At 43.0% G+C, this 124,468-nt stretch overlaps 3 protein-coding genes across 3 annotated transcripts; 2 read left to right on the top strand and 1 right to left on the bottom strand.

The window, feature by feature from the left end:
- Positions 1-10,862: 10,862 nt before the first annotated feature.
- On the top strand, positions 10,863-34,122 carry plekhh1 (pleckstrin homology domain containing, family H (with MyTH4 domain) member 1). The gene is made up of 30 exons (XM_028396385.1): positions 10,863-11,098; positions 14,956-15,138; positions 21,181-21,243; positions 21,922-22,071; positions 22,165-22,248; positions 22,470-22,551; positions 22,634-22,816; positions 23,005-23,777; positions 23,871-23,949; positions 24,696-24,787; positions 24,863-25,010; positions 25,086-25,222; positions 25,300-25,410; positions 25,617-25,697; positions 26,001-26,159; positions 27,066-27,146; positions 27,249-27,428; positions 27,525-27,636; positions 28,510-28,622; positions 29,633-29,809; positions 29,912-30,009; positions 30,087-30,264; positions 30,357-30,512; positions 30,875-30,972; positions 31,062-31,203; positions 31,293-31,435; positions 31,514-31,643; positions 31,848-31,931; positions 32,421-32,567; positions 32,831-34,122. Exons 2-30 carry the CDS (start codon positions 14,995-14,997, stop codon positions 32,981-32,983), a joined length of 4,278 nt encoding a protein of 1,425 aa, XP_028252186.1. The 5' UTR covers positions 10,863-11,098; positions 14,956-14,994; the 3' UTR covers positions 32,984-34,122.
- Positions 34,123-36,107: 1,985 nt separating this feature from the next.
- Positions 36,108-104,955, top strand: slc25a21 (solute carrier family 25 member 21). The gene is made up of 11 exons (XM_028396347.1): positions 36,108-36,257; positions 36,344-36,432; positions 80,796-80,844; positions 90,691-90,774; positions 97,013-97,079; positions 97,757-97,816; positions 100,364-100,471; positions 100,581-100,745; positions 102,293-102,474; positions 103,547-103,599; positions 103,905-104,955. Exons 2-11 carry the CDS (start codon positions 36,363-36,365, stop codon positions 103,964-103,966), a joined length of 900 nt encoding a protein of 299 aa, XP_028252148.1. The 5' UTR covers positions 36,108-36,257; positions 36,344-36,362; the 3' UTR covers positions 103,967-104,955.
- Positions 104,956-107,733: 2,778 nt separating this feature from the next.
- pax9 (paired box 9) lies at positions 107,734-114,732 on the bottom strand. The gene is made up of 4 exons (XM_028396453.1): positions 114,586-114,732; positions 113,396-114,010; positions 111,655-111,794; positions 107,734-108,757 (listed from the first exon to the last, which is right to left on the bottom strand). Exons 1-4 carry the CDS (start codon positions 114,587-114,589, stop codon positions 108,500-108,502), a joined length of 1,017 nt encoding a protein of 338 aa, XP_028252254.1. The 5' UTR covers positions 114,590-114,732; the 3' UTR covers positions 107,734-108,499.
- Positions 114,733-124,468: the final 9,736 nt, after the last annotated feature.

Below are 124,468 nucleotides of genomic sequence, written 5' to 3' on the forward strand. Positions count from 1 at the left end.
TAACTGACACAGCATGAGGCTCCATTGTGTGCTAATCAGTATACCAGGAACTGAATAACCAGTGTGTCCTCCATCCTTCGCTCCAGTTGAGTGAGTACGGCGAGATAGGACAGCGAGTGACGGAGAGCTGGAATTCCCCTTTGATCAAAGTGTCCGTTATTCAATGGGACGTGGCGTTGTTGGGGGTTTCGAGTGGGTGGAGGCTGCTGCCGCTGAGTACAGGGAGAGAGTGCTCAATTGTCTTGTCCCTTTCTTTTTTTCGGGATGCTCACCCCCACCAAGAAGCCGATACCAAGGTCCTGACCTTTTGCCCCCCCAAACCTTCTTTCCTGTGCCTAGCTGGAGCTCATATTCGAAGGACGCTTTCTGTCACGTGTAACTGTTGAACGACCTCCTTTCAGAAACGTATCCACTCTAATTGTCTTACTCAACCATGTCTTTCTTGCCACCCGGCTTCATTTAGGATGTGGTGAATGAGGCGTTGTCTGGGTGGGGTGGGGGGGTTTAGGAGCTTTCAAACGAGTAGATTAAAGACAAAAACTGACAAGAAGTGGACAATGGACAAATTGACTGTGTCAGAGCGAGTGTGTTTTACTGATGGTGGCATCTGTTGCTGAGTGTGTGGTAATAGTTTCGTAAAAAAAAAAAAAAAAGAACCACAAGCGGTTTCTGAGAATCGGAGGAGGGGTGCGGCCGAGTCTGGTGTTATTTACTCCATTGTATTTATGTGTACAGCCAGGCCATCAAAGACTCATAAGCAGAACATTTGGTCGTCAACAGCAATGCTGTGTTTGACAGCTGTATAACATATTATTTCTTGGAAGTGCTACACTAAGCAGTAAGTGTGTGTTCCTGCGGTCTGCCCCAAGAGCAAAGAACACAGCAGATATCCATGTGAAAGGCACGATGCAGAGTGTTACCAATCGACAGTTTAAAAAAAGAAACTAAATCTAATTATGGCAGTTTTTCAGACATGTGAGGTACACTTACGTCTTCAGCTCACAATGCTGACATTGATTAGTCAGACGGATTAAGCTGGTTAGTGGTCAACTGGGAGGAGCACAATAATAACAACATAGCACGGCTGAACTGTCAGGCTGTGCTGGTATGTCCAAGGCAAAAAAAACAAACAATCCTGCATCTCACTTTGTAATTGATTAACTAAATCATTCAGGGAAAGGTTCACGGATCTGTAACCATTAAAAAAAGAGAGAATAATTATGGCAAAGGGAAAAGGAGGACATGAGGAGAGGCTGTTTAAGAGAGGAGGAGGCAGCCAAACCTTTCAGATCTGCCTCCATGATATAAATCTCATCAGCGCAGCAAACATGTAACAAAGCAGTGATGTCATGCACTACTTTATTCAGCACAGATTGACTGTATTGACATAGTGTGTAACACTAAGGTGTGACTTTTAACCCATGAAAAGTCACTGATGCTCCAGATGAAGAGGGAAATGTGACCATGAGCTCAGTAAAGTCTGTCAGTCAGTCTCTTCTTTCATAAACCCTCTTCATTGGTTGAAGTGAATATATCACTGTTATGTCCACTATTATTATTCAAAAACCCCAAAGCTAACCCAGAGATGTGAGCTGCAGCATGATCAGAATGCACTCTTATCTCCGGACTTATCTGATCCATGGTCCAGTCACGTCATGTTCTGTGACCCATCAGAGGCGAGTTTACTCTCACTGCCACAAGAGGGAGACAAAACATTAGCACATTAGGACATTAGCATTTAACAGTTGTTTTCTATTTAATGTTATGTTTATGTTCTCCTTCTATTATCAGTAATTAGACCTGACTCAACCTGATCTGAATATAACTAAGAAACCGTGTACCCTGCCTCTCACCCACTGACAGCAGGGACAGGCTGTCACTCAGAATAATGGAATGAGATGTGACGTGCAACGGCGGTACAACTGCCGTCCAGCAGAGGGCAGCAGAGTGCAGGCTGATTGGACCTGGTTGTTTAAGCAGGACAGGGCATGGGGCTCTCATTTAAATCTCGCTGTCAGCCCTCTTTCCCCCCTCTGTTTTTTATTTATTGTTTTGCATTTCATCCCTGATTCTCCCTCTGCTTCTTTCAGACCTCCTCTTTTTTCCTGTTGTTCTCTCCCACCTCTGCTCTAAAGCTCCACACAGACAGACAATACCACACAAGCAGGCAGTAAAGAGCTGTTTTTCCTCTCCTCTCTACTCTGCTGTCTGCTCAGCCTGAGTCTGCTAAACCCATCACTCTGCCCCCTCTGTTTTTCTCTCTCCATGAAAGCCAGTCTGCTCTCTCTGCTTCACCCTTCCCTCTCTGTATTCACAGCTCTCCCTCTTCCCGGGCTTCCTTTCTTACTCATTCTCACTGCCTCTGCACCTTTTCTTTCTCCATTCTTCACCTCTAAAATCACCTTTTTCCTTCCTTTCTGTGACCGACCGCTGTCAGAGTCATTGACTACATGAGTATGACATCAGCCTTCCCACTCACTGAGATGAAAGAGGCTGACATCTGATCTGTCCAGAAAAAGGAAGCTCGAGGGGAAGAGGAGGAAAAAGGGTGCTTGTGTTATTTTGGCTCTTTGCACCAGGCCCAGTTCATATTCCACACATTTCACAGTTGCAGCAGCTCTCTGCAAATCAAAACTTTATTTTTATTGATTTATACAGTTATTGTTTTTTATTTGTTTGTGTCCTGTGCTTTTACAGAGCTGTTAAATGGTGTGTGTGGTCAGATTAAAGTCTGATCTTGTTTCCGTCAGCAGTACATTTAAAAACAAGTGCCAGGCAACTGCTGAATTTTGATCTGATTTTAAAGGCATCTGGATCCATTTAGGAGAGCTACAGGATTAAAAGAAAGCCACAATTTCAAAATCAATCAGGGCATTTTCGTCACGGCTGTAGAGTTGTTAATGTCTGTAATTTAGCAGTGAAATAGCTCAACAACTAGTTGATGTATTGCCATGGAATTTGGAGCCTCATATATGGATTTGCTCACACAAACTCTGGTTAAGAAACATGATATAAAATAGAAATATGCAAGGAATTGTAAATTGTACTGAAGTAAATACATGTTCCTGTGAGCCAGGCACATGAGAAGCTTCTCTCATTTGATGTGTTTTGTTTTTTCCCCCAGCTCCACTTCCTCCCTCTGGTCCTCTGGGAGGCCTGTGTGAATACATCTGTTGTTGGCACAGAGACGAGTGAGGAGAGAGAAGGTGTGAGGCCCACACAGATCCTCACCTCACACAACCTGAAGCCAGAGCCACGCTGCTGCATGTCCCACCTGTTGCTGAAAGCTCGACATCTCCCTCCCTCACCCGCTCCACTCCAGAGGAGCAGACGGCACGTGAGTGTGAATGCACCACAAAGGGATTAGCACCAACTCATCCTTGTTTGTTCAAGGGGCACCAAACACACCACACACATGTTAACACTTGATTTTAAAGGAAAGCATCACATGAACAGACTCATTTAGCAGGTCGTCAGTGCTGCCACACAATCCCAGGTGTGATCATTGTCACTACAGATCAGACAACAACACAGAGTGATCTCAGTGCTCCGTTCGCACTTGGGGAAATCAATCCGGCTAGAGCGGGATTCGGGCCATATCTAGATATCCTGTTTTTTTCTGTGTGTGAACACCGCAAATCCGGATATATCCAGATTGATTTCAACCCACCTCTCGGAGGTGGATCTAGCCGGATTGGCTGAAATGTGGCTCAGGGCTGAACGCAAATGCAGCTAGCGAATCCGGTGATACTTCCGGTTCACAGGGACAGTATCCGGGTTGTGTACAAAAGCTGTATGTAAACAACCGTCGAACTACGACAGCTTTGCCCCGAGTTTATTTTCCACAGGGCTACAAAGGAATAAACTGCTTTTTGAACAAAAAAACAAACAAAAGAACGAGCAACATGGGACAAAAAAAATGCACGACGCATGCGCACACGCGGTCCTACCGTGGCCTGAACGGACTCTGTATATTACAAGGCGCCACCTAGTGGTTTGGAGGACCGCAAGCAAGCCGGATTAAGCCGGAGTGCGGACACGTGTGTGTCATAGCCAGATTTGAAAATAGGTCTGAACGTATCCAGCTTAAAGACTATCCAGATACAATCCTAGTCTAGCTGGAATGACTTTCTCCAGTGTGAACGAGGCCATATATGAAGCTATGCATCCTCTATCCAGTCAGTGCTGAGAGGTGATTGTTATCTACAAGGCATCTTCTAGAAAGGAGGAGATGAGCTGTGTCAACACATACCAAACAGTAGCTTTAGTGTTAAAGGGATCTGCTAGTGGTTCATATGTGACTCCAATGTGACAAGGAACCAGACAGAGAGAGCTTGTAAATCTCGTGGAACAAATGATATATTAGTGTGACAGTACTGGCCTCATATATCGCAGGCTTTGCCACATCTACAACCACGTCTTTGTAAAAATGATGGCATCACAAATCTCACATCCTTTCTGCCCGAGTCAAACAAAGCACTTATCAAAGCTGGATCTTATCTTCTCCACATGCAAAACACTGCTGTTGCCACTGACAGCGGGCCTGATGCAGGACAGGAGGAGCGCAGCCAAAAAACCTCCCCAGAGGAGTGAACAGCCTTCAGGCAGCAGAGTCACAGTTTACAGTGCTGGGTTTTCTCCATTTTATGCTCTCATACTCTCCATTGTCCTGGAGCTTTCACAGCTCCGTCAAGGGTTTCAAACGATCATGTGACATTGCCTCATCCCTGCTTTTTCGATCCCCACCCTGTTTTACTGTGTTTTTTTTTTCTAAACACACATATGCACACTACCTGGCATGTACACACTAAATCTATCTCTCACTCCATCATTCTATGTCTCCTTGGGATTTTCTCACTTGCATCACCATTTCCCTGTGTAAACAGAGACTGCATTGTGTATGGGCAGATCTTGTCTGTCCTTGGCGTTGACTGTTGTGTCTGTGTGGATCACCATGATGGATGTAGATCCCTTCGATGCCTGTGATGTGTGCAAGCAGACCTTTTGACTCACTCTCCCTTGCAGTGTGTTGACAACTGGCAAAAAAAACAATGATGTTTAGCTGGGTGTGTGCAGTAGTTCTTCTCTCTCATGACAGATGTGTGTAGATACAAAGGAGGGGATTTTCAGGGGTTAAAAACTTTTATCTTTTAACTTTTATCGGAAATAATACTCTTTATAGATTCATTTTGTATGCTAAGCTACTTAAGTGGGTAACATCATGTGTAGCATTTTAAGATTGTGTATTACTCAATATATTAAACCATGCTGCACAAGCCTGATGCTAAATGAGACCACCCTACAGCTCCAAGGTTAGAAGGCTGATTCCCCAATTCATCTAAATGTCCATCATGAGATACTTGTGCATGTGTGTTGCATAATCCAATAAAGGGATTGAGCTCTTAAAGTATCAGATATGACACCAGGGGCCTGTCAGATTCAAATCTTTCTGACTAAAGTTGAGAATTTGTGACCACAGGACGTGAACGTGGCTAGTTTCACAGCTTTTAGCCAGGGTGGAAAAACTATATTCAACAATTGCGGTCCGGTGGTTTGTGGCTTGGCTGCGATTTGAACTCCGAACCAATTGTAAACACTCTGGCTGGATCACCTATGGTAAATCGCTGCAAAGCATGACCACGAGGTTCTGCATTGTAATTTAGATCTTTACAGGGCTTCGTCCTGCGCACAGATGTGTGCGAACACACGTCTTTTACACATACATGCACGCAGCACCACGTGCAGCTTTATGAAATGAGTGTTATTGTGAAGTGGCTAAACAGTCATCACTCTGTGGACCTGTGATTTAAGGATCACTGTCTGACCACACTCACACTGTCTGACTCCACAGCCACTGCAGGCACACACCAGATGTGTTTTCCAGTTAGTCCTGAGCGCTGGTGATGTTGACACATTATGATGCAAACCGGTCACTCAATCACAGTGTGTATGCCCAAGTTGTAGATGCATTGAGGAGAATCCCTGACTGGATGTGTACATACTGAGTGTACATGTAACCCATCCATCCGTTTGTCCCGTTTTACAGAGTCATGAGGGGGCTGGAGCCTTTGGAGCTGTCAGTCTATCACAGGGTTAACACTCAAACCCATCATAACCTAACCTGACATGCACGTCTTTGGTATGCAGCATGAAACGGGAGTACCTGGAGAAGCCCTGTGCAGAACGCAGAAACTCCACACAGAATGGCTCTGGCAGAGTTCAAGCAGAACCCTGGTTGCTGTAAAGGAGCAGTGAGCAGCACCACCTTGAGTATGTGTCACATTTATCAAAATATTACAAAAATAATGTAGAAGAAAACCAAAATATGCTAAAGTGCAAATGAGAACTTATGAGGTAAATCACAAAGCAACTAAAGGACGGTGGTCAACACTCCAATATACCCCTTCTAGGCTACTGAGGAAACGTTGCAGGTGGTTATAAACACAGGAAAGGAAGTAAGTAAGCACAACCATAAATGCTGTATTTCCATATTGTTTATTGCTCCCTTGTCATCTGCTTTAGTTTAATGTAAAATTAGCCCCCAGTTTCAGACATTGGCAGGAGAGAATTCAGCCTCAGTTCACATTTTCTTTTGTGAATCTGCAGATTTTAACTTGTACAGAAACATAGTTTTATAGTAGTTCACATCCACTTCTTGCTATAACTGGTCAGCTTTAAAGAGGTCAAAAAATAGACTTTTAAACGGTGTCTCCCTTTTCTCTGTAGTAGCTTTCCACTTTTAATTTTAATGAGCCTAGAACTGGGTTGTTTCCACGCACGGGTAAATTGTGTTAGTGCTTCCCTGGTCCACCGGTGTCATTGTCCTAGAATCATTTTAACTTTTAGAGGACTGTTTTAGACATCTTTCTACTGTTTCCTTTCACAGCTGTGGCCAGAAGAGAGATGACCCCCATACATCTGCAACTCTAGCCTTTGTCAACTTGAAGTCACACTGCCACTCATCAAGCAGACCACACACAGAGTGAGAGGAAACGCGCAAATCTTAGAGAGGAAGCAAAAAAGAAACAGGAGAAAGAGGCGAAAGGGGAGAGGAGTTAACGGTCTTGTTATCACAGAGGGGGGGAAAATGAAATGGTGAGTAGTTTTTTCCGCCATAAAAACTCATAATGTATGTTCACCCCCTCCTCTCAGTGTCAAACGTCTTAGCCTTTGCATCTTCCGTCCTCGGCGCTGTCCTCTCTCTCTTTCTCTCACACAATGTTGCTGTTAAAGTGAGTTTGGTTTATTTTCTTTTTATATGGAGTTTCCATCATGCTCCACTCCCTCTGTGGTTCCAGCACGGCTGGCCAAATGGCAATAAAATGCTCAAAGGACATCAGAGAGGGAAAAGGAGACCTATTTGTTAGCCTAACAAAATCCCCAGTAGTTAAAAAGGCAGTCAACATGTGAGAAAAAAGAGAAGTAATGCTTCTCTTAAGTGTTGCAGTGAAGACAAGTGGCCAGCCGCACCATCCGTCAGTGTCTGTGTGGAGGATGGGTCGCCCATCAGACTGCTGTTATTTAAAGTATGTTGTTCTTTACTACACACATTTGAAAAAGACCAAAACATAACTCAACCCAAAGAAGCTTTGGTCCTATAAAGAAAAAAAAATCTAGCAAAGTCATCATAAAAAAACAACTGCTTTCTACTTATGTTTGCTCAAATTATGGCTTTAAAACATAAGAGTGGAATGAGTGAGTGAGTTTTTCCTGCAGTCTGCTCTGCTTTGCATGTGAAGGGGATGAAAACTGAAAGCAGATTTTCCTCCTTTTATTGTGGTCTATGGAACCGTCCCGACAGAAGACTGCAGAATATGTACAGTAATGCTGTTCAGTGTGTGTAAGGTGTTTTATTGTGTAATGTTGGCCACACAGAAAACACTCGATGGATCAATTGTTTGTTTGCTTTCCTTTCCTCAGTCTAATATTGTTCAGTATTTAGGAATTGATCCTCTGGTCTGAATGTGCAACTGCCACGTTCTGACACTCATATAGGAAGGGTCACTTGGATCCCCCAGCTCTGCTCAGTGACCCGGTCACAGTCTGGGTCATCACATAGCTTTGGAGGTTAAATAGCTGTAAGGACACACATTAATCTGTGAACACTTGATGGAACTGGCCCTAAGCTCCCCTCGTTCTACTGTCCTGCCCCCACTCACTGCGCTGGCAGCTGTGCCCCGGGAATAGGCATGTAAACCATGTAGGCCTGACACCAGTTGTTTTGACTGAGAGCACTGAGGCACTGACTTATTGTGCAACGCAAGGCAGAGCCTTTAGGCTGACCGGCTATGACGCCGGAATCCCTGCTGTACACTTACCCTCCCAGCTCAAAAACGGGGATCCAGTTTGGAAACGTTTCCCCCAGAAAAGTGCGGCTAATCATATCAGAAAATGATTCACTCACCACGGCTGTATTTCTCAGCACTGTACTGTACTCTTGAGAAATCCACACCCATCGGCACTTCCTATAGGTTTGGCCATATGGGACCTAAATGGACACACAGACTCCAACTGTAAATTACAGCCAGCGCAGTTTGATGTCAGCAAGGTGGTTCCCTGTTCGAGGTGGTTAAAAAATTGTGTTGGGACTCCATCTGACAGCTCCACAGCGGTGATGGCTGCCATCCAGGAATGTGGATTTGAACTCATCCAAAACTTGACTTATTCACCTGAGTTGGCATCTGACAGGGATGTGTATGCTCCACGACTGCTGAACTAATGTGGTGAAGCATCAGCGTGCCCATAGTTTATCAATTTATCAATAACGCCTTATTCTAGCATGTGGCTACAAACTGTTAGCATCCAGAGAAAACACCCAAGAGCATATGGGTGCAGGAGTGTTAGGAGCAGAGCAGAGCAGACACTGAGCGTAGTGCACGGATTCCTGAGGAGCCGGCTGAACAGAGCATTTGTGTTACTAAGTGTTTTTATATGAACATGTGATCTTATTTCTATGTCACGCAGACTCTTGCATACCGAGTGATGATGCGGTTATTTGTGCACATTCTCTGTCTGATGATGTCTTCATGCATGCTCCTCTGTATTTGTATTTGCAGCAGGGTGTGTCGCACCACTGCATGCTTGTTACATTAACGCCATTTCAGGCCATATTATAATTAGATTGAGTTTTTTCATGTTATTACACTAAGACAATGAAAACTCTTCTTTTTTTTTATTCAAGTGCAACAATTGAAATGCTCAGACAGACATTATGAAACATTCCAGATGAAGATGTGTTAAGACTGTGAGAGGAAACCAGTCTGCTTTTCTGATTAAACCCTATTTGTTTCCGAAGTGCGCCGCTGATTAAAGCAGCTTGACTCTGAACTGTTTCTGACATTTGAGGGAATCCTTGTGAGGTTTAGGGAATGAAGGCTAGACCTGAACGCACCCAAATTATCCTCTCACAATACTTTTACTACCCAGATAATGATCCATTACAGTTGCAAAACTCCACACGGTGGTTTAACAACTTTTGATTCCAGTAAAGCTCAGCCTGCAAGTCGTGCCAATAAACAAACAAACTGTAATTAGGCTACTTAAGACCTGAGAGCTGGTCTTTCCAGGACTCAAACATGGTGGTCTTGTTTTTTAATCAGAGGTAATATACTTGCTGCTTCAAATTAGTTAAAGTCCCAGTCAACAAAAGTCTTTTCATTTGTCACTTTCTGCACCTTAAGTTCAATAAATACAAATAAAAGCCTGACTTTGTGACATTATATAAAGTTTATATATTCCAGCATACGAAAAGTATCATGGGAGCATGAACTAGATCCAGTGCACTAAATAAACTTTTATGTCAGCAGTGATAATCTCACACAAAGTACCTCAAAACAGTTTGATAGGTACCCACCATGTGTTACATTCAGGGCTCCTAGAAGATGCATTCAAACAACGTGGGTAGGCCATGTTAGCACGCTAACCAGCTAGCTGCAGACCATAACATTACATAATACTGATTTATACCACAAGACAGACAGAGTGAGTGAATGTAATATCGAGTCCTCATTCCTCAATAAGTTTAGGTACCCTGTCCGGACCATAGACTGTAAACAAAGATGGATGATGTGGGCACAGGAGATGCCATCTTGGAACCAGAGTCTGTGCAATAGAAGCTGAAGGGTTGCCTACACCCCAAGCCACTTCCACCCTGAGCACTTTGCATCCATCCATCAACTGCTGCTTCCCCCTGTTTTAGCCAACAATAACTAATAAATACAACCGTATCAAAACACAATGAGCACATGAACACAGATCAGCCTGATAAGATTTGATTTGGGACCCATCCACTAGCACAGAGAGGTGGGGATTATAGGAGCTGGATGTAGTGGTCCATACTTCTGGGGGGGGGGGGGGGGGTGTTCATGTTGTCCATGTTTATGTATAGTCTCATCATCAGACAGCTGTTTGTCTGTCTTCACTTTGACCCAAATGAATCAAACAATGGCTGAACCTCCATAAGCAACCATTGCTATGCTTTCACATCCTAAAACACTGCTTGTAATATACAAAGGAATCAGGGTCCACAGTGTGTCATAGATATGGGAGAAAAGTGTGATAGAAACCTGTTTCATCTTTCAGTTTCTACTTTTAAATCAGGTTTAATAAGATTTCTGTTAGATCTCCACTGTACAAATGAATAAATCAGCTCTGCTTCTGTTATTGCACAGAACTACTGAGGCAGCAGACTTTTTCCTTCAGCCTGTGTTTACATCTTAAAGGGAAAACCCAAAGCGGCCTTAATGCAATATCCTGAGCAGCTCCTGCACACAAGGGGGCCTGACTCCTGGAGAAATTTGATCCCACAGTCGGCCCTTTAAAGGAAAATGGGATGAGTCTGTTGAATGGAGCCGTGAGTGAGTTTCAAGTCTGCGCTCCAAAGAAAGCGAAGGACAGCAGCAGCGGCGGCAGCAGCGGGGGACGGGGCCCCGGACACGCAAGATATGAACACTGTGGAAGAAATGAATGAGCGAAGTGAGTGAAAGTCGACGCAGCGAAGGAAGACGTTATGAGCCGAATTACGACGAGTTACCGGTGAAGGTGTCCGTGAGCGGAGAGACCCGACTGGAAGGGGGGGCAGAGACGACAAAGTCACAAGGTAAACTGGCCGTGGACGGCTCGATGTATGTCTGTGAGTTGTAGTTTATATCTCGCTCTCCTCGGTCACTCATTGACTTTTACGCACATGCCAAAGGACGCGTGTAAGCGAGCGGCAGCAGGCTGTCTGGGACAGAAGTCGCCGGTGCAGCTGTGTATTTTAAGAAGATGTCTGATGCCTGGTTGAAGTTTTTTTTTTTTTTTTTTTTTTGCTGACCTACAGTTTACGATTGCTGCTATTCTGCTGAGCAGCGCGCGCACACCTGTTCCTTGTGGCCGTTTTGGTCCAAAAACCTTGGCCACTGCGTTCCTTTAGAAGCTCCTCTAATAACAACACGTGAAGCAGGAATATAAAACATCTGGCGCTTTGCTGGTATTTTAGAGCAACATGTGGAGAAACCATACTACTCCATATCAAAGTGACCCCTTTACATCACCGTATGGGAAGTTCCACCACCAGCCTTCCAGAAACAAAGCTTTCTCCAGGCTTTAAAGTGTGTGTGAAGGACAGGAGAGCTGCAGAGGTAGATGTTTACACCTCAGTGCAGAGGAATGTCAAGGCCTGTATTTACGGCTAATGAGTGTGGTCAGTTTGCTGAGGCCTGTCATTTACCTGTGCAGGAGAGAGAGAGAGAGAGAGGTGGAGGAGGTGGAGGTGGAGAGGATGTAGAGGACAGAAGGCAGAAAAGGAAGTAGGAGGGTGGGAAAGGTGCTGCAGGAGGAGAGGAGTGCAAGAAAGATGGAAAGTGAGAGGTGAGGAGGAGGAGGAGGAGGAGGAGGGAGACAAGACAGATAAGAAGATAAATGGAGGGAGGATAACGATGAGGTATATGCATGATTTTAAAATGTAGGCTGACGACGTCCATTGGCCTCTGCAGTGTTTTAAATGTCTGGCGTGAGTAATTGCTCCGTTAAAATTGCCCTTTGCGACTGAATTATGGCAAGATAACTGCAAAAACTAGGGCAAATGCTGTTATTCATAATGTTTTCAAACTTTCTGCTTATGCACCCAGTGACATAAACCCCCCTCTGTTTTCCAGGAGAAGGGTTAAAGGTTAAGAAATGTGAAGCTGTACTTGAGATTTTTTGTCCTTTATTTGAAGGATTAAAATCCCAGCTGTAGATGTAAAATGGTACCAAAATAGTGAGGCACCAATTTAAACAAAAGTGAGGCCTACTTGACCAGATGGGAGTTGACAGAGGTCCTCCCCCCACCACCCCCCTTGTTAAACATATGTGGCCCTGGAGGAGAAGATAACACCCATACTTGACTCCTCCTGCCTTCAGATCATTTGTCTGTGTCACCTTTCATACACACAGAGATCTGCCACGCTGACACAAATCTGCGGCGACTCTGACCCAGATTTGTGCTCCTGTGCCGTCTGATGGGAGTCTTTTATTTAAAGGTGGGGGAGATGCCAAAATGTGGGGGAAGCCAAGTTGGACCTCAGCAGAGACAACAACAGTGGGGATTTGAAATGTCTGGTGGGGATGATATCACTGAACCACCTAATCACTTACATCACCACAGCTGCATGCTCAGCAGTGTGTCAGTCTGTGCGTGCGCGTGTGTCTGTTTCCAATCTATTACTTTGTGTATCTACATCTGTGCTCCGTGGAGCGAGCACAGAAGAGTTACGACTGGCTCCGGAGTGTGTGAGGTGTGTGTGTGTGAGAATATGTGGTGATTAAGGAGGTTCTAGTGACTGACTTGAGAATTGTGCATGTGCTCCCAGCATCCTCTGAAGAGCAGTACACACCCTCAATCCCTCTCTGTATGAAGCAAAGGTGCGCTCCCATCCAAATGATCTTTCATAGCTTTCAGGCTCTCAATAAAAATTCTCCCTGCTGGATCACTCAGCTGAGCTCTCAGAGCCGTCTGTGGAAAGCAGTCGTCTGCAATGGCTGCCTGTTGAAACTGTCCTGCTGGGACTGTTGCGCTGGCGTTTCCATTCAGTCGTCTTTCCCAGTGTTTGCTCTGGCTGTGGCTGTGTGCATCGTCTTGCAGCTAGATAGAAGTTGAGAAGCTACCAGAGCTTGTCTGTCAGAAGAGGACCTTCCAATCTGGGCTTCCCATGTATGCCTCCCTGTCTGTCTGCTCTGGGTGGCCTAAGTTGTTTTTGTTGTCTTGGCTTTTTTTCACCCTTACCTACCATGTGAATGCTCCCTGCACGTGTGGCACAGACTCTACAAGAACAGTGTTTATCAGATCACATGTGACAGTAGTCCCAGTGGAAAATCATCTTATGATGGAGGGTTTTTCTCATGCAAAAGAAGAAAATGGCTCCAGTTAAATTTGTGTTTGTCCATATTACTCCCACACAAATCGTGAAAATTACCTCACCTTGACTGGCTGGTGTTGCGAGTCTTGTTTTTTATCCTTGTGTTGTGACCTGCTCTAACCTTTGGTCCTCTCACACACTGCACAGCAGAAAGTTTAGCTTCACACTGGGCTCCTGGCACAGGTTGGCATCAGCAGTAAGGACCCCCCTGTGTCCAACAGGCAGGGTGCGCTCAAGGAGAGAATGGCTTGTTTACACCCAGCTGTTTAAGATCCTGCAGAAAGACTTGGCCTCACCACAGTGTGACCCAGAAGCACTTATCCAGCGATCCCAACTTTTCCCTCGGCTGTCGTCCGGTTTAACTTGACCTTCATACACTCGATTTTGCCCCAGAAACATGTCAGTCGATGGACCTTGACTGTCCAGCCTGGGTACAGCGGTTGGCTGGCGAAACCTCCACATGCATGACTTCTGTAATTTGTGTGCGAGGCCTGTATTTATGAGCATGCTAATTGTAGGGAGCACCATGGAGCAGTTATAGTTGCTGGACTTTGAACGTCTGCTGTTCTGCTGACGGTGTCTGGCTGCACTTTGAGTCTGTCTGAAAATGAAGCCTGTCTAACTTCCATAAACGTTGTTTGGTTTTAATTTTTGATACTCCAAGATGTAAAGGCATGTCAGGATTATCACCGGGCTCACGTGAGCTTCAAAGCTGATCGTTAAGGCTACTCTTATCTAAAGATAACTAGACTTTTATTGAGTTCACACAGTAGGGCTTGAACCTTTCTGAATGAGTGTCTTGTTAGAGGAAAATAGCCACTGGCCAGCCCTCCTCAGGTAAAAATAACTGCAGCGCCCCAGTTTCCCACATTCAAAGCTCAGGCTCATTCATTGTCACACATTCTTTCCTCCTTTCTTTGCTGAGGCGAGCTGACGGCCCCCCTCTTGAACTGTGATGGGACTGTCATGCAGAAAGACACTATTGTGCTGCGCAGGATCCCGTTTCGCTCCTTCCTTGTAATTAAGAAGGGATTGCATGGCTAGGGAGTTGTGGGTGGGGGAGAGAGAGCAGGGGATTGGGTTAGTAGGTAATTTGGCTAAAAAGCAGAGCTGACCTGCTTTGTGGCCGGCAGGCCTGGGAGCCGGCACGCATGAACCAGCTCCCCTGCCGACACTGAGCCTCCCTGCTGAGGTTTTGTTCATTGTGTGTGGGCATGTGGAGGGTAGAATAGAAAAAGAAAGGTTCAGGCTGTGGCTGTGTCTCTAACATGTGTATGTACTGTTTGTTTCTTTCTGTCATGTGTCACAGAAACAGAAAGTGAGAGGAAGCTTTTTATTACACTTTGTGGATTCGTCATTAGTTGCTCACATCTCCTCTGTGAATCATGGGAAGTGCGGTCAGCAAGGAGAATGTAAGAGGTTAAATGACTTTCTGTGCAGTAAATGAAAACAGAAGGCTTCCAGGAAAGTTCTATTCCATTTGTGCCTCCTCTTCTGGGTGTGTCACTCACAGTCCCTATTATTTTAGATTTACACATTTTCAAAGTTGAAGTTATGCATGTTTTCTGTCTTGCAGTCTGGTCTGAGTCCAGAGGCAGAACTCTGAACCTCCGCCATGGCTGACGTGTTGGAGAGCAGCGGGGCAGGAGCTGTTGGAGCGGCCAGTGTGGATTGGCAGAAGCGCTGCATCGCTCTTGAGATGCAGCTGCTGAGGTTCCGGCTCCAGGCGGGGAAAATCCGAGAGCTGCTGGCTGAAAAGGTAAGACAATAAAAGCATCATGGGTAGTATAGCGAGCAAAGGTTGCACAGAAAACCAAGTCTCGGTATCGATTGATTCTGACAGTACATAGAACTGTAGGATCTTCCTCTGTGATTAGTGGTGTTTTTGTTTGTCATCACGTACCATCACAAGTTCCTTTTGTATTTCAAACCACTAGGTGGCGCCTCATATATACACAGTCCGTTCAGGCCGCGGTACGGCCGTGTGTCCTGTGTCACTCTTTCGATTTTTCTCGGTGCAAAAAGCAGTTTATTCCTTTGTAGCCCTGTCGAAACTACATACGGCTTTTGTATGCGACTTGGACACCGCCCCCGTGAACTGACAGCATCACGTCGCTAGCAGGATTTGCTAGCTGCATTTGCGTTCAGACCTGAGCCACATTTGAGCCAATCCGGCTAAATCCTCCGAGAGTTGGATCGAGATCTATCCAGATATATCCAGATTCGCTTTGTTCAGACTCAGAAAAAAAAATATCTGGATATATCCTAGCCGGATTGATTTCCCCAGTGTGAATGGGGTCTTACATGATAGGAAAGGAACAACTAGTGCCACTCTGTAACCTCACCACTAGGTGGCAGTAACCCCTCCACACAGATCCTTTAAAGTGTTTACTAAGTGACTGTGTGCATGTGATCCAAGCAGACATGCCACAGCGTGTTATGGAAGCGGCCCCAGAAAATGACCGTGCACGCCGCTCCCATGAAGTCATGCATCAATCCGACCAACCAGACTGAACAGGAAGAAGGTCGAGCACCAGAACAGCAGAGAGAATCCAGTGGATTTTCAAAATGAAACACCGGCTCTGACATTTGTCACAAACAGGCTTGTGAGGCATTTTCAATGAAGATTAAGATTGAACTAAATTATACAAGTATACTGACAAAATCCAGAGGATCTGAGTGTTTTCCTCAAGTTAAGCTACAGGATAAATCACGTTTGAACTGATGAATCGATGTCACATAAGTACGGTAATTGAGAATGAACTATTGTGCTACCATGAAAATTAGATTTGAACTTGTCGTGCCACTTTTGTGTGCAAAATCAGGTGTGGCGCTTGCAAACTTTGTGTGTCTTCATCACCGTCTCCTTCTCCTTATGATGCATCCATGTTTTAAGTGTTTTTGTGCATGAGGAAGTGATTACAGACACACAGATGTGGATGATGTGTGTTTATGTGTGAGTAAAGACAGATGAGATTACCACAGCTTATTTGGTAAACACTCGGTCCACTCCTTGTGTGTCATCACAGGTTGGCTGCAGTTTCAGCCAAAAGGAATATTTAACATTTAACTCATCACTTCTTATGCTTCCCCTCAAGCTAGGGGGAATAACCGCCAGCTGCTGGCCAAATGCTTGTAAAGCTGTGGCTGTTGTAAAGCCTGACTACCAGACACTTTGGAAAGTAATCAACTGTCATCAGGAGAGCCTGTCCTGAAGATTTGTTGGTAAAAGAGTAGAGAAGTGTTTGGACTGGAGGAAGACATGAGTTTAGGGGCAGAAATCTGTTTTACTGTTGGCTTTTCTACAGTCACTTTCTTGAGGGTTGCTGTTGTTTGTCACGGTCTTCTACCTTTCAGTATCATCTCTAATTGTGGTCAGCTGGAAGTTTACAGTCCAAACATAACCCTGTGGCTGATAAGAGCAGGATGACTCCCTGCTGTGTCGTCTGTCAGGTACTGTCAGGCCAAATGTGTATGCAGACACACACATAAGGAAATCATGAATATTCTGTACATATGGAGGAGTTTATACTTCACTCCAGATTCCTTAAGCTCCAAAAAATGCGTAAATTGGTCCTGTTTTAACAGAAGGCAGCCATGCCAACAACTTATTTGTCAACATGTCAACTTCCATCCATCATTATCGCCTGCACGATGTGCCCTGTAGCCAAAGTCTTGTGTCTTATCTCTCTCTCTCTCTGTTTACACTAAGCTACCCAGCAACAAAGATGGTGACAAAAAATAATCTGTCTAACTGTGAAAGACCCAAGAAAGTCTTATTTGTTAGATGATGTCAGGCCATCCGAGTGAAGGGGAAACAAATCTGGAGCTGGAAATAGACTCCATAAATTAATCTTTTTTGACAGCTCTGTAACATTTACTGAAAGGCCCAGTTTCAGTTTTGATAGATTTACATCTTCAGGAGTACAAAATATTCTTGGGACTGACAGGGTATAAAGGTCAGACAGATTGATTGTTAGCGCATTGCTGGTGTTTGACAGCAACAACGATGCCAGCCTTATTCACTGACTCCCAACTAGAGTTGCTTTATCAAAAATCATACCCTCATTCACCCAAACAAGAATATGCACTGTTACTCTCCTTCTTTCTGCTCTCTCTTAGAAAAAATCACACTTTTGTTGTTACATGTTCTTTTTGGCCATGTTGCCAAACACACTATTTATATTTTTATATTTTTTTTCAAAAAGTCTAATTAATCTGTCACCTTTTCTTTTCTAAACACACACACTGTTCACTCTGACGCATGCAAACACTTAGCACCGGTTGAAGTGGAGGCCCGTGCTGCTGAGTGTGTTTTCCTGTGGAGGGGGTGTGCTGAGTGACTACCATTCCGTCATGTTATTGCTGTTTGGAAAGACTGCTTCACGCTCTTCATCTCTACTCTTGCCAAGTTAGGAGTGTTTTACGCATTGACCCACTTTGGTATGGAAAAACATGAAAAAAAAAAGTTGACGTGGTTGCCTGTGACATGGCATTTATCTCCAAAGGCTGACTGAGAGAGAGAGAGAGAGAGAGAGAGAAAGGAGAGGAGGAGATGCCCCATTTGCCTTGTGAGGAGTGTAACGGAACGATTATGAATCTGTTCTGTAGTGTGTAGTAGTCAGCAGTTTGCCTGTAAAAGCTGCATACATACAAGGAAGTGACAACAACAGAGAAAAAAGTCAAACAGCCAAATGTGCTCTGTCCTTATTTCAAATAATTTCACATCTTCTAACATAATAAATGTAAGTTTTGGAACCAAATATAATCCTAATCCATCTATAGTAGTAGTCAAAATACTTCTCAAACCCACAAATGCCAACTGGCTGGTAATGACTTACTTAATTCCCAGAATGCCAGCTGGCATGAGGGGCAGTGACGACAGCTCTCCACTCCTGTTTGTATGGAGTCAGGTTTTCATTGGCCAAGTGTTTTTTGGTTGATCTGTTTTGTGCTTCATTACTGGTATTTGGTGTAGATACTGTTAATGCTCTCAGAATGTTGATAGTCAGTTCATTTGAGGTACGTCTCCTGAGGACTCCTAGCTCACTCTTCTCTGCCGAATCGCTCAAGCTCCTCCAGATTGGATGGTCTCCTGGCCTGGACCCTGCTCAGGGTTTTGTGCAGGCTAGTCAATAATGTTCACTTTGCTCTGCTTGAGGTAGGCAAATGAAGGCAAATTCTGACCAAAGTGTTGAGTTTAATCAGACCAAATGACACGTGTGATCTTTCTCTGGCTTGTCCATAGCATATACTTGAGTCACAGAGTGTTTCTTGGTCCAAAACCCGGCAGGTCGTTCCTGTGCAGGCTAAATGTATTAACTGCTCTCTTGGCAGTTGTTTGAGGCTCTTTAGGCACATCTCTCACTAGTTTTCTTTCCATAACTTTTGACTTTTTCTGGCTGTCCACCTATTTTTTACTTAAGTACAAAGTGAAGTTATAGGGTAGCATTGATTAATCACATTGATTAGAGCTAAACATTCTCCATACAAAACTCCACCACTCTCACCACAAGTAGAATTTCCAGAGAGATCTCAAAGAAGGTTTTTTAAGATCTAATCTAAGTGTCTGATATCGTCATGGAGACCGTTTAAAATAAGGAAATAAAGCCAGAAGGTTTAGAGTTTCACATTTGTTTACTCACCAGTGCCAGAATATAGGAATACCTCATTCGGAGGAATGTCTAAATTGGGTGGTACTCCCACTTCAAGGTTTCCTTTCATTACCAGGCTAATCGAATACTGGACAAATTGGATTAATGGCTACCATAAGCCTCACGTGGCTCCAAGAGCGAAAACACTGCTGTTTGACTCAGGCCCTCTGTCAGCAAGGATGACTGCAGGAAGGGTCACCAGGTTCACTTTGGTGTGCATAAACATTTATTTTCAGGAGACGGCTGTTTGGATCCGATCGTTTTAACAGACAAATGTTTGTGTTTATTCTGCATTTTAGGGAAAGAGGAGGATTGGCTGTCTTCCTCATCTGTTGCACTGGTTAAAGCTTCTCTGTGTCTTTTAATGATTAAAAGAGGATTTAATGAATAATCACTGAAGCAGAGCTTTGCGTGGAGTATACCTACATTACCTTAACACAACCATCTATTTCATCCCATTTTGTCAAAGATCTGATTGAAAATCTGATTGATTTGGATAATCAAGCCACGGGGGTTCTGTGAGATCAGATCTCTGTCGGCGGCTATTTAGCTGTGACAGATCTGTTAGCTGTCTGGGAAACAGATGATCTGCTGTCTGCTCTCATCTTTATCTCCACCACTCTGGATGCTATCTTTCTCTGTGGAATTCACACTGGAGCAGAGGGACAGCAGCCTGCCTCCACACAGCAAGCACAGCACAACTCTGTGTGTTGTTGCAACCACACTGAATGAATGAAGATGTTGCATCAGCTCCTTCATTTTGACTTTGTGCTAGTGTAAAGTAGTTAACTAGGAGTTCTCTGTCATGAAAATACTACTGACAGTCATTCAAGAGGAAACAGTAACTGTGGCCTGACAGATGCTGGATAGGCAGCATCATTTCTCATGCCTGCTCAGCAACTTCAGGCTTTAACAGTTGGAGTCTGTAGTAAGTAATCGGATATAGAGATTGAATGACAGTTCTACTTTGTTGCCATCAGCTCGGTCAGTGTTGTTTCTGTCTGGAATCTGCCATGGCTGATCAATGACTGATCGAAACTTCTCGCGTCCATCCAACCTCTTGAAAGTGCTCCTATATATGTGTTTTGAACCGACAACAAATAATGTTTGCTCTGCTTTGGCCGAGGCTCAGTGAAGCCTTTGATTCACGATAACAGATCTTGACCTTGAGGTGAGTCACCCGACCACTAACCACCGGCCTTCTCCAGCTACGCCTCCTCCCTGCAGATGCTCTGTGGCTTTAGTGAGTGTTAATCTGGCTGCGGGGAAGTGCTCAAATGTTGTGAGTGGTGGATTCTGGGAATCAGGAGGCCTTTGTGGAGGTGATGAGAAGGCAGAAAGAGACAAAAGAAAGGGGAGCAAAACTGACAGGAGGAATTCACATGCATCTCCAAGCAGGGTGAATCCATTAGTATGTTTGTTCTCCTTTCAACTGGGTCACTGAACTCCGAGGAAAGGGTATCCTGTGTTGAACTTGTGCATGCATATGTGTGTGTGGCTAGCTGAGACAGAGGGTACTTGCAGATGTGTGCAGGAGGGACTGTGTTTGCCTTTGAAAGCATGGGTATGCATGCTTGCACAAAAGGTGACGCAAGCTTGTGCACACACCCTCTAACATTCTTCCATCACACTGCTGTTTGAGCAGCAGTAACAGTCTGAAGGATGTTCAGCCTCCTCTGAGAGCGTCTGCTTAGAGTGCACCTCTTTGTCAAACAGTGACTGACTTGATTTTTTTGTGCCTTGGTTTCTTTCCTCTTTGTTCATATTTCACTTCATTTTTCTTCCTTAACTACTTTTTATTGCTACATTACAGGTTGTCTTTATTCCTAATGCACTTATTCTGTAACAGTTTCCATCTACATCAATCTTGTAAATGCGTTCCCCTGTGGCGGTGCTGATTATGAAGGATTAAGTGCGACTGTGTGCATGTGTAGGTGTGTGTTTGTGTAGGCAGGCTTCTGGCTTGGTGGTCTGTGTGTTTTACATGGCAGGTTGCAGGATGTGTGTTGACAGAACAGAGCTGGAGAAGTTTTCTTTTTGCTTTGTTTAAATTAAGTGTTGTGTGCTGTGACCACGCCTGACCCTCTGTCCTCTGTCTGGACATCCCTGATCAGAAAACATTTTAACCTCTTGTCTCTTTATTCCAGATGCAGGAGCTGGAGCAGAGGGTGATAGAGGCAGACCAGCGGGCTGAGAGTGCAGAGAAGCAGGTATAGAAGCACTTTGTCATTTTGACTTCAGGTTATAAATTAGGCCAAAGCTTTGCTAGCTCAGCTCTCATCTCACACGCTAAGACATGGACAGTCCTGCGTCCCATCACAGGGACTTGACCTTCGTCTGTCATAAAAAGGAGTCAACAGAGTATAATTACGGCCTTGTTTGAGCTCTAACCACATGTCAATGTCCTCATAGAATAAGATGGGCTCAGTCGTGTTTGTTTGTCAAGAACAAAACATAGCAAAAGGTGTTTTATGGAGAAACCCTATACCTGGTATCTATAAAATCCCACGCACACACAGATACAGTTGCTTGTCTTTAAGACTTAACAAAAGAAGTGTGTGGAAACCCCATATATATCTCACACACACACACACACGCTGTCTCTCAGGCTGTTAGGTTTAATCGCCAATTTGCTGTCATTACTGGCTGTTCCAGGTGTTTTCTGTAGGTGGTAATTTAGCGGTGCCCTTTCTTTAAAAACAAGAAATACCTAAGGCCTTAGAACGCCTTTTCTCATCAGAGCTGGTTTAAAAAAAAAAATAAAAAAATATCCTCTGTGTTTTCTTCCTGGCTTTGTCTGGTGCCCATCAAAGCTAAACGAAGCATGCAAATTTGAGCTGTCTTTTTGGCCCTGCTCATGCATTCACTCCTCTAATTATGTATTTCAGATTCATGTCATGGAAGAAAAGCTGAAGTCTGCAAACATACAAACCAGTGAGTCGGAGAGCTCGTTGTACAAAAAGTATCAAAACCTGAGCAATCAGGTTCAAGAGAAAGATGCCGTAATAAAGAGATTAGAGGTGCAGCTGGAAAAACAGGTAAGGATGGAGTCATCAGATAAGAGAAATGTCCATTTATGTTCATGAAATTTATGTCAGAAATTCCACAAAAACTGTTTTCTCTAACTACAGATCTTAGTCAGAGCCCAGGAGGCAAAAATTATCGAGGAGAAGGCTGCCAAGATTAAAGACTGGGTCACCTTTAAGCTTCGGGAGGTAAGCTTGAATGTGTAGAAGTAAGACAGATGTTATCTGTGGGAGCAGAAGATGCGTATGATTAGATTAAAAGATATTGTTTACAGCTGTTTGCATACCCTGCAAACAATTACGTGAATTTATGGATGTTTTTTTGAAAGCAGTGTCTGAAATTACGCACTTTCAGTATTTATAGAAGCTACTTTGAATTATGTTTTATGTTGCATAACGCCTGGTTACAGATGGAGCAGGAGAACCAGCAGCTGAAAATGGCTAACCTGAAGCAGACAGAACAGATAATGCTGCTGCAAGACAGACTACAATGTACGTACTGCACTTAACTTAACGTTTTTATTCTGTTATTGGAAGTATGTGTATTTATTCTGGTGTCGTCTGTCTTCTCTAGCTCTCTTAGAAAAATCTGCATCCTCAGGATCTCCTGCCACCCCCCCTGTAATGGATACCCACCTGGTGCCCAACAGTCCGCTGTTTCCTCCCAGCTGCCCCGGCACGCCTCCTGCACAGGATGACAGCAGGAGACAGCCAGGCTCCCGTGGGGCCACCTCTAATATTAAGACACCGCCAACAGGTGTGCTGACCCTTAATTTAGATTTTCTTGTGATGTTTTGGGAAGCAGGAAGGTTTTCAAGCAATGCAAGCTGGGCCAGGCCAGAACCAGTAATAATGCTGAATATTTAACAGCAAAATCTGACTATTAATATGTTGCTTCAGTCTTTAACATTGGCTATCATGTCACTGTGTATTCTCTCTCCTCAGATGTGAAAAGGACACCTGAGCAAGTCAGTAAAGGGATTTGCCTCGGGGACCTTGCCACTCACGATGCTCTCTCTCAGGGTCGGAGCTGGGATGGCCCCAGCAGCTCCGTTTCCATCAGTGGACCCCAGCTCCCTGTGGACCCTGAGGGCCAGGCGGGATGCTCCGACAAAGACAACTCGTCTGATGAGCTCAATAGCAAGTTCCGCTCTCAGTGCCTTCACTCGTCCACATCCTCCTCATCTTCATCCTCTGCTTACGAGATGGCCCATGGACCAAGCTCTCCAGAGTTGCCCATTAGAATGACGCCCAAAAGCCCACTTCTGTCTCGCTCTCCCTCCACTAACAACCCCTTCCCTAATTCTCCCCAGCCTCTGGTTCACCAGTCAGGCACCAGCATGACTTTACCTAAGGTACGGACTCCACTCACCCCCAGAGACAGCATCCAGCTGGTCAAGAAGCATTACAGCCAGCCACAGCCCTGTCTGGACAGACTCCACCACCTCAACGTCAACATAGACATCATGACGCCATCCTCCACTTCCTCCACTCTGAAGAGCACCGGCACTGCCACCTCACCTTTTGCTCAAGTTGTGGAAGAAACAGACATTGATGATGGGCTCTCAGACAGCATGGATGGAGTGGTGGAGGGCCTGGGGTCAGAGGACCTGTCCCAGGATGGAGTCTCATTTGTGGGACTTGCAGAAGAGCTTGAGCGGTTGGATCCGGAAGTTCTTAAGCCACCAACACCCCCTTTGCATCGTTTAACTTCATGGGTATGACAGATCAGTGTTATTAGTACAGCTACTGGTTTCAGATCAGATATCGCAACTAAGCAGCAATATTTCTGATCTTGTCACTCTGTGCAGGAGAGTCGGATTTACGCCGTGGCTAAGTCAGGGATGAGAGTATCAGAGGCTTGTCCTGGAGCCAGGGGCCCCGGACGAGGTAAGTCCCCCCCACAGCCTGAAGCAAGAAACTCGTCACCAGTCATTCATCGCCACATTTATCCTACAATCAGTAACAGTAGTGATGAGACCAGAAGACTTCCTTTTGTTTCTTTTATAACCCTGTGTGTGTGTGTGTGTGAGAAGCCTGGGTGGCATTGCATGCAGTGTGTGGGAAATGAGTCAGTATTGTGAAGAGACATGTCATTCAGCTGATACTTAAGCTGCTGTGGGGGGTGAGTGTGGTCTGTTTGGATCTCTCATTGACGTTTTTTTGATGTCACTTCCTCCGGCCTGAGGCACCACACACCTGTGCAGGTGTGGGCAACCCCCCCCCCCCCACCACCACCACCCTCCTTCACAAGAGCCACTCAGAATCCTGAGAGTAAGGAGGAAAAGAGGAGCACAGGCTGCTTTTTAATCAGCTGCGATGAAAGGCCTGGGCCTGGGTGTAATTACTGCTGTGTTTTCTGTCCCGTCATCATGCTTTTTGTCAGGATGCAGACTGTGAGGTTTGACTGTTGAATCTTCTGACTGCCAAATCACTGTTGTGGATTAAGTTATAGCTTGCTCAGCCTTTTCAGCTTCCTCCCCATGCTTTTCGCCTTAAGGTGCATCTGATTGCTGGCACAGTTTAGCTCTGTTCTGGCTCAAGATTATTTTACATCTTCACTGGATTTCAATTCATTTTAAGCTGTTGTGCTATGTGTGTGTCATTGTGTATTTATCTCTCTGTGTTTGTGGCAGGGTCCATGTTACCCCACTATCCAGCAGCGGGCCCGTTCAACCAGCTGATCTATAAGAATATAAATGTACCAGTCTATACCACACTGAAAGGGGTGAGTGATTTTGTACTTTTACAGCTGTGTTAGTTCCAATGTGCACTGATTCACTTTCACTGTGCTCCGTGTTAGAAAGCCACTCAGATCAGCAGTGTCCCTCTGCCCGACGAGGACTCCGGGTCTGAGGATGACAGCAGCTCTCTGGCCAGTTTACGCACCTCCATCCTGAGCCCGGACAGGAAGGGCAGCGTTCCTGGGAGCCCACGTGCAGTCAAGAGAGGTGAGGATACAAGGTTACATAATACACATGGAATATAAGCAGCATTAAACATCCTGTTTTCCTTTTGTGGCACAGGTGTGTCCATGTCCTCCATCAGCTCAGAAAGTGATTATGCTATTCCTCCTGATGCCTACTCTCTGGACAGTGACTACTCTGAACCAGAACATAAAGTCCAGCGGACCTCTTCCTACTCTTGTGAGAGCACTGGGCCTGTGAGTACCAGTCTTGTTTTCTATATGAGACTGCCAGCTCCACTGGGTTACTGTAGTAAAGATGTTTGTGTCTGTAGGAGATGCTGGAGAAGTCTGGGTACCTGCTGAAGATGGGCAGTCAGGTGAAGGCTTGGAAACGCCGCTGGTTCATCCTGAGGAATGGAGAGATCCTCTACTACAAATCTCCTGTGAGTGTGTCTCGCTGCGAGCACGGCTGCCTGCTTCCTTCTAAGGTTTTGCTGTCTGCATAGAAAACATTGCAGGAATATTTCTAAGTGTTGTGTGTTTAGTATGTGCAGGGTGCGTGCAGTAAAGGCACAAGTAGCATCGTTTTACATCACCTTGTCAGACTAGAAGAAAGATTTGTGGAATAAATTGTTTTTGTGTGTTTCAGAGTGATGTGATCAGGAAACCTCAGGGCCAGATCGAGCTAAACTCATCCTGCTGTATCGTACGTGGAGAAGGAACATTTCAAGTAAGTGGGAATGTATGCCTCTCAGTAGGATCCCCAACACCGGGCAAAAAAACTGATAACAGACTGCTAAAGTTGTAGTACGGGGCAGAGAGCTTCACTCAGCATAGCTCAGCATCACAGATGGGCTTTACTGCTGCATACCAGAGAAGCAGCTTAAGATGACATCAGGTATAGCATTGGACTGGAATGTTTTCCTGGCTCTTCAGAAACTGATCCTGATCTCCTCTGACATGATGATGCTATCACAGGCAGCTCAGTCTGGCTTAACATTTTTCCCATTTTTCTCCACTTTGGTCCAATCAGTTAATTACAGAGAAGAAGACCTTCTACCTGACCGCAGATTCACCTAATATCTTGGAGGAGTGGATCAGGGTTCTGCAGAACATACTCAAAGTTCAGGCCACCAGCCCGGTTACCATGGAGACCACTGCGAAGCCCACTGTGACAGGCTGGCTTACAAAGGTCAGAAGCTGTAATTCATCATTTGAACTGATTCAGTTACTGATTTATCAGGCTTAGCATCCTCTCTCGGGCAGATCTGGTGTGTGATACAGTGGGTTTGTCACTGGAGTGGGGGGAGAGGGTTTCACTGAGCACTCTTCAGGCAGATTCGTGAAAAACCTCTTTCACGCTGGGACATAGCCACAGGACCAGAGCTGCTGGAATGTTAGAGAGCGCCCCCCCCCTTTCTTCCTCTCAGGCTCCCCTCAGCTGTGGCCTGCATGTCTGTTGGTAAAATCAAGACACTTCAACATCTGACGGGTGTGTGTGACGGGTTTTTTGGCAGATGACTGACAGCATCTAGCTGAGATGATACAGCTCACATCCTCTCACTGAAACACCAATCCCTTCCTGCGAGATGACTTTGATCAGTTGTGACATGATAGCAGCAGTTCAGACGGGGGATGTTCTAGCTCTCAGAGCACAGTTAACCCCGGCGACCTCTTTTGAGGGATGCACAGCTGGCTCAGTCTGGAAGGCATCCTCCAGTGACATCATTCATATTTTTTCAACACCCTGAAAGAAATCCTCCTCAGATAGTGATGTGTAATTATCATCTCCAGCTGCATCCCCTGCTTAAGATGAAGCTGAAAGCAACAGGGAGGGGTCGGTGTGTGGATGGACTGTTTTCATTTGGCAGGAATTAGTTGTCACTTTGCTTTTGACACCAGAAGTTGCGATGTTAAGTGATGTGCCCGCCTCCTTACACAGTCTTTATATGTAAAAATACCCTGAGCTGTCAAGCTATTTTTAAAACCTTGAATGTGAATGTTAAGGAATGCAAAACTATATCGTGTTACTGCTGTTGTAACAGATTGTCAGATAGTCTTGGAACTCGCCCTGAAGCTTTTCTTGTCTCCGTTTCAGGTCAAACATGGACACTCCAAACTGGTGTGGTGTTCTCTGGTTGGAAAGGTCTTCTACTATTATCGTAACCAGGAGGACAAGGTTCCTAAACACTTCTTGACCTCTTGTAGCTCACCTACTTTTGTTAGATGTTTCTGTGTTGGAGCTATTTCTAACTCAGTTTTTTTTTTCTCCCCGTTTCAGCTGCCTCTGGGTCAGCTGCAGATGCGGGATGCATCGGTACAGGAGGTGGATCGCTCGTGTGATTCAGACGAAGACTATGAAGCGGGCAATCGAGGTTTCCTCTCCTCCCACTGTACCTTAGTTGTCCAACCAAGAGACCAGAGTCCTACATACTTGCTCATTGGCACCAAGCAGGAGAAGGTAGCAAACCAGGAAATGACTTTAATACATGTTAAACTGTCTTTCTTTAAAAAACAACCGGACTGAAGCCTGTTTTGTGTGCCTTATTTCACATAGGATACCTGGTTGTATCACCTGACTGTGGCAGCCGGCAGCAGTGCAAACTTTAAAGTAGGAACAGAGTACGAGCAGCTCATTGGAAAACTGCTCGACGCAGAGGGAGACCCAGGTGAGACGAGGCTGCAGCTGGAGAAACTCACCACTGATTCATAAATTTCTAGTCATCTCCTTTAAAGGTAGGGTAGGAGATTTTGAAAACTCAGTGAGAGTCAGCCAGATTTCCAAAGTAAACACACGCCCCTTTCTCTCGGAGCTCACCCCGAAGCCACGCCTCCCAATCACATGGATGCGTATCACCTGAAGACGAGCTGCGGTCTGTGACTTCGGCCATCATGCACGTACCTCTCTGGTGCGCCGAACTAACCGATTGCTATCGGATTGTAAAGAGAAGTTACACTAATTTAACAAAAAGTGCATCAGAATGAAATCTCCTACCCTACTTTTAAAGGTGCAGTGTGTAGGCTTAAGTGACATCTAGTAGTGAGTTTCTAGAGTCTTGTTTGTCCATTCTGGGCTACTGTAGAAAGATGGTGGCACAATATGGCAGGCTCACTCCCTAGAAATAGAAAAGTCTTTTAAGCTAGAAAACACTAAATACATAATACACACCGTACCACTATTTTTGGTAGTAAATACGTGAGCTACAGTCTGCAACATCATGATTTCTACAGTTAATGGTGAAAAAATGAAAAAAAAAACCTGATATTTGTAGTACCTGGACAAATACGTGCACTGACCAAGAGGCCTAGACTTGCAGGGTCCCTCTATAAGTGGGTATAAATTACTAAGTAGCATCTTATATGTTATTTTGAACCACAGTGCCTGACAGCCTTAATCCACTCTGCAGACACTGTTTACGACTGGATCACAGTGTGTGAATTTTTGTCAGCTGTTGAGTCATTACAGCTTTGAAACTCAATCTTTGTTTGTCTGCATGTGCCTATATGTGTGTGTGTGTGTGTGTGTGTCCCTCTTTTCCCAGAATCTGTGTTGTGGAAGAGCGAGGCCTTGAGCTTCTCTAAGGAGGGTCTGCGCTCGCCTCTTACCACTCTGCCGTCTGAAGCCTTGCAGACTGAAGCTCTCAAGCTCTTCAAGGTCAGCCTCTCCACCCCTTACCCTTCTTTCTGTCTGTTTCCTTTATTCCACCCCACTTACTTTTGATTCTTCTTTTCCTTTCATCCCTTTTCTGAATCTCTCTCTCTCTGTGAGGGTCTGTTCAAGGTATCATCCATCCTCCTCCAGTCTGTCCCCTCTCTCTAGCCCCTGCTCTTTATCCCCTCCTACTCCTGGATGCGCTTTGTGGCCCTCTTTTTTCTCTTCCCTCCTGTCTGATCAAAGGCTCAAGACTGAGGGGCCCAGCTCATCAAAAGTGTGGAACAGAGATAATGCCCTTGATTATCTGCTCTGATTGAGGCTAACCGTTCCTGTGGTTTACAGCCAGTGTGAAGGCGGCCCCCTTTTAAGAGGAGACATGGGAGGTCAGGGTTTTCAGAAAGTGGCAGCAATGGATATGAAAGCCACAAGATGGGAGGGAAAAGAAATTGGATCAGAGCAGAACCGTGTAGGAAGATGGCAGATCTTTTTCCTCTTTTTTGTGTCAGTGTGCCCACCCAGAAGCCCCCCCTCCCTTGCCTGGTTCATGCTTCACAGCCCCACCAGCTACAGTGAGGCTGTAGGATTGAAGGCTCAATAGACTCTCTCTCTTTTCTTTGACCAGCCAGCCCTAAAAATTGTCCCAAACACACACAATGAGACAGAATGAAAGGAGGTGACATGCTTTTCAAGTCTGTGCTCTATTCCATGTCTTTGAAGTATTAATGAATCTGACTGATGAAAAATGGTAAATAGCTCATTTGTCTTCAATCGTTTCAGAGAAAAAGAACAAATAATGAAGTCTGCATTTCTTTCCTCACACTGGTGCTCTTGCTGATCGATTGCCATGATTTTTTAGATGTTGAATATTTACATCATTGGCTTCTATTTCCTTGTGTTATATACGCCCTGCTGCAATTATAATATATTTGGATTTTGTGGCATGTGTTTGCCTCCACCTGGTGGTGATTCAGCTGCACTACATATCTTACACTCCGTCTTTGTCTCTGCAGTCCTGTCAGCTTTTCATCAATGTCTTGGTTGAGTCTCCATCCATTGATTACCACACTTCGCTGGCCCAGAATGCTTTGCAAGTGTGCCTGACCCACCCAGAGCTGCAGAGTGAAATGTACTGTCAGCTTATCAAACAGACCAACCGGCGGACGCCACATAACTACTCTCTCACACAGGTCTGCCAAACACGTTGTAAATATAAAACATAACTGAAATGAAAGCACTTGCTTAATTTTTGCTTAATTAAGTATTTCTCTTTTCCATTTTTTCACTTCTAGTGTTGGCAGCTGCTGTCTCTGTGTGTGGCTCTCTTCCTTCCTCAGCAACATTTCCTCTGGTACCTGAGGCAGTATCTGCAACACAACGCTGACCCCAGGTGAACAACCTGAGGCCATAATATCTTAAAATTCTGAAGATCTTTCCGTATTTACATTTGATCTATAATTTTTTTAGGAATGAGGTGGGGAAGTATGCTGTGTACTGTCAGAGATCTCTGGAGCGAACGCTGCAGAATGGAGAGCGGGAAGCCAAACCGTCACGCATGGAGATCGTTTCCATCCTGCTGAGGAACCCCTACCACCATTCACTGCCGTTCAGCATCCCAGTTCACTTCATGAACAACACCTACCAGGTAGCATGTGATGTCAAGCACAGTGCAGAGTCCACAGACCTGCACATGCATACACCTTCTTGAGTCCTTTCTTTTCTCATGTATGTACGTAGGTGGTAGGGTTCGATGGCTCCACCACAGTGGAAGAGTTCCTCCACACACTGAACCAGAGGACTGGCATGAGGAGGCCACAGCTGAATGGCTTCGCCCTCTTCACTGACGATCCATCTGGCAAAGACCTGGAGCACTGCCTGCAGCCGTCGGCCAAGGTACGACTCCGGGTCACTGAGCATAAGTGGATGGAAGAAACCCACTAAGCCAAATCATTAGTCTTTGGTTTCCCAATAATCTAAAGGATCAGTAATGACTTCTTCTTTGGGACTATTTCGACGAGGCCGTCCAAACCTTCTGCCCCTGCAGGCGCAGTCCAGCATGTCGTAGCTTTCGTCTGTAATTTAATTCCACTAGGTCATGGCAAAAGTAGTGTTTCCACTTTTTTTCATTATGGTTACTGAAATTGTTCCGTCATGTTCAAGCAGCCCACAAAAGAAGATCTAATGGTTTTTGAAAAGATGACTGTCTCTGACATAGCTACTGCCACAGCTGACTGAGACTAATATACATTTTCCAGATTTGTGATGTTATTTCCAAATGGGAGCAGGCTCTGAAGGAGCTGCATCCTGGGAAAAACGAGGGGACGAGGATTGTTCGGCTGACGTACAAGAACAGGTGTGATGTGGCATCTTTTACTGTTAAAATGTGCCCAAACACTGGGCCTCCTGTATCATGATAACAACTCTTCATGTGTGCATGTGCAGGCTGTGTTTCAGGTCCCAGGTAAAAGGGGAGACAGAGCGGGAGCGCCTCCTGCTGGCTTACCAGGTGAATGATGAAGTTCAGCAAGGCCACTTTCCTGTGAACAAAGAGCTGGCTCTGGAGGTGGCTGCCCTCATGGCACAGGTCAGTGAACACATCCACTTTTTTGGAATAAAAATACTTTTATTAAGATTCAGATTAAGATTCTTTAGTTTTTTTTTTCCTTTCTCCAGGTTGAACATGGTGATTTAGAGCGACCGGGCGCCACCTCTCCTACTGGCTCTCCTCAGCCTAAATCTCAGCTGATTCTCCTGCAGGCTTTGGAACGTTTCTACCCCAAACGTTACAAACAGGACTGCAGCTCAGAGCAACTCAGGTAAAACCACTGGTGTCCAAATAAATCTATTCTTTTTTGTATCATGAATTTCCTTATAAAGTTCCTTTTTCTCTTCAGAGATCTTACTGAGCGTCTGGCCACTAAATGGTCAATGCTACGAGGCTGCAGTGCATCCGAGTGTGTGAGGATTTACCTGACCGTGGCCCGGAAATGGCCCCTGTTTGGAGCCAAGCTCTTCAGTGCCAAGGTAGAGATTGTGTCTGTTTAACCTGACTGACTAACCTGTGTGCTAAACCCATTAGCGAGTGCAGCATAGATCCTGTTGTGTCTGAAAAGGCCATAACACAGCCACGTATCAGGGTTTTATTTAAACCCATAAAGAAGACCTGGGGAGGAAGCTGTAGTGTTTACATCTGTAAAAACGGCCTCTCTTTGTTTCCCCTGTCCACAGCCCGTTCCACCCTCTCCTGTTGAGCAGAGCCAGGTGTGGCTGGCGGTCAATGAGGATGGATTGTGTGTGCTGGACTACACAATGGTGAGTCTATGTGGAAGAAACACCTCTTAGCTAACATGCACCATCCCTGTCCTGCAGTGTCACAAACAATGTGGCTAAACGAGCACTTTTAGCAACTGCAGCTGGACACGCCACAGCTATGACACGATTTTACTTTGTGGTGTTTCAAACACCAGAACTCCAAAGGAAAATAAAATAGCCATCCTCTGATTTGACATGCTTGACCCTGACAGACAGCAGTTTTAACTTGTAAACCATGTTAGCGTGAACTCTGTAATTTTCAGCAGCCCATATTGATCCATTTCATTCTTGGTCTGGCGCACTGCCTTGCTCAAGTAATAGAGAGAGAAAAAAAATCACAATATGTTTCTGGAAATTATCGCACACTTCTTTAAGCTCAATTAAACCTTCAAAAAAAGAAAAAAAAAAAGATTTTTTTCCCCAAAAGAATTCCTTGCTCTGCATATTGGGAGCTGTAATAAAATCTCATCACCGCCTTTCTTTTCTCAGCACACACTGCTCACGTACTCCTACCAGTCTGTGGTTACCTTTGGCGGTTGTCGTGATGATTTCATGGTGGTCGCAAGCCAGCAGAGGGACCTCGGAGGTGGAAAGAAGAGCGTGGAGAAGCTGGTCTTTGCGATGGCTAAACCAAAGGTACATCATCCTGTCATCCTGTGTACATATCGGCCTGATTCATGTGTTCTTTTTGTCCTTTTTGTCTCATAAATAGTAACTGAGGTGCAGATGCAGAAAACAGATTTTCTCTTATTTTATGTGCACATATTACTACTAAGCCCAATGGAAGGGACTTCATTCATGATTGACCATCAGTTGTGTTTCTCAGTTTTTTTCACCTTTTCTGTGTGAGGCTGTGCGTCATGTGTCATGATGTGAAATCCGTTCTGCTCTCATGTCAGATACTGGAGCTGACTCTGCTCATGGCCAGCTACATTAACCACTGGAACCCCAGCCTCCCGCCTGCCTCTCACCAGCCCCTCGGCCACTGCGACGTCGACAGCAGGCACTTTCCCGCCATGAACTACACCACCAAGGGCCCCACACTACTGTGAATAACAAAGGAGACGGTTTGAATACAGACAGCATCCACCTGAGTGTTGTTCTTACAGCACAGGTACTCTGAGGTCCTTTTGTAACATGTTTTTATAATAATGAAGATTTACATTTACCAATGTCAGGATCAGTCTCATTAGACTATTTATTCCTCAGTTCTGCTTCTCTTAAGGTCAGAAGGACGTCAGAACTGGTTTTGAAATCTCACTGTGACAAAGATGTGTGTGTCACTGTGATTATTCACCAGCAATCACAAAGAACTGACAACAAATCCGACTTTAAATTCTTATAAAAGCTACTGCCCTGTTAAAAAGGGCCTTAGGTGTCACTAATCAATAATTAGATTTTTAGTGTCTTAAATGAATATAATCCTGATCACACTAAATTAGTGCTGCAGCTAACAGCTATTTCCTTTGTACTTTAGATTAGCCCATTGATTGTTGTTTTTAAGAAATTCTTTGGCCATAAAATTTCAAAAGTAAAAAAGTTTTCCAGATTTAATTGGCATAAAAAACAAATATTCACTTTTTTTTGCTCTATTGTTTGAACTCATGTGTTATTATTGTTTAAAAAAAACAAATGATAAATTAATGATCAGAACATAGTCTGACATTAACTCTTGGTTGATTCAGTGTAATTTTGTCTTTTTTTACTTTAAAAGGGGGTTTTCTTTTAAAAAAAAATATGAGGTCTCATTTAATGATTTGTTTTTGTTTTATTCAGGACAGAATTAATATTGAGTTCTCTTATTTAAAATAAATCTAAAGAAGAGAGTGAGGTAAGAATACTACCACTGGGGTGGATAATGGAATAGAAATGCTGATACACTGCATGTGAAATGAGGACATTCAAAATCAGACCACTCAATCAATAATAGAGAGCATGACAAGAGAGCTCCCCAAACATTTGAATGACTTGAACTGCTTTGGATAAACCACTGTCTAGATATTTATTTTCTCTTTAACTCTTTGTTTTCCTCACAGTTCATACAGGAGAACTCAGAGTCTCCTTTGTGTAGCAGAGTAATTTAAGAGCAGAGAGTATGTTTGGGTACTTGTGCGAGGATGTGTTCACATTAAAAGGATGGAGTCTTTGTGTCAATTTTATGTTTGTATGTGTGCTAAAATAAATGGTACAGTCCTCTAATATTGTGCGTATTGTTCAATAAATTCCATTTCATATTTAATGGTGGTGAAATAACATGTTTAAGAAAGAAAGGTGGTACTTTTGGCTCCACTACAATGATCAGAAATGATTTATGAAAACATTTTTCCATCCATTTTTCTTCATTAAAGGTTTGTCACCTTATAACAAATAAGGGAAAAATGTCCTTTACCTTTAGATTGTTGAGCTTGTATATTTCTAATCACCACCACACGTGTTTAATGTGTAAGTTTTACATTTAAAAATCTATTTTCAGTGGGTGTGTTTGAACTCATCGGTCCCTTTCTTGGCTTGCTTCCTCGTGTGGGAACAAAACGTCCATTTGGCTTTTCCCTCACAAAACACTATTGCCAGTAAATACTGTGTAATGTATTCAGGAAACGCAGGGCTCATGCAGCGGCAACAAAATTCATATTTTAGTCAAAGCTCCTCTTATAGAAAGAAAGAACACTGTTTTTACACAGTGTGTCTTCTCTCATTCAGTCTGTCCATAAACTACAGTCGCCCTCTGTGCTGCTTGTACACAGCCGTCCCAGTACCCGTGTTTTACTGGAGTGCAGCTTGTACGGGTGGAAGCTGTTCTGCTTTTTCTTATCCAAGGGGGTCAAAGTGGTAATGGCATTTTCCTGCCAAATATATGCTGTAAATCCTCCATTTTTATAGCTTGTCTGAAGCTCTTGTTGTTCCACAGCCGCTCTCTCTCTCTCTCATACTAAATGAAATACTCGTTACAGGGCTCACTGCTGAATTTCTGCTGCGCCTTCGTTTCTCATCAAAAAAGAAAATAACTTTTCCAGTGTTTCCATGCTGCAATGCGGCTCAGCCTGCACGCTTTATAAGAGTTTAAATCATATTGGATTTAAAGATTCCAGTGTTGTGGTATAGATGAACCCTTTGTTATCCTCAGGGCACTTTACTGTACTGTTAGATATGTTGAATAAAATATGGAAAGGGGCAATATTTATCTAAAAAGAGTGTGTATAGACTTTGGAAAGTATTGAAAAATATTGTAAAAAATAAATAAAACATGATTACTTACTCTATACCATCCAGTGTGAGAGTTAAATATATAAAAATATTAATAAAAATAGTAATTCATAAATAAATAGTTGCTTGTAACATGTCAAAATTGAACGATGAATTATTTCAATGTGGCATAATCTTGGTCATAGGCTTTCTAACAGCTACAGCAGCCTATTGATTACCTATATATATATATATATATACATCAGGAAGTCCAGCTCTGTCCTGGGCTGCTCTCTGGACTCAGTGCAGGAGGTGGGTGACAGGAGAGTCCTGACAAAACTGACATCCATGCTGGACAATGAGTCCCACCCCCTGCAGGACACCCAGCTCTGCAGAGCAGCTTCAGTGGCAGACTGCTCCACCCTCGGTGTGTGAAGAAGAGATTCAGAAGGTCTTTCCTTCCTGCTGCTGTCAGACTGTATAATAAACACTTCTGCAATATTCATATTTATTTCATTTTTGATGCACTATGTACAGTTTTCTTACAGACCACTTCTACACTCACCTGTGCAATAACTGTTAATGATTCTATTCTATGCTATATTTTATTGGTAGTTTATTTTATCATGTATATATCTTTCCTAACTTATCCTTTGCTGTCTGTATCTGCTGTTGCAAAAAACGCAATTTCCCCATTGCGGGACTAATAAAGGTATTCTTAATCTTAATATATATATGAATTAATCCTTTGCAAAAAAATAACTGTCCTCACATACAGCAATATTCACAATTATTTGCCAGAATATTTTCAATTATTGCTTAAAAACATCAGCTGATCCATTTTTCAGCCTGTTGACTTTATTGATATTTTTATAGAGTATATCCACGGGCTGAAGCACTGGACATAAAATGACCTTCGTGTCCACTGTGTTATTGTTTGACTGTTATTGATTAGAGCTGGGGTCAAAGGTTACAAAATGTTTTTAATATGCTAACGCTTGTTGATGGGAGGGTGAATGGGGCCAGCTGTGAGAGGCGCTTGCTAGTAGTTGACTTCAGGTTAGCTTAGCAGTGTTAGCCTGCTAGCACTTGTGGAGACACTTCCAGCGGAGCTCTGCCGCGACAGGAGCTACAAGCTACCAGGTAAGCGGCAACACACACACATACACACACACAGGTCAGTGTTAGAAGCACACGTTACAGTAACAGTTTGGTTTTTGCTTTGGTAGAACTTATACAACTCTTAAGATGACAACCAAGAAGCCGCACAGTCTGGTCCGGGAAGCCTCCCATCAGATAATAGCCGGTGGATCCGCCGGTAAGTCCAGCTGCTTTAGCTAACTTTTTCCTGCTTGTTTGTTTCACATTACGCAATAGCATGTTGCTAAAAGAATGCTAACATTCCTGCTAAACACGCAGCGCGCCCTCCGCAGTGACGTTTCCCACACATCGGTAGCTTCTAGCCTTTAGCCTGCAGCGTGTTTCTGGATGTAAATCGCACATGCGTGGTTAAAAATAATTATTCCTTCAGAGGAACATGTTGGATCCTCCGGCCGAAGAGTTTACAGCATGTCGCAGCCAAGATAGTTCCCACACCTCAATACTTCCGGATTCTACCCGTCAGAGTCAGTCAGCTCGGCGCATGCGTAGATTGTAACTGAGTTCATGTGTATTTCCATGCCTCAAAGTTTTTGAGGCAATGTTTCATCAATTCTCCTACATGTGGATATAAATCATGCATCCATCATATAGGTTTGTATGTAAACGTAAATCCTAATACATAAATTCCCAATGGTGAGCTATGATGGCTGGATATTTAATCAATAATACTTTAAATGGAGCCTATGACATGGACAAATATTAAAAATGGGAACAGATTTGAAGTGAACAGCCCTATGAAAACTTAGTTTCAGCCTGTCAGTGAGAGGCAGACCCTGAGTTGAAGTCTCTGTGTGAAACAAGCTTTATTTTGATTCCTTTCATTTAATTAGGGCTTTTATTTTGAAAGAAATATTAAAATAAAGGCTTTAAAGGGGACAGCAGTAAAAAAGGACACCGTGCCCAACCAGTAAGTAGTCAGAAGGGAACCCCCCTGACTCTTTCCTTAAATGTTTTACTACTTTAACCTTTATAAAGAAAAAAAAACACTTCTGGTGTCTGCAGCTAGTTAACGTTGCATAACCTGACATACACGTTTCCAGCTCATGTGCGGAGACAAAGGGAAGAATGAGGCTTGTTTCTGCTCGGTGATCACCTCGGGGGTGTACTTTGTGATGCTGCTGGACTGGACTATGTGTGCTGTAGGACACACGATCAATAGCATGTGGAAACCTTTGTGCTGCTGGCGGTTGGAGTAATCATTTACTTTTTTAAAAACAAATGTTAACCTCATTCCTCCATTATTTCAGAATGTGCAACTCCAGCAGTCCTGGTGTGGATTGAACAGGATTCTACAAGTTGTTTCTTAGTTATATGCACATAAAATATTGATTTTATCCCTGTTATCACTTGTATTTTGGTGAGGATATATCTTTTTGTGCTCTTTTAGCGGCAGTTTGTGCTTCTTCGTCACTTTCTTAATACGACGTTCTCTTTTTTTTCCTTTTTATTGGAATGTAAGGCATGAGATTGTGTGTGATCAAGTGTCATGATTTTACAGTGTCAGTTTCTTCAGGCGAACACTGCGGCATCTGTTTACAATAAGAGAAACCAAACTCTGTTCTCATGCTGATGTTGATGTGCTCATTAAGAACGCCCTTCATTGTGGATCAGCTTTGTGAAGTCTTCAGATGATATGCTGCATTTGTCGTTATTTATAGGTTCAGTCTTCTCTTGTGCTGTTTATGCTGTGATGTGTTTACAACTCCAGAAATTACACAGTGTCAAAAGTTTCAGTAAACAGCTTCTGCAGTGTGTTCCTGGTGCTTTACGAGTTGCTTCACCTCCAGAGGTCCAGTGTTTACCTCATTCTCTCCTGTACGTTTTGAGAGTGACCCGTGAGTGGCTGCCAACAGTAGCCAGCTGTGCACAGACCGAACCAAGAAGGAGATAATAGGCTGAATTTTCTATGAACAAGCGGTCACACTTGTTGCTGTCCGTCTCTCTGTGATGCCTCACAAGCCCTCTGGGTCTGACAACCTGCTCTGCTGAAGCTGAGGGGCTCTCGTCTGTCCTCACTGTGGATGATGGGGGGGGGCAGATGGAGGTTTATACCGGAGCAGAAAGACCTCAGTGTTTCACCTCCCTCTGTCACTTTTTTTCAAAAGATCTTGATTCACTGTTAACAAGGATGGCGGGAGCCCTGTGATAATTTATGTGCAGGCCTGTCGTAGGGCTTTGGAGTTAAATGTGATTTAGGTGCAGAAAGCTGCATTCGGGTGCTCTGTGGAGAAATCTGATCGCAGTGGGACATTCTGCTGCTGTTACTGACCTTCCTGAGAGATTGGTGCTCCAGTTGAGCTTCTTTGTAAGGCTTCTTTTTAGCTGGGAGTTTGTGTGAACTAAATAGTTTCTAAGATGGCTGGGAAATAATTTTTAATAACTTCATCAGCATCATTGACGTGTTTTTACTGCATGTGTGAAAGCAGTCTTTGGGGAGGAATCTTATGCTTCAGCTAAAAGAATTATGCTTTTCCATCTGTCTCATTCAGTGTCTGAGGAACGCCTTCAGGGAATTTGGCTCCAACTTTTCATTGGACTCGAGGATGAACTGATTTGAATTTGGTTATTAAAGAATTCATATTGGACACACAATCAAACACATCCATCCATCCATCCATCCATCCATCCATCCATCCTCTTGCTCCAATAATTGATCAGGCTGTCATTGTTTAGCAGCTGCTGTAATACATAATCCATTTTCTCCTATTTTTACTTAAAAATGACACATATTTTGTCCACAAGGGGGCAGTAGCTGCATGCTGTATGTGTTTCCTGGTAAAGGGTTGCTGCAACTTTCAGTTGCTTTCAGTCATCACCTTTAATGGATACAGGGTCATTAGTAGTGATGCATGAGTCCGGGTAGACTCCTTTCAGAGCTGTGATTTGCCACAGAAACACGACATTATGTTCTCGCATTAAAAAAAAAAATACAAAAAAAGTAAAATCAGAAATATTTCTTATAACTACATACATGTAAAAACAGAAAATGCAGATGTCTCTGGTTTCAGGCGCTCTGCTGTAATGTTTTCTCTGAGTCTTTTGTTATTTCCTCGCTGGATGCTTTTTTAAAACTCCATGAGTAAATCGATCCGTCTCCAGCAAATGGACTGTGACGACATGAGACAGACGCCCGGTGTGTGATTACTGCAGCTCCCTCTCAGACTGTCAGAGCCTCGCTCAGCCTGCGCCGCAGCCCTTTTGATTTCACATGGGTTTAAACAGTGAACCTGAAATCAGTGGGGAAAGAACAAATAAAGCCACTTAGCTAAATGACGGAGAGGAAGAAAAGGGGAGAGAGAGAGAGAGAGAGAGAGGGGGGGGGGGGAATCAAATAAATAAAACCAAGCAAAGTGTGTGTGTGTGTGTGTGAGTGTGTGTGTGCGCGCACTGAGCCTGCAGTGAGCAGCACACAGCGCTTTTCCCCCTTCCCTGCACCAATCACAGCCGAATTAGGCCTAATATTTATTTCCAGAAACAATTGTCCATGTTTCAGCGGGCTTTGATTGAACTCCCGGCGGACATGTTGTAGACAGATGTTTAGATGACCTCATGTTTGAAGTAATGTTGATTCTGGATGGGCTGATTCTTGTGCCTGTAAATCAGCTCCCTCTGCATCTTTTTTTGTGTTTCAGTCATGCTGAAGCTCACGTCCCTCATCTTTAATGTGTGCTTTGGCTCTTATTAAATAACACATTTACATCTTTTTTTTTGTTCCATCCGTGACAGACAGATGTCCACGCACGCACGCACAGGGGTCGTGGATGGCTTGGTTATAATGAGCCATGATAGTGGTGAAGGAGTGGCTAACCGGACACATGTGTCTTTTGTTCTCTGTCTCCGAACAGGGCCCGGATCTTTTGGGCTTAATAAACCTCACTGAAAGTGTTTTTGCTGATAGACTTATCAATGTCCTGATCGAATTCATTTCTCCTGCTGCGGAATAAATTGCGCGCTGCAGGGTAGCGCACTAATTTAAGTAACCCCTCATTTAATATGAAAAAAAAATTACAACGCACCAATCAATCCTAAAATAAACACAAAAGATTTATTATCTCCGTCAACTAATTACAGTGTTCGGTAAACGTGAAGGATCACAAAGTCAGAAGAAATTAGCTGAACAGGCATTAGTCTAATTAATGCACTATACAAATGTCTGGCGTCCCAAAATAGCCACAGGTTAACAGACTCAAGATGCTGATGATAAAATAATGAATGTAATTTATGTGATAAATCGTAACACAGCTGAATATTAAGGCCCCAACAACTAAAACATTTTATTGAATTAAGAAAAAATACAAGAAATACTTTAGAATTATTTTCATGTGGATACATCCAGGAAGTGTGTAGTTTTTTCCCGAGGCAGAAATTAGACAGGTTGGTCACGCACAAAACACACATCATTACTAAACCCAGGGGAGTGTGGTGAGACGTAAGCTGCTGCTGCTGCGCATGCGTCAGACACTACTGCTTTTTGACATTATCTAAAAATAAGAAGACTAATTTTGTTATTTAAAATTTCAAAACTTAACACACCACGAGGACGTATTTAATTTTAAGTTTACTAAATTTAAGATTATGTAATCCCATCAGCAAAATCTTGAATTACCGTGCCATCTTTCCTTTGGACTGAAATCTGTTGGTTGTGGCCAAACAAACCAAGAGGGTGAACTTCTGAATATCTAAATGTTTCTAAGAAATATCAACATTAAGCCTCTAAATTGTAAATATGTAAGATTCTGATATTTTCTCAGGCTGGACTCCTTCCCCTGGCCTGTTGAATGCAGGTATAAGTAACAGACGCCTCACGTCTGTGCGCCTTTACGCACAGGACTTTGGCCAGGGATGAAAACGCGCGTCCCAGTCTGTTGAGCGTCTCTGATGTCGTGTGATGTATGAGCTCCAGCCGCGCCCGTGACGTTATCTTAATGACATGATTTATGAAATCGGTCCACTGGCGGAGTGCTTTGGTGAATGAGGGAGCCTGCGTGCGTGTGCGTGAAGTCCAGCCAAAGACGCAACGCGCAATTAGCGGATAGTGGTTGCACACACACACACACACACACACACACACACACACACACACACACACACACTCAGCTGCGTGCCAAAAGAGCACGAGCACAGCAGTGACTCCTGAGTCAGCTGTCAAGAATTTAGTTGTCATTTTAATAATCAATAAATTACAATGTATTCAGCAGTCCAGCTCTCAGTAATCAATTAAAGGGCCAAGTATGATTATTGATTGTCAATTTTGTACATGGACAGACAACAATCAGCTGAAGTTTGCATATAACTGTATTCATCTGTGTGTGTGTGTGATCATGTTGCAGATGTGATCCTACAAACACACAAAGACTGTGGATAGGGTTTGTTACAACATGCAGGATACTGTGTGATAAAACTTTACAGGTGTGTTTCTGAGATCAGAATGAAGGCTGAGTTTGTGGACTGGCAGGTTTGGATCACCAACATGTTGACCTGTCTCACCAGATTGTTGTTTTGGTTTATTCTGGTGGTTTCAGGAGATAAATGCAGCTGGTTATTGTCTTTTTTGTGTGTATTAAGGAGTACACTAATAATGTGTGTATAGGTCATAGTCATACCTTATATCCTGCAGTCATTTAATAGCAGTCTCTTATTAATCGTAGGGTCAGGCACCACACACAGCACATTCATCATACATGCAAGTTCTTGAAATAATAATAATAATTATAGTGTTATGGTAAGACTGGATTCAGGAGGATAATTATGATTGCTCAACATGGGAGGCTTTCTCTGGATCATTGGCTCCTATTTAGAGGTACCACTTATTAAAACCAGGACACTGCACTGCAGGAAGCTCCACTGTGGCGCAGAGAGCATCTCGATGCACAAAGATCCTCCGCACCTTTCAGCATGTGACACTTCACTGTGTCAGCATTCCAGTGGTGTGCAAAGTCATGTACACACAAAACAGCATGCTAACCTAGCAAAGAGGACAGATGTAAGAAGCGCTGAGATCACTCAGAAATTCCATGGCAGCTGAAAAGTGAAGGCGCACATAGTGCTGCACATGGCAACAATAATAAAACGGAGGAAAATCAGCTCAACAAGCTATGCTTAATTGAGCACTTAGACTAAGTAGTGAAGGGGCAGAAAGAGAGTGACCCTGTACGAAAATTAAAGTTTACAGTTGTGAGAGCAACTGTGTGTGTGTGCGAGCCTGGATCTGGATTATGTATTCGTGCAAAGGAAATGGCTGCACGTGTGTGTGTGTGTGTGTGGGCTGTTTTGATGCCACGAAATGGTCAAGAGTGTGTATTTGTTTGTTTGTTTTTGCGTGCGTGTGTGCATCCGAGTGAAAAATGTATGCCGGGAAATTGGATATAATTGCTTGTGTTTGTGCGAGACATGCGTGCACATGCATCCAAGGAAATAGATATATTTAAATATGTGTGTGTGTGTGTGTGTGTATTTGTATGTGTGTGTGTGTCCTGCATGCATCTGGATTATGTTTTCATAATGATGTGTGTGCATATTTTTAACTCTTCAACCTGGTAATTAAGCCATAGCAGAAACAAGCTCTTCCTCTGCAGGGTTGCTGTCTTTAGATGTTTTCATAGGACGTTGCAAAAAAAAAAAAAAAACAACAACACAAAAATGTAAATCTTTAAAAAAAAAAAAAAAAAAATGACTCAGCCACAACATGCTCTCTGTTTATCCTCTACCACCTTGTTCCTCATGAACACTGACGTGTGTTGAAAAGCCTTGAATTGGGCATTTAACCTCCTGCCCTGTAACTCGTAGCCACAGTTGGTAGCAGGTCAGACATGTGTGCGGTGGTGGAGGGAACCCCTGGATGGATTCCTAATGCTGATTTTTTTCAGGCTCACTGGTTTTTGATCTCTTGTTTAATAGTTTTTGTGTTATTACAGGAAATCTTCAGGAGGAAAAAAACCATGGCAAACCTCATGTTATTTCAACTGAAATTGATACAAGAGTTCAGATACAGTAATTACAAACCCTCCATGCTCTTGCTGTAAGCTCTGAAATATAAATAAACATAATAAGTACTGTCAAAAAAACAAAAAACAAAACCGGACAAACTAAAAAACCCAGAATTACATGGCTGTTTCTGTGTATTTGTGCATTGTGTGTGTGTGTGTCTGCCCTGTGATTCTCTGGATGAGCTGGAAATTTACAACACAGGTTTTTACAGTAAGTCCCAGCCAAAAACTGTAATTCTTCCTCCCCTTTTAGCTCTGTAGTTGGGAAGACAGGCTTACCCACTTTGGGTTAACTCTATCAAGATGAACAGCGTTTGGGCCAGTGCAGTAATCATAATGTAATTTGTTGTGCTCGTGGGCCAATTTGTGTCATTTTCAGAGGATGTATCCCGTGCCTGGTGGCCATACGAGAGAGGCTGTCCTCGGGGCAAGGCTTTAATTAAGGGAAGCTCAAATTTATAGACACTTTGTATTATTTCTGATCTTGAGCGGTCGGAGGATGACATACTTAAGAGAAGGATGCTGGCAGAGGACGAGGAAAAAAAATTTGATAATGAGAAACAAAACTGAATGAAAGGTCATGTTAGGAATTTGTTTACCATTTCATTATCATTCTGAAATCAAAGAGTCCTGCAGCGGAATCAAAGCAGACACAAATGTCACCGTCTGGAAAGAGTTTATAAAGAACAGTGAGAGGTATGCACCAGTTCTCTTCAATTTGTTTGAAATGAAGAAGAAATGGAGATTTTTTTAAAGGAAGCTGCCAGCTTGCAGGAAAGAGCAGTGTGTTAATGTTCATCTGTTGGTGAGGCTGCTACCCCGAGGATAATGCATTGAATTTATCTGGTTTTAATTTCTGATTTAAACAAAAAAAAAAGGAGCAAAACATCTGTGCATGTGGGCGTTTCAAATGTTGGCATTAATTTGCTGCACAGCTATTTAATGAGGATTAAAATGTTTTGCCTTCAGAGGAGAATCTGATCCAAATAATCCATGAATATGATGACTCAGACAGACTGACTAGAGGGCAGAAGAGAGCCATACTGCTGCTTTTTAATCCGCCTCAGTCATGTATGGGGGTTAAGCTTCTCCCAGCGGCACGTTTAGCAGTGAATTTGAAGGTAACATGAAGATGGATATCTGTGCTGATCCTCTCCTCTCTACGTGCAAATGGCTTTGAGACTTCCTAGAATATGAGATAATCCCCTCACATCTGTGTTTAGTTTTCCCGCAGGTATCACTGGAAATGTTAATATTACCACTACGAATAAATTACGCAGCAGACGTTTATTCTGAGAGGGCTCCAAGCTTTCATTCAGCACGCTGATTCTTTACATTTTTTTTTTTTCACCACGCGCTGAGATCCAAATGGTGACTCAGACGTGACACAGACTGCATTTTCTATGGCCTGTGTGAGTTCACACTGGGATGCGTTTTAGTAGAATGGAGACCTCACAGGGCGCCCGCCTCGTGTTTGAAGTGGGTCCGGGGCGGTGGGGAGGGAGCAGTGGCCGAGAAATGGGACAGAGGAAGGTTAAGTTATCAGCAGGTCTGACAGTATGAGCGCTCAGCTGGGCAGCTCTGTAATCAGAGGCTCTGACAGATGCTTTCTCGATAAGAATCCCCCTAGAAAGGAACACACAGGCTGACAGCTGTTTCTATAGTGAGCCATTGGTGTCTTGAAGGAGAGTCCAACAATAACTGCAGCAGAGCATCTCCCCTTTTTAAGGCACAAATCTTCCTCTTGTCTGTTTCTTGTGTGTTGGAGCAGGTGATTTTTCTTCTCCCCTACATTTCCCTGTATTTGTATTCCAGCTGAATTTGTGTTCTCCAGGTTTGCACGTGGTTTTCTGAACAGTTAAAGGGGAAATTAGTCAAAGATTTTTCCTCTGTCTTTGCCTGTACCGCACAAGAAGAACTCTTTTGAGAACTCCATTGGTGTTCTGGTCTTTCCTGAATTGCGGTACTCTCGGGTGTGTTTCATAATGGTACTTGGAGCGTTGCAGGCTGATGTATCGCACCCGAGGGAGAAACTGCACTCTGCACCAATCTATCAGTCCCCAGTCTGAGGAAGGCAGAGGGACGCACTTGAGGGGCCTCTGCGATCACAGACCTCCTCCCCTCCATTCTGTTCAATGGTTAAATTGAGGGTGTGGGTACTTTTTCTTGGGTGATCATACGCAGGCATCTGTGGTTTTTGCAGATTTTGTTTTTGTTGTGATTACTTGAGGAAATGTTGTGTTAGTAAAATATTTTCTGTCGGATTATTTAATTGTAGCTCAAGCTGCTGTATAAACAGGAGAATGTAAGTAGATCCATTACTGCACCACCATGTTGTCGGCACGCTTTATTTTAGTAGTTCATTGATATTTACATCACACACACGTTCTGATTCTGATTTAACGCATTTATTATTTTAACTGTCATAATTATTAGAAAAATATTCCTCATACTAATTTTTTGCAAACTTACTTCTGACTTGATACAATAACACCACAGCTCTTGGTTTTTCTTAAGTGGAAAGGAGACAAGGTAATTACCCTTGGGGCAATTAGAGAAAGGGGCTGAGGGAGTAGCAAAGTCATTTTCTAACCCAAACATCCTGGTCCGAGGGGCCGGAGTGGCTGGACAGCCTCCTGGAGGCCGCTGGCTGGCTGGCTGGCTCGCTGGGAGCCGTTCACGGGGAAGCAGATCAGGGTTTGTTTTCTTTCTCTGGAGGCAGGCCTCTGAAACCTCTGCCAGATGAACTGCACCTGAAATGCAGCAGCAGCAGCAGCAGCAGCAGCAGCAGCAGCAGATCTCCCAGCACCGTCAGCAGAGGGAGTGATTCACTGTACTCGGCCGGGCTGTGCTGGTGTGCATGAAATCCTTTTAGTCAGCCTCATCATAGGCTGTGTCAGGAAGGCAGTTTGTTGCTGGTTGTTATTTTTCTGCACTGTTTGTGTGGACCAATAAACATGTGCTACCCACATTATATTGTCAGCTCATTATAGTATGCAATAAGCTGGCAGCATGCAACAACAGCAACGACAAAAACAACCTGCAACCGACTGAAGAAACGCGATGAGACACGGTGTGGTTCCTGTGGCTTGAATGACTCATTAACCTGACAGTCTGATCCAGAATTTAGATTTTTCTAATGTTATAACTTTCTGTTAACTGTAACTTTTCCTTATTCAAGTGACTCCAGACACAAAGAAAACAATTAATTTAGCTTGTTTAAAAAAATAAAATAACAACATTAAAGGTTTTTTCAGCAGGGTGTCGATGGATAAATTGATTAAATATTGTTTTTTAAACATTATTTTCCAGCTTCTAAATTGTACATTTTGTTTAACTGAATATCAAGATATTTCTATATACATAATATACATTAAGATTTAACAAGTGAACATGACACTCACATGAATAAAATACTGAACAAATCAAATATTTTATATAAAATTTTTTTATATGATTGGCAATAAAAGTGTTTTAAATAATCACTTTTTATAATTTGTGCATATTTTGACTTTTTAAAAACTGAGTATGGGGCACACATGGTTATTTAAAATGCAGAAGAACCATGACCATGAATATTGATGATTTCTATCCTATTCAGCAGTTTTGCAAGGAAAGTTCTCAATAACTTTATTTAACTGGGACATTTTACAGACTCTCATGACATATCTGGTATTTATCTCATTTAAAAATTAGTCAAGAAAATCTTTAGCAGACTGATGCATAACAAAAATAATCATTAATTGCTTGCAGCCTCACTTGAGACTTGGACACATATGTGTGTTGAGGCTGCCAGTGCAGACAAACAGATGAAGTCATTGAAAAGATTAAAAAAAACAAAAAAAACGATGAGCAAAGAAGATGAGACAAACAATGAGGGCTCAGAAAAAGCTTGGGAGTGGCAATAGGAATAAAAGAGAAAGCAGACGACAGCGCTGGCACTGGTCCTGCACCGCTGTGATCCAGTTCTGCTCTGGATCTGAGAATCAGTCTGCGAGCTGAGTCACAGCACTGACAGTGCGGGCCAGAGAGCAGTTCAGAAGCTTAACGGCTTGTGAGTGATACCCATCAGGGAAGAAACGGGGCGGAAAGCTCTGCATAGAAATCCTACATGAAAAATTGAGCTTTGTGGGAAAGTCAGGGGGGAAATTGACGTTTTTGCATGTAGGTGAATCAGGCGGAGGCGCAGTGCGCTGCCTGAACGCCAGAAGTAATCCATTCTCTAGTCATTCTGGTGAAGCTGATCCCCTCCCTGTTATACTTTTTATACGGCGTCCATCTTTAAATGTGTCCTGTAAAGAGAGAGCTGCAGGCAGAGGAAAAGTGGGTAAGCTCATATTTGTATTCACGACTGAATGAGAATTAGTCTTGGCTTCTTCACAAGAATCTCTAATGAGGAAACACTGGATGACATCATTCTGAGGTTTGCAGGGAATTAGCTTGATTAGAATAACCCTCCACTCTCACCTTGGCCAGGCATCCAACTCCTCTGCAATCTGCCTGTCAAAGCCTCTTTCAGCTCCTATGGTTTGGGTTTGAGACTTTCCTCCCCACACTGCGGTGTGTTTAATGTGGAATGAGTGCGTTAAAGAAAAATGAGCGCTGGTGCTGACGTTTAGCTCCATTTTTTTGTTGTACATTTTTTAACAGAGAGTATAGTAAAAGGGGGGAGGTGGGGGGGGGGTCTGATTTATTTGTCATTGTGAGTCTGCACAGCTCCTTCTTTGCTGGGATGAGTGAGGTTTGCCACCAGTTCTCTAAAAACAACAAGCCACGCCTGCCAAGCTGCCTAGATAATTAGTGAAGCATTTCACACTCTGCAGAACATCAAAAAGGAAATGGAAAGTTGACAAATTAAGCATGGTCCATGTAGAGTGGGAGGAGGTTTTTTTTTCCTGCAGAGGAGAGTTGGTGGACTTCCAGTGCAGCACATGGTCACTGTGTAACTCAGTCCAATTTACACCAATCAGCAGCAGTGTGGCTTTTTATAATGCCCGGTTTTCAGTCTTGCAAGACATTTTTTTTTTTAAATTTTGGATCCATTAGTGCTAATTTATTTACAGATGTTTATCATATAACTTGATTGTAAGATAAGCGTGAGAAGAATGTGCTCGATCGTATTTTAATGCAACCACAGCATGTCCTGAATGAGACTTTTTGGACAGAAGGAATGTTTTTAAATTCGGTTAGTGTATTTCCTGGGTGGGTCAGACGAGGTACTTAAAACACAATCAAACATTAAGACTTAAATGTGATCAAAAAGTGTTTGGGTTTGTTAAGTGTAGATTGTGTAATCTTCTCATTTGTATAGTCTGTGCCTGCACACAGATGCCAGGCCATTGTCATTCCAGTTATTAGCTCCTTCATAATGATCACCCTGGCTCCTGATTCCTCTGCACGAACTCTGCTTGGCATCTGAAGGGACTGAGATGTTATTTCCTGTCCAACTGAACATGTTCCTACACTAATGGTAAAGTCTGAAAGTTGACCTTTTTTCATGTAACAGTAAATTTGTGTTATGATGCACCAGCTGCAGTTTGGAGTTTGCTTTGTGGTAGACTTTGAATCAATCACCTGTTTTCTGAAAGCTTCTGCCCTTTTCCAAACTGTTTCCAAGGATGGCCTCCAAACCATCTAGTGCACCAATTTGGAATTTGAATTTCAGCTTCATTGTAACATGAAAGTGCTCTGCAAAAATAGTACAATTGATTTTAAATCAGGAAAGACATGCATACGGAATGATGGCTCTTTGTTCGGTCTTTCCTGTGATTATCATTCACTTGACTGGAGGGATGCTCCAATGTGTGTGATGCAGATATTGTTCCGACTTGCAGCACAGTTTGCAAATCTTACATTTACATTGTTAAGACGCCAGTCAGCACACCATCCTGGGATTCTCACTGTCTCACTGTGATCATACTGAGTGCATGCATACACTGGATCTTGGTGCATATGTCTTGGCAGCTAGTGTTCATTGATGCATAAAGTTAGTCCCAGGGATCCATCACAATAAAAACGCCTCACATGCCACGTAGAATTATCATCATATTGTTTTTCTATTACTTAATACACACATGGATGAAGTGTCCGGTAAGGGGGAAGTCTGGGTGTCCCTGCTTAGAATGCCGGCCCCGGATAAGCAGTTGAAAATGGATGGATGGATGGATGTATACACACATGTATGCAGAATAAATGTGACATTCTGCACACACACACACACACACACACCCCTGCAGCAGACATTGATTCAGGTCACCACACCCCACTCACTCCGTCCTGCACTCTTAACCCATCAGAGGCGAGCCGACAGCGGGAACTGTCACTGTGTCCACTGTGGCACTCTGGAGAGTTGAACTTGACTGAAACATATGTCTTCAATTTTAATAGCTCTCCATTCCCCCCAGATGGCCTGAAGGGGGGGAGGGGTTGCCTGAGAAGCTGCGTTTCATGTAAGAATAATTTGTGCTAAGTAGCTGGGCGATCTGTTTGTTACGCTAGAGCTGACAGTTTGTTTATGTTTCTTGAGGAGTATGATGGATGGGGCAGGAGTTGATGCTAATTAGACTAAATTGTTGCGAAGAATGCTGAGGCCAGTTTCCATTGTTCCTGCGTCTTCGCACTTTGGACCTAATTGAATGGAGCTTAGGCCCATTCATCATGGTAGTGGGCGTCCAGGGCAGGACCTGGACGGAGTAGTTCAAGGTGAAGGACGTGACAGTAGAAGAGCGAGTCATTTAACAGAGATGTCCTTTTTTTTTCTCCGGTCCAATTAGGACAGACACAACCTGGCTCCAACTGGCCATGAAATGAATGTTTATCCCTGACCAGGGCAGATTAGCAGCTCCTGAAGACCTCCCCTTATTCAGCCTGACGGACATGGTCAACTGCAAAAGATGGCCATTAGGGAAAGTGTCCCAGCTTGCCAGCTTTGGCTGCTTCTTCTATCTCACCCTCTCAAACTCACAGCTGAGTGGGAATATTTCATTCACAGTTTAGGAGGGAACAGAGCCAAGTGAACATATGTGTACTGTGTGTCCCAGTTTGGACCTCGTACCCGGTGCCTGGCATGTTGCACCGCGCCTGACGATACTTGACCCGCTGAAGCATGTTCAGCATTTCACACCCTCAAACCTGATTCTTCATCTGCAACTCATTAACCCTTGGAGCACAACAGTACTGTAAACAAAATGGTATTGTCACCATTTATACCAGTGAATGTGTGAAGTCCGAAGCTAACAGAGAACAGAGCAGGCTGCACATGTTCAGCCTCAGCCCGGCTTGACAAGGACTGGGCCTCCCCTACGTATGGCCTGATTCAGCCTAAGTTCTGCTCAGTAAGGAACTTATTTATTCAAATATCTTCTTCCCTAAAATGTTGTCCTGTGCACATCTATCTGTTCAATCCCAATAGCTTGTTTGCATGCACACAAAGCTTTGTATATTACACTGGTAACATATATTTTCTGGTCATTAACTTGTTTCTGACGTCATGTTTGCTACAATGCATGCATGTCTTTTATGGCATATTTACTACTTTAAGTTTAACTTTAAGGAAGATACAGATGTTTAATTTTTTTATTTTACGTGCAAATTTCTGAAAATCAGTTGAAATTGTCTGACTTTTTTGCAGCTGCTATAATTTCTCTAAATATTATATTAGCAGTAAAGTATAAATTTGCTCCAAAACACCAGGATGTTCCTTTAAGTTTCACCACACTTAAATTAAAATTCCTTTTGACAACTGCTCATAAAGAGCCTGCCTCTACAAGTTGCAATAAGCTATGCATTACACCCAAATGTTTATAGGATTTGTGAAAGATAGCAGGATGGTGACGTTTTCTGGTTGAGTAAAAATAACTGCATATGACATAATTGCAGGGTTAAAAAAAAAAAACAACAACATCTCAGTCACGAATAGGCCATAAAAAGGGCAACCCACCCGATGAAAGTTCTGCTCACTGAGAGGAAAACTTCCTGCTGCATGTATGCCAAAAACTGTCGGGTCAGGGATCCTGTTTTCTTGGCTTCTTAAAAAAAGACACGTCACTATACATTGTTGTGTGATGCAGTGTGGCTTTCTCGAGCCTTCTGCTCAGATGCACTTCTCCTCTTCTTCCTCTGAAAGACGAAGCACTGGAATCTGACATTGAGAAACATTTGCCTCCTCACTTGCCAGATGCTTCTGTATCTGCAATGGAAATGACTTAATATTTCTGATATTTTGGCACTTTCCCTGGAATATGGAAATTACACAAGCAAACAATGAAATGGAGAAGTGCAAGGTGCATTGCCAGTGCTTATTTTTCTTTAGCACTGTGAGGATTTTCCTTTTTGAACTGTGCTCATGGAGAGTTAAATGTTTAGTGCTGCTGTCTGTGAGGTGACGCATGTATCTTTTAACAGCGTAGGACTAAATCCTGCTGAAAATATCCTGCCTGAACCAAGCTGTAGTGTCTCTGTGAAGGCATTTGAACTTTAAAATATGCTGATGATTTAATATAATTGTATGTCGTTGGATTAAAAAGCGTTTGTATGGGAGTAGGAGTTGATACTGTATGGGTGGGATGTGGGTTAAGGAAATTCAAGGATGGGGGTAGAATGAGGGGATAGAGAGAGGAAGCGAGTTAGCCTCGGATGGGCGAGAGTGAAACCTGAGCATGATTGAGTTAGGGGAAAGGAGACAGGAGCCCCGAGGCTGCCAGTCAGATGCTGTGTGTGTATACACGGCGCTCTTGTCATGCAGGCCCTGTTAGCATGGGGAGATTGTGATGGAGTTATCTGGCTTGGCCCTAAAAACGGCTTGTCATCTTGTGTATACACAAGGAGGTAGCGTTAGTCTGTGTGTATGCTTGTACGGTGCCAGCAACATTACTCACAGGCCTTTTGGGACACCAGCAAAGCCTCGCCTGGTTCCTTTCCCCTCTCAGTGGAAATGTACTCACTGCATCCTCTGAATTCTCAGAAGATGAAGGTTATACAAACAGTGATGGAAATTAGGTCTTAGAGGGTTAAACTATTACCTTTCTTGTGGGATTCATCCTCACCTGCTTTTCAAATGGTCTGTGACAGTGGCTGGAAATGGGGGGAAATTAAACTGGCCCATGTAAAAACAAGCTCTTACTGCTACAAAAGCCCTAATTATTATCATTTTTGTTGCAATTATGAATGTTCTTTAGGTTTGAGACATTTTTTTTCTAACACACTGTGCAGGAACCAGTTCAAACTGTGGGGGGAAAAAAATGTCCCAAACTGAACACAGTATGGAGCCCCTGCTTCACACTGCAGCAGCACTAAGCAAAAGCAGATGTTATAAAGTTTACAGAAATCAGAACATTATTTTCCTGTTTCCATTGCATTCTTCTAAACACTTAGTGAACAAGCTTTGAAGTCACCCAAGAAATCTAGTCTGTGGGAGAAATGATAGGATCTCCTGGAGCAATGGAGCCGGTGAAAGGGGGGGTGGGTCTGAACCAGGGAAGGGGGATGAGGAGGAGCATTGAAGAGGAGGAAAGGTTTGATGAAGAGCAAGTTGTGCCCCTAATGTCCACTTTTTGATAGGATTTTTAGCTTCTGATCAGGACTAGTTTACACATTTACAGCGTTCGCTCTAACTCTATCCATATGTGATCTTGGATGTTGTGGAAGATAAGTTGTGTTTAGGCAGGTCTGCTGTGGGTCTGATCATAACAGCAGATAAATCCCACTGACTGTGTCAGATAGCCTCACCGCAGGCAGCGTGCAGCAATGCCAGGAGCCCACATTAGCTCTCTGTAATGCATAGCCAATTTTATAATCAACCTTCCAACTACGTGAGTAATGTGGCAGCCTGGCAGCCATGTCCGCATCAAGCCCTTTAGAAAAGTCCCCTATCATGCATCTATCTTGCACCTATCCTGCATTAGCTGTTCTTTCTTAAATGTTCTCAAATAACTCAACAGCCATGTTGTTGTAACGCAAAACGTGTGTGTCTTGATCAAAGTGGTCGCAGCATCCCTTCAGATAAATAGATACAAGCCTCATTCTCTAAACATTTCCTTTAAGGGGATAGAGAAGCAATGAAGCAGCAGTGCAGCAAGCTTTCAATAAAAAGTGTGACTTCTAAGATGGCTACATCTGCAGCGCATTAGGGTCCAAGCACGCTCTGGCAGGTTAACTAACTCGTCATGTTACCTCGAGTGACTGAGTCTCCTGAGAAGCAAATGGATTGCAGCGGGCTTGGATGCAGAACATGCTCAGGAGCTTCATCATCTTAAGATGCGTTCAACTTCAATGTCACCATCACTTGGTTTTGATTTAACTGTGCAAATCACCCTTGTTAGCATGTATTACCAGCACAGGAGAATACAAATGCCTTGTCCCTCTCCTCCAGCGATCCGAACCGGTCTGCCTCCTCTCAACCCTTGTTGTGCTCTAACACAATGTGGCATATGAAACATACACACAATGCTTGTCTTCATCTGACCTCTATAGACAGGACCTCACAGGACAGCCACTCTCAGCGTTTCCTGCTCTCTCATCTTCAAGGCTTAGTAGAGACATGCATTCCCCCCCGTCTCTACGCATAATTCAATAGAGAGTTTGACAATCACAATTAGGGCGCCGGCAGAACAGCCTGGCAGCTCTCCTTTTGGTAATATGGAATTACAAAACCGTGCCCATTTACCCACCCACATGCAGTGATGCATCTTTGTTGGGCTCGACCCAAAAGAGACCCCCCTCCGAAAAACAAAGTGCCTGCAGAGAGGTCTGGAAGATTGCCAGGCTGGATTGCCACTGAAACCCATGAGAACCTTTCTGATGGTTTAAGATGTGTATGAGTAGGTACGGGGTCTACCTCAAGGAGACTGATGGGAAGGGAAAGGATGATGTATATGTATAAAGTAGACCTGCAGGTATTTCCGTCGAAGAGGCCCCTTTTTTTCCCTCTTTGTTTGCTTTGTTTCTTCTCCACACGCTCCATTGTTTTCATTGGCTGTGCCGCCGATGATGCTGCAACGCTGGAAAACGGCTGGTGTGATTTTTACAGGAGGACAGGGAACATGGGTCATAAAACTTGCCTCTATTTTCCACAGCCAAAAAAAAAAAAAAAAAACCTGCCCTCCCTCCTTTCACCTTCCCTGTCAAAGCATGAGACCTCTGTGGGAAGTCTGCAATGGAAGAACAGTGAAGATGTGCACTGGCAGTCACACACATGCATCCTGACATGGGTGAAAACGCCTCCACACAGCCCACACACTGATGTCATGATCTGAATATTGTCCAACAATTTTACTGCTGTGATAGGCAGTGAAGGGGATCTCTGGAAACTTTAGATCAACAAGCAGCAAATCCTGGTTCCAGGTCCCCTGGGAGAGGGGAACCCACAGCATGCATTCCCCCAGACGAAGGCCACCTCAGGCATCCAGACAGGGAGGAGGCTGTCCATCTTCCTGCCCTCCAGAACACCTATTTTTGCATCGCACACATTCTGATGCCCTTCTTGACTGTCCAATCGTCTTACCCAATTCATCCTGTACGGATCTTATTTATTTTTCCTGCACATGTGCGCAAATATTTCACAATATAAAGTTGTAAAAGTCTGCATCAGGCGGTGATTGTGGATGAACTCGCAGCGGACCTTCTTCCAGGACTCCTGACTTTGCGTTCTCAGCATGCCGCTGTTGCTTTACTTGCTTGACTGTCACTTCCATTTCGTTTTCCGCTTACAGCAGGGGTTAGGCATTACTGGTTAATTTCAGCCGTTAAAAATCACGGTAGTGTCGTAGCTTTTCATGCTGGCTGTCACAGCTGATTTGCATCACGTCCAGTTCAAATGCATTTGTTTCAAATCCATCCTGTTCCTGTCCAAAAAAAGAGAATAACTTATGTCATTCTGCATGAAGTGATTGACTCAAAATTGCAAGACTGTTTTTTATTATGGGTTGGTTTGTCTCACGGAAAAATATGTGATGTATATCTACACAAAGATGAATTATATGGAGTTTTTGCTGATATCCAATACACTGACAAATCAACATTTTTTTTCCTGGGGTGAAATTAGCTTAATAAAGTGGGTAATAAAACTTGGCTATCGCAAGCAGACACCAACTATACTGTCTTGACTCGTCAAAAACCTTTACACCAAAACGTATTTCTTTTAAACCCAACATGACGCCATTTTCTTTGTATCCACTGGGGACATATTGAGTTTTAGACTCAACTTATCGACTTACTTGTTACTTGTTTTGCTCTTTTCACATCTAATTTCAAGATAAAATGAGCCATTAAAGTCACTATGTGCCATGTTATCATCTTCTACTTTGATCAAGCAGCTTGTTCTTCTCTGTGTGAATCTATGTATGCTCACCATTCCAGGTTGCTTGACCTTACCGATAGGTCACACTGACCAATGAGCATTTGTGTGTGTGTGTGTGCGTGCGCTGACCTGCTTTAGGATGTAAATACGAGTCGGACAGCTGCTCTCTTCCGCTGTATGCTGTTTTTGGGTGTGAAGGAGGGGAGAACATGGGGTGAAAGATGGCCCTGTAGGACCTAAGCCAAGCCATGAAAGTTTAAGTAAATATTGAAGGGGGGGTTAACCTTGGTGGTCTGGGGGTCCCCCCTATCCCTATGTTGATGTTTTTTTTTTCTTTCCTCCGCCCTTGTTTGGACAACATTGTGTAGTGTGGTACGATGCCCAGCGGTCCAGTCTCTCAAGTTTGCTTTGCTTGAGAATACTACTGTACATTCACTATGCACTGGTCTGAATCTGGCCTAATTCTGGGCAGTCACAGGTTTCTAAGTTTAGACAGATGCACTTAGGAGAGGTGTGGTGATGTCAAGAAGACACACACACACACACACACTTTTTCCATAGAGATGATCCAACCTAAACTTCTGCATAAACGTCACTTTTGTGCTGTTCTTCTTTAACCTGTCATAATTCTGCTCATGCAGACTTGTAAGGCTTCGTTACATCACACACACATTAAAGAGAGTGATGTGTTCTAAAACAGTAGATGTATTTATAGCACAGTATGTCATGCAATCAGTGTCAAACAAAATTAGCTGTTTGTCTCTCTCTCTCTCTCTCTCCCTCTCCAAAAGAAAAACATAATGTTCAGTGTTATGTTTTCCACTTAAGGGCACCATTTTCGACTTTTAAAACAGCTCATGCGTGGTAAACATCTGAAATTAGTTGCTGTTGAAGAATCTATTCACACCCTGCATTCCAGCCTTAATGTCCAACTGCTTTTCAACGTAATTAAAAGCAGACCAATTTGCTTCTCCAAAATTTAACACCATGTTTTTTTTTTTGTTTTTTTTTGCTATGAGTGGCTCAGCCTCCACAGGGCTGAGACTCCACCGCCACTGATTGGTTCTATCTGAGGTGTGATGATTTGTGGCACTACAAATCAATTATTAGCTGCTTCTGATCTTGACTCTGTTTCAATCAAGTTTTATTTTGTATTTATATGGTAGCAGGCAAGCTGAACTGTAGCAGACATGGAGCATGTATCGGTGTTATTTGTGCGCTCACAATTTGTTGATTGTTCAAAAATAATGAATTCAAGCATCAGCATGTGAAGGAACTTTGTGAGTAGACACACAGTAACAGACTTTGCTCTATATCAGCTTTTATTTTATTCTAATTATTCTAATTATTAATTAAATGACTTCCTTTCAGATTTCTTTTCACAATTTCTGAATTTCTTAATATTCCGGGGGCTGGAAGAGAAGCCTTGGAGGGCTTGATGTGGCCACTAGGGGGCCGCAGGTTGCTTTGTTGTAACCTTAACAAATCTGCAGAATTTTGGACAATAAGATATCTTATGTCATAATTTTAATCGAGCCTCACATTAGTGAGCTTGTGTGTGCTTTAAAAAAGAACAAGGTTTGCATTTAGGATATACGTGTTGTAGCCAGAAGAAATATAATAATTGAGTTTATATGCAGTAGTGGTAGCATGAAACTGTAACATGGGAGCCTCACATGCTGTGTTTAGTTACTTCTTGTAGAGATCTTGGTTGAAATGACATCTGTTATGCCAGTCAGCTGTGTTTAGGATCATTTTGGTAATTCATGGACATTTCCATCGACGGAACTGTTTTTGGCTTTGACAGTTACTTTGCATTCTGTCCACTGCAGCCACATGATTAAAATTCATTGTAGGACTTGTGAAATATCCCTCCTGTGTGGAAATTCTCCGCTGAGCAGGTGTGCATGCCTTGTTGAATCTTTCCCACCATGATTAAATTAGTATGTTTTAGATTATGGTGTGTTTTTTGGCTTCCCCCGCCTTTCTCTGTGTTGTGTGTGTGTGTGTATCCATTTTGAACTCTTTGCTGTTTCTCTTTTCATGTGCTGCTGTGTCCCAGTATCTTAGCTGGGAGCTGCCTGGCCTGAAAGAGGCTGCATTCAAGGATCCAAAGCTGGGCCGCAGCTGTGTACTTATTTTCTTGGGCACCTTGAATTCATAATGATAGGAACATCTGATAGGATGGGGGGGGGGGTTAACAACAAAAATCTGCTTTTAGTTTAAAGGAGGAGATAAAGAAACGTTTCGGGATTCTGTGAGTGGCACGGCATAATGTCCTAAAATAACTATGATGAGCAGATAAGCTTCTTATTGCTGTTCACTGAGGGCTTTATTCCACACCTGGAATAGTCATGGAACATAGGAAGTATCAAAAACGTCTCAGGTAAAGCGTTCATGATGTTTATAGCTTCCCTTTAAACCAGCTGAGTACTTTAACATTACATTTTTGGCTTTTGAAAAGTTGGGCCACCATTTCAATAAATGATTATTAATTCTAACATAAGTCACAAATCAAAATCTTCACTCTTTTGAACCAAAAATCTGTCAGAAAATAGCATTGTAGCATAAGTTCAGACTGAAATTGGCCATGGAAACTGTACTGTCTGTCCAGAAACAGCAAATCAGAGAGGAAGAGAATATGAATAGCAACCCATAACCCATCCTGAACTCTACCCAATTTTCAGGGTGTTCCTGATGCAGCGAAGGCCCCGAGTCTCTGTAGCAGAGGCCCTGAAACCTCAGCTCTAAATCTGATGGGTGGATGTAAGAGGAGACGGACGGTAGAATAACAGAACGTGCACTTTGTTCACCCCCAGCCTGCAGTAAAAAGCTCAGAGAATTACAGAGTGAGAGACAGTTTAACTCTGGGTCGTAAATACGTGTTTGGAACATTTTCGCTTTTTCCCTCCCTCTGCGCTTCTCCTGTGACGTCCCTGTTACTGTGCTTATATGGAGACTTTAGTGTGTGTCTTTGTGATGTACGTTTACTGCTATACTATTCGTCTTTTTGGCTCTCTCTCTTATCCTGCCTGTCTCTTTTAATTTGAGCTCAGCAAACACGGTGAAAATGTCAGTTCAAGTGGAAATGTTGCAAACTTGTTTTAATGCTTGGCTGCTATGCTCCTGTAAGGAAACTAAAAATTGCAGAAGAAGAAAATATGAAATATTTATGGATTAATGAGGTGATTCTTCCTCAAATTAATTCATGGGAAATGATTTTAAGGAACAGTTTATGTGGTTTGTCTCTTCTAATTATGTCATTCTTCTTCTGTAATAACTTAACAGCACCCAACAGGAGAATTGGCGCCACCAACTGTTGTTGTTGCTGAAACAACTACTAATATTCACATAAGGGTAGAGTTTGGACACACACACACACAGTGTCTCTCTGATGTCTATCTGTCTGTCATATGTGTTTACAGTCATCTTTTCCCTTCAGGCACTCCTTCTGTCCTTCACTCCTAGATACACACCTAAACAGACTGTGTGTGTGTGCCTGTGTGTGTAAGAGAGAGGGAGAGAGAGAGGTCTCCCTCCTTCCTTGTTTCCAGTCTGTGGGAGAGTCCCTACCCAAACCGCAGCAGGGTAATAATCACTTAACCCAAATCAGGCGCAATCAGGACGAGCCGGGCTGCAGCTGGGAGGCACCCAACCCATGGGGGCGAGGGCTGGCAATGGGTGGGTGAGTGAGTGAGGGAGTAAGAGATGGTGGTGGATGATGAAGGGGGGGAGTTGGTCGGGATGATGATGTGGACACTGATGACCAAAGGAAGATCAAGAGCATCAGTCTTTGTTGTGCCATCCTCGTCCTCATCTGGCTCCAACAGGGAGCAAATCAACGGGGGGAAATTGGGGAAATCAGAGATGAGGTTCTTCCTACAGAGTGAAGGTTAAATGCTGTTCCTGTGTGTGTGTGTGTGTGTGTGTGTGTGTTTTGTCTACATGTGATTGTTTCGTTAGTGCTCCCCAGGCCCCTGCTGAGTCACTGAATCTGATCTTGTGTGATTGTGTTCTGAGCTATTTTCCTGATGTTTGTGTTGTGATGTAGGTCCTGTCACAGCTGCAGGCCCCACAGGAAGACACACAAAAGACACTTGGTTGTGCGCAGGCACACACACACAGTCATAAGCATGCAGGGGTGTGTTGGTTCTGTCAGAGCTGTAACGCCTGTTGGGGAGACATCTGCTAAGAGGCCTAGACATGTACACACACACACACACACATATACATACAGGGCTGGGTTGAACCATGACAGAGCCTGAAATCCATGCAATTTATTGGGCTTCTCTCCAGCCAAGACCTACAGCGTGCCGAAGCCGTCTCGGTTTCCTCGTTCTTCCGCCGCTCAGAGCTTATCTCCTTGCAGCTTGCGCCTCAGCAACTCAGGCCTGCTCTTAATCAAACAGCAACAAAAATCACAGACAAATCTGAACCGTGCCTGCATGTGTGTGTGTGTGTGAGTGTGTGTGTGTGCTATTTGTTGCTGCTGTTAGTAACCCACCTTGTAGCATCTGCCATTCATTTGGGGTGGAAGCAAACACACTGATGAAAATGACTCAGACCACAAGACCTTTTCTGTCTGGATTTGTCTCCTTCTCTTCACTTCCTGACCCTCTTTCTGCATCCGTCTCTCTTTTTTGGCGTCTTTTTTTTTTACAATAAGTAGCACCTCCACTCTGTCACATCTACTGCATTTTAAACACATGTTTGTGGGGCACATGGACCACATTTCAAACTCCAGTTACGTCTCTACAATTGAATTTTAGTTTGTTTAAACACGGTCTCTGTGAGGAGATGTAAGTGAGTGTATTTGCAGTGCATCTGTGTTTCATTTCTGTAGGTTTAACTTAAAGGGGTTAAGATCGTAAAGCAGCTTTCAGACATTTTTCTGTGACTGTTTGCTCCAAAGTGAATCAATAACTGTTATTGTTTTTATATTCAGTACATGAGAGCTCAGACAGGGTGGCCAGGCGGCCATGCTGGAAGTGGAACAGCACTATTTCATTCCCTGTAACCCCCCTGTATTAAAGGATTGTGCCATTTTTTATAATAGGGGATTTACTTTTTTCACTTTTGACCTATATTTCTGATCAATAATTCATAGACTTTCTCTCAGTTATTCAGGGAGTGTAGTGGAGATCTATCCTCCTGTTTCCTCTCTGATTGTAGTAGGACAGGTGCTAAAGTGTCTCTGGTGTGTAAAATGTTATGATAAAACATAAAAAAGACGGCCAAAACCATGAAAACATGACCCAGGCTTTCCTGAAAACGAGCGGAGGCCTCCTGTTGAACTGTAAACACGCTCATCTCCCCCAGATGTAGAGTGGGAGATCCACATTTCTAATTACACCTTGTGTGACTTCTGGATTTCTTACCTGAATTCTTTGGTGACATGATGAAGTTAGGTGGGTGGAGAGAGAGTTAGAAGAGTTAAAAGGAGTTGAGGAGGGGGGGGGGGTATGTTTGGTAACGAGGTGTTGAAGTGGAACAACCCACAGATCAGCAGAGCACTGAGCACTGGACACCTGCTCCCCTGGAGCAAGTGACCCAGAACACTCCAAATCCTTCTTCACGCAAAGGCGGGTTACACACACACACACACGCACACACACACACACACTGGAACATGCACAATAGCACAAAGTGTTTTCCTCATCTGATTGCTTGCTAGCTGAAGCACACTCATGTTGGGTCACAGCCCCTGGATACACAGAGTTAAATATGTAGTATAATAGTATTATTGCATTGCATTACAAATTACTATCTTATTTCAGTCTTTTGACACACCAAACAATAACTGAGTGTATACCTTTATACTAAAGACAAAGGCCAGACATAGGTGGCTTGACATTAAATATTCATCGCAGTGCTGGCAACAAAGCACAAACACAGAACTGTCTAAAGTGGGAAAAAGAAACTGTGGAAACTTTTTGGAGGTGCAAGTTTTTCTCTGGATCTCCCACCTTAATTCATGCATGTCATAGTTCTCAAATCTGAGCGGTGAGCTCCCTTTCTCTCTCTCTCTCTCTCTCTCTCTCTCTACTTCTCAGTGCAGGCTTTGATAAGATAATGGCAGCAGTTGCACAGTGAGTGTGTTCTGAAGCACCTGACCCTTAAATAGGTGCTGAGTGGAGGGCCTAGGCCGGGCTGCCGAGACGTGCTCATGCTCTGTTGACTTAAGCATTCAGACTGAGCCATCAATCATCTGAGTGTGACGGGTCTACCCCTAAACCCCGGAGTACTTTATCTGCCAGCAAAGCCTCCCTGTTCGCCGTGTGCATGTATCAACCAGCCCTGATTTCAAAGAAGTAAATCGCGTTGTTATTCGGGGTTTTCTCACAGGCACTTGAACACACCTCCATTTTTCCCTTATTTCTCCAAAAAGTCTTGGAATTGGTTTAAATCCTTCCTTCCTACTTTTTCAAAACCACCAAGGCATTTGGAAAAGGTTCTTTGCAATTACATTTAATCATATGCGGCCGTCCCAATCAAGGCCTGCTCTGGTGATCACATTTGCATGGGTTTCAGGTTTTACCCTTCACGTCAGGGCCGTGTACCCATGCAGGCTCCAGGCCTAAAGACCACCTGGATGATCCACAAATCTCTCCTTTCTGCCGTTGCCCAGCTTGCAGCTTCACTTTTTGTCGGCCCATGTTTTTGCTTTTGTGTGTGTTTTGTGTGTGTAAAGTGTTTCAGCAGAATTCCCAGATGCACTGCCCTGCTAAGTCCAGCTGACCAGCCCACCCAGCCTGTGAGAGAGAGTGGGCTTCCATTTTTCTTTTCTCTGTGGACCGTATAGGTCAGCGCAACTGTGTGTGTGTCTGTCTGAGCATACCAGGCCATCATGTGTTTGCCTGCATTGCCGCAGAGCAATGTGTGTATGTGTTAATGTGTTGGTACGTGCTTGTGTGTGTCACAGTAAAGCAGCTTCTGTCTGTGATCGCCTGCTCCTCTCATTTTCCCTGGTGAAAGGCGGCATTATAACGGATTTCCATGACCTCAAGCCGGGGCCTTCACAGCCTGCGAGTGTGTGTGTGTACGTACATTTGTGTGTGTTTGTGTGCGTGCATTATAACTGCTTTCCATGACCTCCAGCCAGGACCCTCCTCTGCGGCCTGCCTCGCAGCGCTTGTTTAGACAACAGTGGTGCACATGTTGGCTGAAATATGGCTGCTGTGCTCGTTTGCTCGGGTGAATTAAGCCACGGCATGTGTGCTTAAACCCAGACGGCTCGCTGATTTATCCATATATTTAAATGATTGATTTAAGAGTCATCTAGCCAACACTTGTTGAAGCTGCGGACAGGGGCGGGCTTTTGGAGATGAGAGAGAATAAGGAGAGAATTCAAATTTAGAAAACACACAGCCTCCCTCACACAGGTAGTGATATTTACACCATCCGTGGAGCGGCTGAGGGACATTATTCACAGAGCTGAAGTAAATTATTCAGAAGTAAACCTTTACTTTGCACAAGATGGATACTTTTAACGATGTACTGATTGCTTTTTAACATACTCCATTTTCAAATGAGCTATAAAATTTTGTTTATTATGGTTCAGAACATGACATAGGCAATCTATTTTAATGTCAGGAAAGGCTGTAAGAAAACATGTCCTCCCATTTGCTGTGATATGTGTGTGTGTGTGTGTATTTGAGGGTGCGTGTGCCAGTGTGTTTTATTACCTGTCTCATTATTAAATGTGTTGGAGGCTGGCTAAGCTGGGACAAAACATTCCAGCTCCTTTAATGTCTCCCTCTCGTCTCCCCCGTCCCCCTCGCTCCTCTCTTTGATAATACTTTTCCTTATGAGCCCATAAAACCAGACGCTTTCTCAGAGAACCACCTTTTTCCTCTTTGCACTGCAGAAAATGGGCATCCTGACTTAATCTTCTATGATTTAGAAAGCCAGTTAAAGGATTCTAAGGACAATTTTTTACCTATCGGACAAAATACTTCAGCAGAAAAGTGTTGAATTGAAGCAGATAAATTCAAAACAACATGGGTATTTTTAAATAAATGTAATATTTTTGCACTATTCCTCTGCAAATTGTCAGATTGTACATCATGTACAGGGTGTATATTTAAGCTGAAGATAACTGATTAAGTGCCATCAGTGCTTATTTTAACCCCTTTCCACACGCTCATTGATCAAACTGATCTCTGTGTGAGTGTGTCCCTCTACTGAAAGAAATATTGTCCTACTAATTTGCTCCATTATTTCCTCTGTGCATTCTCCACTCTTTTTTTTTAAACTGCCTTCACCCTAATATTCCTGTTAGCTTCCATCCATCCCACCTCTTTCCATCCCTCTCCCCTCTCTCCAGCTTACTCTACAGGGTCGAGTTAGGCATAAGCGAATAATTAGGTAATTGCCCCCTTGATTGAGCTCAATAGGAAACATTTCAATTAGGCTAAAACTGCGCAAGGAGGAAGTAGGCTCTTACAAAGGGAAACATTCCTTGTCATGCAACTGTCAGCCCCCGAGCCCACACCACGAGCCAGGATTAACTGGATACTAGAGGAGGAAATGCTGGGGAAGAGGGAGGCTGTTCTGGAAAGGCAGGGGAAAAAAAAAACGTCAGGGAATTGGGAATGGTGGGGGCCTGATGGGGGGGGAGACCGGAGAAGGAAAGTTAAGGGGAACGGAGGGTGGGGCCTTTTTTAAAGTGGGAGGTGGGGGGACTGAGGAGACAGAAAGAAATGATTGCCGCAATTACGGCTATATTTAAACACGCCTTCACTCTGATATGATTTTCCTGGTGATCCCTTGTCCAGATAAGAGGGAGACCTCTCTGCCTGCCCAGCCGCCTGTAACAAATTACAACCTCCCAGCCATGGAAGAGACATAGTTCCTGAGTGAGAGGAGGGGAGGGGGGAGGAGGTAGAGAAACAGAGGAGAGCCGAGAGAGAGTTAGAGAGTCCAAAAAGAACAACTGGACTGAGTAACAGGAGCGAAAAATCGAAAGCAGAGATTTCTATTTAAAAAGGGAAATATAAACAGGTGGAGAGGAAGAAGTTTACTTTTCATCCGTCTCTCATTTGATCAAATAATCCCAGATTTATTTCCCTAGCGTTTCTGTGTGTTTGCACATCACCTGTGTGCGTGTGTGCATTAGTGATAGCCCATCTGCAGCGTTGCAGCTCGCCTGCCCTTCTGTCATCACATTCACCTTTACCACCCTCATACATGGGCCATGAAATTGAGGAGCTGGGCGCTGACCTCTAATAGAATACGGGCGCCTGTAGGTGTTTTATGTAGGTGTTAATGGATAGTGTGTGAATGTCTCTGTGTGGACAGGTGTTAACATGCAAAGGTGGAGAAAGCAGTGGCTCCCTCTGTCAGTGATAGTCTTTGTGATATTGTGTATCTGAAGGGAAGAGTGTGTGTGTGTGTGTGTGTGCACGCATTAATCTGTGGATGTTTGCATGAGTAAATATTTAATTAATGTCTGAATGTGTGCCTGTGTTTATGTGCATTTTATTACCTAATTTCTGCAGCGTCCGTCTGTGTAACTGTCTAATACATCTGAATTTATATGTTTAGATTCGTTTGTATACACTGTATATATTTCTGTGTGTGTGTGTGAAGAGGCTTTGGCTTGAGCTTTTTAATCCACGTCCCTGTGGGACGCGGTGTGGTTAGGAGAGTAAACGGTGGTCCACGTTAATATGTTTCCTGTGTCTGGGCCACCATACCTGTGTGGTTCACCTCGACACACACCCGTTGCACAACAGAGCATGTCAGAAGCAAACCAGCAGATCTTCTAGTGATGCAAAAGGGATTTTTGCATCATGGCTTGTCCAGGGCAAAACTTAATAGGGTTATGATGAGTCAGCGATGGTTGAGGGATATATATTCTTCAAGGATTTTTAAAGCCTCTAACACTGAGTCTTTAAGATGCCAGGAAATTTGGGAAAACATGTATTCCCAAGCCAAAATTATTACTAATCATAGCAAACATGACATAAATTTACTGTAATTCAACTGATACATAAATTCTTTAGGCGGACCTTTTTTCATTCTTTCCACAAAGAAACATTTTGTCTGGAATCAGGGAGGTTTGTGTGTGACAGCTGGCGGCTACTGTTTGTTTCCAAGGTTTGTTTACAGAAATTATATCACATTTAAAGTGACAGTGACGTATTAGTGTTTCAAAATGCTGACTGCTCCACCTTCTAATATGCATCAAGATTGTCTGTTATACCTTTATATACTTTCATTTCTCTCTACCTCACAGTTTTTTATTTATCCTCCCTCTTCCATGTCAGCCAGCTTTGCTTTCACATTGTGTTTACCCTAATTAAAACACAGAACGATCTTAAACTGACTCAGGCCACGTCCACCCTCTTGGTGGCCCAGACACCAGCCCCTGTTATGACAGCTCCCAGCGCTTGTCTTGATTTAACCAAGGCAGGACACACACATCCGCAGTTATAATTCAGTAATTTGTGTTTGTGCATTCGGTGACAATTGTGACAAATGACTGGCCTGGAGTGAAATGCCTACCTGCCCCCCCACACCCCCACCACCCCTTGTTTCCTGCCTGGGCCGACGCATGCTTACACACTGCTCAGGTGTACGCTCACAGGGCTTGTGTGTATGAGTATGAATAGGCCAACTGACAAGGAAAATGATTACATGGACATGTTTGTTTTTTAAATGTGATTTTTATTGATGAATTATGTGAAATCTGCAGGCCTGTAAGATCATGTTTAGAAAGTGGGTGTCATGTTAGCACTGCTGTTTTTTTTTCTTCTCTTGGTGAAACAAATCCCTAAAGGGCTTGTGCACATAGATTGTATCCTTGTCGGGCAGCATGCTTCGCCTGTCCGAACACACACACACACACGCTTACTCACATACAGTAATCATTGCATCTAGCCAGCCTCCCTCATTTACATTTTCCGGGGCATTTTTCATCATAAGCGCATTCTGTCATCAATATTTGTGGGGGAAATTGAGGGTTCGCATCAGAGCGGGCTTCAGCAGAACACGGAACCTATTATGGAAGCCAGGCAGGCAGCAACAGGAGGAATTCTGGTAATGTTTTACCCACAAAATGAGTTCCATTCCCTTGAAAGTCCTGTGCAGAGTTAGGGATGTAATACTCATATGGAGTAGTTTATGAGGATTAAGAGGTTTTATTTAGTCTATGGGGCCAGCGGGCCTCCTCTATACAACCCTCCTCCATCACATCCGACCCTCTGCCTGCCGTTGGGTGGATGACCAATGGCAGCGTAGGACTCTGAGAGTGTTTTTGGTGGTGACAGTGTCTGACTTTGCCCAGTGCTGTGTGCCAGCAGCCACCCTGTTTTCCACCAGACTGAGCCGGCCTGAGCGTTAACACCTGTGGCAGGTGGACTTGTGTGGTTTTTGGTCCTGCTCTTGACTTCTGGACTCATTCCAGCTCATTTATAAAATTATAGTCGACTCTCATGTCGAGCAAAGAGGCTTTGTGAGGTATTGGACGCACTTTAGCGGGGTGTTCCCTTGACCTGTTTTTTGTGATTTGTGTATTTTTTGTGTTTTTATTTTGCTGATCTGCATTTGTATGCGTGTGTGCTTCAGAGTCTGTGCGTGTGTGGCTTTCTTCCATCTTTTTCCCAGAAGGAAAAGTCTCATGTTCACTCTCTAACTCGTCCTGGTAGAGGGTCAATTGCAACCAGTTGGCCGCCAGTCTGGTCCAAAGTAAACATTTGGAGAGAGGCGACTGTACAGGCAGGTACCTGGGGGCTCTGCGAGTTGCTCAGATTTGCTTTTCCCCTTCCTTCCTCGCTCTCCCTCTCTTTCTCCCTCCACTTCTCCAACACGTTCTTCATGCATGCTGGTGGGCCGTGCTCCCTGAGGGCTAGAGCCTGCCAGGGTAGCTGCATGCTTTTTGATCCAGCCAACCGATCGGCTGGGTCTGTGAGATGGTGCATCTCCTGGGATGAGTGTGCTTCTTTTTGCCGGCCGGGTAGGTCCTCCCTGCCTGCTGTGGTCTGGCTAGTTTAAAAGCACTGGAAGATCACAGCCAGAGACAAGCCAGCCCAGGTCTATTTGATATGTATACACATGGACACAAAGCATCTGCCTTATTGTAAGCTATCAGAAAATATGGTTTTCATTTAGAGCTCTAGGTGCCAGCTATATGTACTCAGGTCCAGGTCCAGGGGCAGATTTGCTGTGAGGCATCAGGAGTGCAAGTCTGCAGGTCGCACTGCAGCCAGCAGCCATTTGAGCCTGATGTCAGGCGACTCCTTTAACTAGGGCTGGGGAGCAGTCTGCACAGCTCAATTTTGCCCACATTAATCAAACTCACATTTCCTCACATCAGCCTGTGTGCCTATCAGCAGGGCTAGCTTGTTAGCATAATGAATTCAGGTGATTTCACACAGAGGGCCACAGTCTTCTGAAACATGTTGGAATGAAACAAGAACTTATTTTGTAGTTACAGTTTTTAAAACACTGTTAAACTGCCTTCATTAATTTTCATTTAAAAAAACTTCATTTAAGTGTCAAATTAGCTTTTCCTCACAGCTCCTGTAGGTTGGCTCTGCATAAAACATCAAAAACAGCCATTTCATAAAAAGTTAAAGTCAAAATGGTCATTTGTGTACATGGCGAGTTTTTTCACTCAGACTTCCTTTTGGTACGAATGAGGGGGGCTTGGGGTCAGCAAGGAGAGAAGGGGCCATGGGTGGGTGTAGAGGGGTTGGGGGGGTGGCTGTCTGAGAGAGTGAAAGCATGCAGTCAGACAGTGGGGAGAGGCCTTTGCTTTGCCGTTCATTCATACAGGTGCTTATAATTTGCAGCGTGTGATTAATCATTGTTGTGTTAGGGGGTGACATCTTGTTTAATGGATCTGTCCATCTCCCTTCTTTCACTTTTCAGGGGAGGTAGGCACTAAGTAGCATGCATGACGTTACATATTCTGGTCAGACATCAGTGAATACGCTCACTTTCAAAGAATTTAACATCAAAACTTGACTTAATTGTAATTTTAAGCTTGTCTCTTCGGTGTACTGCAGCCCTGCGGTGAAATCTACACTGATGTTACAGTCAAAAGCTAACTGGAGTACGAAGTAGCCAAATGCAACATGTGTGCGAGCCCACCAGCTGCCACCACACAGAGGCAGTGGTGTTTTCCGTGTGTGTTTGCTTTGGGTGGAGGGCAAGCTGGCTGGTCAGCATGGCTGTAAATCAGAGTCTTCCTGATGGAACCCTGATGGACAGGAACCTAATCTGTCCCCCGTGTGTCATTATGCTCAACCTCCCAGATAGCTGTAGATCCTGCTGCTCCTCTCATCTCTCTGTGGCCTCAACACACACACACACACAGTCAGACCCACACACATACCTACGTCCACGGTCAAGCCAGCCTTTCTTCTGGAAACCAGAGACAGTAACAGACACACACATGTTGAACATAAACTGGTTGAGCCAGTGTCAAGAGTTCATCGTCAGCATCTGTCATAGCAAAGCCGATGCCCAAAAAGCATTTGCCGCTCTCGCACCGCAGCGCCTCGCTCTTGCTTCAAATGTACACAGGCCATGCAACTACTGTCGCCAAACTGGCTTCAGTGATGGCTAAACATAAGCAAACTGACGGATCCTTTTAGGACATGTTAGGATCTGTCCCAAAACCCAACTGGCTCCTGCACAAGGGCCCTCACACATTGTGGGGAGTCTGGGCCAAGCTGTCATCTGTTAGTTTTATGAACCTTTACATATCCAAATCCAAAAGAAAATACTGTATTTCCATTTGACACAAAAATAAAAATGATCCCTGAAATGTATAATGACACGTTTCATCTTACTTTTTTTGCTGAAAATTTAACTATTTTATATTAAACTAAATAGCATAAAACCTCAAAAATAGTCCATTAACTTTGATAATATGATTGATCCTGTTTTACTAATCATTTTTTTAAATGATGTATGTTACTTTTTGGAGCTGCTCAAACACCTCCTTTTGATTATATTAGTCTGGTTTCTGTGTGACATTCCTCCCTCTTTTTTCAAAACACTGGCCCTCATTCATAATTTTCTGCTGACAGTTTGGAGTTATTTCAGCTTCTCTGACAAACGGCAGGATAAAAGCGACCACCGCGGCCGTGCACGGTTCACTTGGAGTTTGTCCAACGAGGAGATCTTGACCTCTCAATTGCAGAATGATGGAGCCGTTTCTTCCTTTGCGTGTTGCTGAATTTCATTAACAATTTGGCATCCACGTATGTGAAATTAACTCCGTGCAGCTTTGTGTTGTAGCACTCAGCTTTGTTTTTTTTTCTTACTTTCTGATGGACTTTCATGCATGAGCAGAATCAAATGCTCCTTTAGTTTAAAGTTTCTTCCTCTGAATGTGTCTGTGTCTGTGTGAGAGTGTGAGAGTCTTCCAACAAGCTCCTCACACACAGAAAGTATGAGGGAAGGCTATAATCGGATGCCATCATGAGACAAAACACGGATCTGCTCCATTGACAATGAGCTGCAGTCTTATGTACTTAAAGAATGTTTGCTTGACCTTTTTCAGCGTCGCCTCGGACACTGACTCAGTTCAGAAAGTCGCTCTGTCATTCAGTGCCAATGGAGCAGCTCCACGGTTTGTCTCTTAAATGACAACAGAGGATAATGACAAAAGAGCCTCGGGTCTCATTTCCAGCTTGAGTGACACATGATCATGTAAACATATCTTGACTTAACTGTCTAGGATTGCAGGATTAATGCCATGTTTGCTTTAGTTTATGCTGGATTTCCCTGATTTGACCTTTCCTTCCTGCTCTTTTTTTTAATTCACACAGCATTATAAGCTTCTCTGCATCTGTTGCTCTATCTCTGCATCTCTCATCTGTTTGTATATGACTTAGAAAAAGCACTGATATGCTGAGGGTTAGGCCTGTATTGTGATTGAGCCTGAGTATGGTTTCCCTACGGTGCAGGCTGTGCGATGTGGCACAGGGCCATCTGCCAAAACAAAAGCCGTCAGAGACGCCCTGTCACACAGTGAGCCATTAAACCCGCCTGCCCACCCGCCTGTGACAATTAATTACCTCAATTCAAATAATGTTGATAAATCATAGACATAACACAAAGCTGTGCTGCTGATTGCATAATTATTGCATCCAACCGCCGCCGTATGTAACATAATCACGGCCTCTCATCAGGCTCAAACCACCGGCGTGCATCTGGAGCTGCGTTATGCAATGTTTGGAGAGAGGCGCATGCAGCGAGCTTGCTAACAATATGTGTGAGGCTGTAGGCCTTTACCTTGTCCTGGAGTCCTGTATTTAAAGAGGACAACAGAGCCCTGTTCATTCAAACAACCTCCTCCCATTTTTTTTCCAAGTGCTGGAACATATTTTGACCGTGTTTAAGCAGTGATGGCTGAGTGCATTTACACTTTGGTAATGGCTTCCTGCCTTTAACTCTCGCGGCTTAGGACAAGAGCGGAACCATGCGGGCACTTCCCTTTTTGCTACTGCCACAGGTCCAGCCCCTGCTACTATACTTGCAGCTCTTCTCCATTCCCCTCTTTAAAGCCTGTCAGCCAAACCAGCACAGAAAGCCTGGACCACCCCGAGAGCTTATTCACTCTCTCCTTTAACTGTATCACTCCTACCATGGATAGTTTGTGGACTGAAAGATGGTATCACTCCTCAGGAATGTCCGCTGGTTTTTCAGTCCTTGCATCATTTGCATTTATCTACCTTGGAGCCTTTTTTTTTTGTACCCACAAAGATTGTATGTTTGGAGAACGTCCTTGCCATGATGCATCCCAAAATGTCAGCCCAAACCAGGTGGCATGAGGCCTGTGCCCACAGAACATCTCTATCCTTAGCTGGAAAAGTTACAAGTTTTGCTTGCACATGGCCGCTTTTGTAGCTTTAAATGTCTCCCAGCAGCTTGTTATTATGACATACAGGTGCTCGACAGCCTGTTAACACTAACAGTGATGGTCTCTCTTTTTCTTTTCTTTTTCTTCTAAGATGAGTCACCGGCTTTGGCCTGACTGTCTGTCCAACTTATACGCCTAGACAGCACCTTAATGGGAGGGGGAGGGGAGAGGGGGGACTTCAGCCTGTCCATATAGACAGAGGGTGTTAACAACTAATTAAAGAATTTACTGCCTCACTAAAACTCCATTATTGCTGTTCCCTCCCAATTATTGGCTCTATTATCAGCTTTTATGGACTCAGGTGAGCTTCCGGAGAAAGTTATGCTTGTTTTGGCCAAGCGGTCAGTTCTTTTCCTGTATAAAAAAAATGGTTGTTCATCACAGCCACAGGGCTAGAATCCCATTCATGATGTCATTTCTGGAGTGATATACACTGCTGGAGGATCATTTGCATATATTTTTCTTGTTAAATAGAATGTGCGACTGCAGCTGCTTTCAGGCAGAGAGCCATCTTTTATGTGGTTCCCACATGCTTTCCATCTCTCTCTCGTTGTCTCACCCCTTTTTGTATTAATCAATCTTCGTCTCCCCTCCGTCCACTAGGTGACAGTAACGACACAGCTCTCCCCCTCTGGGGGTTGGATGAGGTGCAATCCTCACAAGGTGAACTTGCTGGAGGCTATAGCACAGGGTGGGTGTGTCCGCAGCAGCAGTGATGTTACAGCCATGTGGTGACGTGGTGGTGAAGTTAATGACGGTTGTGTCTTTGGAGGGAAGTCCACTCACTTACTTTACCATTCTGCTTCACATCACTCAGCACCATATAAAGGCTCACCATAACGGCACATGTGTTGTGCTCTGCACAGTCTCAAAAAAATGTATTTTAGTTATAGCCTTCACTCAGTGTGTTTTCATCTGCATTAAATTGTGTGGGTATTGTACAACATCCAGGTGCCGCACTGTGGTTAAGTGCTGTCATCATGCTGTGATGCTGCCAAATAGAGAATCTGTGGATGGATTCTGTGAGATAGGAAAGTCTCTTTTTAAGGATTGATAAATCCCTCACTTGTTTCCTTTAGTATTTGTCTAATAATTTGAGCAAATGTTGTGAACAGTGTGAACTTAAAATACAATTCATCCTCAGGTTGGGGTCAGTAATTGCCAAAATAAAATGGTGTAGAGCATTGTTTAATGTGTATTCTGATGTCTCACAGAGATATATTTAGTTAAAACATCTTTGTCTTGTTTGAGTAATATTTTAATAATGTGATTTTTATTCTTTTATGTCTCCTGTGTAATTACAGTCTAAGTGATCGGTTGGTGCCAACAGGCTCTTTGTGGTTTCCAGGCTAAGATGTGACCTGTGGGCATGTGTTGAGGTTGTAGGAATCGGCTGGTGAATTTAGCAGAGTGCAGTATGTCTTCATCTTGGTGGAGAAGGGGTAGGTTGAGCGTGTCATACCAGGTGAACAGAGCGGATGACGGATGTGTTTGAATCCGCATTCCTGGTTGACTGCATGTAGGTAGATGTTCAATATTTCTGACAGTACTTCGATTTTCAGTTAACTGAGACTGAAATGAATAGTTCAACTGATCTCCTTAAGCTATAAATATAACTGCACCATTTTACAAACTGTACCACCAGTTAGACACGGAGGTTGGTGTTGAGAATTTTTAGGGTTTATGCATTTCGTTCTGTAATTCTAAGACTAGCACACCAACACTTTACAGCTGAAGTCCTATTAACACCAGTACAATACCAATGCAAAATGACCTCCTCATTCCTCCTTTTTGATTAAAATAAATTTCACACTAAAGAATAAAAGGTCTTATGCTCCTTTGTGACCTCTTAAAGGCTCAGGATCAGACCTCTGATGGCCGTTCAAACCTCATGTGTGCTTTATAGTTGCATGTTGCGCTCATATTTGTAGAGCTACATTTCACACCCTCTTACCTTTTGTTAGTGGATCATGCGGTTTATTTAGATGGGGCCACGTGTCCTGCAGGAGTTGGAGAAAATTTGTTTAAAAAGCGAACCTCATAAAAGAAATCACTTTGAGATGACACGGAGCACTTCCTCTCAAACATCAGTTACACCAGGTTTTGCATTCATTTTGTGCCCTTTTCTTCTCCTCCTGTCACAAGCTTCCGTGCCTCTGATGGACCTATTTGCATCAGATGGTCATGTGTAGGAAAACCACAGGTGACAAGAAAACAGTGATGTTAATAGAGGACGGACACAGCAGCACGCGCACACACACACACACACACACACACACACACACACACACACACACACACACACACACACACACACACACGCTTCCATCATATCCCAGAGTTCATCTGTAGTTTGACTGACAGGAACATACCCATACGTTCTCAGTGTATAGCCAGTGGGGAGAAGGTGCCATGACTTCCAAAATAAATCTAAACTGGAGACAGCATGCTCATTAAAAAAATCAATATATCATTTAAAGGTGGCATATGTTATCGAATGATTAATATAGCTTGTATACATACCAGTGACTGTGGAGTCTTTTGACCTAGAATTGAATGTTGATTGTTCCATTTCACACAGATGTTAGTGTGTCTCTCATGTGAAGGTGCTGTATGAAATGTCATTTTCATCACGGATTACAGAAGTGCTCTGCTTTTCACTGTCCATTTTCTGTCGTTCTATATATGTACAGTTCAGAAGCTGAGATTTAGTCTGTTGTCTCCATGCCTTGCCTTTGAAAAGATGGCATTATCCCATCTTATTCCATTTCAAGGTGAGGTGAGGGATTTTTCACGGCTAATGACATATTTATTTTCATCACTATCCGCAGTGCGCCCTCTGAGGCGATGATATAGTAGCCACTGCAGAAAAGCCCCCTCAGTTAAAACATCCCCTGCTGTCAGTGGAGATAGCCCTGCTTGTTTTTCTAAGCACCCTTTGAGCTTTTTCAAGTGCAGCATTAGGAACTGTTTAGGGAGTTAACCAGGACGCTTCTGCAGCCCAAAGACAGGAAGCCTGATTGGTGATATCTGTGATTAATAGCTCTCTCTCTTCCTCCAGATGTGTTTTTGTTTATTTTAACATATGTAAATTCCTACATAATTAGTTCCTCCTCACACACGCGTTTGGTTTAGGAGATTTACTGTAACGTTCTTTTATTTCCGTCTGTTTTAGATTATATTTCCTTTCTGTTGATACATCCACCTCTGACAGAAGAGCAGACTTAAATGTGAGGCATTAATCCCTCTTAACTAATAGCTGCCGGCTTCCACATTAATTAAATTCCTGTGTTTTTCTCTCCATAATTGCCTGTAATATACAGACATGTATGCAGTTAACCTATGAAATGGCACTTCTCCCTCTCCCCATGTGGTGATTATATATGTTTTTCTGACAGATTGCTTGTGCCATTATTGTATGAAAATGGTTTATACTCCCGTTTCAGTTTTAATGTGATCACTTTGGAATTGTTACACCAGCTGTTTTCTTTAAAAACAGGTTCGGCTCTGCGGCTGTATTTCAGTACTATGGTGTGCCTCACTTGGTAGTAACTATAGTTTATTGGCCTGACCCATGCAGGCAGGCCCCCATCCTATTTAGGTAGGTCACATTTATTTTGTTTGCTTCCTTGATTTGCCCTGTTTATGACAACTACACTTGTCTTCTTTAAATAATAGTGCATCATCACTTATATTAGTTTAACATACCATTGTAAGTGTCCCACAAAAATGTAGTCAGGTAGTAAAACCTACCTGTATGTTATGAAAATGAAAGAGTATCCCTAGTATAATAAATGTATATTTTCTACCTATGGAACTTTTTCAGTTTTTTCAGTTGAATCTTCTTCCTGTTTCTGGTGGAGCCTCAAAAAAAGAAAAAAAAGCCCCTGAAATTAATCAGATTTGAGCAGCCGGGCCTTGCTGCTGCTGCTGTCGCTGGTGCTGCTGCTGCTGCTGATGGATATCAGGTTGGCTTTGTTACGGCAGCTGACAAATTGCAGGGGAGCGTCACGTCAAAGAGTTTGTTTAGCATTCCAGATCTGATGTGTTTTTAAAAGTATTAATGGCGGGTATGGAGGCTTGAGATATCACCCGCAGGTTCAGTCAGGAGCTCTTGTCATAACCAGAACGGGCCTGTGAGGTGAAGCTCTGTCATCACGGCACTCTTGTGTCTCATCTCACGCCTTGAAACCGCAGGACGAGCTGCGAATTTTCTGCTTTGGCACTCAGTGAACCAAAAAAATGTATTGTGCTTTTAAAATCATTAGCAGGCTTATTTCAGTGGCAAAATGTTTCCGTGTTTACAAGTGACAGATCGTGTCTATGGGAAGTTATCAAAAATCTAAGAAAGTTGTGTGTAAACTATCATTAGAAACTGTAGCATTTACTGAGTCAAGCAAGCGTGTGAAATTGTATTAGTCCATTTAACTGTGCGAGTCCTGCTTCCTGTGGCAGTGACCTTCTCCCTGTGGCTGCTGGGAATTACAGTCATTCAGTGTGTGTCTCGGCATGATGGATGACACCTGCACCCGTTGAGCAATCACTCCCTGGTGCTCTATTGTTTTTCTTTCGTACTTCTTTTTTTTTTTTTTTTTGCGTGGGAGCAACTGCAACTGCATGCATTCCCAAGCCAAAACCAACTGAGATAATCATCTCATGTGCGTGATGTATGATCTTCTCTATTTGGTCGACAAGTTATCTGACAACCTGGAATGCCGTGCCAATACGGTGGTAATACTCGTGCTACCAGTGAGGCTACTTTTGTTTCTGTCCCAGAAACCCGCGGCATTGTTGATGTTGGCTGAATAAGAGATGATGCAGCATTTTTATGAACACATTGACCTTATTGTCTGTGCCATACGGTCATGTTCTTGTACAATACCTGCAACAAAAGTCCACTTTCACGGCAGACATGATGTTGTCTCTATATGTCACAGTAAACAAATCAGAGTCATGCTTCCACTCTTTTCCACTCCATAAATAGGCTTGGCACCGAATGCTTTTGTGTCACATCGCCATGTGTTGTAGGGTATATTTAACAGTGTTTCTTAATGGCTGTGCTCTAGACACTCCTTTGCCATTAGCACGTTTCCCTCCCTGTGTGTGTCTGCATTGCACTGGATGACAAGCCCTGTCAGTACCATTGTGGTTCAGACACAAAAGCAACCTCAAATAATGGAATCTCCCAATATGTCACTCGCTGATGCGTAGCAGAGCCATAAACGTCAACCAGATGGCAGGTCGCTGGAATTTTATGCTCCTCCTTGCAGCTGCAGCCAGACTCAGGTTTAACTTCTTAACGGCAACTCAGTAACATCTTCCCCCTCTGTGTGCCCTCAACGTGACTGCATCAGGGGCTATGGAAGAGTATTCTTCAGAGTGTGTGGGGGTTCACTGCTCCCGCGCTCTGTGATTAAACAGTAGTACGTGCTGACAGCTGGAGTAGAAACCAGGATGCACAGTGGTGTGAGGAGCTGCCTCTCAGCGGCATTGAGGAAATGACATACTTGTAATGTCCTATGTCTTGCTAGCACACGCAGTTTGACTTTGTATCCCCATCACATGTGAATCAATACTCAAAAATGTTTCCAGTTTGCAGAGTTCTGCTCATTCACACTGCATTTGAACAATGGCGGTCCCTTATGCAACAGCTGTGATGCTCTTCCTGCAGAAAATAGAGCTGCTGTCTGAAATATTAGCATCTCTAGGAATAGTGCTTTGCATTGACAGTCTAGAACTTTTCTGGATCTGTCAGCAGTTGTGTTATTGCCTCTGCATGTCTGTGTGAATTGAGTGACAGGAGACACCATATAATAGCAATGCTTGGCAGGTTTGACTTTTTCTCAGCTGGAAGAATTTTAGACTTAAAAGATGTCAGAAGAAAAATTCTGAAATATGACTTAAAAATTCACCTGAAGTAGTAACAAAAAATAATTGGATAGTTCTGAGTGATTTGTGTGTCTGGATTTACTTGATCTGAGGACAGTGAGTAATAATTCACTTGACAAACTTCAAAATAAAACTGCTGTCAAAGATGTCATGCAGAGTTCAGCGCAAGATTATGACAACAAACTTTCTCTTGTTGTAGTTTTTCTCCAAACCCATAAAACCTGTCATCTCATCTGCCATCAGCTGTTCTTAAGGTGTCTCGTCTGCAAGGGTGTTAGACAGGGGCTCAAATAAACACCACAGAGTTTTGCATTCAGTTTGTCGTCACCTAATCCTTTTGCAACTGCCAACTTTGAGGTACAGCACGGCATGCATTGCTAACCTCATATGTAAAGACTCTGGTCATAGACTTGAACTGAGGGACTGACAGCCTGAGAGGTGAACACACACACACACACACACAATAATCATTGAATTACACAGTATAGGTCCAAACTGACATTTAGTTTGTGTTAGCTAATGTTACCCCTCTACGTTAATGAACCATTTGGAAACTTGTATCCTTTAGAGTTCCTGTAATCTGAGGTTTACGATGAGGCCCGAAATCTAGAGAGAATCATCTTAGTTAGGCATCCAGATGTGCACAGACACACAAGTTGTGTTTTTTTTCTACTAGAAATATCTTATTTCATGTTTTTTTTAATGGTAAAAACACGTTATTTCTACTAAGGAACTAACTAAGGAAGCCATTGCTAAATGTGTGGAGATATTCCCATGATGGTGCACTGCTGCCAGAGCTCAAGACAGAGCAGGCTGGGAGTGGAGGTGGATTTTCTGGGGGGAAAAGCTTGCTAGAATCCAAGAAAGATAGATATTCTTCTAATGCATTCTCCCTTTGTCTACTGATAAGTCTGATGCTTCCCAGCAACTTTGTGTTTGCACAGGCCTGTCGAGCAGGGAGGGAGGCACACACAGGTTTGGTTTCAGGTTTGCTGTAATCTGATTACCTGTTGAAAGATTTGATGCACCTCCTCTTCAGTGCACACCTTTTAGGTCCAAAAAAATCATCTGTCCAAAGCAGGTCTTGTATTTACCTTCTCAGTGCAGTATCATTAACAACCAGAGTCCGATCAACTGAGCCGTGACAGATGGAATATTGTTTGACTCTTAGGCCACTGGTAGCTCAGTTCAATAGTTCCCGGTTCTCCCATTCGTTACATTAACCATAGACAAAGTAATTTTTTCTGTGGTATTTCACTTGATAATTACTTCCCTGGAAAAACCCCAGAAGACACACTCTTTTATAGACAATATGTTTAATTGAGCAAATTAGAAAGAACCCATATTGCAGAGCAGCTGTGTACACACACAGAGGAATCTGTAAGGGAAGCCCTCAGAGCACCACTAAAGGGATGCAGTGAGAATAGTGAGTTTGAAAAAAAAAAGAAAAAAGAAAAAGAAGCTGATTGAGTCAGAAGGCATCTGTGCCAGAGCAGTGGCTTTTCAACACAGATGCACATAGTTAGCGTGTGTGCGAAACCTCAGAGTCTCTCAATGATCACCCGGCTGCATCGATTCTCCGGCTGCTGGCACGTTGCTGATGTACTGGGTTTGCAGGGATGATATGGTTGGTGGCTTCAGCTGTTCAAAATGTCAGACATTATAGTCACTCAAAGGGATTCTGCAGGGAAGTCATCTGGATCACTCATGTTGTGGCAAAAAAACAAAATGGCACAAGGCACAAAACAACATGAATTATTTAAGAAGCTGGAGACAAAAAAAAGCAGAGTAATAATCAGAAAGATCATGAGGGTGTGACGTTATAACTCAGCAGCAACATGAGCAGTTTCACTTTTTAAAAAAGCTCTGGCTTGTTCCCATGAGCAAACATCCACTGACATTTGCCCTGGTTAGTACTGTCTTATCAGATGAGATCATCCGAAGGTGAGCTGTCACTCTTGACATCAGATTTATGTTGCTATCTGATCCTTACAGGCTTTAACAGATATGTACAAGTTCACATTGAGTTTATATGGAAGACCTGGCCAGCATACAACAATGTACGTACTGTACTGTGGAAAGAAAGCAGAAAAAAAATGAGTGTGACAAAGACTAAAACTATTATACATAATTTATTATATTATTATAATTAGAGTTATCTTTATGTTGGATTTCCAGGGGGCACGACCAACCAGATGCAGAATAAACAGCCTCTGGACACATGTTTCTTTGCAACCAGTCAAATAAATAAAGTCACAATTCAATACAATTTTATTAATACAGCACTTTTTAGAGGAGAGGAGAGAGAGGAACAAACATGCAACCTGAGACCCCTGTGTTTATATTGTAGTGGATGTATCAGTAAATAAATAATAATAATAATGTGAAACCGATCTTATCTACCGATGTTATCTACCTCCACAAAGGTCTGAAGGTCAGCGCCCGCCCCCTTCCACTCTAAAGGGGGGGGGGGCTGACTGACAGTCCCGCCCACCGGGTCGCGTCGCGTCCGCTTCACTCGGAGCACGCTGAAGAAGGCCACTGCCGTCAGTGTGGAATTATTACACAGTTAAAGAAGGAGAGCAAATGTTTGCAATTTGTAATTCATGTAAGGCCGAAATTAAGTCATGGAGGGGCCACAATATGTCGTTCAATACAACAAACCTCTTATGAGCAGTGAAAAGAGCAAAGCTACTACAAGGAAACCTAACTTGACCTTACTAACTTTATTTATAAAAGCAAAATACTGCTGTATTCACCATTATTGTTTTTAAGTAAAACAACATTGAGACATTGAAGGTGTGTGCTGATGCTCCCCTAGTATTATTATGTAGTAACATGGCATTTTTGCTATAGAAGTGACTAAGGATTTGGTTTGCCACTGTCTATAGAGCTGTCCAATCAGTCTTTATGGTACTTTTAGTGCAGTGAATTCCTCTATGTGCGATGTGCGTGTATTACTGTGTTATTGTTTTGTTGTCCTGCTTACACAGCAATGAGGATATCAATACATCAGTGTAGAATGCACTTAATATGATGCACTCCAAAAGATCTTTAACCAAAAAGAAAAAGGTGTCCAACATTTCTTTCCTTTCTGACATTAAGCCGTGTAAATAGTGCAAATATTTACTTCCGAAGCTGCTGTGTATTGATCATATATAACCTTGTCTTATGTGACAAAAATAACACATGAACCAAAATGGCCCATGCTGCAAATCTATGCTTCTGTTTGTGATGCTGGGTGTGCTTTCTGTAACTTCACTAAAAAAAACCTATAAGAAAAACACACGCAGCTAATCACTGTTTTTGTGGTACCCATGTGATGCCTCAAAGCTTTGGCAGCTTCCAGCCATAACCCCCTTTATGCACAACTATAAATGAAGCTTTAGTTAAATAACACATTTTTGTTGTCTCAACGTGAGATACTAGAACCGTCCTGACACCTCCTCTCCTCTGTTTTTGCTTCTCAGGTCTGGTAGAGATCTGCTTGATGCACCCGCTCGATGTGGTGAAGACAAGGTAAGCCACACAGTCAGTGTAAAAATGCATGCATTACCTCAAGTTTACTAAAGGTATAAACTATTTACAAGAAGGCCATTTTAGTCCACATCTGCCTTGAATCCTCTTGGTGGGTATTTGAGTCAGTGCAGTGAGCATACCAGGTCTTATTCCCCGACCAGGGCTGCACTCATTCTTCACTCAACAGTTGGGCACCGGTGCCAAGAACCTTAGACATTTTGTGGAAAATGAAATGCACCATTTACCCATTTATTCCTCACACAATGTTAGCGTTAGATGTTTTATGTTTTTGAATCACTTACATTTTAACCTTATTACTTAATTTAAAGGCTCAGATTTTTTCTTCTTTTTTTTTAGTGTAGTTCCTGAGAAAGTCGGGAACTTGCAGAATAAATCCGATGCCACTTAATGCGCTCGCTGTGTTTAACAGCTTGCTTTCCGTCACCTCCTGTTTATGTATGTTGAGAGCGCGGCAGCAGTCTTGTGCTGCAGCGTGATCAGGAGCCTCACACCACAGTGTCTCAGCCAGCCATAAACAGGTCGTGGGCTACTACTAAAGCTTTATAGTCTTTCACAGGCCCAGCCAAGACCTCTGGCTTCGCTCTGAGCCCCCCCGGCCCCCCGCCCCATTCACTACTTGTCAGTAAATTGTACTGCTTTTTCTGTCATTTACGGCATCAGTTTCTTGGTAAATAAATTGCCCGGCGTGCCTTTAAAAAAAAAGTGAGATGGCTGCTCTTTAAAGGCAGTGCCACCACCAGAACACAGAGGGGGGGAAACACAGGGATAAAAGCCAGGGGTGAGCGGTGCTGTATTAGTCGATATTTGATACTTTGAAGGCACACAGTGTGATTTATGGTCACGTGTGGAAGCTATGAGGGTTTATTACAGGTAAGTCTTGAGCTCTGCCTGTCCGTCCTCACTCGGGGTCAGGGTTAAAAGTGCACTCGCTATTTTCTTTGTAATGCTCTTCCTTAAAAAGTGGTAAAAGCCGCTCTAAAACTGGACAGGTTTATCTGTTTGTTTTCTGTTTGTGTCGCCATGTGTTTATGTTGATAGGCGTTTTGTTGCTCAGAATGGGTCTGTGTAAATTGATTCCTTTTGGTCTTGGCTCTGGAAGAACTCTTGTTTGTTTTTTTTTAACTAAATTCAAGAAACAGAATCACAGTTTGTTTTAGTTGGAAGCTTTGGACAATATCAAGACTCAGCCACAGACACACACAATACCTTGTGTGTGTGTGTGTGTAAACATGCGTGCATACTGTACATACAAGTTCTCACACTTAGCATCCACACATGATTTCATAAACCAAGCATACATACCAGCTAATTGGGACACTGAGGGAGCTGAAATCTATTAGCAGGAACCTTGGAGCCGAGACTCAGACACACCTCCACTGGGTTTCTCTCTCTCCCTCACTGTGTGTGTGTGTCTCTCTCTCAGGCATGGCTCTTATTAGGCACTGGCTCCTGCTTTAATGTCCACCGGTCCAAATTGAACGGCAACTGGAGTAAATTTACTTTTTTCCACCAACTCAGAATCAAAGGCTTTTTTTTTCTTTCTTTTGCTGTTTCCTTTTTTTTGTGGAAAGGTAAACCTGACAAAATGCCTACCTGCCTGCGAGCTGGTGTTTACCTATTTTTCCAAATGAGGGTTTATCTTTCTCCTCAGTCTCTCAGAGGAGGAGGAGGAGGAGAGGGGTAGTCAGTTGCAAATTCTGGATTAGCTGCAGCCACTCCACCAGTAGCCAAATACTGCTGTGGGGAATCAAAAAAATGTCTATTTGGCAGCTTTTTCCTTCAAACAAACACTGGTTTATTCTCCAAGATGACTACTTTGGCGGAGAATAGTTAAGCTCAAGAGATTAAAAAAAAAACTTTGAACATGATTGATAGCACCGTATTTAGACTTATGAGATTGTTTTAAAAGTGGAAAACACTGGGGAAACACGACAGAGTAATGAGACTAAACCACACTGAACATTGCTTTAGATATGGGACATAAAAGTCAGATGAGTCTTTTTGCCTTTGTTGTTGCACTTTTACTCTCTGCGGTGAGCTTGCTGACCAGTTGAGCCATGACCCCTGTTACTCACCTTTGCTAACAAGTACATCTATCTTACATCTGAGGGCGTCCTGCAGCGCCCAGCTTCCAACATTTTGACTTACAGCCTCTTTCATCATTGAGAGTTAAGCAGTATATGCATTAATATTGGCCACAAGCTTCAGTTGTGCAACAAACACGCCCTGGGAGCAGTTCTGTGTCTTGCTTAATACTTCTTTTTACTGGAAAATGGCTATTAATAGCATCAGTTGTAGTGTGAATTCACTGTTTTGGATGGCTGTGCTGCACTACAAGCCAAGGTAAGGTAGGATGAGGACAAAATAGATAGTTTGGAAAATACAGCAAGGCATGGTGGAGAGGGGATGTGGGCTATGATTGGGTTATTTGGTGCGTTAATCAACCCATCCTCACCAAAAATGACCATTATGGACAATATAAAAGTTGTTTTAGATGGCAGAAGTTTGTGTTTAATATCGTGGAACTGTTTTAACCAGAACTATGCTCTTTACTCAACCTAACCATGTGCCACAGAAAATGATACCGCTCGACTGAGCAATACAGCGTCATAAAAAATGTGATTGATCATATTTTACACCAGATACAACAATTGGTTGGAGGTGGTGTACATATATTCAATGCAGTGGACTTTCACTTTGGAGTCCCCACAATATGCTCCCTGTTTTGGGGACCTGGTCAGTCTACTTCCTTCCGTGAATTCAGAAATGAAATATTTGTCTCATTGTCATTCTGAATAATAATCAGCCCAAAATGTAAATGTAGCATACTTCACACAAAGTAAACAGTTAATTACCCCTGAACCTGACCCACTCCATGTGTACGGGCAGGAATGTGGAGGTGAAGGTGGCGGGGGGGTGTGGTGTGGGCAGGAGGGCAGTCGTCAGTCGTTTAGCAGACAGAGACAGTGGGACCGGAGTTACAGCTTTTCATTAACCTGGAAACCACCTAGTTACATGGTTCATGGGCTGGTCTCAGCTCACTTGGAGGTAACAAAGGGTGTCGGGCGGCACTTTCTGCAGGGGGCCGTGCGCTCGGGGCACCCCATCTGACTCTGATCAGGTTCCCTCTCTCATTAGAGAGGCGCACTGAGCCCGCATTTCCCTTCATGTTCAGATCCTGTTACATGGAGCTCCACCCTTATAAACATGCATGCGCAAACATACTCACACACATCTGAAAGCAGCTTCCTATCAACCCTTTCTGCTTCTGTGCAGAGAGTGAAACCACGCCTTCCTCCTGTCCATGCCTACAACTTCCTGTATCCCACTGAACTTCTTGTCAGTCTCCACACACGGTTGGTTTTTTGCTAAAATAAATGCCCCTGTGCCAACATTTTCTTTTCTTTTTGCATTCCTTGCTCAGTTTTTTATGATGACTCTTCCTTTAGCTTTGAACTCCTCTCACTAAATCGCAGTTAACCTTCTTTTGATTCATCCAGTACCTTTTGTTAATATAACCCTTATTACATTACTGCTTCATCACGATCACATGGACTCCATTACTTAAACTTTCTTCTGAATTTGTAGTTTGCTTTGGGTGATTATGCAATGTTTTGTTTCAAACCCCTGTTGTACATTTGTTTTAGAAGATCTGTAGTGAGTTGTGCAATTCTGTAAATTGTGTTGTATGACATGGCTGTCATTGCAAACCACTAAGCCTGCCAGTAGCCCATTTTAGGCCTGATTAGAAAAACCTGGTACAGGCCCCTGCTCCACAGTAGTATCTATGGCAACACTACATCTATTTGGTCACAGCACACATGAAAGTGTGAGCCACTTGGGGGGGCTTGAAAGTGATCTTTGATGAGGGTTTTGACAGATGATGGCCAGTTTCTTTTGCAAACATGTGACAGCACTGAGGATGGCTAAAAGGCACTCCCCCCCTCCACTTCCACTCCTGCCTCCACCTCTGTTTGCCCCCAGCTGCTTGGTGAACCCCTGTGCACTTAAGGTGGAATCCCTGACACAACCCTCACACAGCAGGGCACAAAGCCACAGCAGCCTGATAGCTGATCTTTCCTTGTAAAGGAGCAGCCAGGTCAGCGGTAGTCAAACTGGCTCCTAATCCCCCCCGGTGCTGTGAGTCTGAAGGGCAAGACTTTACTCACAGTGTAAAGCCAAACACATGCCGCGTACATGCACGATCTGAGTCAGTGCATCCCCTCAGTGCTTGAGCAAGCTGTGAATCCAGTTCAAACGGCAAGTCTTTTCATGAGCAGGGCAGAGCAGCGTATTTGTTAGGATTAAATAAAATGTCTGTGCATTCCAGTCATACTCTTTTGGGTGACTCCTTAACCTTATGAAAAAAACAGACAGGATATTGTAAATAATGCAGCCTACCAAGTCGTCATCCTATGCCATCATACATAACGTATGTTGCAAGGCAGGAAGTAAACATGCACCAGGTTACAGAACATATTTTGATATCTAATCTTCTCAATCTGCTGCTGCGAATTTATCTGATGTTCAGACTGACATTAAATTACATTCAGATTAACAGAAAAGGTTTATGGCGCATGCCACCTAACTGCCATTTATTTTAACCTTTTACTGGCAACTATCTAATAAAGCCAAATGCCAGAAAAATAAACTTTAAAAACCTACACCCATTATGTTTAATGTTGTGGCAGATGTTGTAGTTACTCACAGATGTTGGAGATGTAACAATCACTGATAGACATTTTACTTGGACAGATAGGCACACATAAGGATGCACAGATGTGCGTTTCAGTGTGCGTTTGTACATATATACCTGTAATCATTATCAGTGATGGGGTTCACATTCCAGTACACTAATTACAGAGTAGAGGCATTGTGCGCTTTGATTTCACTAGACCCTGACTGTGCTGCAACCACAGTACTGCCCCCCCACCCCTGCTGCACCATTTCAAAACTCCCACATGCATGTCGGTACATCTTTTTTTTCCCAACTCACCTTGCAAGATCCATTTTAATGTCATTTTAGTGTACTTGAATGACTAAGCTAGAGGGGCATTGGATTTTTTTTTTTGCTCTTTCAAAACAATTTAATTACTCTCTTTGTTGATGTAGTCATAATATTCCATGTTTGGCACATAGAGGCTAATGAAAGCAAACACACCGTGCTAAGACCACTGCAGAGCAGACCTACATGTCCTAACACGCAAATGACACAATAGCTAGGTTGAACTAGGTAATATAAAGACCTGCAGAGTCTCCTTATGAAGACGGTGAAAAGAGGCACTAAGTCAACCAGACTTTGAAGGAGAGGGATTGTCTGATATGTACAACCATTGCCTACTTTTTCTGAACTATTCTTTAATTTAAAAAAAGCTACATGGTAAGATGTAGAACAACTGTAGTTTGTATTAAAACAAACCAAGCATTGACCTTTCCTTGGCTATTATAGTGACAACTTCCTCCCCAGTTAGTAGCTTTCTGTACCTTTACTCACACAATGTGCACAATTTCATTTTAATTGATTTGAAAAAAATCAATGTTTTTACTGTTTTTTTCTGGTGCAGCAGGACGTCCTTGTTCTACATAATTCTTCAGCCATTCAGGTTTCTCTCTGGGTACTTGTTCTCTGTCTGGAGCATGTGAGTGTTAAAGTCAGTGTTTACCTGCTGTCAGGGGAGTCTCCAAAATCCTGGAGCATTTCCTCACATCAAAGTGGCTGCTACTTTCCCTTTCTTGGACCAGTTTATCATGATGTTTTGTCTAGCATAAGATTATTGTCAATTTTAACTGTAAATGTTCCTCATTTGTTGAAACTGTGAAAGTTTTATCCTTGTTAAAGAAAAGAAAATGAGAAAAAGTTTTTAATGTGTACTTGCAGAATAGCAGAAAAAGATTTTACTGTTCTATCATGCCATAATTAAAACTATTCCGCAATCATTAGCAGCGTAATTTCAGTTAACAACATTTGGCAGAGGTTAAAAGGCTCCAGATTAAACACCCAAGAAATCCTTTCTGTTATGTAACCACTTACTGGAAATGTCTGTAAGACTGCTCATTTTTTCCACCTATCTGATCCACTTCTGCATTAGTGGCTTTCTAAACTCCAGCATATATAGCTGATCTGTCAGTCAAAACCAGAGGTTTGTAATGCTCAAAACATCTGAGTCTTCAGCTGGCCCTGTCTAGCCTGTCCTCGTGCTGTTTTATGCAGCTCTTTTCCTGCTCTTCTCCAGTAACTCAGCCTGATCTCAGGTCACAGGGGTCACAGTATATGAGCAGACATCTGGACCAACAAACTGGTCTCAACATCACCATAGGGAATCAGAGGAATCAGTTTTATCAGTGTGAGAAAGGATCCAGAATGACAGAAGGATGTTGTAGCCCTACTTAACAGCCAGAGTAACTTTTTTCCTCCCCTATCCTGCACCACAGCCTGCTCAGCAACCCAGGGCAATCCTAGATCTAGTAGGTACTGGTGAAACTCAACCCGGCCTGGTCCAGATCAAGCTCTGGCAGCCTGCCGTGTCACAAGCGCCAAAGGTTTATCACTTCCCCTCTGCTCCCATCTTCCTTCCCTTGACTTTATTTTCCTATTCCTTCCTACAAAGGTCTGCATTTATTAGCCTCCTCTGCCGTACTCCAACTATTTTTCCTTTAAACAGTTTGTCAGATTTAATGTATTAATATTTATTGTTTTTGCTCATTTTTTTGTGATTGAATAGGGCAGATATCAGTTTACATCAAGATCAAGTGTCATATCTAGTGCTTTATGCTGCTTTCGTTAATAAGACATGTTTTACTCGGGCAGCTCTGTTGTCAACAACAGTGAGTTGTCAAAACAAGCAGACACTGAGATCCTTTCATTTTTGGTTACGTTCTTTACCCTGAAGCAGGACTGAAAGTCACGATTGGCGGCATTCGCCATGTTGGACCGTTTAGGTCGGAAAAGTGGTCTTAACCTCACGTACCAATGCAATGGACTTTTACCATCTTTATGATCCTGCTCATTAAAATTAACTGTCTGGTTGTAAAAAATAGATTTCCCCTTTATGTTGCCTTCTGGATTGTCTTATGCACTTCAGATCTAACATGAGAAACTGCTCAGCTTTCATCCTCCCCGCCCCCTCTCTGATTCAGTTCTTTTTATTCTTCTGTCATGGGTTTTGTTTCTCCCCTTTTTCTGTGCTTGGTGTTCCAAGAGGAAACACATTAGTACATCAGGGCTGTCACTGTAGCAACCAGTCCAAATACACAGCTACAGATATAAATCATATTATTCATACTCAGAAAATTGCACGATTTTAAACGTTCTATTATAATAGGTAGTTGAAAAATACTACATGTTGTAGATTAGGTTGTTACATGTCTATGTTGGTGTTAATTTATGTTCATCTGTCAAACTTGCCTTGTGCCACTGAGGGAATACCCCTCACTTAACAGGGCATATTTTTAAGACATCCCCTAAAAACTATGGCCTGCCCCTTTTAAAGTTGCCTCTGCCTTTTGATCAACATAATAACCCACCTACCCCTTCCCATAGGCATTTTTTTCAGCACGATCATTAATGAGTCTAACCTCAACATCTCAGCTTCTCTGAGGTGACAGCCCATCTTGTTGGTCCCATTACCACCAGGGTCTGGGAGAGGACATGGCCTTGCAAGCCCCTCAAACACTGTGCCTCTGTCCATAAAAATACAAAGTATGGGGCTCTAGCCTGCCACTCAGCCCTCATTTACCTTTTTGACTTCTTTGTGGATGCCTAGCATTTGTACTTTTATGGGCATTGGAGGTCAGGTGGACGAGGTCTTTAGGATTATTTACCCCAGAGTGCTTGTCTCGTTCGCAGAAGCACCAACCTGCCCTCGCCTTCACCCTCACCCGGGCAGCTCTGGGCCTGTAAAGCACAAATACAAGGGGGGGAAAGATGCGGGTCTATGGGAGGAAGGTGGGGGTATTTTTGATGAACTCACAGATCTCATCACCTCTGAGTGTACTGTATCTCCGTTTACTCTCAGTGGTGATTGAAGAAGATGCTCCAAGCTGTATGTTTTAAAGGAGCCCCTGGGTTTTCCCCAGGCCTTCAGTCTGCAGAGTTTATGATTCGCATGGCTGACTCCAAGGCCAAGTGAATCTGCCAGACCCACATAGAGGTTATATTTTGGCCTCTTCATCCAGACAGTATATCTTTGTACTCACCGAGGCCTTATTACCAGAAACTTTTTTTCTGCACAAATCCCCCCAGACAAGACATTATGTCAGGATTGACTGAAGTTTTTGACTCTTATTTTCCACTGTTGGTTGCTGTGAAAAGCAACATTAGCAGCTTCCTAGCCAGGGGCCTGACAGTTCCCCTGCTGCCACAAGTTCTTCTAGTCCTCCCTATTATCTCCTACTCCCTGGGCCTTTCTGTTTGGTCCCTGGCTTTTATGGCAGGGTAGGAGAGGGCCATGAGGAAATGAGGTGACCCCAGGGTCATGAGCAGAGTCAGGGGGCTGGAACCGGACCACGGCCTTGCCAACCCCACTCTCTCAGGGCCGGTTCGGGTCGAAGCAGGGAGAGCAAAGGAGACAGGGGGAGACTGGGGACAGGGTGCCTTCCATCCTTGACCTCACCATCATATGACTTTAATTAAGGCAGATTTGAATTTGTTTACAAGCCCCAGTAGTCTTAAATCTTCTTGGTCTTTGCCCTCCCCTCCCATAGCCCGTATTCTGCCATCCCCTCATACTTCAGGCCCTTCTTTTCTTCTTCTCTTTAATATGGTGTCAGACATCTATTTATTATGCTGTTTTAACTGGTTTTCAGGAACGAGTTACAAGCTATTTGGGAATCCACCAAATAGGATTTGAGGGACACCCCTCTAAGATGTTAATCTGTTAGCGATATGAAAGGCCGCTCACCCCACTAAACTCCCCCTCCACTGAAACCTAGGGGCTCTTTATGGCCCCATCAGGCACCCGCATGGACGACTTACTGCTGACCTTGTGACCTGGCAGTTGAAGCCATATGAGGAGGGAATCTTTCTCTTGTCCTGTTACCGCCTGCTCTTTTTACTCATGTCTCTCTTATGCTCTGCAGATTCGCCGATGTCCTGTTTTGTTAGCAGGAAAATTCTCTTTATGCTCTCTTTATGTTATTTTTAAGCGCTGTTTTTTGTTTGTTGTTCCATCAATAAACTCATTAAACAGTTAGAATCTGTTTATAATGAGATCTCTTATCACCTTCATACCTGAAAGGCTTTACCCATAACAGGCAGGACGTTTATTCATTCATTCACCCCCAACTGGTCTCTCACGTAAAAGTTTACACACAGCTCACCAGGCTTTATTAGGGAGGTACCTGCATGTTTGCTATACAACAAAAAGTCCCTTGACTGGCTCCATCATATTAAAAATTTACACGTAACTGAAGAGCTGTTACAATTGGCTTACTGGCATGTTAGTAGCCGAAAAGCTCGCTGCAAAAGGCCTGGTCCTGGGGTGTTGGGTGGCTAATTGGATCGGTTGGGTTAAATAAATGTTTGAGTTCTCCCCTGCGCTGAGGGGACCTGGTGATTGGAGCCTCTCATCTTAGCAGAGGAGGAGAAAAAAGGCAGATGAAAGGGAGAGGGGAAGAAAATAAGGAGGGAAATGAGCTCATTAATGATAAGATCAGATTTGTTCAGGTTATTTTATACATGCAGGTGTCAGAGTGTAACCTATACAGAAAATGAGGATAGTAAATAAGGGAAGGCAAAGACACAACAATGGTCTAATACAAAGTAAAACTTATGCAGAGCTGCTGGTTGTAGTCTTCAAGCTTTAAAGGAGACCTCTGTCATTGCAGGTTTCAGATCCAAAGAGGAACCAGTGACCCCACCAGCTACAAGAGCCTGGGTGATTGTTTCAGGACCATCCACCGTAATGAAGGGTAAGTTATCCTCATGTTTTCAACTACAGGACATTCTGGAAGGCATTCAGTTTGTTAGGAGCATCAGGACTGTCTGTCCCAAGTCCCCACTTTGCTCAGGAGCACACGACAAACAGAAAGGCTTGTATCAGAAAAATTAAATCCTTTTCTACTCGGAATACTTGTTGTTCAGGCAACTTTACAGTAGTGGAAAATAAAAGTACCATATTTCTTTTTTTTGATCATGCAAAGCTGTCATTTTATGGACGTGTAGTTTCAATTTAGTGACATAAAAACACAACAAACAAATAGAGCATGATGCATCACCATAGATTACACTACTAAACAATTTAATTGTCTCAACCTTAAACATCTAAATGATGTGCTAATATGAATGCAAAAACAATAGATGCTTTTTTATGATGAGTGCATTTTATTAAAGTACATTTTTTAAGCAGGACTTTAAGGATAACACATCTTACACTACTGCTCACAAATATTTCTTCAAATGATTCAAAACAATTGTATATTTAATCTGAAGATTTTAGATAAAAATCAATGTGTTTAAAAAAATGACTGCATAATCTGGTGTTTTTCTGGCCAACTTTTGAAGAAATGATGTCAAAGAGTGCCCGTATAGTTTACCTAAAAATTAAGCCGGTTGGAATGTTTTATGTTGTGGAGTGTTCTGTGCGTTTATTTGTGTTTAGAGGGGGGGGATTTTTTTTTTGCTTTCACTGTCAAAGGAAACAGAGGCAAAAATCTCTTTATTTTTCACTGTCTCACAGTGCAGTAAGAGTTGACTAACTCCTCTGCCGGCCTTGTGACAGGCCTGTGAGACAGTGCAGGCGTAGGAGAAAGTGGTTGCCACTCGCTCTGTTTACGGCGAGTCGACAGCTTTACTGCGGATATAAAGTTGATCTGCTGCGAGGTGTGAGCGAGCGCACGGTGAGAGGCCGTCTAGTGACAGTTGGAACTCCTCCATTGGCTTGAGTTCAACACACACACACACACACTCACACAGATATCCTGCTACAGTAGCAGTGCCCTCTTCACCCTTACACTCATGCTTTACAGTATGATATTCAGCACCTTTGTGCCTACATGCTTTTTGGGTGTGTCCTCTGGGAGTAGGTTGTAGAATTTCCAGAGAACTCTGACAACAGGAAAGCGGTTGTCAAATTCCATGGCATCCGCCCCATCAACACGAACTATGAGAGCTATTTGAGTGTGTGCTCACGCAACAAAGCTGCGGTATGTGTCCCCAGTGACAAAAGATCCTCTTTCTTGTCGACCAATTATCATTAATAGTATATTTTTGCTGCGTCTGTAATCACTCCCCAGTAGCACATTGTGGATTACCTCCAGGCCAAACCACTTAGTTATAATTTATACAAATGGTGTTAGGCCCCGCTGATGTAGAATTATTATTAAAAATAAACATCTCCACTTTGCTTATGGCAGCACTGAGCCTCACATGCTCTCTGAGGAAACCCGAGCTCTCAACTTGGGCTCTGTGATTGAACTGAAGAAAGACGTGAAAGCTCGGGCACAGAAACTGCACCTACAATACTTAACTTTTAACATATAAGAAGGTATATTTGAGCACTCGTTGCAGAGAAATTTTACAGTGGCTTGTTGTAACATCTGTAAAATGTGGCATGAAATCCTGTAGCTGTGTGTGTGTGTGCGATGGTGTGAACTATCCTCACCGACACTTAGTTGTATATTGCTTTACAGGCCACGCTGCTACTTCTTTTGCATACGGTGCAGCAGCCCGAGCATGTGTTAAGTGTTTCCGTCTGGAGGCAAACAAAAAGACTCTATTCTTGAGCATTCTTTACCAGTGCGGTATCCACAGGCAGGGTCGGTACCCCGAAGCATGGCCACAGAAATATTAAAACAGGGCGGCGCGTTATGTTGGAAATAATGTAGGATCAATGACAGGAACTAAGATTGCAGTGCAGGGTCAGAGGGGTCTGGGTTTCACTCCAGCTGGGACCACCCGTGCAAAAAAATATATACTACATCTATGTTGATGTGAAGAGGTGCCGATTACCACGTCCTACACATTATTATACACATATGTTATGGTACAGTGAAATTGGCAGGTGTAGCCAGCAGGTTAAAGGGATAGTTTTGCTTAATAATGTGGACAATATTAAGACAGTGCTATGAGTCAAATCTTGAAACTAAAAAAGCAAATAAGCATTTTACTAAAATATTTTACTAATTTATGCTATGGCTCAATACCAAATATATCGTTTTCTAATGGAAACAACTCTGTTACACAGTCCGCCATTACCAGGCAGAAAAGTTATCTCACCAAAAGATAAAAAAAAATGTGTATGCTGAGTTAAATCATTGTACACAGGGTACCGCAGGAAGAAAATGGAATGGATCACCACTGTGCTGTTTATGATGTTGTCGGCTTGTCAATCTGTATTTTTTAGCCAAAGCCCAGCGGATGTGATTGTAAAATTTCGATTTTATATACAGGTAAAGTTTCATCTGCAAGAAAAAAAAAGCATTTTCATGTTGTTATAGCGTCACTAACTATTATTGGCATTAAAAAATTAGAAAAAAAGTCAAAAATCTAATCTGACTCTTAAGGTATAAAGGCATTGTTCTGTATTTAAGCCCTAACTTTTTGGTGCCCTTTGTCCTATGAATCCCCGTCCCTGGTTTCTCAACTGTTGCCCCTGTTAGTAACAAAGTCAAGGTTACAGTAAACAGTGGGAAAGTGAAAATATTTGCAGATGAAGCAGACCTGTTGTTTACATGCTGAAAGGTTCCGTTTGGCTCAGATTTCCCCTTGATATCCTCAAAGTGAGAGCTAGTCTCTTTTCAAAACTGCAAATGGTCTGTAACTTTTACACATTTTTATTGTCAGACATTTGACTTGGCATTATTATTTAATTCCTCTGGTCTTTGTAGTTCTGTCAGCGATGTGCTCCCTGTCTAGATGGATGGAGGCTGTTAAAAAAAAGGAAAGGTTTATGAAAATGAAAAGCCAAATCATACACACAAGCGTATACAAACACACACACAAACCAGGACACACATCCATTTGGTGGCCCTCGCTCTGTGTCAGGAGGACATTTGTTTAGGACAGACAAAAAGGGACTTAGTGTGTACTTTACATTGGAAATCAAATCAGGATTCAAATGATGGCCACTCACTAGAGGCCATATTTGTTCTGTAACAAATTTCACCCCTCCTTCATCACCTGGTGGCTCCCCAGCCTGACCACACCCGGGAAATCTGTGGCCACCATTTGCATGGACAAAGAGAGCAGAGGGAAGGGCCTTCCATCTGACTGAAATAACTTGTTTACACAAACGATATACAAGAGATTCATTTTTGGCTTCTAGCAGGGATTTTTCCTCGGTGATAATCTCTTCTTCTATCATTATTATGAGGGCTCGATTACCTGGAGCCAGTACCGCCACTTCTGTAACCTCAAGTGTTGATGAAGTAGGCCGGCTCCATCACCTGATGACAAGTGTTTTGATAATTAGTTGTGGTTCACTGCTGTTTTGGAAAGGCGGCCTCTCTCCGCTGTGGATTCTGCGCAGCTTTAATGGCCTGCGTTCTCAGGTTATATTCAGTGGAAATGAGTGCCAGCAGTAAAAATATTTACACTTGCGTCCAATCAAACAAGATGATCTGTGTTGACTAAGAATGTTGCCACAACAGAGTTGGTGCTCCCGTTCACAGGATACAGTCGGTCACGCCACGTTGTCATCTTTGTCCACAGAGTTGTGTTCAGTGTCAATATTCCCCCTCTTATACTTTCTCTCTCCATGTCACCTGCAAGCAGCTGGGGAAATGGACACCTAATAGTCAATAAATCAATTTAGAAAAGGCTCAACTTAACTAGGGTTGGTTATATTGAATATTGAAGGAAGCAATTCTCATACTAGTCTGAAATAATTTGAAAAACAGGTTGCATGATTTAAAAGCTATTTTAGTGACAGTATTTAAATAGATCTCCGTTTTGACTGATCATTGTATCGACTTGCATATTTTGCATTTTCCATGGAATGGAAAATGTGGCATACGTGCTCATGGAAAAGGTTGTAAATAAACAAGGAAGTGTGGAACACTAAAAAGCTTTTGACACCCAGTCACCACAAAGAAAAAACTCTTCTTCTGTAGCAACAGGTGTGTTTAGTGTTTACACATTGGTGAGGTTGCCTAGTTACTCAGCCTCACTGTCTGAATGCACCTTAGACACGCAACAGTGGTTGAACAGATAATGATTTATATCTGAATAGAAAATATGTGATAAGTATTCTGTGGTATGTAGACTTAATTAACTTTGTCTCTTGGTACTAAAGCCTTAGTCCCTGTGTTTGATAGGTGGAGATGCTTGCCTAATTGATCCCTACAGTCCTTTAAACATCTGTATTATTTCCAAACTGTGAGACGATTATGTGTCTTTATCATTTTAAACCAGTTTTTCCGGTTTCACTTTTTAGGCGATCCCCTTAAAGCAACACATAGGAAAGGACATATGTGTTGACTGTCAGTTGGTTATCTACACAAATGACTAAATAGCATTTGATGCTTCAGGTGTGCAAAGACAAACTATCAACTGACATGACACAAAATTATGTTTTATCTCTCGGGCCTACAGTAAGCCACATTAAAAAAAAACATAAACAAGGAAGTGTGGAAAACTAAAATTCTAATAACCGTTGTATACAGTGAAAGAGGCAGGTGAAGCCAGCTGGTGGAGGGATAGTTCAACTTTTGCTAAATTATTATTGCAGTGCTGAGTCAGATCTTGAAACTTGATAAAGTTTACTAAAATATTTTACATATTTATGCTATGGCTCAATACAAAATACATAATTTTCTAACAACTCTTTTACACAGTCCCAAAAAACCCAAACCAAAAAAAAGCACACATACAAGTTGAGAGAGAAAGTTTGCACAGAAAATCAAGCTAGTACCTGTGTAACATTCATTGATTGACAACTTGTCTGACATCGTCAGCCTTGTCTTGTTAGTGCAAACTACACAACTTCAAACAGATGAAGTGTTTGCTTAGAAGGAAAGCTGTGGGAAATGCATGTGTGTGCACTTCTAAATGTGTACGAAACATGTGCCTTCTTTGCAGAAACAAAGTACTATCTTATATCACACATACACCTTTGTTCCACCCACTAGACACATAAGCTCTGGGATAGTAAGGGCTTGTTATGGATACATGACTTGTGCAAAAACTCGCAATAATCTAAGCAGACTTGAGCATTTAAATACATGACAGAATGAATTTATATTCTGCATATTACATGCCGAAAACACTGTTAAATTATTTCCTCTGTATATCCATGGGTTCGGCATTTGTCAGAGACATATAGATCATAGCAATATGTTTGTAATTTTAAACTCTGTATGAATCCTGCAGCTCAAACCTGACAATTTGATGTTTATCTGGAATTTTGTGAAAAGCTTATGTTGTAAAGTGTACGTGCAGACTTGACAGATATGAAGTGTTAGAAGGACTTAGCAGCGTTAGCACTATGGGAAATGTAGGATTCAGGTTTCCTTTTAAATTGCCATCCTTCAATACAAGCACAAGCTGAAGCATAAACCCTGGGTGAGGAGGGAGACAGACAACCATTCACAGTCGGATCACCTACAGCCAAGTTAGAATCACCAATTAACCTGAGGTGCATATCTTTGGACTGTGGGAGGAAGCCACAGAAAACCCACACAGACGGCTCTGAACACAGAACCTTCTTGCTGCGAGTGGACTATGCTAACCACAGCACCACTGTACTGCCTGTTGCCATTCATTGGCTTCTATTTATTTTCCACACACTTTGAAAATGAGACATTTTGAAACGGACTTGAGTTTAGTCTGCCATGTCTTATTAGGCAAGCCTGCATCTGACTATTAAGGTTGTTGAGTATGTATTTCAACAGGGTAGTGTTTTTTCATATTGAATACGGCAAATTGTGCACTCAATGGAAATTACCATGGCAACATTTGACAAGCTCCTGCATCCTTGAAATTTTATGTGTAAAAATTGGTTACTGGTCCCTTTCTGTTTAGCTACGTAGCCAAGATGGCGACCATTTGGTGTGAGAAGTAGACCTACAGCACATGATGACATTTGTCAGTGTGATCAAGCGAGAAATGAAGAAACACGGCATGTTAATGTAGATTTACTCACAGCATGATGACAGCAGCTGGCTCTCATGTGTCACATTCATGACAACATTTTATTTTCTCTTACTGCAGAATCTTTGGCTTCTACAAAGGAATCCTGCCTCCTATTCTGGCAGAGACACCAAAGAGGGCAGTCAAGGTGAGATAAAAAAAAATGTGTATATGCGTTGTTGGAAGAAGAAACTTTTCAGGAAGTGATTCAACAGTCAGGATCTGGTTTCATTGTGAACTGCTCCGCTGCCATATGAAAACACTCAGACCGCACTCGTTCTAACATGGCACACACGTGTTGATTAAACACGCCCTCCGACATGTCTGCCTCCCCAGCCACTCCTGTTTGCTCTGTCAGCCTTCCAAATATTGACTTACAAGCGTTTACAGCGAGCCATCTCCTGAGCGCCATCTTTTGATATAGGCTTAGCATCTCTTAGTTGGTTGTAATGGGGTGACAGGGATGGGAGTGGGCGGGTGGGTGGATGGGTACACAAGAGGGGGGCGCATGATGCCTGGCATGGAGCTACTCTGTAATGAGATGCTGGAGACGAGGACGTGTGAACTTTTAAAAATAAGCACACACTGAGAAGATGGGGTAATCGCTCACACAGCGAACAAAGCTAGCTGATGGTGAGAAACGTCTGGAGCGAAGAATTAAAGTAAATTAAAGCTGCGACTAAAACACCTCTGCTGGCACTTTGCCCTTTGCTCAGATAAAACAAATCAGTGGATCCGTCTCCTTTTTCAGGCTGTACACGAAGCACTGCACAACATACAGTGTTCATGTGGTTTAACCCCTTTATCCTGATCTTTCCTCTGCAGTTTTTCACCTTCGAACAGTACAAGAAGGTGCTGAGTTTGACCCCTTTGTCTCCTGGCGTGGTGAGTTTTACACACCTGAGTACACACTCACTTGAAAAATAAACACGCACACATGCAGAGGACCAGGAAATACTTCAAAAATCAACATCTCAGCTCACCTGTCAAACTTTTAAAACAAAGATAAATGCCAAGACAAATTTTAATAGGCAAATGAATGAATTTAAATGTCAATATTTAATGTTAGCATTCACTTTTGAGATCTGTCTTGTGTTCAAATAGGAGCAATATATGAAAAAAGAACACAGGTAAAACACCCTCAGATTACTGTAACTTAATAATACTGTAAATAAGTGACGTGACTGTGAAATAAGACTTGTGTTTGGTATTATGTGCACGTAATAGACATTAAAATCTTTGTGCATTGTGTAATGCTATTTAACAATAGCATTAGGTGCCATTGTAAAGTCATTTTCAAATATTCCTGCCACAGAACCAGAAAAGTTCCAGCTTGACTTAAACTTAGGAATTCCAAGTATAAAGTGGAATCTAAATGGGCCTCTTTGTGTTGGAGCTGGCACACTGTTAGTACATCAGCTGTGATCAGAGTGGCACTAATGACTTCATGTCTCTGCCTGAACCTTTGCCACTTTATATGAGCTTCCATTCCAAGCAGCAGAGCAGCCACAGCAAAGAAAGAAAAAAAAAAGGGTTTACAGACGCTTGGTTGGTGCCGCTCTGTGCTAATCCAGTGTAACTGGCAGCTTGTCAGCAGCCATTTTAATTCAGAGGCTTTGTTTTTGTTTTGATTACAACTGTCTGGAAGTGTGTGAAAAAAAACACAGAATAAAATCAATTAAAGCGTAATCCTTTTAAACCAGACATACTGCTAAAACAGTCTTTGGTCTTTCAGATCTTTATGACTTTACATTAAAGTATTAGATAAATCCATTAAAAAAAATCCACCTTGTATGTAGCGTTTGGTTTTACCAGCCTTTCTGCAGCGCCCCGGGGAATGACGTGATGTTTACACTGAACATATACACGGTCACATTTATGTTCACTGACAGTCTGAATAAAGCTCGTGCAAATAAGATGACTTTAACCCTGTTTACATACAAGATGCATTGTGTTCCGACTACTTGCAGAGAAGGTCTGGGACTTTTTTTTGACCATATAGCAGGAAAAAAAGTGGCAGTAAATCTAAATGATGGATTTGGAGACACATGTGTGAACACCAATGTGTCTCAACCGTTGAACTGCATTTTAAAATGAAGAGTAGAGACCCAAACATCTCGTTTTAATGTAAAATAACATAATTTCACTTTATAAAAACATAAAAATGTTGAACTGTGAGAATGAAATCCATCTGTAAGCTAGGAGAACCCCCGTCACACAACTAATTTGGCCTCGTTCTAGTCATCAAAACACTAAAATCTTACACTAAAACCTCATTTTCACTGTTTAACTTAAAGTACCAAAATTTATACGGACTCCACTTTGTTTTTGCTTGAATATACAAGTGGTTTCTTCCTTCTTGAGTAATCCCTTTCCTGATTTATTGAGTTTTTAAGCTAGACAGATTCTCCTAACTGGGGTGTGGTCATCACACACCACCTATTCAGGTGGCAAGTGCATGTCAGCCATGATGGATGGGTTACCTGTGTCAAAGCCGCCCCAGCGTAGGTGAATATCCTCGGCTTGTTTTTACAGCCATTGGTGGAGAAATGTTTACCTGCCCCATCCATCATGCTCTCTTCCCCCTCCTCCTCCCCCTCGCTATCTTGTTCCTGCCCCTTCGTCTTCCTCAAGTGCCTCCAACCCCATTCCCCCCCAGAGGCCTTCAGATATCAAGTACTGTAATCACATCAGATCATTAGTGCAAGTGAACTACAGATTGGTTCTGAATGTCTCTCTGTCTGCCTGCTATTCAGCATGGCACAGCTGAATGCCTTCACTCTGATTAATGAGGACACACACAGTAATAATACAAATAAGGAATTAAAACGTGGCTGGCTGGCTGTGTAAACATCATGAGGCATGCCTGAGAGGATGGGTCCCGGGGCCCTGACAGCAGGATAAAGAGGCAGGAAGAGTAATGAGCTATAGACACGTTCTTGACATGTTCCCATTACGCCTCTCTCTGAGCATGCGTGCACATGCACACACACACACACACACATATAGATGCAGACAAACAGCCAACAACATCCACTTTTTCTATACACACACATTTACATATATATATATATACTTTTACGACATCTATTATATTTGTGTCTTCTGTTGCAGTTTCTTCCTTTCTTTCACCTTCCTCTGTCCTCTCTGTCACATTTTAGCTAATGATAACAAACACAGGTGTCGTCTGGATTTTTAAGCATTCGTCAAGCAGCAACAATGTCTGCTGTGACAGAGACAAATATGCATTTTACACAAGACAAAGAAGCTCCAGGAAGAGGTTTCTGAAAATGAAAGTACAGCTCTTCACTGACTTTTTGTGGCTTTGACGTCTTTATTGTCTTCATCAGCCTGTTGCCTGTTCTGCTTCCCTCCCGACCCGAATACTATGTCCACATACTCTGTGCTAAATCATGTCCATCTCCGCTCCAGGCGCTGTCTGTAGCAGGGCTCGGCTCAGGCTTGACTGAGGCTGTTGTCGTCAATCCGTTCGAGGTGGTGAAAGTCAGTCTCCAGGCCAACAGAGATTCCTTCAAAGAGGTTGACTGAAATAAAATACTGTCCTAACTTGTAATGTGTTAGTAATGTGCACATTTCTACAAAAGTCCTTTGACGGGTCCTAATTTTAAATTCGATCTCTCCAACACAGCAACCCTCCTCTTTTGCCCAAGCGAGACGCATTATTAAATCAGACGGCTTCGGGCTGAAGGGCCTGAATAAAGGATTAACATCAACACTGGGGCGCCATGGAGTTTTCAACATGATCTACTTTGGCTTCTACTTCAACGTCAAGGATGCTATTCCTTCCAGTCCGGTAATATGCCAATCAAAATCTGTGACTTGTTTTAGATTTGCCTCAGCCATGTGACAGACGCACACTCTTTAGTTCTGCTTTGGTGTATAAGGAATCCTTAACTACACCTAATTTTTGCTAACCTCAGGCTATATGATCCACACGTGTCCCAGCCACCTTGCCAGAGGGAAATAGCAAGTGTTTAACAGTATGATTAGTTAGCTCGAGTGCCACGGCAAGGAGGAAGCAAAAAATCAGAGAGGAGCTTGTAAGATCAGCCCCGCTAATACCTCGTCTGTTTGCTCTTCATAACATCCTCATAGACTCAGATTACACATCCGGCAGGGCCTGATGGCCCAAACAAAAGTTAATTTTGTTTAATGGAAACGTTACCATACGCCAGTTCCACATGTACAAACTGGAGCATTAGATTAACTCCAATGAACTAATTGGAAGCAGACAACGGTACTATTTTCAAGAGGAGGTTACAGTGGGAGGCCAGGCTCTGCTATATTTTCAACATTTTTCCAGTGACGCATAATATACAGAGAACCAAGTGGTCATCCTCTGTGAATGATAATTATGTGGCTGGATGACTCAAATAGCTCTCTTCTTAGATTGTGGCTGTTGCTTTTTGGGAAAGATCCATTGGTATGTGCATTGATGGACTGTTTGTGAGAGGTTAACAATGGCAGTTGTTGAGGCAATAAAGCATAAATATTGTGGCTGCTGACATCTCACAGGCTGAGCTGATAGTGGCATTTCTCCAAGGCCCCTTTTGTCAGCAACATGAGTAATGAGCTTGCAACTCATACGTATCTGTAGTCAAATTCAGATGGCCGACACGCAGGCTTCTCTCATACGGCCATTTGAATAGGAAGAGAGGAGGCAGATAGCACACTGCCATCATTCACGAGTGAATGTGTGAGGAGATGTTTGCTTAGGGCTGTTAGGAAGTGGGTTGATGGGTGTACTTAGACCGCGGCTACGTTACCCCCTTCCCCACATCCCACTTGAAAAAAACAGAAGAAGTGGGATTAGCTGTTGATTTACCATGGCTCTCAGGGTGTCCAGCCGCTTGAGAAAGGCCTGGACCAGAGAGGCTGCTGTCATTTGTAAAAATATCCTGGCCAATTAGCTGTCAGAGCTCTCTGAGTCTGGGCTTCTTTGGTACAGTAATACCCCTGTGCCGAGTCACAGCCCAATTACCCAAATTGTCCCCATATGCCTCCCCAGTCTGCCTGCATGAACCCTGTTTATAAATCCTCTGTCTTGGCTCCCCAAAGAACATGTGCTTCTGTTCAGCCAATCAGAATGCTGCACCACAGTCAGGAAGCACTAATCTGCCCCCCGCTACCATAAAATGATCAGGGCTTTCATGCCAGCTTTGCAATCATATGCACAAGTCCCCCCATGCTCTCCCTCACTTTCGCTCTCATACACATTATGTTTCACCCGCGACTTTGTCAACCCGCTGTCACTGCTTTCTTTTTCCCTGTAGGTTGCACTAACTATTGGTGCTTTTTAAGCAAAACATACTTTAATCTCATGTCTCCTCTTCTTTGCAGGACCCTACCCTGGAGTTCCTGCGGAAGTTTACCATCGGCCTGGTGTCTGGGACCATCTCCTCCTGTGTGAACATTCCCTTTGACGTAGCCAAGAGCCGCATCCAAGGCCCCCAGCCAGTGCCAGGAGAGATCAAGTACCGCACCTGCTTCCAGACCATGGCGCTGGTGTACCGCGAGGAAGGGTACGAACAAGGCGGGGGGATAAGTGGGGGGGGGGGATCCTCCGAACAAAACTCGAAACACTAGAGCGTCCAAGAATTAATGAGCCAGTTTGTCTGTTTTGATTGCAACTGATAGTTGGTTATCTGCCAAAGTGGCTGTCAGAGAAGACAAATGTGCCAGCTGCAGTTAGCTGCAAGTTAGCAGGGTTTGATTGCTCGGTGTGAGTTTCCTACACATGACTACAGGGGGAAGTGCGTGTGATTCGATGACTGGAAACCAAATAGTGATGTTAGATTCTGGGCTGTATTCCCCCATGAGTGTGATCGTACATTTCTGCAGTCTGTCAGCTGTATAGTAAATGTTAACATATTTTCAAGCCTCAGAGAATGACAGCTCTAAATGGAAGCTTCAAGGAAAGATGTATGTTATGTTAGCAATTGCCCCGGGCTTTCCACTTTTTCCCCCCATGCAGCTCCACTAGTAGACAAGGGCCAGCGACATGTTTGTAGTTAGTGGATGTTGTTAGGTTGTAGATGGGGGTTGCAGCAAAAAAAAAAATGGCACAGAAACGTTGTCGTCGCAGGGGTGCGTGGAGGGTGCCCCCTCCGCCACATCCCAGTCCCCTTCTCTAACACAACACAGTCCCAGCTAATTAGTGGTCCCTATGGGAGACGTCGTTAAGCAGACCCTAACGAGCCGCACGGCGCTCCACGGGTCAATCTAATCAGACAGAGGGCCAGGGAGGAAGTGGGTCGAGCCTTATTAACGCCATCAGTGGCGGGGGCAGGGAGCCGGACAGGGAGCGCGAGGCGGAGGCAGGCAGCCACTGATCACCTTGAATGTATTAAGGGGCAGGTACTCGCCAGCGCTGGCCGTAAGACCCCATGTAGTATGATGGGGTGACAGACAGGCGGGCGTGCACTCACATCCAGATACTTACAGGCAGAAACGTGTAGAACGGTTACCAAAATAAAAGCATGCAATATGTTCACAGAATAGTGTATATCACAGTAAATTTAATTCCACAGATGCTTATACAGTATACAATATATTATAGTGTTTGTACTTTAAGATCTTATCTCTGTTCTGCAGGTACTTGGCACTGTACAAAGGACTGGTTCCAAAGATAATGAGGCTTGGACCGGGTAAGAAAATATTGACACTCATTGTAAGGCCAAGACAAGCAATGTTTACGTGTCAGTTTCATATTTGATTAAAAATATAAACGTATTTGTATATTAACCTCACATTATTTGCATATTGTGAGCCCATGGTGCTGTCTACTCCCTGACAACAAACAAGCTTTCAGACTTGATCTGCTTTATATTCTTGTGACATCTCATTTTTTGGACCATGTGACATTAACCTTCAGCTTCTATTGGAGGAATCACTCGTGTAGCTTAATTCCATGGAAATCATGATGAACCATCCCTGTGGCTGTGTGTTACAGGTGGAGCCGTGATGCTGCTGGTCTATGAATACGTGTCTGGATGGCTACAGGAGAACTGGTAACAGAGACAAACAAAAAAAAAAAACACGTTAGTGCCTTATAATAATAAACATGTCCAGTGTTGTCACCTTATCGCCGAGTCATCAGACCAAATTAACTGAGAATCAGAGAATTCTTTATCCATATCTCAGGAAATACAAAAAAAACATTTTTGAAGTCGATTTAAAGGGCATAAGAACATGTTTTTAATTAATCTATTTACTACGTCTAATGCATGAATGCAATGTTCTCATTTACCTTTATGACACTGATTGGATTCTATGTTTTTTTGTTGTTTTTGAAGTGATGGGTTTAGTGAAAATGTGACGTCAAAAGCTAGAAAAGAGGCAAAGTCCAGCCTCTTCCACTGGAAACACAGGCAAAATATATAAGTTGGACAAGTAAACATAAACAACCCATAAGTCTGTGAAAGATCATTTTTAAGTCAAGTCTTTTTTCCATGAGGTACCATTTGTTGTGTTGAACCTTTCACTGAACTACATCATGTAAATATACATCACCATGACGATGGCACATTTCACCTCAAACCTCACAACACTCACAAGGGGAAAAAAAACAAACTTACCAATCTGGCCATTGTGAGAGTATAAAAGGAGAGCTCTGGCATGCAGGATGAAGTCTAAAAACGTCCGGTTAACAGCACCTTTGAATGTGAAGTCTAGTTTCTAACCACACAGTCCTGAAAAAGACGATCACTTATTATGTTACACTAACATTTCATGGAATTTAATGTTTGAAAACAGACTAAGGACACATTTACGTACTGTATATCTCTAGCTGTACTTGAACACACACAATTATTATGAAGACGATCCATCCATCTCCAAACACTTGTCAAATACTGTACCATAGCTCTGTGTGCTAACACCAGAATTACAGCACTAAAACTGTTACTCTTTTTTTTTTGCATGACTTGATATTTCATGTGATTTTATCAATTCAAACAAGTTATTTGCCTGCATTGCAAAGAAATAAAAAATAAATAAACTCAGCACTTGTTCCCTTATTGTGTGTGTCGGTGTAGGGTTACACACTGATGTGTCCTGTAACTGTAGTATCGTGTTGTTGCGTGTTTGCTTCACTAGAAGCGTTTCAGCTTGGCGTTGATATAAGGGTATCACCTTCCATCAGTTCACCACTTCATCACCCTGCTGCTCGTCACTTTGTTGTTTGAGAACCTGTCAGCTGAAGAAGTTGTGTTAGCCAATCGGGTGTCAGCCCTTTCTCTGTCTCTCTTTCTTTGCGGTCGGCGAGCACAAGCTAAAACAACAAGCTTCAGAAATTCAAATGTGGCTGCAGGAATTGGAGGGGGGTTGTACCACACTCTCTCTCAGCCAGTCTATCTCTAACACAAATATGCAAACACACACACACCTGTTGCACAGCCTTAAGCATAGTGGCTGCTCTTAAGAGACACATCTTAACCTCATCTGGTAGTAGCTTATACACTGAGCCACGTTGGCATTTGACAGTCATCATTAATGTGGGAGTTTCTCTCTCTGCCAAAATGGAACGGCTCCTGGTTCTTTGCCCAGAGGCCTGTGGTGACAGACTAACAACTGCGGCTTGCAGACTGATGGAATTGTAAGCGCTTAACGTGTCCTTTTCTGTAATGGAGTGAGCAGTGTTGTATGTTTGTTTCAGCCTTGACAGCTTGTAACATGTACCACTGCCGGTCGCTAGGCGACAGAGCCGCCCTTTACCTGAATTCCCTGCAGATCATAAATCATCAGCAAAATCTCGTAATCTGGACCTCAGCTGTAACATTTCAATTCAGTGGCTCCATTTTGACAAGCCTGCAATCTGTGCATGGCTCTACTTGCCGCCCCCCACCCCCACCCCCACCCACAATGCAAATATGCTTAATGATTAATATATATTAAAATAGCCATCATTTACATTACACGCGAGAAGCAGCGAGGAATAGGCACAGCACCAGACATCCATTTTTCCTCTCTTGAGGAGGTTTTGCTCACCTGTCTGCTCAATGTTGTTGTTTTAAGACATTAGGAAAACATTCTGGCTGTTGTCAGGATCTTTTAAACATGTTCACTGAGCAGAAACACGCATGCATTCGGCCTGCGTTACTCTCTCTGCTCTGTGTTACCCTGTAAATGGCTGTCTTGTTTCTGATTGCATGTGGAGAAGTAAAGATAACCATATGACACTGAAGTCAGACTCAACATAATTAATTATAAACACGTGTCTGCCCCTATTTTTTTTTTTTAAACTACGCCTTTTTCAGACCTCCTTTTCCATAAAGTGGACTAACATTTGACTACAAGAGCAGGATGTTTGAGAAGCTTCCTCCTTGTCTAGAAAACATACTGTTCCTATTTTTCTTTGTTTTTTTAAATACTGGTGTCAATTAAGACGACCACATTTTAATTTCACTGTATGAGTCAGAGGAGACTAACAAGGCTGTGTGTACTCATGTAGCTTTGTTGAAAGGAAAAGTTGTTTGGCCTTGTTGTGTGTAGGCTGAGGTAAATAAAAACGGAGCATGTAACGTCTCACTATCATTTTCTGTGCGTGATGGATGACGGATGATTTTAAAGGGTGGCCATGAGGGTTGGCTGGTACGGAAAGTGTATGATCATCACGTCCCTGTGATGTGGTTCACATACGGTCAGAGAAACACTACGATCCCTGAGCAACGGTCCGTGACCACTGGATGCGGGGAAGAGTGCTTTCCAAGTCAAATCAGCTCCTGCATTGGGGAGGACTGTTGACACTGTCACATGGAGGGATGTTTATGCTGCAACACATGAGGGACAGAAAACATGGCGTCACCACCACCACCACAGCAGCAGGTAAAGCTATGTGGAGGAGCAGGTGAGCCACTTTATTAAGTTATCAATCCACAACAAATGGCTTGTTTGAATCTTTGCAGGGCTAGACGGGGCACGCCAGACTCGCACATAATTTATTACTCTACACTTCCCCCCCCTTAAAACTGACTTTCAGAAAGTATTTTTTGCATCATTTTGCAAACATGTCATTTGTCAGCTGGCTCGTGTGCTTTTTCTTTTGTAATGAACACGTTGAGCTGGGCCCTGACAAGCCCCATTTGAGCCCTTTTGTGGCCGCTGGAGGTTCGCGTTTGGGTCACATGTCTGATGACCTTGGAGACCGCAGGCCAATGAGCCTATTTGTGGCTCTCTGAATGGACGTGCGGACTCCACCTCAGACCAGGAGTCTGGGAGTCCTTGGCACACAAACGTCTCTCATCAAACATTTTGTGCAACAATGATGTTCTAATTTACTTCCACGAAAACCTAACCGAAAAATATGTTTTTGACTTTTATTGCATAAAGCTAGGATTATTTATATATTTATCACTTTCAACATTTACAGATAAATTCTGTTTTTTTAACAGTTGTTTTTGTTTTTTTTAGGACTTAAATTGTTTGTCACACAGGTCTAATTTTTTTTATGAATAGGGAAAGGGCCACATTAAGTGTAATGAGGTGTGTGCCGATCTGTGCCATTTTAATGGCCCAAAAGAGTTTAAAAGAATGACTTTATGTGGTGACAAACACTGTGCGCGCTCAAAGCTTTCCTGATGAGCTTTCCTAGTGAACCGCGACGCCAGGTAATGGGAAAGAAAACACAGGCCTTGTAGCAGCATGCACCTACTTTTTGTTTTTTATGAAAAGCAGTTTCCTGCTTATGTAAAACAGACCAGTAGGACACAATAACCTGAGTTTAGCATAGCTGGATAACCCCCCCCCACACACCTCCCCCCAAACAACCATCAGACATAAAGTCCAATAACAGCCAAACAATTTAATAAGATACATTCAATTTCATTGTGCAACATTTGTCAGTTGTTAATTCTCAACATTAAGTCCAATGCCAATTTTTTTTTTTTTTTGTCTAAACGTGCATGGAGAGCTCCACGCTTCCTGTAAGGCTAATTGCACTTCATTCAACGTACCTTAATCTAATAAATAAACTTCTCTCTGGAGCTCTTGCACAGGCTACATTTGCAGAGAAGTGGGGAAAACAATGCTCCGTAAGACTTTTATCAACTCATAAACAACAAGAAAAAGCATACAAACATTAAAAAAAACATCAATAGCAATTAATAAGCACCCTGAAACACTAATGCAAAGTTGTTTCCCTTTTCTTTGATTGTGTATTCATGAACTTATACATTACCCCATTTTTCCCACAGACATTTGCAGAATTGTGCAGTAAAGAATCTGAGAGGAGTTGTTTTGATGGATGGAGTAGCAGTCAGTCCTTCAGAACACCTGTCCTGCAAGTTCTTCTAGACAACACGTTTTTTGTCACACAGTTTATTCCTTGTGTGTGTGTGTGTCTTTGGTCTGATTGTGTTTGGCCCCGGGATGAGGGATGAGGGAAAAGGGGAGTCACATGCGCAGTGGCACAAATATTGGTCCTTGGGGCCGAGTCCTTCATAGAAAAGTGGCAGTGAAATGAAGCCAGAGGGGACAGATGTCCCGTCCTCGCCGTCTCTCTCTATTTTCACCCACCACTTTCTTCCCCATCAGTCTGCCGAGGTGACTTCACAGCGCCGAGGCGGCGACCGGGTGGATGGCGTCACGGTTGGCTGTCATGCTCTTGAAGGCCAGAGGAGTGGGGATGTCACAGCTGTGGGGAGATAGAGCACTGCCACTGGCCGGCTGCCACGTGGGTCCGGTCACATAGGCCGACGTGGTGGCGCTGTACCCCATGTAGGGTGACACTTGGGTGGTGGGATGGTGGTAGGGAGGGATGCTGGGCGCTGTGACATAGCTGTTCACTGTGGGCAAGCCATTCGGCGTCTGTAGACAAATAAAAACATCTGCATTATATGGCTGAAAGGACACACACACACACACACAGTCTTTCCTCATGAAGACATTATTTGCCACAGATTACTTATGAAATGAGAATGTAAAACTTTAAACTGAAGTGATCCAAACACACACACACACACAGTCAGCTGCTGGGGTCAAGTTACAGAAGAAAAGTGAAAGTAATGTTGGTTGAATTACAACCAGCAGAGACTTAAATTCTAACTTCACAGCCACCACATTAAAAACACATTCTCCCTATTTTGATGCAAGTATGAATGATCAATTATGCGCTCCCATGCCCCTGGAACATATTAAACAAGTATAAAAACCATACATGCATGATTGACCCTCAGTACATGGGACTTGTTTTCTACTCAAAAGTTGGGCGCTTTCTGTACTCGGCGGAGGCGGAGGCGGTGGCGGTGGCGATGTACCACGCCAGACGATGGGAGACAGGCTGGTTGGGGGCGCCACAAAACAGATGTCATGATAGATTGAGAGTGAAAGAGCAGGAAGAGGGGAAATATGATAGAGAAAGGGTTCGGAGCAATGAATGGGCTTTGCTGCTCTGGCACAGCGACAGGACTTAAGTTGAGGAATTCACCAAAGCATTTCAACAGGGAGGCCGAATTTCTGTTCCTGGGTGGTCTGCGACTACTGAGAAAAATATTTCTACTATTAGGACCCTTTCTGTTCCCCTGACTGAGTTTCTGACTTGATGGATGAAGTCACTGACAACTGCTTCTTAAATATATGTGAAGAACTATCCTGCAAACTTCCATGTATGACAATTATGAAACATAACTATACAGTGAATGCCGTTTTGGTGTGTGTGTGTGTGTGTGTGTGTGTGTGTGTGTGTGTACACGCTTGCGGGTGTCTGTGGGTCTGAGCTGGGTGATTGTGGGTGTCTGGGGCGGGTGTTTGTGGGTGTCTAACCGTGTTTGTGGGTGTTTGCAGCCCAAAGATCATGAAGCATATTTCATTAAGTGCAATATATTGTGTTTTTCTTTTCATTTAAAACAATTAGTAACCTATTTTCCCCATAACACACACAACCAGTGTATATACACACACACAGGATTATGCAAAACAGCAGGAAACACCCTTTCAATGTAAAACGCCACATGATTTCAGAAGGTAATTTAACACCCTGACTGATAAGGCAACAAAATGGTAAATTTATACCTCTGTATCATATTTCAAGTGTACACATTATTTTGTCCACCCTTCCTCCACAACTATATTATATTATATTAAATATATAACTATTTTTATAGCATTTATTTAGCATTTAAAGTGGCCTACATTATAGTATTTTAGGTAGGTCTATTTTTTTAGAATTAATGGATGGTAATAATAATTTAATTTAATTTATTTTAATTTAATGTTTTTGACCGATTTTTATTTTTTTACGCAAAAGAGAAAAAAAAAGAATCTAATCATTCATAATAAAAGAATTTCTCCATTTGAGGCAAAACATAAAAGACTCAGGTCGTCACGGTCTGTTAATGTTTCAGATAAATCATCACAGCGTGTGAATATTTAATGGGAAGAATTTGATATTATACGAATATTATTTTTGTTAAATTTTTTTTTTACTGACCGTTTCAGAGAATTACGGGATCGAGCTGCGACGCGCCGCGCGGAATAAAAACGTGACTGAACCTTAAATCTATTTTAATGACGCTCTTTGGGCGCATCTGCGCAGAGGAGACTGATCCAGGCCTGCGGACAGAACGACCTTCAGAGATATGCTCAGACACAGGCAGCCAGTAATAAGAACTAATAATAATATTATTAATAATAGTAATAATAGAGGAGGCCTGGCTCTTCGGGCCACCGTGCATGAACACCGCTTCTTCCTGTCTGTCTCATGAAGAGACAACAGGCTGAATCCTCCGTGTTTTGGTGGAAACGTGACTGTTCTTCACCATCCTTTGTTTTTCCTGCAGTAAACTCTGTAATTTATAGACTTGTTATTTTCTGCCTTTAATGGCTCCTTCTGTTTTTCTATAGCTGCTTGGCTTAACCGCTCAACATTAGTGTGTCCACTCTGAACGCTGCTAACCTCGCAGCACCGGCCCCTTGTTTCCTTGTTTTCTTGTTTTTCTGTGTAACGAGCATTAAAAAAAAAAACTCCCCCGCCTCCTGATAAAGTGGCAAAATAAATGATGCGGCATGGAAACGCTTTCTGCTGATGTAACTGGAGTCGCATGCTCTACCAAAATAAAAGAAAACGTAAATAAATAAACGACGCATGCGCGCACACACAAAAGCACGGTGACAGTGACCTCAGACCAAACCAAAGTGCACCCTGTTAGGAGGGGCAGACTCACAAAGAGAAGTCAAAATAATTAAAAATCCAACTTTTTATATTTTCATATTTAGAAGTTTGAACTTAAATTTGAAATAATCCTAAAATGAATGTATAGAAATGTACGAAGTAAATCTTAATACACACATAAACGACATATTTCCACGTCTATCTAACACCCGGGTGCAAAATAAAAGCCAAATCCTGAAAGCGTAATGTTGCCTGTGACAAAATTCTCCTATTAATCTCGACAAAGAATCATTGAGCAGGAAACCAGAAACAGGCCATCGATTACTCCCTCTCCTCCCTGTGCGTCCAACATTGTCTGAGTGTCAGGCACGATACAGTTAATTTTAAAAAATCCAGTCAGGTATTAATAACTAAACTTTAGATTATTCAGTCATTCATAAAAAGCTCTGACCCACAGCAGGATTCATTCATGCTGTAAAAAAAGGGCAAAATTTCCAGGCTACATAATAATAATTAAAATGTAAAATACTCAGATTACCTGCCTGATTGCCTCAGGACTCTGGATAGAAAAAAAATGAGGTGTCCAACTTTTTACCTGTGTGTATTTCGCGTCAGGTTCTAAATGCGCTTTATCCATGCCACTGACTAGTGGAGAGCTTGCTGCTGGGAAATTAGTCCTGTTTATAGCGCTCCATTCTTCTAGTTTGGCGCTGGAAAAGGATGGACTGTCACTAACTGGTGGAGGCAAAAGAGAGAAGAGAAGAGAGGGAAGTCAGGAAGGAGTGTTTAAAAAAAAAAAAGCTAAGGCCGCTGAACTCATGCATCCATCAGCCGCAGGTTAGCCAGGTTACATAAGTCAACAAACCCTGTGACATTCTGCACGGGCGCACCGTCATTTTACGCACAAATAGCGCATCTATCGATGGGGTTTCCGTGTGCGTAAAGCTTTGTTTGGTAAAAATAAAATAAACACGAACAATCAGGTTTAATATCTGATACCAAACACTTGAGATAAAATCTATAGAAAACAATCAATGAAGCTGGTCAGACTTCATCCTTTTCCCAACCTAATGTGTTTAGACTGAGTGAGACTAAATGTTTTGGTTCCTCCTGAAGATCAGATGGAGATTTGAGGCCCAGAAGATGGTTGGAAGTAAGACGACTCTCTGGTGGCTCAGAGACGTTTTAGCTCCTGGACAAATTAGATTTACTTTCACCGTCTCCCTGCTTTGATGGATTTTACTTAGTGTTTACCATGCAGAAAAGTCAAACCCCACCATTGTCATAACTCGATAAAGAGCTTCTGTATGTATGTATGTTGGCCTCCCGTGCGCACAGAATCCATTTTACTTGAGACTAAACCTCTAATAGGAAATCATAATAAGTCTGCAGGCTTCTTCTTCAACTTATCAAATACACATAAATAAGCTGCCACAGGCATCTGCTAATAATTTAGAAATACATACACTGTTAATAAAAGCCTTTTTTAAAGCACCTTCCTCTTCGTGTCATTTCTGCCTCACATTTGTCTTATTTAGATTGCTCGACTTTGCGCCGAGCGGTGGACGCGCAGAAGGAGCCGGGGCGTGTTTCGGCATGGCAGCCCCTGAACCCTGACAGCAGCAGCAGCAGGACTCTGGCAGTGGTCTGACAGTGGACTGACTGGAAAACAATCTCTCAGAAAATCCCTCTCACACCACGGAGCCGACCATTAACACTGATTTATGCCGGATCCTGTTTCACTGTTTCCAAAACAGTTGTGGTCTTATTGAGTAGAAGGCAAAGCTATCAGGGCCTATACCTGCATGCCTGTCACACACAAACACAACACACACACACGCGCAGGAGAGAATAGTGTGAGTTTCTTTCTCTGAGGCCTAAAATCACGCAGCCTGCTGAATACACACTTCTGCAGAAAGTATCTGGCTCCAAGTCATGGCAAACATTCAACACACCTCATTGTGATACACTTCATCTCGCAGCCCTTTCCCTGCGCTGTCCCTCTAATATTCCACATCCGCCTCTTAATTATTACTGCAAAGCCCAACCATCTGTTTCTGAACTAACCTGCCCCGCTTTCAAATCAATATCAGCAGGCAGGTCAAATGGCATCAAGCGTTCTCTCCTCATGGAGGCCTGTGAGTTTACAGCGTTCCAATACTTACTTTTGGAGGCCTATAAAAACCATTAGACTAACTCAAAAGGAAAAAAAACAAATGCCCCCTTTTTCTCCCAAACACACACACACATTCGCACTCTTACGCGCAAGACCTCTTCAAAAGTTGGATATATGTAGAGCAATAAACAAATGTAACCGCCTTCTCAGCCATGCTTACTTTGTTGCTCTGTAATAGACCGTATCCCCAGAATATCAGTTACAGAGTGCGAGGAAGGCCATATCCTGTGCATGGCCATGTGTCCGGGAAGAGTGGGCATGCCAGGGGGAGTGGGCACTTTGGAGCTCGGGTATGAGTACAAGTGGTTGTAAGGTAACGTTGGTTGTGGCGGTGGGTGAGGCGCCTGCTTGCCCGAGTCATACTGACTCTGCTGGGACAGATTCCCAATCTTGTTCCGGAGGATCCGACTAATGGAGCTGACAGAGGGCAAGTTGAACTTGTCGCAAACCCCGTCGGCGAGTAGCCTGTCCCGGATCTCCCAGGCAAAAATCCCCGGGTCTCTCTGCTTGTATGTCCGTATGTGTTTGACAACGGTGGGTGTGGTGACCCGCGGCTTGCTGCCTCCGATGGCCCCTGGGAGGATGGAACCGGTCTCGTTGTAGCGGGCCAGGATCTTACTGACGCAGCCATGGGAGACGCGCAGCTGTCTGCTAATGTCACAGGGTCGAATCCCAAGCTGGGCCAGTTCCACTATCCTGAGGCGGACGGCGTTGGGTAGCGGCCTGCCGTTTACGAAAACACCACCGAGTTGGTTCACTTCACCGAAGGCAGGCTCTGGTGTCAAAAACAAACACACACAAAAAGGGCAGAGACATTAGGTAACCTCCGGAGGCCCCGCCACACACTTCTAATGACCCGGATTAAACAGCCTATTTATTAAAAGGCCCCATTTATCTAATGTCACATGAATCAAACCGTACAGTATTATTTTAACCCTATCACTGTCACGATTTGGGATTAATTTTAAAAAACATGCAGCCCACCAAAAAAACTTAAACAACACTCACAAAAAGGCGCAACTTCTCCCACTTTAATTATCTAAGCTGCTCAGTAAATAAAAAAACCCCGTTTATAGCTTTGAGATGTCACTTTAAAAGTTTGGGTGAAACATGCTGTCGAGCACACAGGCTAAACTTCAGCGTTCAGTGCCAAAAGTCATGCGTAACTTGGCACATTGTAATTCAGCGTCCCGTTCTCTTCCCACCGGATTGACGCCTAAAAACGACCCGTCAAAACATCACAGGCGGATAAAGTAACGCTACGTTTCTCTCCCTGGTCGTGGGGACGTTGGACCGCTCGCTGCATCCCTGTCAAGAAAAAAAAAAAGCGATCCTGAACACTGAACTCACCCATCGTATTAAAGCCGCAAATGAAGAATACGGTGTCCGGGTTGTGCCTCCTGCGTGGATCCTGCTCCGCGTCCAGCGTGTCCACTGGTCCAAAAAAATCGCGTCCAAGAAAATCTTCTTGTGCGATAAGGAACAAGAGGGACAAAATTCTCGATCTGTTTCCTGAAGGCGCTGCAGACAGGCTTACATTTCAATCTGTGGAAATCTGGAGGCTGGGCTTTCCAAAGCGTCTCCCCTGCTGATTGGCGCAGCTCTTCTATCTGCTTTCTAGATTTCACAAAGCTGCTCTGCCATTGGTCCAAAAAGTTTGACATGACAAGTCCTCAGAGATCTCCCCCCCATTCCTCCTCCTCCTCCTCCTCGTCCCACACTCTCCCACCAGAAAGCAAAACTGGAGATATAGCATCATGAATGAGTTTGTTATTGACACAGATAGGGTGAGTAAAAAACGTAATATCAATACTTTGGAACAAATCTTCACCCTTTGAACTGTGATGTGACGCTGAATAAAACCATGCGTAAAATCCGCTCCATCACAACAACTCCACCTGAACAATATTCATATTTACAGAGGGGCGTGTAACTGTGCGTATCTTATCCCCAATTATCTGCCATTTTGTTGTGTTATTATATTATGCATGCTTCTGTTTTTAAATAAGGGTTAACCCTTTCAAAATAAATCAAAAGCTCCGTGTAAATACTGGACTTTGGGGTGGCTTAACGCTCCACTACACCACCTTTCATCTCAACCTTTTAAATGGCATCATTAAGGGAAATGGGAGGAAATGAATGATTGGTTTTGAGTAATGTCATTGGCTGGCTGATGTTTGTAAATTGTACATCAGTGCGCGCCAGAATTATCAAGCTTTATCTTATTTGATTGTGTTTTTTTATCTCCCTTTACGCATGAAGCATAGACTGTTAAACACAGCAAAACAAATATATCACAGGACAACAATCTGTGGAAAATGTGGCGCATGTGTGTAACCTTTGGAAAATAAATCATCCTGTAATTTCTGTAAATAAATACAAAGAGTCAAATGTACCTTCAGTGCCAAATTATAATTGTGTATTTTTTGATTTATTTAGACGTGTGTGAAACGAAGATTATACTTAAAGCTATTATTTCAACTCAGTCAGATTCACTGTTTTACTTTTTAATTGTAAGGCCGTTTGCGCCAGACAGGCCAAATGTTTAGCCAATTACGCACAACAAGGTTTAACGGTAGGCAGACTTTTAGAGCTCTTATTAGATAAAAATAACTACTTTTTATTTCTTCTTTAGATAATTACCTTTCAGACTCAAAGTCTGCAAACCAGCAGCTTACAGGGGGGATTATTTCTTAACTTAACTACCTCTGCATACATGCACACCTCGGTGCGCAGAAACCCCACTTGCAAGCAATAAGAAAGATTTGTTACTTCCCGACACAAGAAACAAACACACGCCATAACTTTGCGCCTTCACTCTCTCTCTCTCTCTCTCTCTCTCACCGTTTTGACACATGCTTTGGGGTTCTGGCGTGTCATATTTTAAAAAGGCCACGGTGCATGACTGACCTTCATCTCTGTGCAATCAAAAGGGATCAACGTGCATGTAAACATCAAACGGCACTCCTGTGCAGGCGCGCAATTAGGAATATTGTTGAAAACTTCTGCGGACTTTAAACACTGAGGCGGCTTCGAGAAGGCCGAAATGTACACAGAGGATCCGCTCGGTATTTGTTTCAGCACGCACACGTCTGATGGCTGCACACGGCAGCGTAAACATACCTGTATTTTATTTAGTTTCTCCACCTTTCCAGGATGGCGTAAACCTCCGAAATTGCGCACATTACAGTCTGCGCCTCAGTCAGATTAACGCGCCTTTCAGGGAGGCGTACATTCACTTTTCACTGGAGATATTTGTGTTTACATGAAAAGTTATTTGCCTTAAGACGACCACTGCATCACCTTTTGTGCCCCCACCACCACCTGCCCACCCTCAGCTCAGCTCCCAGGCCACTAACGCGTCAAGGATAATGTTTACGGTGGGGAAACGTGCTCAACTTGTTTCCATTGAGGTGCCTCTGATGGCTGAAATAACAAAAGGTCAGCGGTGAGGGATCAAAAGGTCCCAGCGAACTGCTCCATCTTCAGCATTTTAGGGCTGGACGGACGTGCGCCTTCCTCCCTAATCCTGCCACAAAATAGATGTCCAACCTGAGGATGTATGACGTTGCAGGCGCAGCGGGGGGCCATCAGCGCCATGTTTATCTGATTAATGACGCCACACAGAAACGGAGCAATATTAACGTCACATCGCTGGTGACTAATGAACCGATGGTTTCATTTCTTTCATGCAGTCACTCATGTGATTATCACAGACAGTTAATCTGCTGCAAATGTTTGGATCCCTGCGACTATTATTATTATTATTATTATTATTATTATTATTATTATTATTGTGGCCAAAGTAATCCGTCAATAATTAAATGGTTATTAGGCTACGAATATTAGATCATTACTTACTAATGCTCATACTGCTAATAGTCTAATAATAATAATTAGTAACATTTATTTTGTAAACAAAAAAGGGCTGTTAAGGTGGATTAAAGATGTAATCCCCCCCCCTTTTTAAAGTTTATGCTGCTGATATCTAAGCTGACTGGGTCCATTGTTGGAGGCCTGTCAGCATTGCGCTGCCTCTACGCATGGTTGCCAGCCTCTACATGGCTGTCACATGCCTGTACTGTTCACAAGCCTAAAATCGTCCATGTCGAATTGAATTGCTCTCACCGCCTGTGAAGGCAACGCATCACTTGTCAGACAAATTGTGTACCAGTGGACTCAGAGCTTCGACGTGCTCTCTGCAGGACGGTGCAGGCAGAACCCCCCCAAGTCTTATACAGTTTCTCTGAAGTTTGGAGATGGATGGCCGGGTGCTTATCCAAACCTGTCTGCTGTGTGACGCTGGGCTTTAACACATATACTTTAAGAAGAGTCTGTTTAAATCAGTATTGCAGTTCATCAATCATATTTCTGAGGCAGGATTTAGGATTAAGTTGCATTTATAAAGGTTAAAGATTGTATTCTGGATTAAACAACATCACAATGTTGCCTTTTAGTTCACATTATGCGAAGAAACAGTCCTCTCCTTTACGCAGACGGTGTGCGTAAACCTCACTAAACACTTTAGAAATTAATATTTTACGGATTATTAATGTTAAATATCACATCTGGATAAATCACTATTAATACAACAATAAGTTCATCAGACCAGGTAATTGTGGGAAATGTCTGTTCCCCTGTTTACCTGCAGTGGAATCAGTGCAGCAAACAGAAGCTCTGGCAGCTCTACGTGTTTGTATCATTCCACGTTTAAGTGTTTGCTTTGTTGTTTCCACAGGTCCTGACTGAGAGAAGGTGGAAGAAGTGTGTGTCCGAAGACACTTCTGCTTTTTTAATCTTATGACAAATAACATGCCGCATGTAGCTGCCATCATCCATCTTAAAACTGAGACCATGCGTCTTTATTAAGAGACACATAAGGAGAAACATCAGCTGTAACTACACGTCACTCACCTCCTCTAAATTACATGATGAGTGTGCACTAAATAAATCCCATTCACTCTGAAAAAATGTCTGATTTTGTTGAAATAAAAAAAAATAAATGTCCATAAATTACAGACTACACGTGAACGCCTCCAACTCTGTTGTAACTCTGATTTGTGCTGAGCAAAGAAAAGGTGAATATCAGCGTCACATCACTGTGTTTACCGCAAAACCGCTGCGCAGTCTGGATGAGACAGACGCTCCCATCTCAACTATCTGCGTTCGTGTGGGAGCAAAGTCACTTAGTTTTTAATTTTTCACAACAAGTGAGGACATGAGAGAAGCAGCAGCTGTTTGTTATCATCCAAAGAATAAAACTGATAAGACAGCTGCAGATTACAGCAAGACTCCAATTACTCCTGATCGAAGGAGTCCACATGAATTCCCCTTTATATTGCGCAACGCATCCATCAACCCCGAGGTGTCTGAAGAGGCGGTTGGAGTGGTGATGATGTTACAAATGGGAAAACATGGCAACAGATTTATGATATTAATGAATATTACACTAAATCAGATTTATAGCAAGTAGCTATTTTTACAAACATTGTCTCATTCAAAGGTCCAACTCATGGTGTTTATTTCGATTTATTAATCCACACCAATATGTGGATTAATAAATACATTCATTAATATAGACATATCGGTAATGATATGATATCTTAACTTTCCTAGAATTTACATTAAGAAAAACACAAAAATAATAATAAATTAAAAAATGTAATATTAATTTACAATTTAAAAAAAATCTAATACATCTATCGACTTGGTGGTGATTTCGTTTTCTCCTTTAGCAATCAGCAATCAATCTAATACGCCTTTGATTATTTACAAAAAGATCAAGAAGGCTATTCGAAAATATGTTTTATTTATTATAATTCCTTTTTATCTCCCTCACGTATCTCTTCTTTAAAATAATAATAATAATAATAATAATAAATATGTAAATAATTTAGTGATACACTAGATCAGCTCCAACGCGCAAACGAAAGGCATGAAAAACATACTGAAATGTACTTTACAAAGATTACTCCAAACAAAACGCCTGAAAGTTTCAATGGAAAACGGATTTAAAGGTTTAAAGGATTCGGGGACATCTTTCCCAAAGTCAAAGTTTTTGTATTATTATTATTATTATTATTATTATTATTATTATTATTATTGTTGTTGTTGTTGTTGTTGTTGTTGTTATTATTATTATTATTATTAGGCTACTATTATGGTGGTGGTTTATTTTGCTTTTATCAGATCCTTACGCGTAAATGAGTCAAGTCAATACTTAAACTGGCCCACACACATCTTTAACCAAGAGACGTCCAAGTGAAGTTGGACTGAGGCGCATCTCTTCTTTCTTTTTGTGGTCCAGAAAAAAAATAGTGCAAATGAGGAGTTGTTGTATCTGTGACACTTTTGACGCAGAGCTGCTCCTTCTCGGTGCAGAAAGCAGCAGAGCTGTGTAAGCAGTGTAAAAAAAATATGTTCCTAGTTCCTGGTTTAATGTTCCCAGTAAGGTCCTGTGGGAAATCCAAGTCACCACTAATGGGTTATTATGAGGACGCGCAGTGATTTCTTGTTTCACAGAGGGGTTGGAGGTCTGTCATCTCATAGTAACTGTCCCTAAATTGACTGGCATCTGCAATGGGATACACACGCGTGGAGTTATAGAGTGAGTGTGTGTGTACCTCTGAGGCATAAGGCCCAGCAGTTTGTCGCCCAAAAGCACCACTAATCCGAGTTATTAAGGAGGAAATAAGGGAAGCGATCCGGCCTCCAGCTGTTTGATACAAATAAGACGGGACTATATGGATGTTTAATGTGTGGATGCTGCTGGTTTTTAGGGCAATGCCATCACATGGGCGCCTTTAAAATAACCCGCACTGATGGCTCTAACCTTTTGCAGCCTAAAACGGCGGTGACACCATTAAAGTCTTTCTGCAGGTTAGCACTTCTCCCGGGCCACTCAGCCCGGTAACTTTAGTGCGGCCTTAATGAGGACGAACGCAGGTTAACGACGTATGTAGTCGTGTTTCAGAGGCCAGGCCTGGGTTTCAGCAGAGAGGGACAAAAAGAAACAATATTTACGACACTTTTAAGCATACATCACTTTGACATCTGTTCGTCTGGCACCTGGCATCCATTAGTATTAAATATTTCATTCCGCTCTAATTTGGAGCCCTCTTTGTCCCGAACCAAGGACACCAGCAAAAAAAAAATGGAGAGCTCTACCTTTACTGCGCTTTTACGCGGCGTCTCCTTTGTGCAGAAAAGTGCAAATGGGGTGTTGATACAGACCACACCGCCATGTTATGCGCTATAGACGCGGGGAATGGTTGAGTCATACCTGGACTGTACTTATATTAAATTTCCTCATCCATTAAGATCAGCGCATAAGCGCAGAAACATTCCTGCAATTAGTCAAGTTTGGGCATACGAGCGTCAGGTTTTTACACAATGTTATTAGATTACCGAGCACACCGAGTGTTCAGTGTCCTCATACACAGAGAGAGAGGTCGGAGAAAGTCAGATGTATAATGTCAGGGAGGACTCTGACAAAGTGAAAAAACTCTGATGTTTTCCTTATTTAATTTGGAGCAAAGAAAGCAAACAGTGGAAATTAGGAATGATAGAAATTAAAATAACTTTTCATTATTTTTTCTCTGGAGCATGCAGGCCTGTATTTACCTACTGAATGCTGGGATTATCAGCATAGGGGCCTTTTTAACCCTTCCCACGTACATTTCATGACATTTTACTGAAATCTGAAAAAGTATATTTTGTGAGTGGACTCGGGAAGACTCTAATATGAGACAAAAAAAAGAACAATTTTAAATCTGTGTGTGTGTCCATGTGTGTGACAGGCAGCTGGTTCATTTCCAACACACAGTCTGTGAGCTAGGCACGTCCCCTGAATGCAAATACAGTGGCGCCATCTGGTGGACATTAAAGATAGGCAGCAAAGAGTGTATTGATAAGGCCTCTGGTGTGTGTATGTGTGTGTGTATATATATATATCATATAAAATGAACAGGCTTTGTTGTACACCAGATCAATTTCATAAACGCTGATATTATGTAGTAACTATTAAAAATGGCTGCACACGAGCCGTCGCCTCACATTACAGTTTATCAGACATTAAACAAAAGCTGCAGCACTTGTGTTACTTATGTCAGAAAGAAGCAGAGCAACAGGTGCAAATAGTCAATTTGCCAAACAGACACTGTCAAAAGTGTGGCTGGTTGCACAGAATCAGGAGCAGAGTGAACATGTGGAGTGTTAACATGTGTCCTGCAGAGGGCAACCAAGTATCACACATCTCAGATGCAGCCCTGAGTTGACAAAAGATTAACAAGTCTCTCTCTCTCTCTCTCTCTCTCTCTCTCTCTCTCCTCTCTCTCTCTCTCTCTCTCTCTCTCTCTCTCTCTCTCTCTCTCTCTCTCTCTCTCTCTCTCTCTCTCTCTCTCTCTCTCTCTCTCTCTCTCTCTCTCTCTCTCTCTCTCTCTCTCTCTCTATATATATATATATATATATATATATATATATATATATATATATATATATATATATATATATATATATATATATATATCTATATATATATATATATATATTAAACTGTTGTTGTTTACTTACCATGTTCCCGGGTGGTCAGGTCTACAGAGATGTAGTGGATGAACTCTCCTTTCATAAAGTCTGGAGGGAGGAATAAGAATAAGAAACAGTGTCACTAAGCAACGCCCCATTATACACACAGACACACATTTAAATGCTTTATAAAATCTACATATTATTTTAAAAACAGTGTTGAAAACAAACACCTTTACGTGTGGAAACCATTCAGCTCATAAACTCAAGAAACAAACTCAAGTCTTCAACTTTAGCATCCTTTATAAGTCAGTGCTGATCGGCTTGTATGGTGACCAAGGTGAATATCTAGTAATTCATCATGCTGCCTGCACAGCGCTCATTTATTTTTCTATATTTAAATCCTAACAGTTGAAAGTCTTTTAGTGATAATTGCTGTTCCACCACATGTCAGCCACTTTATCACACATTTACATCACAACTTTCCAGCTAATGTCCCATTTTGTGCGTCTGTCTTATAACTCCTTTTATAAAAAAAGAAATCCCTTTGACACACACTGCTCTTGTGTCTAAAGCACCATGTAAACAAACCTGACTTTTTGACACACTTTACTGAGGACCACAGCACACAGCTGCTGCACGGTCAAGCAGCCTCACAAGACTGCAGTTTACTGCTGAGGGGAGAGATGTGTCTGCCAAGTAATTACCCACCACCACCACCACCACCACCCCTCTCCAAAATGCTAATGGTATTTACAGGAGGAAGGGGAGAAGGGAGAGGACATCAGCGGCAGGTGCAGCTGCTGGAGCGTGATGGTACACTGAGCCACCATACTGCTCTGGAAAGTAACAGAGGGGTCATTGTGGGCATTTAGGTGATGGATAATCAGTCAGATAAACATCTCAGAGAGGGATTTATCTCTGTCTGTGGTTAACTGCAAGGCCACAACTGTTTAAGAACTATAGTCCACAGTGTTTGTTAGACCCATAAAGACCTGTGCAGATCTGAAATCTAAAGGTTCTGTTTAAACAATACAATCACAAAACAAATTCTGTATTAAGTCAGAGTTATGATCTGTAATTTAATTTGTATCAAGATGTAGAAGCAGCAGAAATGTCTTCTGTTATGGACAAAATCTGTAAATATTCAGCAGACCTGAGAGGACTATATGCAGCAGTTTCTCCATGCATTTGCAATACAAAAATAAATAAAACACTCAAATATCTTACTAAAAATTTAAATTTAAATTACTTTCTGTAACTTTCAGAAGTTTACAAATGTTGATCATTTAAAATAGTACCGAAAACACTATTTTTAAATATTGTCTAAGCTGCATTGAGTCAAGATTTGCTTCAAAACTATAGGTGCAATACTTAAATTTCCCTTTCATCAAATGCATCAGCTGCAATGTGATGGAAACAGCCCATGTAAAGGGGAAGTACACAGAATTATTTCTATCTTGAACTCACATTCATGCAGAATATTTACTGACGTTTCCTCTGAAGCTTTAAACCTGTCAGTTCACACCGTGTGAGAAAAATCTCCATTTGGCTGAGGAGGGACTAGAGCTGAACAACAGAGTAAATATTTGGCCGTGGAGAGCTCTTGGGAGCCGCAGAGGGCCCTCTCTCTCTCTCTGCGGCTGAAGCCTGCGGGTGTTAAATAGATTAAGGGGCTTCTGGGTCATTGTAGAAAGAGAAATTCCCGCTCTGTGGACATGACTTTCTTTGCCTTTGCCTGTTTTTACTCTCCAATCGAGTGCCCTCTGTAAACTATCCACTCCAGCTAACCTGCGGTACAGTAATCCTCTGATGTTTGTCAACCACGAGGAGGCCGGTGTGTGTACACACACACACACAGACACACACTGAAGTGATGCTGATATGTTTGTGGTGCAAACACTTTAAACGTCGCTTGATCTGATGTGCGTAAAAACCCAGAGATAAAGAGATGTGAGGGGATGTGGGGCTGTAACGATACAGGTCATCGACTTCGTTGAACTCTGAAAATCTAAAGGGAATTTAATACGTCCTAAATTACGCATGTAATATTGCTCCAGGCTATAGACTTGGCGGCAGTGGACGCAGAGCAGTAGATAGTGCCCCAGATCCTATTCAGCTCCATTCAAAACCATGACAACACGGAACAAGCTCGGATTTATCCTGCAAAGTTAAAGGACATTGTGCCGGGGCGTCAATCAGGCATTATTGCGGGACTGAACAAATGCAAAATCTTGACTGGAACAAATGCTTCCAACGGGTCTCGGACGCGGGGCTACATTTTCCCCCTTTGTTCCCCTTCTCTGGTTGGCATGTATTTGTGTTCCCTCTCGTCCGACCACCCAGGACGACTGAGGAGGGTATGTCCACCCCAGCACTCTTCCTCCTCGGCACCTCGCTGAAGTGGATGAGGGTCCATATCAATATCAAATACTAGAAGGAGAGAAGAGAAAGAAACCAGCCCCCACATAAGGCTGGCTTCACGCTTTGCATTTAAGGTTTTGGTCTGACTGAAAGGAGACAAGATAGCCCCCTAGTCTGGGGGAACGTTTGCATGTCAGAAAAAAATAAATAGTAAATAAATAAAAAATAACGCAGTGTTCACTTTAGCCTCTTAGAAGGATGAATTATTGATCGTTTATCTTGATTACCAATTAATAAAAGGTGCCAGCAGTGATCGATCACAGTCAGGAAGTGAACCATTCTACCA

The sequence above is a fragment of the Parambassis ranga genome, chromosome 22, assembly GCF_900634625.1.
Source record: "Parambassis ranga chromosome 22, fParRan2.1, whole genome shotgun sequence".
Classification (NCBI taxonomy): domain Eukaryota; kingdom Metazoa; phylum Chordata; class Actinopteri; family Ambassidae; genus Parambassis; species Parambassis ranga.

Bases quoted from the DNA above. Each gene is read 5' to 3' on its own strand.
- plekhh1 (XM_028396385.1), top strand. From the start codon at position 14,995: ATGGCTGACGTGTTGGAGAGCAGCGGGGCAGGAGCTGTTGGAGCGGCC. The intron at 24,788-24,862 runs GTGAGTGATTTT...GCTCCGTGTTAG, and splicing joins TCTATACCACACTGAAAGGG to AAAGCCACTCAGATCAGCAG. The intron at 31,204-31,292 runs GTCAGTGAACAC...TCCTTTCTCCAG, and splicing joins TGGCTGCCCTCATGGCACAG to GTTGAACATGGTGATTTAGA.
- pax9 (XM_028396453.1), bottom strand. The intron at 111,795-113,395 runs GTAAGCATGGCT...TGCCTCCACCAG, and splicing joins GTCTATTACAGAGCAACAAA to TTAGTGACAGTCCATCCTTT. The intron at 108,758-111,654 runs GTAAAAAGTTGG...ATTTGTCTACAG, and splicing joins CTGACGCGAAATACACACAG to ACGCCGAATGGCTTGCCCAC.
- slc25a21 (XM_028396347.1), top strand. From the start codon at position 36,363: ATGACAACCAAGAAGCCGCACAGTCTGGTCCGGGAAGCCTCCCATCAG. The intron at 97,817-100,363 runs GTGAGTTTTACA...TCTCCGCTCCAG, and splicing joins CCCCTTTGTCTCCTGGCGTG to GCGCTGTCTGTAGCAGGGCT. The intron at 103,600-103,904 runs GTAAGAAAATAT...TGTGTGTTACAG, and splicing joins GATAATGAGGCTTGGACCGG to GTGGAGCCGTGATGCTGCTG.